The sequence below is a fragment of the Phyllostomus discolor genome, chromosome 8 (assembly GCF_004126475.2).
Source record: "Phyllostomus discolor isolate MPI-MPIP mPhyDis1 chromosome 8, mPhyDis1.pri.v3, whole genome shotgun sequence".
Taxonomy (NCBI): domain Eukaryota; kingdom Metazoa; phylum Chordata; class Mammalia; order Chiroptera; family Phyllostomidae; genus Phyllostomus; species Phyllostomus discolor.
This window is the reverse complement of record NC_040910.2, coordinates 56,850,981-56,970,787: the sequence shown is the minus strand read 5'-3', so window position 1 is coordinate 56,970,787 and position 119,807 is coordinate 56,850,981. Positions and strand designations below refer to the sequence as shown.

Below are 119,807 nucleotides of genomic sequence, written 5' to 3'. Positions count from 1 at the left end.
TTGTATGTTCTCTGTGGAGAAGCGGTGATGCAACCAGAGTGACCATTGCTAGTGGAATAGAGGATGGAAGAGCCAGCTGGGAAATATGTTACAGGTCCTTTGGAGGAGCTTTTGTTTCTTAAAGAAGGGGAAAAGAAACAAGTTTTATTGGGCATCTGTTTAGTGCTAAGGACCTGTTCTTTCTTATTACAGCCCTGTGAAATTGGTTTATGCCATACACTAAATGTTTGTGTCCTCTCAGAATCCCTACACTGAAACCTAATCAATCTCCAATATGATGGTATTTGGAGGTGGGGCATTTTAGAAGTGACTAGGTCATAAATGAGATGAGTGCCTTTATGAAGGAGACCCCAGAGAGCTCCATTGCCCCTTTGCCCTGTGAGGACACAGTGAGAAGGTGGCTATCTATGAACCAGGGCATAGGTTCTCAACCACAAATGGAATCTGCCGGTCCCTTGATCTTGGACTGGCAGCTTCCAGAACTCCAAGTCTAAATGTTGGCTGTTTAAGCTACCCAGTCTATGGTATTTTGTTATAGCACCATGAACAGACCAAGACAGTCTGTGTCCCCAATTCACATAAGGGGAAACTGAGGCTCAGAGAGTTGAGAATACCTATTCATGGATACATTGCTTGGGGCAGAGCTGGGGTCCAAAGCCAGAACAGTCTGATTTGGCATACTCTTTGTGCCCATCTGAACTTCCTGAGGAGGTAGTGGCTTTTCCATCTCTACAGACATATCAGCAGAACAGGAACATCAACCCCTCAGGATGGCCAAAAATGGTACTCTGTCTTGGGTGGGCTATTCCTACCACATTCATTATTAACCCTTCCACCTTGTATTCCATACCTTGGGGTTAGATCCAAGACCAGCCACCCAGTTTCCCTTTCTGGGGCCCTAGATTCCTGCTGAAAAACTTTCAGTTCCTCTAGGGACTCACATCCTCTTTCATTTCCTGATCTTTGCATGTGCTGATCCTTCTAAAGGAAACACTCCTTACTCCACCCCATTCCATCTCTGTTGCACCATATCATCCTGCAGCATGGAACCTTTTCCCTAGAATTGAATCTCCTTCTGGAAGCTCTGGCATGATTTCTGATATCACCAAGCAGTTCTACAATTCTCAGCCATTGCTGCCTGAATGTCCCACAAATTTAATCTCAACGTTATTAATCTGGAGATAGTATCAGAACTATTAAAAAAAAAAACACCAAAATTCTCTGGCTGGTGTGCCTCAGTGGATTGAGTGCTGGCCTGAGAATAAAAGTGTTGCCAGTTCAGTTCCCAATTAGGGCACATGCCTAGATTGTGGGCCAGGTCCTCAGTTGGGGGCATGTGAGAGGCAACCTATCGATCTTTCTCTCACATCAATGTTTCTCTCCTTCTCTTTCCCTCCCTTCCCCTCTCTCTAAAAATAAATAAATAAAATCTTTAACAAATTGAACTGAGTGAATTTTAATGATTTTACTGGCTTTATTCAATAATTCATGAACTGGACAGCATTCAATCTAGCAGTTATAAAGGAGCTCTGAAGAGCTATGCAAGGCAAGAGATTTTAGAGGCAGAAGGGAACAGAAACAAGGAAGTTGTACAAGGCAAAAAAGTGGGTTGGTTATTGCGAAGTTACTTTCCCTATAGGGGATGGCTAGTGCTGATCAAACCACTTCTGGTGGGAATGCAGATTGGTGCAGCCACTGTGGAAAACAGTATGTAGATACCTCAAAAAATTAAAAATGGATCTGCCTTTTGACGCAGTGATCCTGCTTCTGGGAATACATCTGAAAGAACACAAAATGTAAGAGGTATTCAAAACTTGGGGTGCCCAGGAATATAGGAAAAATTCCCACTAACATGGCTAGGGAAAGCTGAGCAGGGCCACTGAGAGTTACTTTGCGTATCTAAAGAAAGTGGCCAGTGTTTTAGTAATGTTAAGTAGCTGTGCCTGCTGTGCTTGCTAAGAGCCAAGGAGATGGGTGTAATTCTAACTTGTGATGTATAGGAGGGGCTTCCTGTGCCTGTGAGAGAGGCTTGGAGGTGGCTCCTGTGTCATGGAGCCATGCCTGCCCAGACCTAACAACAGAAGCCAAGAAGGGCAGGAGATTTGGGAAAAGGCAGATGTAACCCAGTGTGGGAGGAGCTGGAAATAGGGTCACAGAGGAATATCCATGTTGGAATTCAAACTCCTGCACAGGGCAGCCATGCGGTCTTGGCCGCAAGGTTTGAAAGGAGGCAGAAGGACCCCCACCAGTTCACCAGGAGGAGGGGCCATGCAGTTTTGGATTAAGAGCAGGAGCCTTGTCAAGCCAGATGACTGGAAGAAGCCATAATACAGACGGGAATCTGCCCAGCTAAGCTACAGACTTCTATTTCTTTTCCTGAGAGACAGTACCCCTGACTGGCCTATTTAAGCAAGGGGAGGCAGGACTGTGTGGTTATGGGTGGTTCTGTAACTGGAAAAGACACTGGCGTTTGAGCTGCCTGTCACTACCAAATCCAATAAGCAATGACAGCGATTGAATCTTTTATGGGCGCTTTATTCAGATGGCCAGCAATCTGAGAAGATGGCGGGTTCATACCCTAAAAACCATCTTCCCTTCTCTTTCCTGGACATATCTTTTATAAGGGGGTGGGGGAGGACAAACAAGGTGCAGTGAGGGCTTTGAGATTCAGAAGCTGCAACATTCCTGTCCTGAGCAGTTAGTTGATCCCAAGGGGGAAGGGTGGTCATCTGCTCTCCCAGGAACAAAGGTTCAGATGTCCCCAGGAGGTAATCTATCAGTGCCCCAGGAGGTCACCTGTTTTTCCCAAGAGTCCGGATGGGCCTTATCTGTAGTTTCTGAAACAAAAGCTTTAACATACACATTATTTGCTAGACTCATAACTTTTTACCTTAAGCTAAAATTGTCAAGTCTTGAGTTCCCTATCAGTTTTTGTTTCTAAAGGGAGTGGGATTTAGTGGCAGAATTTCACCATTGTTCTAAATCTATCTAACTTTTAATAAATAGTTTCTTTCCTTTTCATAACACTCTGGCATTGGGAGTCATGGTTTTTTGGTGGTGGGCAATAGAACCCAGAGGAATATAACCAGAGAGGTTCTGTTTCAAAAATACTGATTCAAAAGAACATAAGCACCCCTATGTTCACTGTAGTGTTATTTACAATCTCCAAGATATGGAAACAGCTCAAGTGTCCATCAGTAGATGAGTGGATAAAACAACTATGAGACACTTACACAATGGAATACTACTCAGCTATAAAAAAAGAAGAAAAAATGTACCCTTTGCAACAGCATGGATGCACCTGGTGAACACTATTCTAAGTGAAGTAAACCAATCAAAGAAACACAAATACCATATGATTTCACTCTATGTAGAACTTAATGAACAAAATGAACTAACAAGCAAAATAGAGACAGACTCATAGAAAGTAGGATGACAGCTAAGGGGGGGATTGTGGGAGGTGGAAGGATTGAGGAAAAAGGAAAAAGGACTCGTGGACATAGACAACAGTGTGGTGCTTGTAGGGGTGGAGGGAGTATAAGGGAACTAAATGAAAATAGAAAAAGTAGAATTAAAAAAACTCAAAAAGAAAAACAAAGATTCTATTTCTGGGAGAGCTGAAACTATTGTTAATTGAAGTCTCAGTTCTCAGGTGGCATAAGTCCTAGCATAAGTGACTCCATTTTGGGACTGTTGCCTTGTCTTTAACAGATCCCACAGATTAAGGGCTCAATCCCACAAGACTGTCCCCAACTTCAGACACCAATTGCAAGTCCAGACCACCCATATTTCTGACAGAGTGGCTATAAATCAGGGGTTCTTATGACACTCATCTCAGTTCAATAATTTGTTAGAACAATTCACAAAACTCAAGGAAACATTCACTAAACTTACATTTACTGGTTTATTTTAAAGGGCATGCTAAAGAATACAAATGAACAGGCAGATGAAGAGGTACATAGGGTGAGGTCCAGAGGAGTCCCAAGAACAAGAGCTCTGTGCCCAGGAAACTGGGGCGCACCACCCTCTTCATTGCCAACCAGCTCATCAACTCATTGTTCAAGAATTTTTATAGTTTAACCTCCAACCCTTTAATCACTTGACCTGAGACTATAAAGGGTCCCTACTCTAAGCCATTTCATTATGGTAAACTCTGGTGTGATCAAAAGAGCCTCCTTATGAATAACAAAAGATACTCTATCACTCAGGTAATTACAAGGGTTTCAGGAGCTTTGTGCCAGGAACTGAACACAAAGACCAAATAATGTATATTTCTTATTCTATCACAGAAACTATCCTAGATCTCCTCCACATTGGGTCAGTGATCCCTTGGGGCTTCCCTAACCCCTTCTTTACATGTCATACAGAAACCACATGTTTTACATCTGTCTCACCCTCTAGACTATGAGTTCCACATGAATACACTGAGTTCAACAAATGTCTAGTGAACAAATGAAGTAAGTGAGCAAATGTTAGCTCATTCCACTGCCCAGTTTAACTTCTGCATCACACAGTCACATTTTTTAATACCACCTCCTCCAGGAAGCCTTCCTTCCCAAACTTGTCAGGCTGCACAAACTTTGTCACACTTCATAAGCTTTTCTTTAATTTAAATTATTTTATTGTTGTTCAATTACAGTTGTCCAGGTTTTCTCCCCACCCCTCCCCGGACCCCCTCCAAACCTCCCGCCCTCCCTTGCTTCCACCCTCCCTCTTGGTTTGCTCCATGTGTCCTTTATAGTGGTTCCTGAAAACCCTTCTCCCCACTGTCCCCTCCCCCATCCCATTTGACTATTGTTAGATTGTTAATTTCAGTCACTCTCCTTATATTTTATTTGCTTTTTTCTTTTGTCAATTATGTTCCTGTTAAAGGTGAGATCATATGGTATTCATCCTTCACCGCCTGACTTATTTCACTAAGCATAATACTCTCCAGTTCCATCCATGCTGTCACAAAGGGTATAAGCTCCTTCTTTCTCTCTGCTGCATAGAATTCCATTGTGTAAATGTACCACACTTTTTGATCACTCATTTGCTGATGGGTACTTTGGTTGCTTCCAACACTTGGCTATTATAAATTGTGCTCCAATTGTAGGAGGGTGCAGCCAGGGGGCCCCCAAAAGAAGGATTTGTAATGGAGTCCAGAACTTAAGGTGTCCAGGAAATATTAGAAAGATATATAGGATGTCCTCACCCCCACACACACACAGGAGTGAGTTGGGGGAGGGAACACATGGAGCAGAGCCATTGAGTTGTTTTGCATAGCAACAGTTTTGCAGATAACCTCTAGAATGGTCATTTAACATATCTATAACCTTTAACTGGTTTCATAGATATGTTAAATAGCTGTGGCCTTGCTTTGAGCCAGGGAGAAGGGAGTGACTTCCACCCAGGATGTAACTGGGAGGCAATTCCCCCTGGTTACAGAGCTTGCGTGAGAGCTTGGAGATGATTGGCTCCATGCCATGGGGCCACGCCTACCTAGACCTAGAAGGATATGGGAGTTCTGGCAAGTGTAGCCAATGGTGGGAGGAGTTAGAAATGGGGCTGCAGAGGAAGATTGGCGTGGGGATTTAAACCTAAACATGGCAGCCATTGAGAGGAGAATCATGTGCTTTTGGCAGAGTGGAGACCCCCTGCAGCCATGAGAAGAACCACCACTTGGCTTTAGCAGAGAACCACCATGTGGCTTTATCAGAAAACCACCACTCGGCTTTAGCTGGAGATCCCGGCAACACAGCTGATGGTGCCGGGAACCGAGGTAGGCCTACCAGCCAAGCATGGATTACTGGGAAGAACCGGGGTCTTCCTGAGCCACAGACTTCTATTTCTTTTCCTGGGATATGGTACTCCAGACTGGGCAAAGGAGACAAGGAAGGACTGTGTGTGTTTGTAGGTGTTTTAAGGGACTTTGGAATTTTGATGAGGACATTAAGTCATTACTCTTAAGTCTATATAACTTGAATAAATAACGCCTTTCCTTTTCACCAATCTCTAACATGAAGAGCTATAATTCCCTGGTGAAGGGAATGGTGAACCTAGTAAAGGGGGACCCCAGGAGAAGGGGGGTCAATTCTGTAACACTGTAGGACCCTCTTCCCTGGAAGCCAATTAGGGGAAATCATGGGAGACCACATGTGCAATAGCTTTAAAGTAATACAACTACTTGTACATACTCAGTAGAATCCCACCAAAACTAGCCAGGAAGGATCTGCCTTATAAGAATAGAGTCCCTCCAGCCCATGAGGTCAATCTCTGCTTGGAGTTGGCCTGCTCCCATGTTCTCTGCTATAAACTCTGGGTGTTCAGTTCAATTCTCTGTCCTGATCACCAAGAACCTGGTTACCTGTGCCCACCTATGACACTATGAACATTGGGGTGCATAGGTTCTTTTAGATTGGTGTTTCAGGGCCCTTAGGGTATAATCCGAGCAGTGGAATTGCTGGGTCAAAAGACAGTTCTATTTTTAGTTTTCTGAGGAAATTCCATACTGTTTTCCACAGTGGCTGCACCAGTCCGCATTCCCACAAATAGTACACTACGGTTCCCTTTTCTCCACATCCTTGCCAGCACTTATTGTTTGTTGATTTGTTTATGATAACCATTCTGACCGCTGTTAAGTAATATCTCATTGTGGTTTTAATTTGCATCTCTCTGATGGCTAGTGATGCTGAGCATCCTTTCATATGTCTTTGGGCCCTCTGTATGTCCTCCTTGGAGAAGTATCTGTTCAGGTCCTTTCCCCATTTTTTAATTGTTTTGCGGGGGGGGGGGGGGGTTGTTTGTTTGTTTGTTTTGTTTTGTTTGTTTTTGTCTTCCTGGACTGGAGTCATATGAGTTCTTTATATATTTTGGAGATCAAGCCCTTGTCTGAGGTGTCATTGGCAAATATGTTTTCCCATATAGCTGGCTCTCTTTTCGCTTTGATGCTGTTTTCTTTAGCCATGCAGAAGCTTTTTAATTTGATGAGGTCCCATTTGTTTATTCTTTCCTTTACAACCCTTGCTTTAGGGGACATATCCGTGAAGATGTTGCTGTGTGGAATGTCTGAGATTTTCCTGTCAATGTTTTCCTCTAGGACATTTATGTTGTTACAACTTATATTTAAGTCCTTTATCCACCTTGAATTTATTTTTGTGTATGGTGTAAGTTGGTGATTGAGTTTCATTTTTTTGCATGTAGCTTTCCAGATCTCCCAACACCATTTGTTGAAGAGGCTATTTTTGTTCCATTTTATGCTTCTTCCTCCTTTGTCAGATATTAATTGACCATAGAGACTTGGGTTTATTTCTGACCTCTCTGTTCTGTTTCATTGGTCTATGTGCCTGTTTTTATCCCAGTACCAGGCTGTTTTGATTACAGTGGCCTTGTAATACAGATTGATATCAGGTATTGTGATTCCTCCTGCTTTGTTCTTCTTTCTTAAAATTGCTGCAGCTATTCAGGATTGTTTATTGTTCCATATAAATTTCTGCAATGTTTGTTCTATATCTGTGAAATATGTCACAGGTACTTTAATAGGGATTGCACTGAATCTATAAATCGCTTTGGGTAGTATGGCCATTTTGATGATGTTAATTCTTCCAATCCATGGGTATGGTACATGCTTCCATTTGTTTGTGTCTTCCTTAATTTCTTTCTTCAGTGTTGTATAGTTTTCTGAGTTCAGGTCTTTTACCTCCTTGGTTATTTTTATTTTTAGGTACTTTATTTTTCTTGTTGCTGTAGCAAATGGAATTTTTTTTCCTGATTTCTGTTTCTGATGTTTCATTGTTGGTGTACAAAAATGCCTTTGACTTCTGAGTATTGACTTTGTAACTGGATGTTTTGCCATATTCATTTATTAGATTGAGTAGTTTTTTGGTGGGGTCTATAGAATTTTCTATGTACACTATCACGTCATCTGCAACAGTGACAGATTTGTTTCTTCCTTTCCAATCTGGATGCCTTTTATTTCTTTTTCTTATCTGACTGCTGCAGCTAGAACTTCCAGTACTATGTTGAATAGGAGTGGTGAAAGTGGGCATCCTTGTCTTGTTCCTGATCTTAGTGGAAAAGCTCTAAGTTTTTATCCATTGAGTATGATGTTGGCTGTAGGTCTCTCATATATGGCCTTTATTATCTTGAGGAATGCTCCCTCTATTTCCACTTTGCTGAGTGTTTTTATCATAAATAGGTGCTGTACCTTATCAAATGCTTTTTCTGAATCTATTGATATGATCATGTGATTTTTGCCTTTCATTTTGTTTATGTAGTGTATTATGTTTATTGATTTGTGAATATTGTACCATCCTTGCATACCTGGGATGAATCCTACTTGGTCATGGTGTATGAACTTTTTAATGTATTACTGGATGTGGTTTGCCAATATTTTGTTGAGGATTTTAGCATCTATGTTCATCAACAATGTTGGCCTGAAGTTTTCTTTCTTTGTTGTGTCTTTATCTGATTTTGGGATTAGGATGATGTTGGCCTCATAAAAAGAGTTTGGGTGTCTTCCATCTTCTTGAATTTTTTTAAATAATCTGTGGAGGATGGGAGTAGGCTCTCCCTTAAATGCTTTGTAAAATTCTTTTGTGAAACCATCTGGTCCAGGGCTTTTGTGTGTCAGAAGCTTTTTAATTACTGTTTCAATTTCATCAAGTGTAATTGGTCTGTGCAGGCTTTCTGCTTCTTCTTCATTGAATTTTGGAAGATTATATTTTTCTAGAAATTTGTCCATTTCACCTAGGTTTTCAAATTTCTTGGCATATAGTTCTTCATAGTAATTTCTTGCCATCCTTTTTATTCCTGTGGTATCAGTTGTAATCTCTCCTCTTTCCTTTTTTTTTAAACATTTTATTTTCTTTTTTATATATTTTTGTTTATTTATTTTTAGAGAGGAAAGGGAGAGAGATAGAGAGAGAGAGAGAGAAACATCAATGTGCGGTTGCTGGGGGTTATGGCCTGCAACCCAGGCATGTACCCTGGCTGGGAATCGAACCTGCGACACTTTGGTTCACAGTCCGCACTCAGTCCGCTGAGCTATGCCAGCCAGGGCTGTAATCTCTCCTCTTTCATTTCTGATTGTGTGTATTTGGGTCCTCTCTCTTTTCTCCTTGATAACCCTGCTTAAAGGCTTGTCGATTTTGTTTATCTTTTCAAAGAACCAGCCCCTGGATTCATTGATCCTTAGACTTGTGCTTTTACTCTCTATGTCATTTAATTCTGCTCTGATCTTGGTTATTTCTTTCCTTCTACTTGCTCTGAGCTGTCTTTGTTGTTGTTCCTCGAGTTCTTATAGGCATAGGGTTAGGCTGTTTGTTTGAAATGCTTCTATCTTTTTTAGGTAGGCCTGTATCGCTATGAACTTCCCTCTCAGGACTGCCATCGCTGTGTCCCATAAGTTTTGAATTGCTGTGAGTTCATTTTCACTTGTTTCCAGGAACTTTTTGATTTCTTCCTTGATCTTATTCTTGACCCATTCGTTGTTTAAAAGCATGGTATTCAATCTCCATGATTTTTAGTGTTTGGGTTTTTTTTCCTTGAGGTTAGTTTCTAGTTTCAGTCCCTGGTGGTCAGAGAAAATGTTTGATATGATTTCAATTTTCTTGAATTTGTTGAGGCTTGTTTTGTGTCCTATCATGTGGTCTATCTTTGAAAATGTTCCATGTGCATTTGAAAAGAACATGTATTTTGCTTCTTTGGGATAAAGGGCTCTATATATATCGGTTAAGTCCATTTTCTCTAGGACATTGTTCAATGCCACAATATCTTTGTTGATATTTTGTTTGGAAGATCTGTTCATTTTTGATAGTGGGGTGGTAAAATCTCCAACTATAATTGTGTTGCTGTCCATATCTTTCTTGAAGTCCTCCAAGGTTTTCTTTATGTATTCGGGTGCTCCTATGTTGGGTGCATATATACTTACAATGTTTACATCTTCTTGATGGGTTCTTCCCTTGAATATTATGAAGTGATCTTCTGGGTCTCTTTTTATGGTTCTTCTTCTGAAGTCTATTTTGTCCAATGTGAGTATTGCTACCCCAGCTTTTTTTCCCTGTCCATTTTCTTGGAATATTTGTTTCCATCCCTTCACTTTCAGTCTGTGTAGGTCTTCTATTCTGAGGTGGGTCTCCGGTAGGCAGCATATGTGTGGGTCATACTTTCTTATCCATTCTGCTATTCTGCATCTTTTGACGGGGGCATTTAATCCATTTACATTTAAGGTTATTATTGATAGGTACTTACTCATTGCCATTTTTTCATACCTGTGTTCCTCTCTCTTTTCCTGTTTTTCTTACTGTTCTTAATGCACTCTGTTTAGCATCTCCTGTAGAGCTGGTTTGGAGGAGGTATATTCTTTGAAGCTTCTTTTGTCTGGGAAGCTCCTTATTTGGCCTTCTATTTTAATTGAGAACCTTGCTGGATAAAGTAGTCTTGGTTGCAGGCCTCTGGTTTTCATTACTTGGAATATTTCTTGCCATTCTCTTCTGGCTTGGAGCATTTCCATTGAGAATTCAGCTGCTAGTCTTATCTGGACTCCCTTGTATGTTACTTCCTGCTTTTACCTTGCTGCCTTTAAGATTCTCTCCTTATCTTGGAATTTTGTCATTTTAATTATGATGTGTCTTGAAGTGAGCCTCTTTGGGTTCCTCTTGATTGGGACTCTCTTTGTTTCCTGGATTTGTGTAACTTTTTCTCTCATCAAATTAGGGAGGTTTTCCATCATTACTTTTTCAAACAGGTTTTCTATCCCTTGCTCTTCTCCTTCTGGTATCTGTATTATACAGATATTATTACATTTCATGTTGTCCTGAATTCCCCTTAACCCCTATTAATTCTTTCTGGGCCTCTTTTCCTTGTCTTATTCATTCTGGGTGTTTTTTTCTGGCTTGTCCTCCAGCTCACTGATCCAATCTTCTGCTTCATTGAGCCTGCTTTTGATTTCTTCTACTGTGTTCTTCAGTTCAGAAATTGTTTTCTTCATTTCCTCTTGGCCCTTGTTGATAATTTCTATTTACTTTTTCATATTGATATATTTTGCAATGAGTTCATTGTAGTTTCCCTGTAGTTTTTTGGTAATTCTCTGTGAGCTCACTGAGCTTCCTGGTAACCATTGCTTTGAACTCAATATCTGATAGTTGACTTGCCTTTATTTCATTTAGCATTTTTTCTAAGACTTCCTCCTTTCTTTTCATTTGGGGATTGTTTCTTTGTCTTCCCATTGCTTGTGAGATTCTTCTTGTTACCCTCTGCTTCTTAAATTTATCTGTTCTGACTCTGTGGGTTTATGGTGTGAACTTCTATGGTAAAATACCTGTGAGATTCAGTGGTGCCATCTCCTTGATCTCCTGAGCTCACTAGTCTTGGACTGCTGTTTATGCTGGCTCTGTGTATGTCTTTGGGTTTTTATTGTTGTTGGGTCTTTCTTTGGTGGGTCCTTCCCACCAGCTGGTTAACTGAGGGTCACTCTGTCCACCACCACTCATATTCTGTTGTGCAGGTGTGGGCAGGTTGTGTTGAAGTTGGTTCTTCTGTGTGTACAAGGTTTTGAGAATTCTCTCTTGCTCTTGTTCAGTCATTTGTTCTGGGTAATTTCTCCACTATTAGTTGTATTTCCACATAGGTCTTGGGTTGAGTTAGTGTGGCTTCCACTCCCTCCTTCACCTTCTTCTGTTGTTATCTGTTGATGGTTCCTTTGTTGGTGGGTTTCCTCTTCCAGCAGGTGTCCTGGTGTTCAAAGCTTCCACATACTCTTTTTTGTGATCAGTTGGAAGGGGAAGGCAAAATGGTTTAATACAGCAAGAGTGTATTCTATGATATTTATAGTACCAACCCATAGAGAAGAGATAGGAGATCCTTTGGATATGTATAGTGTTAACCATGATATTTCAACCAACTAGCCACTTTTTAGAAAGGGTGGAAAGAAGGTAAGGCTCTTGTTGTAGGGGGAAGGATTGTGAGTTGGATCTAGAAAGCAATGAGGTTGTGGGAGGTCAGATTATGAGGTCAAGTGAGAGTAAAGGATAGAAAACAGGTATAGTGTGTGAGAACAGAGTTGACCACAACAGTAATAGAGTTCAGGAAACTGTGTAGTGGGCTAAGATCTGGAGGGATGCTGTGTAGTATTTACAATTGTACAGAACAGCTATTATTTATAATAATAATGGAGCAACAATCGTATGACAGAGTCTATGTGATCTGGATAACCAGAATAGAAAGTATAGAACCTAGAGTAGTGTGCTAATGGAACACAAGTGAAGTGAAAGACATTAAATCAACAATACACTATGAAGGAGAGAACCAAAGGAAAGTGTAGGGAACTGTTTCACGTGTTGTGGAAACGTAGTTCACTCCTCACATGGAAAACCAGTGGGGTATGAGTCAGCACACAGGACCATGCCCACAGATAGGTTTTTCCGGTGGGGAATCAGGCCTGCATTGTACTTGGCTGCTATGAGGCTTGCTTTTGCTAAAACTCCCTCACCCTGAATTGAGGCAGCAAGGGCTTACTGCAACTTCCTAAAATCTGAGCTAAACCTCCCAAGTATGGAGTGTTAACAATCCAACCACTTTTCCCTTTACATTTGCAAATAGCCTTCTTCTCTGATGTAATTAGCAACATCTTCTCCTTTGTTGTCTGTAAAATGTAACCACCTAATGAGAACCTATGCATAGTAAATGAGGACTACCCGCCATGCAATGTACCCAGGAAGACAAAAAGCCTATCCAGGTGAGGGTGGGGCACTCTTTCTCTGACTTAGAGAGCAGCTGTGCCATCCCTTTTTTTCCACAGGATTCCTATAGTCCGTGTGTATTTGTTCACAAGCAGCCACAACATACATGGATCCAGCCAGCCAGGATCCACCACAGGAAACGAGTCAGACAATGCAATTTAACCACCCAGGCAAAGAAAACTAAACAGAAAGAAAAGGAATACAAAAATACTAATAAAATAAAAGATGTAAGAATAATGAAAAAATGATAATACAAATATACAATAACTTGCAAGTTCTCTGTAGTAGCAAAGTGAAATTTGTTTCACTGTCTCAGCTGTTGGGATGCCCCCTCTTTGGGTCCAACTCTGGTCTTTTCACAGTTTCAGGTTTTTTTGTCTCACTTGTAGGAATTATTATTTTTTTTAAAAAAAAAAAGAAGGAAGGGAGAAGAGATGAAAAGGGAAAGAAAGGAATAAGAAATAAAATGAGGAAGAAGGAGTTAAAAGTTAAAAATAATAAGAAGAAAATAAAGAATTACTTTAAAAAAAAAAAGCCTCCTGCTGGCTTCAAACTGGCCAAGCCAGTTTTGCTGTTCTCCTGGCTGCAGCATGCTGACGGGTGGTTGGTTTTGTTGATGGGAGAGACCTGGGTCTTCTTGCTGACGCATGTAAAGAATTACATATCAGCAAATCTAGTAGTATGTAATCAGTTTATTTGTGGCCCGTTCCCATGGAAGAGAACAGGACCGGGTAGAGTAGGGAATGAAAGGCAAATTTTCAGGGCAAAGCAGGGTGAGAAAAGCAAGAGAGGCTGAAGACCCGGGTGGCCACTGGCCTTGTGGCCTGAGAACCAAGAGCACCCTGAGCCCCTGAGAGAGTCCTTTGTTTTCCGGACTTATATAGTTGGTGGGATAGGAGGAAAAAAAGTTACATATTGATTAACGGGTAAATGTGGCACCAGCTTTCCTGGGGAAATGTGACTACGCAAATTTAGGGATAAAAGGGGTTCTGTCTGCCCAAATTCTTATCGTGCTCCAGACTCCATTTGGTCATCCTGTTGGAAAACAAATACATGACAGGAGGCAGTTAATTAAATTTGGTGCACTTTCCAACGTTATTTATGGGCTCTTTCTGTAAGTATCAGGGACTCCCTCATAAAACAGATAGTGACCAGAGGTAGGCCATTAACCAAAGTTGTTTTATGGGCTCTTTCTTTGGGCATCGGGGACCCTCTCCCACATTCAGGCCTTGGGATGAAAGCACAGTTTCAAGGCTTTCTTTCCCAGATAGTGGAAATGTTACATAGAATTTCAAAGACTTTCCTTCTTTCTTGCTAACATGTTTCTTGTGATATTGGAACACCTAGCAAGATTATCAGAGCAGGCTCAGGACTGCTGAGTTAGCACATGAGACTTGTTTCCTTCTTCCTTCCTGCCTCAGTTTACTATTTATTCTACCTAATTGGTAAAGGGCATCTCCTGGCAACCAGGGTAATAAATGCTGGCCAGTGACAGTATTGCAGTCTCAGAGTTCTTCCTATACTGTCTCCTGCTTCAGTTTTGCTTTTCTTCCTTCTAGATCAGCAATCAGTCAGCCTCCAGCCCAGTTCCCCAGCAACCTCTGGTCATGCAGGTTCAGGTTCGAGTTCAGGCTCCAACTCTCCCCAGGAGTACAGGTGTGAGCTCAGGGGTCTTCCACAGTGCGCACTCTCCCTGGGGCTTAGGGTGTGAAATCAGGGGCCCCTCCCCGGGACTTTGGGTGTGGGCTCCAGGGCCTTCCCCAGTATGCACTCTCCCGGGTTGCAGGCATGCGAGCTTGTCCTGGCCACCTCCAGTCCACACCCTGTAAGCTTTGATTTGGCAGCAGGAGGTTCTCCAAAAAAATGGGCCCCAGGTCATACCCCACTTACCTTCCCAATTTTCTTAGACAAGCACCACCTGCTGCTTTAGAGGAATGTCTCTCCTTCTTTGAAATGTGGGCCAGGCTGGACTGGCCATTCAGAAATTTGTCCACAATAGAATTCCAGATCCTCAGCTAACATCCACTGACCAGAAGGAGACCCCCATGGACTGTGGGCAGAACTCAATAATCAGGCAGCCTGGCTGTGACCAGTGTGGCTCACTAGGTGCCATCCAGCAAAGCAAAAGATCACCCTTTGATCCCAGGCACATGCCTGAGTTGTAGGCTTGGTCCCTAGTTGGGGTGCATAGCCAATTGATGTTTCTATCTCACATTGATGTTTCTCTCCCTCTCTTTTTCCCTCCCTTCCCCTCTGTCTAAAAAAATAAATAAATAAAATCTTTATTTAAAAAATTAGGTTGGATTCCCAGCCAGGGCACATGCCTGGGTTACAGGCCACGGCCCCCAGCAACCTCACATTGATGTTTCTCTCTCTCTCTCTCTCCCTCCCTTCCCTCTCTAAAAATAAATAAATAAAAAATCTTAAAAAAAAAAAATTTAGTTTGGGTTTCTGGGTAGGTTGGACATCGCCACCTAGGGGCTCCAGGTGTCTTCTACATGGGTTTACAGAACAGACCATACCTTCCTGCCTCCTTGCCCTTACACTGGCCAGACCCTCTGCCTGGATCCTGCCCTTCCCTCATCTCTCCGACATTTTACAAGTTCTTGAGAGTATCATCATGGTCCTCGGGGTTTGTACTTTTTCCTCATCTTGAGCTTTAGCCCCTCCTAGTCACTGTTGCCCTTGAGTGCCCCAGGGAAGGGGAGCCTGCCCAGAGTCCTGCTCTGCTCCTGGGTCAGCTTTTGTTTCAGCCCCTAAGGCTCCATTCTTGGTGCTGCAGATGAGCTGTGCCTCATGTCTTGGAACAAGGAGACTTCCAGGGATGTAGATATGCTTCTGTAATCTTTGGGGGAAACCTCCTCAGTTCTCTAGGTGTTACCAAATATCTCAGAAAGGGTTGTTGTCATTCCTGCCTTCATCTCCTCCCTATTCCCCCTTCTTGGTTGCTCCGCCTCCCACCACTCTCCAAAAATGACCAACGACAGTATCTACCTTCCCCCTGAGAAAACCAACAAATTCATTTTTGTCTTGGTCCTACCCATGATAGGGGTGGCCACTCCTTCCTTCCTGTTTGAACCCCACAGTCATCTAGGACTCTTCCTACCTTCCAGGTTGTTCCTGCTCTGCCTATTTCACAGGCTCTCCTTCTAACAGTAAACATGTTTCAAGTCAGAGGATTCACACTTTCCAATTTCAAGAATTAATACAAAGCTACAGCAAGCAAAAAAGAGTGGTTCTGGCGTAAGTAGAGATGTTGAACCAATGGAATAGAATAGAATTTCAGAAATAAACCCATACACCTATGGCCAGTTGATTTTTTACAATGGTGCCAAGTCCACTCAGTGGGCAGGACAGAGAGGTGTAATGTCTCCAACAAATGGGGCTGCGACAACTGGATTTCCACATGCAAAAGAATGAAATTAGACCCCTACCTCATACCATATACAAGAAATAACTGAAAATGGATCAACAGTCTAAATATAAGAGCAAAAACTATAAAACTAGTAGGAAAAAACAGGGGTAAATCTTCATGACAATGGGTTTGGCAATAGATTTTTTAAAATGGAATCAAAAGCATAGGCTACAAAAAATAGGTTAATTGAACTTCATAAAAACTTTGCATATGAAAGGATATTACCAAAAAAGTGAAAAGGCAGCCTACTGAATGGGAGAAAATATTTGCAAGTTATATATTTGATAAGGATTTAGAATCCAGAACATATAAAGAACTCCTGTACTCAGCAACAACAAAAGGACATACGACTTAGTTTAAAAAATGGGCAAAAGACTTGAGTAGACATTCTCCAAAGGTGGCATATGAATAGCCAATAAGCACATGAAAAGATGCTCAACATTATCAGTCCTTAGGTGTTGGGAACCGCCCTGCCTGGTATCAGAAGCTGTAATCCTCACTAAGGCTGAGGGAATGACCTTGGACCTTAAGCCACTAAGGAGGCAAAAACTTATCTCCCTGGCAGGAGTGCCACTTCTACTCCTTTTACTTCACCCTGCCTGGCCCCCATTGCTTGGTCAGTTAGCCAATGATGGGTAAGATTCCCCAAGGGGGGAACAATCCAAGACAGGCATGATCACATGGGAGGCCCCCAATAAAGGACTTTGGGGGTTACAGCAAAAGGGAGTGATGGACCCTCGCCCCTCGGCTTTGACATAGCCTGAGTCCTCATTGTCTGCGAGAAAATCTCCTAATCTCTTGGCTGCCTTACTTTCCTTCCCACCTAAGCCTGAAACAATGACAGAGGGTGGTACGGCCCTGTGCTGGAAAGGGCGGGTTCCCTGGGTGATCAGGCCTAAGAAAGAATATGTAAAATCCTGTGAAACCTGCTTTGTTTAGAATGCTCTCAATGAAATGATAAGAAGTAAGCAAGAAGTAAGTTTGTTCCTCAAAGTTTTACAGCTCTTTAGCTATCTGACCCTGACTCAAAATAGGCCCTCAGACTTCTTTGTTATCTATTGTTTGATCCTTACTTCCTGGCAATCATTAATGAGTTTACCTGAATTCCTGAGTAAATGAACCCAATAAAAGCCTGCTCAGGTGGGAGAACAGTGGCTCTCCACTAGAGAGAGTGGCCATTTCGTACCTATTTCCCCACAGGACTCAATTGTCTATGTATATGTTTTTCCAGTGTTTTGACAAGCATCCACAGCGGTGATAGATACCACTGGACTGGTATCCTCCACACTTAGGTAAATGCATATGAAAATCACAATGTGATAACACCTTCACCCCTTCTAGAATAGCTGTAATTTCATTTTTTTTTTTTAGATTTTATTTATTTACTTTTAAGAGAGAAGGGAGGGAGAAGGAGAGGGAAAAAGGCATCAGTGTGTGTTTGCCTCTCATACGCCGCCTACTGGGGACCTGGCTCACAACCCAGGCATGTGCACTGACTGGGGATCCAACAGGCAACCCCTTGGTTCGCAGGCTGGCACTCAATCCACTGAGCCACCCCAACCAGGGCAATAGCTACAATTTTTAAAAATTTTTTTAAAGATTTTATTTATTTATTTTTAGAGAGGGAACAGAGGGAGGGAGAGAGAGAGAGAGACATCAATGTGCGGTTGCTGGGGGTCATGGCCTGCAACCCAGGCATGTACTCTGACTGGGAATCGAACCTGCGACACTTCGGTTCGCAGCCTGTGCTCAATCCACTGAGCTATGCCAGCCAGGGCTACAATTTTTAAAAATTAACAAATATTAGTGATAATGTGGAAAAATTGGAACCCTTGTGCATTGTGGGAAGAATATAAAATGGTACAGACCCTGCAAGAATATAGTATGAAATTTTCTCAAAAAGCTAAACAAAGAATTATCATAGGATCCAGCAACTCCACTCCTAGGTGTAAATCAAAAGAATTGAAAGTAGGTACTCAAACAGTACTTGTGTACACATATTCACAACAGCATAATTCACAATTACTGAAAGGTGGGAAAAAGCCAAGAGTCCATCGACAGATCAGTGAATAAGGAAACAAAAATACACATAATGGAATATGATTCAGTCATAAAAAGGAATACATTTGTGATACTTGCTATGTAGCACGGATAAACTTTAAGAACATTATGCCCAGTGAAATAACCCAGGCATGAAATGACAAATATTTGTGATTCCATTTATCTGAGCTACCTAAAGTAGGCAAATTCAGAGACAGAAAGTAGAATGGAGGTTATTAGGGGCTGAGTGGAGGGAGTATGGGGAGTTAGTGTTTAATCTTTCTACTTGGGGATGATGAAAACGTTTTGGAAATAGATAGTGAAGGTTATACAACATTATGAATATGCTTCATGCCACCAACTTATACACTTAAAATATCAAGTGTTATGTTTTATATTTGTTACCACAATTAAAAATTGTACTAAAAAAGCCAAAGCTGCAATGCCTTTTAAGGCCTAGGCTCAGAACTAGCCCAGCAACAGCTCTGATGCATTTTGTTGGTCAGAACAAGTGATGGGGAAACAGACTCTGCCTCTTTATTGGAAGACAGCCACAAATATAATCACCTCGTTTGCTCTCTATAAGACAGGTATGAAGTCTAAGCTCACATCTCACATTAATCAATATTCACAACAAATGACTTTTTAGTCCAAAATTTAAACCAGAAAAAAATTTTGATTGTGCTAAAATTTGTTATGGCTAAATACTGAGAGAAAAAGTCTTTTAATAAATTTAAATATGCAAAACTTGACTCCAAAGAAATGACAGCCACACACACACACACACAAATCACGGTGATAAAAATCAATAGTTGGTAAAAATTGGGCAAAAGGAGCCTGATTGATGATTTAAATGTTTACTGCAAAAATCACATGGGGAAAAACATTCCCAATAAAAGACTTCAGTCAAGTAAAAACGAACTTTGAGAAAAATTTGGGAATGGTTTAACTGCACTGAATAGAAAAGTGACCCAGGAATCTAACTGGCTAAATGCAGTTTATGATTCAAAAGTCTTTTCCAACAAAAATTTGCTGGATGTATTTTCCCACTGTGTTTATAAAAATGGAATCAAAGTGCCCCCAGAATAAAACCATCATTTGTCTGGAAATGGCAGTATAAGAATGAGAGAGCCAAATGTCCTGTGCATCTTCTTGGTGTTTTATTTGATCCCCTAGACACCAGATGTCCCTCTCTCCCCACAAGGCCCCAGAAACAAACTGGTCATGACCTCTTCCTGGGGGCCATGGACCACACCCAGGCTTGTACCTCCCCACATCTAGGTTTTTCTGTTCATCTGAAGTTGTGGCTCACACCAGAATGTTCTTTCCTAAGAAGTAACCTCTGGAAACATGGGCAAACCTGAGACTTTGGCACTTATGATGGCTCCTCAGTCCTCCATGCTCAGGGGTTGTCCCATACTGGCTACTTGGCCCTTATCAGATCCTGATGTCATCCTTGCCCTCCTGAGTCAACACCCTGCATCTCATCTCCAACCATGTCCACGGGATCTGTAATCCCCTTCTAGGCCTACTCAGAAATCAGGGAACAATGTCCATAAATTAATTTCAGCCTCAAACTCACTAATTCTAAAGTCACTTTTAACTTCGTCAGGACTATAGAACGCCCAACACATAAGTTGACTTTTAAACACTTTATTTTTTTAAAGATTTAATTTATTTGTTTTTAGAGAGAGGGGAAGGGAAGGAGAAAAAGAGGGAGAGAAACATTGATGTGCAAGAGAAACATTGATTGGTTCCCTCTCATACACTCCCAACTGGGGACCTGCCTGCAACCCAACCTTGGGCTCTGACTGGGAATTGAACTGGACACCTCTTGGTTTGCTGGATGACATTCAACACACTGAGCCACACTAGTCAGAGCCAAAGCTGAGTTTTAAAGGAGGGACATAAAGATCCATTCTTTCAAGGAAGAAAGGAAGGAAAGCGGAAGGAAGGAAGGGAGGGAGGGAGGGGAAAAAGAAAATGAAGGAGGGGCTTGTGAGGGAGACAGAAAGCATTATATTCATTTTTACCACTTTTTAGAAATAATGTTTTGGGGCTTTTCTTAACTGTTCCAGAATTTTCATAGCTACAATATAGATAAAGAGAGAAGACAGAGGAGACATGCAGAGACAGAGGGAGAGTAGAGATAGCAGCAGAGAGTGCAGACAGGGACAAATGTAGATGGGACAGAGTGTAAAAAGGCAGAGGTTGATGGACAGGGACAGGGAGCAAAGGGGTGTCAGCCATTGCTCCCCAAACCAGACAGAACTCCCTACTATTTCGAAGGTTGAGAGCTAGACCTTAGAAGGTCCTGGAATGCCCACGCTGGGTCCCAGCCCTCCTGTTCCCAATTTTTAGTCCCCATTCTGAATTTATGATGTCACCCTCTTGTGACAGTGTCTTTCCCTGCCCCACCCCTGTAGGACCCATTCCTGCAACTTAGGGTGGGTACTTGCCTGTTTTGCTAAGTCTTGCAGGCTGTCAGTCATTGTCCCTACAAGTCCTGAGCCTTGGGCCCACCGTTCATTTAGTCATTTGTTCATCAAACATTTATAAGCAATCCTATGAGCCGGGCCTCTACTCAACAATGCTGGGAATCCCTCCAGACCTTGATTTAGGCTTACCCCACCACAGCCTTCAGGAGTGGAGAATGGGAGGGCCAAGTAAGCAGCGATAACACAGCCTGATCAGAGCTTTAATGAGGTACTGTGAGTCTCAGAGAAGATCCGGCCTAGACAAACTAGGGGAAGGAACCGACCAGAGTCTTCGGTGTGATCTACACCTCCAATAGCCCTACCTCCAGCACAGAGCTGGGTTCAATAATGCGCCCCTTATCTTCCCTTCAGCCTTAGGGATTTCTGGCCACGCCCCTTATCAGACCCAACCATTAGTCGCTCCCTTATCTGGTCCCGCCCCACTGCTGTCTAGGTCACGCCCCCTAAGCCCCTCCCCTATGTCATTCAGTATAGGTTTCAAGCTAACCGCACACCAATAACACGATCCCATTGGCTACAGAGTGTTACTTCACCGCCCTCCTTCAGTTGTCAATCTTTATAGACTCCCCCAGCAGTTGTCATGGACTGGTTTAAGGGGTAGACGAAAATGAACATCTCAGGAGGTCTCGTTATAGGGCAGAGAGCCCGGCTCTGGTGGGGCTTAGTGCCAAAAGCTTGCTGTTTCAGTCTGGTGTTCCTCAAGGCCGCAGCATTCTCTCAGGGACACACCCCTCTTTCCTCTTTATTGGCCTCTCCAGGTGTTCATCAACAGTATTCCATATTCCGATAGGCAAAAGCACCCGTCCTTCACTGCTTTCCTAATTTCAATTTGCTTTTCTCTTCGGAGGAGGAAACCTTCTGGCCGTAGCCAGAATACTGTTCACGGAATGGCCACAGAATGGCCAAACATCCCGTCACTCCTGTCTTGTGGGCGGAGCCAGGGTAACCAGGGGCGGTGAATTGGCTGACTGGGCCTCGGAGGCGGGGCAGAGGCTCCTGTCAGCCGGTGAAATGGCAGCGGCTGAGCCGTCGGCCGCAGCGGTCCCGGGGGGCGGCTGAGGGGGCCGGGCCCGTGCTGCGGTGCTAGCGGCGCGGCGGGGATCCGGCGGCGCGGCGGGGATCCGGCGGCGCGGCCCTGGACTGCGAGGGTCGGCAAGACGATGGCGGCGCGCTCAGCGCAGGTAGGGAGGTGGCGTGGGCCAGGCCTCATGGGTGCCTTCTCAGGCCAGCGACTCCTCGCTGTGGCCCATGGGGGCCGGGCAAGACCGGGAGTGGGGTCGCTTCGTCTGGAACCCGCACTGGGAACCCTCTGCACTCCCAGCACGAACCCTGGCCGTCAGCCTCGGGCTCCGACCTCCGCCCACCCTTGTTCCTGACGCCTCCCGACTTCTCAGGGCCCTTCCCCGGACCCTCCCAAGAGTCCCCCCACCCCCACCCCGTCCCTCCCGGGGAGTCCCCTCAGGGCAAGGACCTTCGCCTACCTTCTTTACTGACTCTCAGGACCCCTCCCGGGACCCTTCAGGGCCACCCCCAGCCCCAGTCCCACAGACCTGCCCCTGCAGGCCCAGGACATCACCCCTTCTGATCCCTTAGGATCCCTCCCATCTGTAGAACCCTTACCACCACGTCCCTCTCACTTCCTATCCTGTCGGCCTATACCTGCCCCCATCCCCAAGGATACCAGCCTCAGGGCCCTCCCTGTCCTTCCCTTCTGACCCCACAGGACCCCTGCCTAGCCTCTATAAATCAGGATTCCTGTCCACAGGCCTCACCTCACTACCCCTGGAAATCATTCCTGGGGTCCTCCCAGCACACTCCAGTAGCTACACACACACACACACACACACACACACACACACACCTGAGCCTGACTCCCTGACTCATCTTGATCCCTGCTTCCTGGAAGTCCACACTCACCTCTTGCTCAGCACTACCTCCCAATTGTTATGAACCCCCTCCCCACCCATAGACATGTCTTTCTGAGAGCCTCACATAGCTCACACACACACAGTTCTCACACAGAGAGATACTCATGAACCACCACCATCCCCCCTGCAAAGAAAAAAGCATACTGATGGGCATCCTGGTACCCACCATAGACATTCAGGAGCCCCTGACATGCACACATACACATACATACACACAATCAAACACTTAAACCCCCAACATACACAAAGAAACTCAGGACCTCCAACAGACCAGGCAGTTGGAACCACACACATGCACACACATACTCACACAGGGCCTTCACCCCTTCTTGGACCTTAACTTCCCAGGTCCTCCTAGGGGCCACGGCACTCCCAGCTCTGGCTGAGACTCAGACACTCTGGCTGCCCTACCTCAGGTAGTCAGTCTGCCCAGCCACAGCAACCTCCCTAAGCTGGCACCCCCACTGGGACCTGGAGGTGGTAGGGTGACCCGGAATCTCCCAGCGCCCTGTGGAAACCTGCTGCAGGCCTCTTCCCCTTTATGCATCTCTCCAAACTTTGCCCTTCTTCCAAGGGAAGGATGCTCTGTCTCCTACACCGAAGTGTCCCTAAAATTCCCTGCCTGCCCCCTGATTTCTGCCACCCCTGGCAGGGAGAGGGAGTTCAGACTGCTCCCGTCCCTGGGCCTGAAGTCTGCCCAGACTGGCAGGACCAGCATGCTGACCCCATCACACCTACTGGCCTCAGATGGCAGGGCCAGTGCTGCTGTCCAGGGGCAGCCTCTGACAGTCCATGTCAGTTCTTTCACCCACAACTCGTATGTTATACCAAATGAAACAGCTTCCTTCTCTCCTGGCATTTGGGACCCTGTGGGGCTTGGGTTCGGGCCTGCCAGAAGCAGACAGTTCTTTGTTAAGGATTCTTTTCAAAAGAGAAAATGTGGGCTGGTTTTTCCCTCAGCTGGGCAGTGATGGAGCTAGAGGACCTGTGTCCAAGTATCTTTTTGTGTTGTATTGGCTCTTCCTGCCTGTCTTGCCACCTCACCAACCTCACCCTTGGGTCCAACCTGTGGGTTCCCCTGAGCTTCTGCTGTTGACTGCTGGTCATTTGGAAGGAACTGCTAGTTGTTTGGCTTGGCCCTGGCACAGGAATGAGGTGAGACAGGAGAGGAGAGCAGATAACAGAACTGGCAAGATGGCATGACCAGACTGCAGGGAGTAAGGAGGAGCCCCAGGTCCCCCTATATGGACTCCAGATCAGTCCAGTCCCAGCACTGCCTGTATGGGCTCCTTCCAGCATCCCTAGCAAATCCTAGGTAAACAAAGCAGGCTTCTTTGTGGATATTCACCAGTGAATTCTGGATGGCCTGGAAAAAAGCACATCTTGGCTTAGGGCCTGAACTTTTCCATCTGGAAAGTGGGGGGATAAATTCTTAGAACAGTAGTTTATACTGCAGGGGAGCCAATGAAGTTAGGATGTGGCTTTGAATATCCCCTGGGCACCATGCAGAAGGAGTCAATGGAGTCCAGGAGGGCACTCACCCATCTAAGAGTGTGAACAGAATCACTAGCCATCCTGTACCCTGGCTGTACTTAGTTGATACATCACTGGATGATGATTGTCTCTCTGTGGCCAAGCTGCCCTACAGGAAGCCAGCTTGAATCAGGGATGAGAGATGGTCTATTGTGTTGGGAGACAGAGGGCAGTACGGAGCCTGCTTGCTGGCAGTGCCCATCCCCACCTCCACCCCCACCCACAATGGACCTCTGACATTGGGTAGGGAGAGGTTTGTTCTGCCCACTTGCTGAAGGAAGAAAGTAAATGAACACTGTTGAAGGTCATGAGGCAACAAGAAACAACGCACAGCCTCCCCAGGGTGGGACCTTCTATGGGGGCAGTGGGGTCAGAGAGATCCCCAGGAGAGACTGTGAACTCCTCAGGAAAACACGAGAAGGCTCCTCAGGAGGGCTTATGAACAATATTGATACACTTTTACCCTAGACTGGGGTACAGGTCTGTGTCTTTTTGTATGTATGTGCTTTGATGGGTGCAGGGGCCAAGTGGGAAGGTGATCTCAACTTCCTCATGCAAAATATAGATACTGATTGTTCTTGGGGAAGTCCCACACTGGGAATCGAGTTAGATTCCAGAGTCTGAAAGAATATCAAAGATGGTACCTGCTCTGCATCTAAGGACCCTCTCTAAGCGGTAAGACGAGCTGGCAACAGTAGTGCACACTGATCAGGCCCATGCCACATGCTAGGCCCTATGCCAGGCACCATTTGCATAGTATCTCATTTAATCCTCCAGACAACCTGGAGATACTGGGATTCTGGCACCATGCCCTTACCATCACATCCTCCTGTGTGGAAGCACAAAACTGAATTATGTATGGAATGCTGCTGTGGGAACACAGGAAAGAGCCCTGTGCATTTCTGGGGTGTCAGGGAAGGTGGAGCAGGGATGATGTATGGAGTGTTCCAGGCAGCCAGAGTGCTTGGTCAGAGGCCCAGCAAGCAGCAGCAAGCATGATACATTCAGGGAAGCGTGCCTCTCTGGTGGGCCTCATCCCATAAGCCTTCATGTTTCAAAGGCAATTCACAGGGCACACACCAGGATACTCCCTGGTCATAGCGACCCATAGTTGGCAGAACTCAGAAAGGCAGCAGACCCCACCACCCAGGGAAATCTGCAGCACACACTGTCTAGGAACCCAATGGAGACAGTGGAAGGAAGGGGGTTAGTTATGAGAATTAACCCACTGGAGCTAGGAAGAGATTAACTCACTACACTTCTATTCCACTTCTCAGTGCACTGGATGTGTTTGTGAGATTGTTTTATTGGTGTCTGTTTCTCATACCAGGCAGTGAGCCCCACAAGGGGAGGGTGCATAGCTGCTCACGGTTGACTCTAGGGCACATAGGAAATGCTCAGTAAATATTTGGTTGGTTTTAGAAGCTGACAGTCTTCTCTACTCATTCACTTTTGAAACAGGGCCTGGAGCTCTTCCGCAGAAAGAGCTCTGTCCATCAGCCTTGGAAAGTTTCCAAAGGGAGGACAGATCCCCCCATCACCTCTGCCCCACACCAGTGAGCCTTTGTAGCAGGAATACCATTTTGGCCTTGAAGAGCTGAGAACCTTCTCAAGATGGTGCTTCTTTTATTCATCTGTCCCTGGAGGGCTTATGAGGGCTTTACATTTTTTCCTTTGTTATTCTCAGGGACCCTAGATGTTAAGAAAATGAGAGATTTGCTAGGAATGAACCTGTTTTAGTAACAGAAAGTAAGCTGGTGACAATACAGAGTATTAAACTTTTTTGTGTGTGTAGGTCAGAAGGGACTCCACAGGTTGTAAATGGTCCCCGCCTCAGATTTTAGCCTGAAGGTATTTGCTACTGTTGCAACTATTATCAATAACAATGATTATAGTTTTACTGAGTTAATGTTTAAACAGGGTCACCACATAGGAGCTAGGCCTACTGAGGAGGGGAGGTTTGTTTATTGATCCACAAACATTGGGTGCCTGACAGTATACTAGATGCCTCGATCCAGTAATAGGCTGGACAGACCCTGTTCTCATGGAACTTTCTCCCCAGCAGGAATAAACATCATAGGCCAGATCCTGGTCCATGGACCATCATAGGCCAGATCCTGGTCCATGGACCATCATGGACCAGTCTCAATCATTTGACTGGTTTTTGCTTAGGTATTCCAACAACACCTGTGAAGTAGCCCTGGCCAGGTAGCTCAGTTGGTTAAAGCGTTGTCCCAATACACCAAGGTTGCGGGTTTGATCTCTTGTCAGGGCATATGCAAGAATCAACCTGTGAATGCATAAAAAAGTAGAGCGACAAAGTGATGTTTCTCTCTCTCTCAAATCAAGTTTTTTTTTTAAATTTTTAAAACCTGTGAAGTAGTTGCTATTATTAGATCTGTTTCCAGACGAAGAAACTGAGGCAAAGGGCATCGTATCCAAGATCACAGATAGAAAGTGGTAGAGGAAGGACTTGAACCCAGGCTACTGACCCTGAAGTTCTCACAGGAAGCCAGGAGGTCTGGGATCAGTTAGCCACATACACAGTCATAATACATGGATGTGGAAACACCCAGGATAACGAGGAGCAGTTAGAACGGGAGACAAGAAGAAGGCAGGTAGTGACCTCTGAATTCTAACTGCTGTCCTTGTTACCCCAGGGGCATTTGGCCCATCAGTTGCCTACTCCTTGCCAAAAAAAATTACCTGAGATACCAGGCCATTTTCCCCAGAGCTGGAGCCAGGCAGGGTTATGGTGGTCTGCTGGCATCTTTCAAGGCTTCAGGTTCAGAAATGATTCTGTGTCCCCATAATCATTAGAGGTGGGGGATCAGAAGCCAGGAGGAGGGGACAAGGGAGCCAGAATTAAAGGAAACTTTGGGACCTTTATTCTTGCCTCTGAAAATGCCAAACTCTGAAAGATGGCTCTTACATGCTCTCCCTGTTAAAAAATAATGACTGCCCACTACAGTCAGTGCTTCACATATATTATTTCTAAAGTAAAAGAAGGCAGAGACAGTGGCAGTCCAGCGGATCATTGCAGGGTGAAGGTTCGGGAGTCAGAAATCCAAGTTTGAATTTTTCTTCCCCTACAGCCTAGTTGAGGGACCCTTTGAGTGACCTTCTGCTCAAGGTAACACCTTTCATATGTTAGAACTATCCTTTAATTTTCTATCTATATTGATATAGAATGCTTTTTTATGTTTAAAATAGACTTTATTTTTTAGAACAGTTTTAGATTTACAGAAAAATTGAGAAGACAGCACAGAGTTCCCACAGACCCCACAACCAATAACATCCCAGGTTAGTCTGGTACCTTTGTTATAATTAATGAGCCAACATTGATATATTATCATTAAGTACAGCCCACGTTTTATTTATATCTCTTCAGTTTTTCTCTAATATCCTTTTGCTGTTCCAGGACCCCATTCCGGATCCCCTGTGACATTTCATCAGCACATCTGCTTAGGCTCCTCTTAGCTGGAACAGTTTCTCAGACTTTTTTTGTTTTTGATGACCTTGACAGTTTTGGGAAGGACTGGTCAGGAATTTTCTAAAATTCTGGATTTGTCACACATTTTTCTCATAGTTAAACTGGAGTGATGTGTTTTGGGGAGAAAGACGCAGGGATGAAGTGCCCTCAACCTATCAAGGACACATGCTCTCAACATGACTTTACTACTGCCAATGTTGACCTTGATCACCTGGCTGAGCAGCACAGAAATTTTGGTCTTTATCTTTTTAGAAGACGTGTATTGAGCACCTAACTAAATGTCAGATGCTGCATTATAGGCTTGGAGTAGAAAATTTAAAAAAACAGACCCTTGCACTAAGAATGTTCGTGACTCAGTAGAGCAGGCAGGCATGTGCAGAAGAATATAACTGCCAGAGAATATGTCTTGGGCTGGGGTGTAGGGGATAGGTATTTTCAGAAAGAGACAGAGAAGTGAGCCAGGACACTGGAGGCAGGGTGTTGACAGGAAAAAATCTCACAGGAAAAAAACTCAAACCAAGTCTTGAAGAATGCTTTTCCAAGCAGAGAGAACAGCATGTGCAAAGACAGGCGGGAAGAAGGAGGTGCTCCAGATGGGCTGAGTGTAGAAGGACGAGGAGGTGAGGCTGGCAGGGCTGTGTGCACAGTGCAAAAATGTTTGAGCTCCATGTCATAGTATGGAGTGGCCAAAGGGTTTGGAGCAAGCACCAAGAATGTACCAAGCCTAGCTTGGGCCAATAAGAGATGGTGGCAGCATCATGGGCTCAGGAAGGCCCACCTGTGGCAGAAGGGACTGGCTTTAGTCAGGACAGAGCTAACTTGGAGGAAAGTTTCCCGACTGGGGGCAAGGAGTGTCTTCCTAAAATTCAAGCCCAGTAGGGTTCCTGCCTTCTCCCACAAGGCCCTGTGGGGTTCTGGCCGCTGCAGAATTTCCTAGTCACTTTCACTTCTGGAGTTGCAACCACATTCCCCACTGCTTCTATACCAGCTTCGTCTTCCAGCCCACCCCATCCATCCCTTACCTTCTCTTAACTGAGATATATATAATTCACATAACATAAAACTCACCCTTTTAAAGTGAACAATTCAGTGGTTCTTAATATGTCCACAAAGTTATGCAACTACCACCACTAATTCCAGAATATTTCATTACCCCAAAAAGAAATCCCATCAGCAGTTTCTCCCCCATTCCTCCCACTGCCCCACCCCCAGGCTTCTGGACATTTCATGTAAATGGAATCATGTCACTTGTGGTCTTTTGTGTCTGGCTTCTTTCACTGTGCATCACGTCTTCAAGGTTCTTGCATGTTGTGGAACATATCAGAGCTTCCTTCATTTTAATGGATGAATAATATTCTATTGTATGGATGGACCACATTTTGTGTATCCATTTATTCATCTATGGACATTTGGGTTGTTTCCACTTGTTGCCTCTTGTGAATAATACTCCTGTGAACAGTCATGTACAAGTTTTCATGTGGATGTGTGTCTTCCATTCTCTTGGGCAGACACCTAGGAGTAGAATTGCTGGATCATGTGGTAACTTGGTTGAACATTTTGAGGGAATACCAGACTGTTTTCCACTCTGCCTTCTTTTATTCTGAGTACTTGTCTAATCTGTAGTAGAAAGTTTGGGTGACCATTTGTTGGCCTCTTCCCCTATATGCTCTGGGTGAGCTGGGGCTATCTCTTTGCCCACTAGCCTTCAGTCCTCAGCCTGGTACCTAACACCTGGCAGGCACCCAATAAAAATTGGTGGAGATGCAGGTTGGTTCAATTCTTCAAATATTTCTTGACTCTTAGGTTGTACCAGGTTCAGCAGGAACCCAGACAATGGCGATTCCTGCCCTGGCGAGGGGTCTGATGGAGATGTTCAGGAGCTAGTCAGTGATCTTGGCTGGTGCTCAGGAGAAAGGGAAAACTGAGGACAGAGGTGTCACAATCTCTGGCATATATTTGGTCATTTAAGATGTGAGAGTGAAATCGCCAAGGGCATGAAGGGCCAAGGGCCAAGGCAAAGTCTATAGAGAAACAGGTACCATATGGGAGGCTGAGAAGCCCTGGGCAGAGAAGCAGGAGAGCCAGGAGCCTAGCCTCTTGGGAACTAGATGGGAGAGGACTTCAAGAAGGAGGAGGCATGACTGACAGTGTCCAAATGCCCCTGAGAAGGAGAGGGAGAAGTGGGGAGAGATGTCCAGCATCTGGACTTTGCCCCCACGCTCCCTGCCCCAGCTTACCAGCAGAGTCTCTTCCCACCCTCTTTCTTGGCTCAGCTTCCTAAACCATGGGCCACCCTATGGGGGTGAGGTGGGTGGTGGCAGAGGCAAGAGCAGGGTTAGGTGGCCCATGGCCTACCCTTCAGGAGCCAGGATCCCCCTTCAGGTGGCTGAGGTAGGGCAGAGGCAAAGGGTTTTGAAGTTAGGGATGTTGAGAGGCTAGGATCCCAAACTGAGAGGGTCCTGTGTGTGGACTTTAGAGGTGTACCCCCTCAGCCCTGGAGGGGAGCCTCCTGCCTCTGCATCTCTGTGCCAGTCCAGCCAGGAGGGGATGGTGAACAGCCCGTGGAGTTTTCTCATCACCTTGTTCTACTAATTTCCCTTGCCCAGAAGAGTGCCTGGCCCCCAGTAAGTGCCAGGGAAGAAATGGCTGTGCCAATAAGAGTCATGGCACTCTGGAGAGGGAGGTGGGACTGCCCACAAATCTAGGACAGCAGCAAGCAGCGTCTATCCCAATCTACTTGATTCCCAGGATGGCAAGGTGCAGAAAGTATGCATAGGTGTCTATGGATGTGAGATGGTGTGTATGTGTGAATGTATATGAGTGTGTGTCCGCCTGTATATCTGAGCATGTGTGGAGTGTGTGTCTGCCTGTATGAGTATGTGTGCCTGTATGGCTGTGTGTGTACATCTAACACTGCAAAGCAGTGTTTCTAGGGAGTCTGGGGATGAGTCAAGGGAAAGTTCCTGGGGATCAGAAGTTTCTTCCTGTCAGACTGCAAATTTCAGCCCTGTGCATTGAGTCAATTTTATATCCTGAATGAAATACACATTACTATGTGGTAAATAGCTGAACACACTTTGCTTAGCAGACAGCTCCTGTTTGTGTGTGTGTGTTTTGTTTCTTTGTTTTTTTGTTTGTTTGTTTTTTACCAGAGACTCAGAACTGAACCATTCTCTCATGCTCTTTAGGGGAGGGGGTAAGCCAATGTGCTCTAAGGCTTGGATCCTCTGGTCTCAGTAAGGAGAGAGTGGTCCCAGGTCATGACCCTGGCCACATGTGAGCTCTTTCTCTGAGGCCCCAAACCCAGCTGTGCTTCTGCGGTACTGATCCTCACCTCCCCATCTCTCAACCCTGAAGCTGGAAACCCATGAGGCCTTTCCAGCCCTTCCCCACCCACAGAGATCCTTCCAGATAAGCACTTCTTGTCCATAGACTTTTTTGACTCTACAGAAGGCCCTGGAGCAGCCCTCACTGTCCCTCTCTCAGGAATGATTAACTCCTGGCTAAGTGGTGCACATGGCTTGATCTTTGGGGCAGGTTGTCCTTGACCAGCGGGGCAATGAGATGGAAAGGTCTTCTGCTTCTTCCAGGAGCCACCACCTAGAGTTTGTACCACTCACCAAAAGCCAGAGTCCTCAGCACCCAACAGACTAGGAGAGCTCACGTGAGCCAGAGACAGAACCGGTGGCCCTGGGAAGGGAGCGTTCTGGACTCCCCACAAGGCGAAACACAAATGGCACCCTACCATGACAGGGCAGCATGAGGGAAGGAGGCCAGAATCAAGTGCATGGCCAGGGTCAAGTCGAGCCAGCTCTTGGGTATTGGCTGAGAACACAGTCCAAGCTGCAGGAACGTACCTAGTGACCTTAGGTGGCAAGGCAGGTATTAAGGGGTCTGCTCTCATCCTGTCACTATCCCCCTGCTCCTAGAGGACCAGTTTCTCCATCTTCAGGGACTGGGCATGGGCCCCTATGCAGGCTGAGCTATCAGAGCCAGGTCAGGTGGGGTCCAGGGGCACATGGTAGACTCCTGGTACAGAGCATACAAGGGAAGTGGTAGGCATAAAGAAGCCTCCCACAGTGGTGGTTTGTGGGAAGCAGGACTTTCTTCCTGCTTCCATGGCTCTGGGCTTTCCAATCTTCTTAGACCCTTTGTGCTAACCTGGGCTCATTAGAAGCAGCATGGCTGAGTAGAAGGAACACTACCCCCAGCTCCTAGTGGCCTTCCCTTTCCTAGCAGTTCCTGACCCCTAGAAGCTCCCACAAGGGAATACCAACCCTGCAGGTATCCCGCACCAGGCAGAGCAGAGCCCCAGAGCCCTGGCTAGCTAGCCCTCAGCCCTGATCCCAGGATGGATAGCAATGGCTGATATTTGTGGAGTAACCACTAAGTATCAGGCACTGTTCTCACATGTTGCCTGCAGTAGCATGCTCAGTTACAGTTACTGTCTGAGGTCACTGGAGACTCAGAGAAGCCAAGTGCCTGGCTCAAGGCCATACTGCTGGTTGATGGGGTGCCACACCTTAGGCATAGGTCTGTCTGAGTCTGGAGCCTTAGCTTTAAGAATGATGCCGAGCTGCCTCTCATGGAAGGCAACTGGCAGGAGGCAAGAGGCCAGTGTCCTTGGAGCCCCCCAGGAGGGTAGGGCCAGACCACCCCCAGGAAGAACAGGGCCAACACCTGCCAGACACATGGCAGGCCAAGATCAGAATACTGGTCAGAGCCCATAGCTTTCACTGTGTCCACCAGGGTATAGATGTCCCTCACTTTGATGTGTCCCTGGCTTCCCAGCCCAAGAGGAGTCCACTCTTCTGGCAATTGGCAGCACCAGACAATTAACAGTAGAGAATAACTGCTTCTGGCTGTGCCAGCAGCCCATTTTGGTTGATGAGACAGGGAAGTTCAGATGCTGAGACAGGCCTCCCAAGGCAGGCCACAGTAGGGGACAGGCAACAAGGCTATCAGGAAGGGCCACCAAAGCAGGGGCTGCTATATCTTAAGGCCCCAGCAGGGGTCCTGAGTGACTGGAGCCTTGGCCTTCATGCTCTTGGACCGCATGACAGCTTGGGCCCTGTCATGGTCCTATTGTCTCTGTCCAGGCATCTGGAGGACACAGGCAGGTGTTCCGGTAGCCAGGGTCTTGAGTAGAAGGTGCTGGTGCAGCTGTCAGCTGGGCTGAGGTTTGTGGGAACAAGGGGTGCACCAAGTGTACAAACCAGAAGTGGGAGCCCAGAGTCAGGAAATGTTCATCAGTGAGCAGCAGACTCAGCAGCCTAGAGCCGGCAGGATGGGGTGGAGACCCTACCCAGCGCTGACCATGTGTGTGTGTCTCTGGCCCCCAGACAGAGCTGTGACCTGGCGCCATTTGCAGCTGATGAGCCTGCCCACCATGGCAAGCCCCACTCTGAGCCCCGACTCCTCATCCCAGGAAGCCCTGTCAGCCCCCACCTGCTCCCCCACTTCTGACTCTGAGAACCTCAGCCCTGATGAGCTGGAGCTGCTGGCCAAGCTCGAAGAACAGAACCGGTGAGTTGGAGCCTAGGAATGGAGGGGGTGTGCACAGTATAACCTGGGCCCCAAACAGCAGTTTCTGAGTGTGGCCTTGGGCAAAGTCATAGCCACCACCAGAGGCAATGTCATCCTCCTAACCCCAGGTGAACAGACAGCTCCCCATTCAAGTGAGGAGACCAAAGTTTCAAGAGGCAGAGTCCATCTGTGAACCTGGCCATGTTTCTCAAGCCTTTGTTGGACAGAAGAGTCCAGTCTCTGACTCCAGAGTCAGGCTTCCCACCTTTTTCCTCTAGCCCTCCCCTTGCTTTAAAATGTGGGTTTATTCCCAAAACACTAATTTGAAGAATATATGCACCACTGTGTTCACTGCAGTGTTATTTACAATAGCTGAGATTTAGAAGCAGCCCCCAAGTGCCTGTCAATAGGTGCATGGATAAAAAAGCCATGGTATATTTACACAATGGAATATGACTCAGCCATTAAACAGAATGAAATCTTACCATTTGCAACAGCATGGATGAACCTAGTGGGTATTATGCAAAGTGAAATAAATCAGTCAGAAAAAGACAAATACTGTATAATTTCACTTGTATGTGAAATTATAACAATGAACAATGTAAACAAACAAACAAAACAAACAGACACATAGATATAGAGAACATCTGATGGTTGCCAGACAGAGGGGGTTTGGGGATCTGGGTGAAAAGGACGAAGGGATAGAGAAGTACAGATTGATAGTTCCAAGCAGTCATGGGGAGGTAAAGTGCAGCACAGCAAATACAGTCAATAATGTTGTGATAACTGTGTGTGGTGCCAGGTGGGGACTGGAAGTTTTAGGTGGGACACTTTCTGAAGTATACAATTGTCTAAGCACTATGCTGTATACCTGAAATTAACACAAAATAATATTCAATGTAAACTAATTGAGAAAACAACAATTTTAAAAAAAGGAGTCCTACTGGTGCTTAACAGACACATACCCCCTGAAGTCCTTTAAATCTGCCCTGGCTTTCCTCCTTTGGCATGTAAGTATCTTTAATTTTCCATAGTGTTACAGAAGAATAACGATCATATTCACGATTATAAACATTAGGAATGTTTATTAAGTGAAAGGCGACCAAAAATAGTAACACTTCCTCAGTGTGTGCTTAGTGAACCTTTCTAGCAGAACAGAGGCAACAATTGAAAACTTTCAGATCATGGTTTTTGAGCTTTTGAAGTGACCTGTTATATGACTTGTCCTTTTCCACAAACAGTGTCATATAGCAAGATAAGTTTGTATAAGAATTACTATGTTCACTTAATTATAATTAGAATTTTGATCAATTATGTTTTCTTATTTCCAAAGCTTACCCCTTTTCTCCCAAAGTATAGCTTTGAGTTAAAGGAAAATCTTTCAAATATTAAAAAATAAAATGTAGATCCATTATCATTCAGCTATGGCAAGGCCAGCAGATTAGGAACGGACTGCCACTGAGAAGATAGTTTGTCACTCACAGTCCCCTAGAAGCAGGAGGCAGAGCACACCATGAAGGCCACACAGGGAGGTACAAGGGTCAGTCAGAAGGTGGACTGAGCCAGGAGGAAATTCAGGCAAGTACCTCCAACTGTAGTTTTGGAGAGAAGCAATGGGAAAGGTAGGGAAAGTAGGCCTGGGTTGGGCTAGTTGGAATAATTCTAAGGGCTCTGGGGCATAGGGGTGGCTCTGGTTGCCTGGCACCTGGCCCCGTGGTGATCAGGATGGAGAGATAGTGGCCGTGAATATGAGAGCCTGATAAAGCAGGGGCGGTAGTTTTATGGGTTCTGGATTCAGTGATTTGCACATGAAAGACACACTGGGAAGTGAGTCCTTATCTCTAGGATTTAGGGAGGACTGGGAGGGGCAGACCCTCCAGAGTCAGCCAGGACCTAGCTGTCAAAGCATCAGGTTTCATACAACTTCTCCCTAGCTAGGTGCTTCCATCAAGCAGCTCACCCTCTCTGCACCTCATCTATAAAACATGGATCTTAACAAAAACCTGCCCTTCAGGGGCGGTACAAGACTCAGTGAGTTAACCCACATGCTTCTCAGCCCAGTGGGCACAGAATGGGACAAACAAATGGCAGCCTCTGCAAGAACCCAAGGAGATGGACCACAGTTCAGAGAGCTTAGGGCTCTGGCCAACGTCACTCAACAAGTGCCACACAGCAAGAACAACTTAGACCCAATCCCTGGTGGCCTCTGGAATCCCTGGGAGGAGGGGCCAGGCTCTTCAGCAGCCACCTGTCCCCAGGGAGTCACTGAAGCCCAGAAATCTGGGTGGGAGGTGCCTACACCCTGGACTTGCCTCTACTGGCCCTCTCTGCCTAGGCTCCTGGAGGCCGATTCCAAGTCCATGCGCTCCATGAATGGCTCGCGGCGAAACAGTGGCTCCTCGCTGGTTTCCAGCTCCTCGGCCTCCTCCAACCTGAGCCACCTGGAGGAGGACACATGGATCCTGTGGGGCCGAATTGCCAATGAGTGGGAGGAGTGGCGGCGTAGGAAGGAGAAGCTGCTTAAGGTGGCGGGGACGGTGGAGGTGGGTGGGTAGCTGGGCGGCCAGCAGGGGCAGGGCCCCGGCCCAGGCAGAGGGACAGAAGTGGAAGTGTGCAGGCACTTTCAGAGGGCTTTGCCAGAGGGAGAGGGGAGAGAGATCTGGCTAGGTAAGTAGCTATCACACTGACACCTCAGGGTCCCGTTTGTTTCCTGCCCCACTATGTTCTGTGACAGACTGGGGGTAGTACATTAAGCAGTGTAAACTCTGTCTGCAGTGCAAAGATGCAGCCGAGCTCCAGGCCACATGCATGGCATGGGCAAGCCTTGTCTTGGGGACTGGACTGGGTAGCTGTGAGGAGGCTGCACTGGGACAGTGTCTAGCCTGGTCTCCTGCTGCCCACCCCATCCCCAGGAGCTGATCCACAAGGGCATCCCGCACCACTTCCGGGCTATCGTGTGGCAGCTCCTGTGCAGCGCCACGAACATGCCAGTCAAGAACCAGTACTCAGAGCTGCTCAAGATGTCCTCGCCATGCGAGAAGCTGATCCGCAGGGACATTGCCCGCACCTACCCAGAGCACGAGTTCTTCAAGGGCCAGGACAGCCTGGGCCAGGAGGTCCTCTTCAATGTCATGAAGGTGAGCCCACACCCACTACCCAGGACCCCTCACCCCACATGAACAAGCACTGTCCACATTGCCTGCTGTCACTGCCCTGGCAGGATCCTGGCAGGACACTGCCCTGACACTGACGTCCCCTTGCAGGCATACTCTCTGGTGGACCGGGAGGTGGGCTACTGCCAGGGCAGTGCCTTCATCGTGGGCCTGCTCCTCATGCAGGTAAGTGGCAGGGTCCGGGCTATGGCAAGGGCCAGCCCATCTGGGCTCTGCATCCAGGAGGTGGACAGAAGTAGAATGTAACCCTCTATCCAGAATTCTACAGTCAGAGCCTCCATCCCTCCTCCTCTGATGGTCCTCGGGCCAAGCCCCCAGTGGGTGAGCACAGAGGGGCTAACTGCCTGTCCTGTCTACTGTACTGTTCAGGGGATGGAGGGGCAGACCGTCCTACTCAGTCACCTCCCATGGCTGGACAGGGAACTCCAAGGGGAAACTTAAGTCAGGCAGTGTAGAGCTTATGGAGGTTTTGTCCAGAAAATCCAGGAGGCTTAGGAAGGGAAGAACAGAGACGCTAGGAGTGGACTGAGAATGTCCCAACCATGGTCTCTGGAGGCAATCAGACCAGGGGCTCAAGTCCCAGCCCCACCAGTCCCTGCCAAGTGGCCTTTGGCAAGTAACTTCAGCCTCAGGAGGTTTCCCATCAGTAAACAAGGGTGACCAGAAGTTTATTGTGAGAGTTCAGGCAGCCCACACAGTCCACATTCAATAGACATAAAGAGAATAGAAAAAGGCCAAGCACAGTACTCTGGGGACATAAGAAGAGCAGCGAGCGTCCCCTCCTACCCCTCCCATACTCACAACCCCTGCCGGCCTGCCCATCCCCAGATGCCTGAGGAGGAGGCCTTCTGTGTCTTTGTGCGGCTGATGCAGGAGTACCGCCTTCGGGAGCTCTTCAAGCCCAGCATGGCTGAGCTGGGGCTCTGCATCTACCAGTTCGAGTACATGCTGCAGGTGAGCGGAACCAGGGTGGCCCTGCACTTCCCACTCCTCTGCAGCGCACAGCCATGGGCACCAACCTGGGCTGCCCCAGTGGGTCTCTTTGACTGAAAATTCCAGGGCTGAAAAATCAGGTCCAGATGTCCCAGCTCAGAAAGGGGTTCTAATCTCCAGGGGGCCATGTGGCACTGTCCCCAAGCATACTTCCAGGGCATGGCAGGGCCAGCCATTTATGGTGGGGGCTCCTGAGTGCTCTGGGCTCCCAGAGCCTGAGGGCAGAGGGGTTAGGCTGGCTCTTGCCAGACACACCCACAGCCCCCTTGTCTACTCCCAGAGTGGCAGAAGGAGGGAAAGTGTCGTCTGCCTACCTTAGATGATTAGGGGAGAGCTGTTTATTAACAGATCTTTCTGTTGATAAACAGCAGCCCCCACAGGGGCCGCTCTTGGCTGGAAGGCAGAGCAGGTGCATGCAAGAGAAGAACACGCACATGCACATACATGTGCATGTACACACATCTGGCCTGCTCCAGAAGCCTGTCAGAGTTGGGGCTGTGACACTGCACAGCACCTGGGGGTAGGGGGTGGAGGGGGACAGGAGGTGGACCCTAGGATGAGCCTGGTCATGAAAGCCCCACTCCTCAGGCCTGGAGGACTGGAAGGTACTATTGATCAAGGGGACCTGGTAGTGCCAACAAGCGGGGGGCAGAGCCTGCAGAGAAGTGGCCCTACCCAGGTGGGGTAGCTGCAAGCTCCCACAGCAAAGTAGCTAAACAGCACCACAGAGCCCCTGGGTTTGCAGGGGAGCCCAGGGCAGGTTATAGGGAGGGGGCGCCATAGTCCCTCTGCCAGTGAAGAACATCCAGGGGGTCCTAACACTTTCCTCAGCCTCTTTCCCCAGTTTTTGTCACTTTTCAGCAGTCTGAAGTTCAGGCCAATCAGGCTGGCATCCCCTGAGCTTTGCTGGGCACAGAGCATCGTGAGGAGGCTGTGGGGAGACACAGCAACTGGCAAGTTATTGAATATAAGTTGAGCTGCAGTGAGCTCATGCCATGCCCACCTCTCACTGTCTGGGTGGCCTTGAGGAGTTAGGCAAACCTACTCCAAGCTTCAGAAGCTTCCTGTCGGCTGGTCATAAGGATCCCATGAGCTGGGAGGAAAGCAGTCGGGCCAGTTCCTGCCCAGGGTGCACACCCAGCACCCATGAGCTGCTACTACTACTGCCACCCCTGCCTGTGACCCCACCTCATGCTACTCAGTGTTCTGGGATGCTTCAGCCTCACCCAAACACAGTGCCAAGAGCACACAGAGGAAAGGAGCCAAGGGCAGATCAGAGAAGGCAGGGGCACTGAGACCCGGGGCGCCTGTGGGCATGGACAGCTGTGCCTGATGCTGGCTTCACAGTGCTGGCCTCCTCCCCCTACCCTCAGGAGCAGCTCCCGGACCTGAACACCCACTTCCGCTCCCAGAGCTTCCACACATCCATGTACGCCTCATCCTGGTTCCTCACGCTCTTCCTGACCACCTTCCCACTGTCCGTCGCCACTCGTGTCTTCGACATTTTCATGTATGAGGTCAGGACCCCTTCAGCCCCTTCTTCTCCCAAAAGCCTCACACTGGAAATAAATACTGGCCAGGAAAAGGCCAGAACTTGGGGAGGAGTCAGAGAGCTCCCCAGGAGAGCAGGACCAGAAAAGTACTGTCACCACCACCTTTGCAGGGCCTGGAGATTGTGTTCAGGGTGGGCCTCGCCCTGCTGCAGGTGAACCAGGTGGAGCTGATGCAACTGGACATGGAAGGCATGTCTCAGGTGGGTCAGGGACCCAGGGAAAGGTAGGGTTGCCAACCCCCAGCAGGGGCACCTGAATCTTCCTGTGAGATGAGAGAGCCTGGCGCTCTGAGCAACCTGATCCCTTCCTGTCCCCTGTGACCCCTGAGGCCTCTGTGGAGTACCAGGGTGGGCCCTAAGGAAGCCCAGGCTCTGCCAGACACAATCCAGGGCCAGCAGCCTGGCAGTGGGGAGAGAGGAAGGCCCAGGCCCTGGCTCTGGAAGATCCCACCCCCTCCCTCAGGCCCAGCTTTGTGTCCCTCAAAGCCTTTGTGGCAAATAGTTATACTAGCCCAACCACAAGGCCTTGGGTGCAGTTGGCCCCAGCAACTGGGCCAAGCAAGAGCACAGGAGGGAGTGAGGGGTCTGCCCTCCCTACCCTCCCACCCCCTGCTTTCCTGCCTGCTTCTCACTGCCATGCTCCCCCATGCAGGCCCCTGGCCCCTCCCAGTGTCCTCCAGCTGGTACTTCAGGGAAGAATACACAAAGGCCATGGTTGTGTCCACAAACACGAGTGTTCATTGTCTCCAGCTGCCAGAGGGGGGCGGCTGGGCTGGGAGCAGGAACCAGCCTGGCCCCCACCAACAGCAAGCTGTATCCACTGGTGGCTCACATTTAACCCTTTGTGGAGGCCTTGGGAGGCCCCAGGCAAGCAGGTGGACCACTGAGGGGTCTTCCCTCCAGGTTGCTCCTCACTGCCCCAATTTCTTCAGTCTCCTCTGACTGCCATGGGGTATAATGTGCCTCTCCATGAAGGTGCCCTGTGTTCAGACCCCACCTCAACCCACTCCTGGGCCTTCGCCCTCAGGAGCTCCCACAGCCTGCTTTTCCGCTGCAAACTGAAGTCCTGGGTACAGGTAGCTTCTCCCCAGGTGCCTGCTTCTTATGCTCGTTTGCTCCACAATGACGGAGCACCCACAACTGGCAGGCTGGGCACTGCCCTGGGTACATGGTGACACCCCAGGCAGACCTGCTTCCACCCTCCCTCCTGGAGTACCCAGGCCCTCCTCCAGGGCAGCAGGCACAGCAGGGTCTCCCCTCCCCCTCCCCAGCTCCCACAGTCACTGACCATCTGTGTCCCCACAGTACTTCCAGAGGGTGATCCCCCATCAGTTCGACAGCTGCCCAGACAAGCTGATCCTCAAGGCTTATCAGGTCAAGTACAACCCTAAGAAGATGAAGAGGTCAGTACCTGGCAGCCAGAGTGCTGGCAGGAAAGGGGTCTCTGAGGGTGGGACAGTGTCCACATCAGCCTTCTCCTCTGCAGGCTCGAGAAGGAGTACGCTGCCATGAAGAGTAAGGAGATGGAGGAGCAGATTGAGATCAAAGTGAGTCCCTGGGGAGGGAGACAGGGACCAAGGCCCTTGGGAGCATTCCACCCCACGCAAGAGGCAGGCAGCCACTAGGGACGACCCTGCCCAATACATGAGGCACCCCAGACTGTCCTTAGGCTCTGGGTGTGTCCCTCCACCAGCTGCCCCTCACTCACTGCCCAACCAGTCTGAGGACCCACCTTGCGCTGGGGACCCAGTAGTGGTCAAGGTGGACCTGCCTTTATGGGGCTCCCATTGCAGTGGGGAGACAGTCAATGAACCAGTAAGTATAGAGTATGCATGCTAGAAACTACTCTGGGAAAAATGTTTAGGGCAGATTGCTGCAGGCCCAGGGAACCGAGTACTGAAGTTCAACTCTCTGACACATGGTTGGGTCTCCTGGCAACCCGCTGTGGGCCTGAGGGGCTGGAGGAACATCAGGAAGGCTGCCCTTGATTGTGGGAGCCCCAGGGCCGGAGGCAAGAGGGGAGCCCCGAGGCAGGCTGAAGCCAGATGCCAGGAGGACAGGCCAGGGTATAGCACTCACACATGGTCCCTGGATCCCCTGGTGCCTGGCCAGCCAGCCCTACTAGATTTGGGGGTACAATTCTGTCCCAAGCTCCACTGTGTGGGTTTCTCCCCACACCACCAAACAATTCTCCAACAGCAGCTGGGTGTCCTACAATTCAGCTCAATTCTGACACCATCTACCTGGAGGAGGCAGCATCAGAGCCCACAGGTTAAGGGCACTGTCCCACAAGACTGCTGCTTCCCTGTTCAGAAGCCAGTCTCAAGTCCAGATTGTCGTCACCTGTGCTCCTGACCAGCTGGCTATAGATCACAGGTTCCTGTGATTCCCCTCCTCAGGCCTGATTAATTTGCTAGAGTGGCCCACAGAACTCAGGGAAACATTACTTGCTAGGTCACTGCTTTGTTATAAAGGGTCCAAGTCAGGAACAGCCTGAGAGAAGAGATGCTCGGGGCCTGAATGGGGAAGGCCGCAGAGTCCCCCCACACCCTCTCCATGTGCACCACCCTCACAGCACCACTAACCACTCACCAACCTGGAAGCTCTCCAAACTTTATCCGGTCGGGTTTCATGGGATTTCATTACACAGGCATCACTGATTACATCATTGGCCATCAGTGACTGATTCAACCTCCAATCCATCTCCCCCAGAGATTTGGAGATAGAACTGAAAGTTCCAACCCTCTGATACACGGTTGGGTCCCCTGGCAACCAGCCCCGATCCTTAGGTGACCAAGGGGCTTTCCAAAGTCACCTCGTTAACATAACAAAAGACGCCTTTATCCCTCTCCTCACTTAGGGAATTCCCAGGATTTTAGGCGCTCTGAGCCAGGACTGCGTGGAAGATCAAATATATATTTCTTGCTATAAGTCACAATATCACAAAGGGTTTCCTGAATGTGCAGAGTCTCTGGACCCAGTCTTCCCACCCTCTTTCCCTTTGCTTTCATCCCTCAAACATGATTTTAATTATTCATTCAACAAACATTTATCGAGCACCTACTTTGTGCCAATCACAGCAGAGACTGAGGGCTCCCAGTCCAGTGGGGATAGAGGCACCCACATAAAGACAAACCCCAACACAGCCTTGCTCTGTCCTGTCTACACACTGGCAGAATCCCACAGTGGCTGGGTCTGGATTCCCACAGAGGAGGGTTGAAATCCCAGCTCTACCACAGACCAGCTGTGTGGCCTAGGAAGGTGAATTCACCTCTCTGACACCTCTCAGTGTCCCCTTCTGCACAATGGGAATGACACTTGCTCTGCTGTTCAAATCAGTATTATTATCACCACCACTGCTATAGTCATCCCTACCTCCTCTGGAAATGCAGAGGCAGAAGCTAGATTACAATTCAGGTCACCTGCCACCCATACCTGAGCGGGAGAGAGGGCATCATTTGTCCCTGTTTGTAGGACTTCTAGAAATAGTTTTGTGTCCTTAATTTTTAAGCATCTGTCTTTCTCAGGAGTGGCAACCTGACAGATGCACCTGTCCAAAAGTGTGTGTGTGTGTGTGTGCACACGCACACACATGTCTTGCTCATACACAGACAAGGGCCTGCTCCTATCTGGTGACTATGAGGGCCTAGCAATAGGGAGGTACACGGCAGACCCTCAACCACATGCCCAGCCTGGAAATTTCCCACGAGATCCTTAGCACCGAAGAGGTCTTACAGGACTCAGACAGGGCCTTCTCCCTTGGCCCTGCCCTGTGCTCTTTCACCTTTAGCCTATTTAAAATGTACCTGGGATTTGTTTTAACCAGGTATGGTAGGGTGGCCGACACAGAGACAACTGCCTTTGAAAGAAGAGTTTGTTGCTTACGGTTCCCAAAAAGCAGGGCCACCACACCATGCAGGCCACATGGGGAAGCACCAGGGTCAGTCAGGAGACAGTGGGATCAAGGGGGAGAGCAGGGGCCACAGTCTCTATTGTGGTTTTCCAGCAAAGGTATGGGCAAAGCAAGGTAGGCAAGTTTAGTTGAGTTCAAGATTGACCAATTTGAATAATTTCAGGGGCTATAGGAGTGGTCCCTAGTTGTCCTGTGGCAATTTAGGACAAGGGAAATATTGGTTTGGTAGGTGGAGTTAAATAAGAAAGGGGGGTACTCTGGATTGGCTGGTTTGCTTTGGCAGGCATGTTGTTTACTATCTGTAGGAATTAACTAGTCCTGGGGGTCAGTCTCTCCAGGTTTTGAAAGGCCGCAGGATGTCAAAGCATCAAAAATACAGAAAAAATTTTTCAAAGTCCCACTAGTACATAGCACCCCACACACACAATTCTTGTTTTCTTTCTCATTTTCACTTTTGAATAAACAGGAGAGAGGTGAGTTTTCAGTGGGGCCCATCCAGCTCCTCCAAGGATGGCCTGTGCTTATGCCAAAGAGACATCAGAGAAATTGAAAGGTCATGGGTCAAGACTCTGGATTCCAGATCACTGTGAGAGGCAAAGAGCTGTGCTTTAAACAGCTTGGGAGGCTCAGGAAAGACACTGTCCCCCTCCGATAAGTTTCCCCATCTGTGACATGAGTCAATAGACATCAGTTTAGTCTGCCACCTCTCTGACCAATTGCTTCCTAGGAATGTTCTGGATGTTCCCATCACCTTTTTCTCCCTGGGAGAAACCAGGAAATGTTCTGTGTGATCCACAGGGAGGCAGGGCCCTCATTAATGTTCTGATCGAAACTGTGTACCTACTTCTTAACAAGCACATACGTAGAGACTAAATACAAGGCGCATGAAAACCTCGCCTGCTGTAGGGAAACCTAAAACCACGAATATCTAACCAGAATCCACCAGGGCAGGATGCAAGATAAAAGCAAGGGAGCTGGCCTCCCCCTAGCTGGGGGGGAAGTGACAACTGTCTGGCACAGCTAGATGGCTATCAGTAGGTCACAGAGATGTAGTTGTCAAGCTGAAGGAAGCATGGGTGTTCAGCAAGACCCCTTTTCCTGGACCCAAATTTTGTGAGGAGTTTGTCTACTGAGATTGAACCCTGGGACTAGAGGCAAAGCAGTGAGTGGTGGAGGTTGTCTGATAGCAGCTTTTGCCCTGTGGGAGGTAGACAGGCCCAGGCATGGGATAGAAACAGATCCCCAAGGAGGGCGTGCATGCATCCCACACACAGTGTGTATCCACAAAAGTGCTCACATTATTTTTACTGAACCAAGGCTTAGTTTAAAAACAAACAAAATCTAATGAGCCATCTGAATGGGGCTTAGCCCTGTTTTCTGGGATCACTGGCCCAGAATGTAAGCCTCTGGGTCTGTCCTGCCCGGTGGTGCCCTGGGGGACAGACCTCTGTATAGAAGTGGAGGCAGGATCTGATGCGCTCTCCCCTCTCTCCACATAGAGGCTTCGAACGGAAAACCGGCTCCTGAAACAGCGGATTGAGACCCTGGAGAAGGTGAGGGGTATGGCCATCAGCCTGTGGCACTAAACCCTCCAGGCCCCAGGCAGGACCCAGCAGCCAGAGGCCCAGCCAGCCCCTTGCTCCAGGCCCAGGCCCCACCAGGAGCCCCACTAAGATTAGAGCTGCCTTATAATCTGGCTGAGGGAAAACTTAGTTTAGGGCTCAGGGTTGAGTTATAACATGGTTACCTGCAAACACCACAACCCATTTGTGTACGGTGCCCTCCAGGGCTGCCTGGGAGGAGAGGAGGAGATAGAACTGCTACTTTGACTATGGTGGCTGCAACTGGCCCATAAAGCACCCCACCCACCCTGTAATCTGAAAGCCTTTCCCTCAAAAGAAAGGAGATGGGAGTGGAGAGGTAGGGGGCGGTCTTGCCACCAGCTCCATTGTAAGGTACCACAACCTTGATCCTGGCTCCAAACTTTTTTTTAAAGATTTTATTTTTTAGAGGGGAAGGGAGGGCAAAAGAGGGAGAGAAACATCAATGTGTGGATGCCCCTTGCACAACCCCTTCTAGGGACCTAGTCCACAACCCAGTCATGTGCTCTGGGAATCAAACCAGAGACCCTTTGGTTCTCAGACTGGCACAGAATTCACTGAGCCACACCAACCAGGCCAGCCCCAAACTTTTTTTTACAGATGGAAGTGGAGGTGGGGAGGCCCCCACTTCCTGCTCCACCCTCATTTTCACTTGATCCTCCACCGACCACAGGTTGTCCACAGGATTTTATTGCCCTTGCTCCAAGACCTCCATTCTTGTTCAGCCTCTGATTGAAACTTTCTGAGTTTTCCCCATTGGCCCAAGCCTGGCTGAACCTAGACAGGGCAGCTATGGGCACCTTCACCTCCCAGTTCAGCTCACACACAGACCCCACTCCTGGAAGGAGCTGGCTCTAGCTTTGGTCTACCTCCAGGTCCTGTCCTGCTGGTTCTCTGGTTCTCGGGTTTCACGCCTGTCTCCCCTGCTTCTAGAGATAGTCCACTGCATTAGTGACAAGTGGTTCTTGTCTGTCTCTCCCCATCTCCTGTCCCCGTGCCTTCCGCTCTGCCTCCTCCCTCTGTTGCTGGGAACCCCCTCGCCTGGTAGGAGAGCGCTGCTCTGGCTGATAGGTTAATCCAGGTACTGTAGCTTTTCATCTCACTCTTCCTAGTCTACACGTGACAGCCAATAATGGGCTCTCCCCTGGTCACTGCTATTTCAGGGGCGAGGGGTGAAGGATTGGTACCATGCATGGGGGTGGCTAGGGACTGCTTCTCAAAGACAGAGGTGTCCTTCTAGAGGAGGGGGCTGTGTGTATGCAAATGTGGCATCTAGGTGTGTCTGTGAGTATAATACACGCACAGGGACACAGAGCCCCCTCCCTCCAGAGGACACAGGAGGGGTCAGGAACCCTAAGGGTGCATCTACAACAGGCCTTACCATGTGCTGAGCCACCCCCACCACCACCCACACACATCCCCCACCCCTTCTGGCCCTTCACTCTCCTCTCTGCTGCCCCCTGCAAGGCCTGCCAGCTTCTCTCATTCACCTGCTTCTGCTGCCTCATCTTGAATGGCTTTATCTGGAAGCTTCTGCCTGCTGCCTGGTGGCTTGGAGCCTGGAATGGGGGGACCCACATTGGGTGGGATGAGGGGATGAGGCTGGTTGAGTGGATCTTATCCCTTGGCAGGTAGAGGCCCCAAGGTCCAGGATTGGGGAAAGCCAGGGGACAGATGTATTCCACCTGCCCACCCTGCCCCCAACGCTCAGCTGCCCCTACCCTCAGTGGCAGAGCCCAGCCTCTGGTGTGCCATCATCCATGGATAAGGACTTGCTTCTCCTCCCGTGGGACAGAAGCCAAACACCAGAAGCTGGGAGGGGACAGAGCTGTCAGCAGCCCCAGCCATGGGGTCTCCATTTAACCCTTACAGAGCCCAGGGCCCAAGGGGGTGCGTGTCTTTCTCCAGGCTCCTCCTGGTGTCCTGTACCTGCCTACCCCTCACTCCTGTCCCCAGGCCCTGAGGGGCACCCATCCCAGACTCTAAGTGAAGGAGGCCTCTCCCTCTCCCTCTCCCTCTTCGGCTCTCCTCGGGCCTCCCCCTCACTGCCCCCTGTCCTCACTGGGCTCAGGGACAGGTGACACGGGCACAGGAGGCCGAGGAAAACTATGTCATCAAGCGGGAGCTGGCAGTGGTGCGGCAGCAGTGCAGCTCGGCAGCAGAGGACCTGCAGAGGGCACAGAGTACCATCCGGCAGCTGCAGGAGCAGCAGGTACCAGGAACTGCTTGCCACCACCCGGCTGCGGGCTGGGGGGTCAGCCCTATAGTTCCTAACTAGCATGTGGGGGCAGCACCCAAAACCAAGTGCATATTCTCCCCCAGCCATCAGCCCCTGACCCAAGGGAGACCCCTGTGGTTTCCATGTTCCACCACCTGCCTGGGTGCTTGGCCCTCCACACTGAGACTGAAGCAGCCAGCCTCTTCTACCTCTAGTCTCAGAGTAGGAACCAGGCTGTCCCTGCAGGGCCCCCTTCCTGGCACAGGCATTAGACCCTAATGGGTGGTACTGTGATTTCTTGGCATCTCCTCAAAGTCTTCAGGGCTATTAGGCTTCCCCAGGGGGCAGCCCTGCAGGGTAGGAGCTAGGATGGGGACAGGAGGAGGCACCCTCCTTCAGTACTCAGAGAGTCTGGTCTGTGCCCAATGCCCTGAGCTGGCAGGGTGGGAATGAGGCAGCCCTGCAAGTCTGTTGTGGGGTGTTGAATGTAGTGTCGGGAGGGCTCACAGGGCTAGAACACTAGGCCAAGGGTCTGCTTCTCCCTAAGGTGGCTTTTAGAACCTTCCTTCAGCTCTACCCTTCAGGCTTCCTTCCATACCTGATGACCTGCCAGCAGCTGCAGCCCCCAAGCTGAGAGTGTTCATGGGGGCCATGCCCTGGAGGGGCAGGGAAAGATGCTGTAGGCTCCTCGGACCCCTGCAATCCAGGCCTGATCCCAGCAGAGCATGGCAGCAAGGTGGGGTCCCTGATTTACAGAAACCACAAGTGCCCAAGAAATAATGGGTAGGGAGAAGGAAGGGTTGTTCCTTGGGAGACCCCTCAACCAGGCCCGGAGACCTTGGCTCAGGCCTTAATTCAGGAATTTGGCACCCATGGATCTCAGAGACCCAAAGTGGTGGAGGGCAGCAAGCAGACCTGGGTACTGGGCAGGAGGCCAGTGGGGAAGTAGGTCGTATCAGGCAGGGATGGGGGTGGGGCTGGGGCAACCTCCCAGAGAACCACCCTGCCAGGCCATGGGGCACTGAGATGGGGACCCAACTCCAGCCCCAGGAGCTTTCCTGCAGCTCCAGCTGCAGGTCTCCTTTACTGGGCCCAGGTGGCACCTGTCTGAGAAGCCTCAGCACTGAGAAAGAAGTACCCCAGCAAACTCTTTTCCCATCCTTTCCTGTTTTGAAATGGAGGAGGGGAAAGGAAGAAGGTGAAGAAAGAGGGACATGAGTGCCACAGCCCTGAGTCCTGCCCTACCACAGTCTACCATGTGACTAGGCCACAAGCCATACATCAGGAAGGGTACCTTGGAGAACCCATCCTCCACACCCAGTCCAGCGATCCTGGGAACAGCCAATAGCATCCCTCAGGGCTATCCTGAGGCCATGGAAGATCCCCTTCTAAAGGTTCCCTCTGTGTGACTTTCCCAGAAAGGAGGCTAAGTCTAGTCATCAGTGTCCCCATGATGGGATTCAGCTCTCCTCCCAAGAGGGCAGAAGGCACAGGAAGAGGATCCAAGGTTTATCCCCACCCCCCTCCCATCCTCCCACAGACTGAGCCTCCTCCCAGCCCAGGGGCTCTGTGAAGTAGGGGCCAAGTCCTGGGCTCACAGCCAGCCGGCAGGAAGGCTCCCCACCCTCCAGCTGCAGCTTGGCCTGATGCAGCCCTCCACCTACCCCCAGGAAAACCCTCGCCTCACCGAGGACTTTGTGGCCCACCTGGAAACTGAGCTGGAGCAGTCACGGCTTCGGGAGACAGAGACATTGGGAGCCCTGCGAGAGATGCAGGACAAGGTTCTAGACATGGAGAAGGTGGGACTGAGCAGGCCAGTGTTGGGGGGACTCTGGGAAAGGGGAGGTGGGGTGCTGCATGTGCTTAAGGAGGTACACCAGGCCTGAGCCAAGGAGAAGGGCTGCCGGGGGGGGGGGGGGGGGGCAGTGTTCTGGCATCATATTCCCTTGCATCAGTAGTCCCTGAGGAACCCAAGACCACCTCCCCCATGGTCTCCCCAGGAATGTCTGGGCAGATGGCAAGTGGGTCCTTCACTTCTAAAACCGTCTCCGGTCCTAGAGGGAAACACACAAACACACACACATCAGGGCATCCCCATCCTTGTGCACTATGTACCAGCACTATAATGGCTTCCATGGGCTTCCTGGACAGCCTGCCCCACCTGTGCATCCCTTCAGTCCCTAGGTTCCAGGAGGGAGAGAAAAGGAAGAAAGACCCCAGCCCAGCAGGGCTGCTCACCCAACCCCCACCTCCAAAGAGATGTCACCCAGGGGACAACTAAGGGCCACCCTCTCCTGCCTGCAGCCCTGAAGGGGGCCCCAGGCCTCCTGGGTCCCTCCCCAACTTCTTTCACACCGACTCAGTATTGACTCAGCTTCCACAAAGCTGCCAGATGAGGGCAGCAGCCACCCCAGCCACCTGGAGCCTGCCCCTGCCAGGTGTCTGCCACAGCCTCTCAGTCCCCCAGGCCAGAGCTGTGCTTCTTTCCACCTCCCTCCACCTCAGAGGGAAATGTGCACCCAGTAGTCCCTGCCTCCCAGACCCAAACAAGGGTCTGTGAGGTCCTAGGGCAGCAAGCTGGATTTTGTTGCAAGAAGCAAGAACACAAATCTCCCATCCCTGAACCATTGGGAGGCCAGGACTGACCCTCAGTGGGTTCTCAGGAAGAGGGGCTGCCTGGGAGAGGGGCAGGGCACAGGGTTTGGAGGCTCAGTCTTCTCAGCCTCTGCTGGGACAGGTCCCAACTCTGGTCATAGTCCCCATGGGGGTGGATCTCAGATTCCCAGGTGGGTAGGCGCCAGTCCTCACCTAGGCCATCTGGTGTCCTCAACAGTAATACTACAGAGGCCTCACACTTTATGGGGTTGCCCTAAGCCAGCCCTCTGAGAGAGGAGGTGCTGTTCGTACAGCAATTTTGTAGGTGAGGATTTGTAGCTGGGGCCACAGAGAGAGATCTGCTCCCCACAGGCCTGGTCCACCTTTCCAACAAAGCCTGGGCTCAGGGTGGACCCTCTCCTAGCCACTGCCCAAGGTACAGCTCAAAAGAAACGAGAGGTGGCATCTCAGCCCTCAGGAAGGGGTTGCGCAGCTGCTGGCTGCCCTAGACTGACTGCTCCCATTCCCCTCAGAGGAACAGTTCACTGCCTGATGAGAACAATGTGGCCCGGCTACAAGAGGAGCTGAAGGCGCTCAAGGTGCGAGAGGGCCAGGCAGTGGCCTCTGCAAGGGAGCTGAAGCTACAGCTGCAAGAGCTCTCAGACACGTGGCAGGTGAGGGCCTGACCAGAGGGCAGGAAGCAACCCTGCAATCACGAGGTCTGCCACCTTCTGGGCCTAGGGGCCCTCAGAGCTGCTGAGCTGACCACCGGCTTCTGTTGGCAGGCCCATCTGTCCCGCGGGGGCCGCTGGAAGGAGTCCCCACGGAAGCTGGTCCTGAGCGAGCTGCAGGACGAGCTGATGAGTGTGCGTCTGCGCGAGGCCCAGGCTCTGGCAGAGGCACGCGAGCTGCGGCAGCGCGTGGTAGAGCTCGAGACGCAGGTGGGCTGCAGCCGCCCTCTCAGGGAGGGACTTGGTATCCACGGTCGCCCCCCTGGCTAGCCCATGACCCTCGTCTGTGCATCCTCCATCCCCCAGGACCATATCCACCGCAACCTTCTGAATCGTGTGGAGGCAGAACGCTCGGCGCTGCAGGAGAAGCTGCAGTACTTGGCGGCGCAGAACAAGGGGCTACAGACGCAGCTGAGCGAAAGCCGCCGCAAGCAGGCTGAGGCCGAGTGCAAGGTGCCCCTCTCCCGGATCCCGCCTTCCCACCCCCACCCTTGCCTGCCTCACTCTTGACTCGCCCTCTCCCCACTCCCCTCAGAGCAAGGAGGAGGTGATGGCCGTGCGCCTGCGAGAGGCGGACAGCATGGCGGCAGTGGCTGAGATGCGGCAACGCATCGCAGAGCTGGAAATCCAGGTGCTGGGTGGGGCGCGGCAGGGCGTGGGGCAGTGTGGGGATGGGATACTACCTGACCCCTACACCCTGGCTTTCCCGCAGAGGGAGGAGGGCCGCATCCAGGGCCAGCTGAACCACTCAGACTCCTCCCAGTACATCCGTGAGCTCAAGGACCAGATCGAGGAACTAAAGGCCGAGGTGAGCACGGGAGGGGCCCTGAGAGCCCAGTGTGTCCTCAGCTGGTGACAGACCAGAAGTCAGTGCCCAGGGTGCGGGAAAGAAGGGTGCTCAGCACCACGTGAGTCCACACCTCCAACATGCCGGTCCCACCCCAGGTGCGGCTATTGAAGGGCCCGCCGCCCTTTGAGGACCCGCTGGCCTTCGATGGGCTAGGCCTGGCACGACACCTGGATGAGGACTCTCTGCCATCGTCAGATGAGGAGTTGCTGGGCGTGGGTGTGGGCGCAGCCCTGCAGGATGCACTCTACCCGCTGTCCCCTCAAGATGCTCGCTTCTTCCGCCATCTGGAGCGGCCGGCCAAGGACAGCGAGGGCAGCTCGGACAGCGACGCCGATGAGCTGGCCACACCCTATAGTCAGGGCCTGGACAACTGAGGCCCTGTCCTCGAGCCCAGAGCCTGGGGTGGGGGATTGGAGGTACCTCCCTGGGCCTCCAGGGCCACACTTAAACTCCAAACCCACCCCAAGGGGTGTGGCAGGGTGCAGAGGGTAGAGTTGGAGCCTGATGATCCTTCAGGGTACCTGTCACACTCACCCTCCCCAGCACTGTTTAACCATCATGGTCTGCACCACCACCACCCCCAGGCCCAGTTATCTGGAGGGTCTGCCCCTGTGAATGCAAGGGCACAAGAGGACACAGAGGTCCCAGGACTGGAGAGCAGAAAGCTCCCTCTTCCTACCCGGCCTCCTTCTGGGACAAGGAGGGCCCTGCTGGGAAGGGACCTGCTGGGAAGGGCCCAGGAGCTGGAGGAGGCCTGAGGAAGGAGGAGCCACTCTGGGCTGGATGTCAACACCCCATGGTGCCCCTGGGGGCCCTTGGCAGCCAGGGACAGATGGCCAAGCTGGGCTTTCCTGCCTGATGCAGGTCTTGTGGCCCCTGAGCAGAAACCAAAGTGCCCCCTACTGTGTGCAGGGCCACCTGGGGTGCACACAGCCAGGGAGCCAGACGGGGACAATGTCTGTCCCTGCTTCTTGGGGCTAGAGCAGCAGTACAGAAGTCAGGAGACCCTGCCCCCAGCGCCCCTCCATGAGACACCTCTATCACCCCATCTTGATGGAGGCGTTCCCCACCCAGGCTAGCCTCCTCTCCAAGGGGTCCCCAGCCTCTACTTCCTTCCTTCCCTGGGTCCCTAGACCCACCCTCCAGCCAGGGCCAGGCCCCAGGGGAGGAGGCTGCTCAGAGGAGTGGTGTCCTCATGCCTCCCTCCTCATGGTGGTCCCGTGCGTCTCTGCAGAGTCAGAGCCAAGAACGGTGCCAAAGTCCAACCATGCTCCCCAGACCCCTCCCCCCAAGGGACTTCTGATGCTCTTGGGGCTCCTGGAGCCTGGAACAGCCTCACAAGCAGCCTCCTTGGCGCCTCCTGGAGTGGGGAATTCATATTCAGTGCCCGTTTCCAGTTACCCACTTCTCAGTGTTACAAAGCCTGGGGACCAGGGTGGGCATCACAGGGCTCTCCCATGTGCCTCCCACACTGCCCACCACCATTTTGCACACTGCCTGTTCATACTCCACATGTTTCCCAGGTGGGAATAGAAAATAAAGTGTATTTACACAGTGACAGACAATGGATGCTGAGTGGGGCAGGCCTAGGAGTAAAGGGACTGCGAGCAACCTCAGGGCCCCAGCTGGTAGTCCAGCAAAGCATAGGGAGGGGAACAGACCGTCCTTGTCTTTGGGAGCATCCCAGAGGGGTAGAGGTCATAGCAGGCCAGCAGGGGGTCCAAAGAGGTGCCCAGGCTGAGACATGCTGGTTCAGTGTGAGAAAAAATGTGAGGTTGGGGAGAGATAGACAGTATGCGGGGAACAGGTCAGAGAGGATCTCGATGTCAGGCTCACAGATGAATGCTGACAGCCTGGCATTTTCAGAAGGGTGGTCCTGGAGATGGTGAGGACAAGGGGCGTGATTTCCCTCCTGGGTGACTCAGCTTGGGCCTCCCCTGAGACAAGTGGAGCAATTCGAACTCTTAGGGTCTAGTTGTGTTCATTCAGCACATACTTCCTGAGACCTTCCAGGGGCTCTGCCCCATGCCTGGCTCTAAGTGATCCCCAGGGTAGTCAAGGTGACAGATACTGGTGCAGGGACAGGGGCCGAACCTTCATGCTGATGTGACAAGTGCCCAGTAGGTGAATGAGCAGGAGATAGGGAAGGTTTCCTGGAGGAGGGGTGCCAGAGCCAGATCCAAAGGCAAAAGCATAAAGGCAAGACATGGCAGGGACGAGGGGAAGCACATGATACAAGGAACAGGAGAAAGTGGGCATGGCCAGGCCAGGAAGGGGTTTCTTCAGTTGGGAGCCAGTTTGCACTTTTGAACTGAGGACACAAGGGTGCTATGGGGGGCTTAGGTGAGGGGAGCACCATCAGACAGACCACAGTGTTGGGGATTAGTGAGGAGGCCAGGGCAAAGACCAAACTGAGCTGGGCAGTGGGGAGAGTGAATGGGGGCTCCCCTCAAGTGAAAGGGGCCTTCTGAACAGCAGGGCAGGATGCCAGTTATGCTCCAGGACAGCCAAGTTCCACATATTGTCCCATCATTCAACAGCTCCTATGAGCCATGCACCATTCCCATCACAGAGATTTAACAGTGAGACTCAACCAGTTTTTATCTCCGTGGCTCCCACAGGGTAATTCATACCCCATGATGGCACAGGGCCCCAAGGGTCTAAGTTTCTGCCCTGCTCACTCTTGGGGTTGGCCTTGAGGCCCCAGCTGCCCAGTAGGTTATGAGCCAATCCCTACCTTTGGGCATGTCTCACATTCTGGAAAGAAGGACCCATGGGTCCTTGCCATGGCTCAACTAGAAAATGAAACTCTGGTTTGCCACAGCACACATTGGCTTGGAGGGGTGGAAGTAGTGTCCAGCTGGGACAAGACTCATTTCTCCTCAGACCCTAAGTTGGGAGGCCCCCACATCTGGGGTGGGGACAGGCAGGACTGGGCGATCTGTGTCTCACAGGAACCTGGCTACAGAGTGGACTATGAGAACTGGGTCTAGGGGCAGAAACAGGGCTGAGGGTACAACATGGAGTCCTGCTCTTTTCTTTTACCTACCTGGGGACTGAGGCCCCTGCCAGGCCTCCATCATTCTTGGTGTGAAGTAGGATGCCCTTATGGAGAAAAGGCCTGGGGGTGTTTCTTGAAGGAGCACTTGGGAGGAAGGGCCTGGGCAGGGGCTTAGGGAGTCCAGGAGTTGGTTAGCTTTGGTGACCATCTGTGATTGTGAGGCACAGGCAGAAGTGCCTGGCTGGAGGGATTTGGGAAGAATACCCTAAGTTGGGAGGAAAGGTGAGGCCCATGGTTTGGGAGCCATTAAGGGACATGGTAAGGACACCCTGGTCTCCCTACTCAGCCTTGGAAGAGAGGCTGCTCCTTCCCTACAGATCCCTCCCATCCTGTCCCAGGAGGGCCCTATTCCCTCTGCCTGGTCATTTTGAGGGAGCCACTGTCCAGCTTCAGGGCTTCCCTGCACTGCAGCCTCCTCATAAGCAGAGGGCATTAGGGCTTTGCGTCCTGGGTAAGAAGGCCCAGGAAGGAAGAGAGAGGCCAGGGGTCTCAGGTGATCCCTCTCTCCCAAGGTAGGAGGATGCACACTGAGAGGAGGGAGAGGCCCTCACTCTGACCTCCAGCAAGACCCTCCCACTTCTTCTGCCTCCGGGGGAGTTCTGGCTCCCCTGGCCCAGTGTAGGAAAAGCTCGAGTCCTTCATCCATGCTGGCCACGTACTAGCTTACCCTCTTGGTGGCGTGGACTCATCTGGGTCCCTCCTGCACCTAAAGTTTACACCAAAAGTCAGACAGTAAAAAACCTACCTTCGTACTCGTGGGTGGGTATGCCACGTTAGACCATGCTCAGCATCGCCAGTAATGACCTCATCCCCACCCCATCCCACCCCCATCCTGGACTGAAAGAGGAAAGGCGCACAGGCTAGAGTGTCCCAGCTTTATTGCTTGCCGTAGTCAATATACTGGGCACAGGATGGGGCCTAAGCTGAGGAAGGAGGGAGCAGGGCTCAAGGGGAGGGCCTTGGCCAAAGGTGTAGGTGGGTTGCGAACCAGGGACAAAATTCTAGGCTAGGGTTCCAGGAGGCTGAGACCAATGCACAAAGATCCGGACTCCAGAGGAAGGGACCAGCATCTAAGACAAAGAGGTGTAACCGCAGGGCGATGCAAAGGCAGGGTTGGAGTGTGGAGAGCTAGGCTATGGTCTGGCTCAGTGGAAGGTCTCCACCTCCACAACGGTCCAGTCACCCTGCGGGGAAGCCATGTCATCCGGGGAGAAGCTGGTGACCGAGGTGATGCTGGCGCGGGACTCGTCCAGGGGAGACAACAGCTCGGCCCAGCGACCCAGTTCAGCGTCGCTGAGCGCAGTCCGGGAACCTGCCGCACCGCCGCCGCCACTCCCAGCGGTGCCCGCGCCACCGCCGCGGTCGCCAGTGGCACCTTCGGCCGCCGCTAAGAGCAGCGTCCGGCTCAGCAGGTGCTGCACTACGCTGGCCTGCAGAGCCCCCAGTGGCAACTCGCCCAGACGCGAGGGCTTCACACTGCGTGAGGCTGCTCCCACTCCCGCCCCCGCCCCGGCCACCTCCTTCCCACCACCCACGCTGGGCCCGGGCCCGGATTCCAGTGGTCCCGGGTCGGAGGTCGCCGACTCGGGCCTTTCAACCTCGTAGATAGTGCACAGGCCGTCAGCAGAGCCGGACCCAGCAACCGGAGGCCAAGGCACAGGTACTCCTGCAGCGAGAGGCTAGAAGCTAGGCGCAGGGAGAGAGAAGCCCCGCCCCGCCCACCCCGCTGCACAGATCTAGTGGAGCCGCGCCTTCAACCCCGCCCACCCACAGTCCGGTACCTGGCTCCTGGCACAGCTCCGCGAGGTCAGAAGGGCTGCTTACCTGGGGTGCCGCAGACAGCCAGTGGCGGAGTGGGACCCGCGGCTCCAGGCAGCCGGGTGGCAGGCAGCGAGCTCTGCGTCGGCGGGCGGGGAGGCTGGGGCGCCGCTCTCGGGCCCACTGTCGTAGCCACGCAACTCCTCAGGTGTGCTTGTGGCGCTGCTGCTGTGTCCCGCCAGGTCCGGGCCGCTCAGCGTACTGGACGGGCTGCGCGAGGGCGGTGGCGGCGGAGCGGAGGCCAGCGCCAGTGTCAGCCGTGGGCCCGGGATTGGGGCATCCGGACCCGGGGTCAAGGGGCGGCATGGGGCCTGAAGCGAGGGTGAGGCAGGAGGAGAGGGAGGGGCCTGCAGAGTGGGCAAGGCCAGAGAAGGTGGTGCCGGGGGAGGGGGCGTGGCCATGGGAGAGGGTGGGTCTTCTTGCAGAGGAGGCAAAGTCAGAGTTTGGGTTTGCACAGGATCCCTAGCCAGGAAGAAGGCATGGTCTGCAAAGGGACATGGCCGGCGAGGGAGTGGCCTGCAGGGGTGATGAGTCAAGAGAAAGTGAGACCTGTAGAAGGGGCAGGGTCTGAGAAGAGAGAGTGGCCTGTAGAGAAAGTGTGGCCGGAGAAGAGGGACTCTGTGGAGGGGGTGTGGCCAGGGGAGAGGGTGGAGCTTGCAGAACAGTTGAGGACAGAAAAGGTGGGGCCTGTAGAGGCAGGACCATAGAGGGCGTGGTCTGAAAAGAGTGGCTAGCCAGAGATGGGGTCTGTGGTGGGGGCGTGGCCACAGAAGGAGGGGCCTGCGGGGCGATGTGGCCAGAAGAGGTACTGCGTGGGATGTGTGGCAAGTATATCTGGAGTGGCCTGAGGATGCGGGTGGAGACAGGGGACTGGCCAGTAGAGGAGGGCGTGTCAGGGCATAAAAGTCCTTGGAGCATCTGTGGCTAAGGGAGATGGTAAGTTTTGGGGAGACCTTGCCTGAGAAACAGGGGCTTGTAGAGGGGACGTGGTGGGTGGCAAAGGAGTCGACAAAGGAGGTGCGGTGGAGGGAGAGGGGAGAATTGGAAGAGGGTGCAAGCCAGAGAAACCTGGGTGGGGGATGTATTCTGCAGAGGCAGTGAACCTGAAGGAGATAATGGAGCCAGAAAATTGGCCGTGGGAGAGATGGGTGCCTCAGGAAAGGATGTGTCCAGGTGTGTGAGTGGGGCTGGCAAAGGAAGTGTGTCTCGCAGACAGGGGAGGGGCTGTGGAGAGGGTGGAACAGAGGGAAGAGGTGCTAGTGGAAAGAGCGTGGCCAAGGGACTTGTAAGGGACTGGGAAGGAGGCGCAGTCGGTGGAGAGGTAGGAGACGTGTTCCTCAGAGGAATGCCTGTGTTATGGACAGGCGGTGCCAGTTGTGCAGTCGGATGCGGTGGAGGTGATACAGCCAGAGGAGAAAGGCTCTGCTGGATGGCTGTGCCCTTCCTTGGGGGTGCGACCTGCCGTGGACGCGGAGCCTGCAGCCCTTTCGGTTTGGCCTGCGAGGGATGCCCCAGCGCCCCAGATGTTCCACCTAGCGAGGCCCGGAGCGGGCTGGAGAGGACAAAAGGGTGGTGTTGGAGCCCAGGGGGCGCGAGGCTGGCCTCTGGAGGCTCCCGCCGCAGCTGGGTCGCCGCCTAGCCACGGGGCTCGGCTCCACGGGTACTACGCTCTGTGGCACTGCTCACTGATTTCCTGGGGACTTCAGTCGGTGGTCGCGGCCCGCGCATTTGAAGCTGCCGGGGGAGCCCCACTCAGCACCCCCACCCCGAGACCGACGGGAGATAGCTGGGGAAGAAGCACTTCGGGTGGGCTCAGAAGAGTCTAGGGACAAAGCAGAAGGCCAAAGAGTCATCAATACTTCCAGGCTGGTGCCCCTCATTGCCCAGGAGCCCCAGTCCTCCCCAGGTCACATACCTCTCCATGCCCTGCATTCAGGGCAGTCCTTCTGGAAGTTTCTGGGGGTTTTCCTCTGCCATAGATTCCTCAGCTGGGGCCGGAGCCCTTTCTGCCCAAGAGGGCCTAGCCTGGGGTGGGGGGGGAGGGCATGCTCAGTGCAGAGCCCCCCCCTCCTTGTTCAACCTCCAAAGTTCACATTTTCTCATTTGTGAAATGGGGCATATGGTCTGTCTGCGCCTAAGCATGGCTTTCCCCCAACTTGTGCCCAGTGATCGGCAACTGTTCCCACGCCCCAATTCATGTGTAAAGTGATTCCACAGAGTGACACTAACCCTTGGCATGGGTTACCTGGTGGTCCCGCTGACACGTCCCAGGATAGAGATGGAGCCTGGGCCAGGAGTCTTGGCAGGAGTCTGCGCCCCTCTCCTCCACTGCTGGGAGCCTGGAGGCTGTTGGAAGAAGACTGGGTCAAAGTGTTGCCCCAGGAAGCAGGGCAAGTTGGTACCTCAGAAGGAGAGGGGAAACAGAGAAATCGGGTCAGAATCAGGAAGAGGCTGGGATACCTGGGCTTCTGGGACCTGCCCCAGCGCTCCGCGTGGCTCCCACTCGAGGAGTAGCTTCCAGGAGGGTGGCTGTCCGAATGTCCCCGGACCGTTCGGCTGGGGGCACTCGCCCCGCAGCTCCAAGAACTCGGGAGGCTGTGGGGATTACTGGGGGAGGGGCCGAACAGACCCTGGAAGTTTGGGGGTTTTCCGAAGACCCGGAGAGCGAGAAGCCGCGGTCTGCGCAGGAGCCCCTGCCCTGCCCTTGTCCCTCTTGTCCATCCCGCACCTGATGAGGAGACAGACCTGTCAGCATCCCAGGTCTTGCACGGTACCCAGCCTGCAAGGACCTGGGTCCTGGCACCTCACTGCCCCTTCCCCAGCGTCGCCACCCATGGGCACACAAACCTCGGCCTCAATTCATTTCCCTCCCACCCAACCACACACTCCCCAGCCCAGCTGCTCATGGCTGTCCCTAAGTCCCACCCATTACCCTCCTACAAACCCTGCCTGCCCCAACCCACCGTCCTTGTCCTGTCCCTGCTCCCTTTCAGCACCTGAGATCCACGACCCTACCCCTCGACCCATAGGGACCCAGACCACTGGCCTCGGGGACAGAAGACTGCCACAGGCCCCAGACGGGGTTGAGGGATGGCAGCGAACACCCGGGTACCCTCGCCAGCCTCGAGGGACGCCAGCACCTGCCGGGAGGAGGAGCGGCCCGGCTGCCCGCGCAACGGGCTCAGAGAGACAAAGAACGCGTCGGGAGCGCATCCCCTTGGCCCAGCAGAGCCCCGGTCCGCGCCATCCGCTCCACCGCTTGCGGCCGCGCTCACCTCCGTCTTGAGTCTCCTGCTCCACGCAGGGTGGCCTGGGGTGGGGCTTGTGTGGCAGCACCTTAGTGGCCTCAAGCAACAGACAGGCGAGGGGAGGGGGTTGCGGGAGGTGGCGCAGGGAGCAGGTCCGCCCCTCCACCGCAGGCGTGAGTGACTGGGGGCGCACGCGCCGCATCCAGACCAGGGAGGCGGTGGACGCACTGGAGGGAGGGGCGGCTACTCCGCGGCTGCGCCTGAGTACCCGCGACCCAACCCGAGGGGACTGGAAGGAGGAAGGAATCTTCTGAGATCACGGATCAGGCCTCCCCAACACAACACCCCCCCCCCCCCCACACTACACACACACCCCTGGCAACCAGGGGGCGGGACCATCGCGCCTCCGGCCCCATCGACCAATCCGGCTGTTCGGTTCCTTGGTCACTGTTCTGGCCTTCCCTACCAAGGAAGCCAGGTCCCCCAGAGTCCCCGGAGACATCCGCCCCTCTCATACCCAAAGGCTTTCCAGACCCCAGGAACCCCCCCTGCCTGGGTGGTGGAGAGGACTATTGGGAGAATGCAGCTTGGGAATTAAGGGACAAACACTGAATTTGGGGGGAAGACAGGAAAAAAGGAAGGTCAAGAGGGAGAGAGAAACAGTATGGTGAGTGGTGGCCCAGCCTTCTGCACGACAAGGTACCCCCACCCTGCACACCCTCCCAAATGCCATGAAGGAGCAAGGTCAGGTCCGTAAAGGCTTCCCAGCAGAGCCAGGCTTTGGGAGCCCAAGACTGTGGGAAGTTGGGAGGTGTCAAAAACAGGGCCAGGAAGGAGCTGAGAAGATCCCGTTGGAGGTTTCCCAGCCCAGCCAGTGGGATGGAGATGTGTCAGACTCTCCAGTGACTTCAACTAATGCAGGAGTCTCAGTGGAGGAACTTGATAGGGTACTGTGGCACGGAAGGCATGGGAGGTGGTCATCCTCAGGTGTCCTGGGCTGGCCAATTGAGGCCAGGGGTCCTCCCACACCTCGTGTTCTCCCCTCATACATACTGTGCTTTCTGCCCATGCCTTATCTGTCCAAACACTTAGCCACTCTGTCCCCCATCCCAAAGAACCAGCTCCTATGCCCATCCCTTTCCCCATCACATGTGTAAGTGCCCCCACCCCCAACCACACACAACACACAGCACACACACACACACACTACAGGAGCTGCCATCCTTGCCTAGAACTCAGGCGACTTCTAAGCACAGGACCAGGCAGAGTGGCACTTAATACCCTGTGAGCCTGCCACTGGTGGAGGGAAGGGTGGGACTTAACTAGGTGTATGTGAGCCATGTAAGTTTGTGTTTTTTTTCTTTTTTTGTAACCCAAAGACCTGATTAAACTTTGATTGCAGAGGCATCCACCTCAAGGATGGCTACCTCCAGTCAACACGTTGCCAGCCACACAGTACATGAAGAGCAAGGCTGCCTCCCACACTGAGTCTCCTTTATTTTAAAGATCTTAGTTGACCTTTTTTCTTTCTTTCCACACTTTACATCCACCAATAAAGAGTGTGCTTATGAGTTCATGAAGCCCAAGGCCCCCACCCTCTACCCCAGTGAAAAAACCCCAGGCTACTTCCTCTCTCTCTCCCTGATCCCCCCCCCCCCCCATAACCTCATGTAATTTCCAGGTCCTGTAAGGCATCCTGCAATCATGATAAGAACCACCAGCGTTGGGCCAGTCACAACATTGGTTGTTAAACGTCTGAGACCAGCTCCAAACACTTGGGTGTAGCCAGAAACAAGGGTGTGTGTTTTCTCATTTCTGGGATTGTATCCACAGTTGAGGTTCAGGGAATGGAAGAGAGAGAGGCCAGGGTCAGAACTGAATACCTGCCCTGGGCAGTGGGAACCAACCTTGAAAACCCATCTTTTCAAGGAGCCCTCCCTCCTCCCTGGCAGGGGTGCCCTCACATCCCCAGGGCACTGCCCTCTGGATTGGATCATTCTGGGCCTCACTTCATCCTCTGGTCTACTGAGGGTCACCCATGTGAGTCCCTTCTGGCATGGCAGCAGCCTGGTTCCCCTGCCTGCCTGCTCATCCGTTCACCAGTAGTACCCTCCTGAGTCACAGCTGCCTTACCCAGAGACACCTGCCCTGCTGTCTTCTATGATACAAGGGTCCCTCCAAGGCCAAACTGAATCCATCCTGCATTTCACTGAGATCTGGACTCTGCCCTCATGTAAGAACATTCCTCAACTCTGGTGCATCAACAAGGGGGATGCATTACACAAACCAGACATACCCTGCATTCCCTACAATGGAATATGCCTCAGCAATAAAAAGCAACAAACTGCAGTATCAAGAAATGAAAAACGACAAATCTCAAATATTGGGGAAAGGAAAAAAATATTCTGCTGAACAAAAGAAGCTACACACACACTTCACTTTATGATTCCATTTATAGAACATTCTGGAAAATGCAAGCTAATCTATAGTGACAGAAAACAAAACAGTGGTTGCTGGGAGCCGGAGGGGAGGGTGACGGTTGGACCACCCGTTGTAGCCATTCTTGGACTCCTGACTCTCAGAAACTGTATGAGGCAATGAATACTTACAAGTTTAAGCTGCTACATTGGGAGGTAATTTATTACGCAGCAATAGCTAACTACCTCAAGTTCACAAAACCTTTAGAAGCTGGGCATTAAATACAGTGCTGGTGAAATGTGGAGAAATGGGGAACCTTGAGAGCCATCGGCGGGGGGGGCGTGTAAAATGGGTGCTGCCGCTGTGAAAGACAATATGGAGGCTCCTCAAAAAGGTAAAGCAGAATGACCATATGATCCAGGCAATTCCAGCCAAAAGAATTGAAAAGCAAAGACTCCCAGAGATATTTACTCACTCATAGCATAGCAGCATTATCCACAATGGCCAAAGTGTTAGCAACTCAAGTGGTCATCACGATGTGGATGAATAAATAAACACGATGTGGCCCATCCCAGCAATGGAAGATTATTCAGTCTTTGAAAGGAAGGAAATTCTGAAACCAGCTACGATGTAAATAAAACTTGAAGATATTATGCTCAGTGAATAAATCAGTCATAAATGACAAATATTGTATGATTCTATTCATAAGAGGTCCCTTGAGGCATCAAATCTATAGAGACAGAAAGCAGTTCTTGGGTGTCAGGGGCTGGGGAAAAGGGGGATGTTTAACAGGGACAGAGTTTCAGCTCAGGAAAGAATGAGAAAGTTCTAGAAATGGACAGTGGGGATGGTTGCAGAACACTGTGAATGTACTTAATGCCACTGAACTGTACACTTAAAATGGCTAAGATGGTAAGTTCTGTTATGTGTATTTTACCAACCACAATTTTTTTTTAAAAGTTTGGTATTATTGACGTGGGAAAACTCCCCCATTCCCAATGGGGACAGCAAGTGGAGGCCTTCTGGAGAACCAACAGGAAGCACTGGGGAGTATGTGTGTCCTGTGACCCTGCCATACCACTTCAGTGTCCATACCTGTGACAGACACCTTTGAGGGCCCCTCCATATTACACCCATGGTTCCCACTGCAGGGAACTCAAAATTACCAGGAAGTTAATGCCTCTCCATGCCCCTTCTCCAGAGCAGCCCTCAGCCAAGACAAACACGACCTGGCACGTCAGCACTCCAACTGGGAGGTGCCTTCCACCACCTCCCAGTGTTCTCCAGAAGGAGCGCCAGTTGACCCACAATGGCAACCTGCTCATTCACCCTCATTGATGTCCCCTCATTAAGGCTTACTGGCTTTCCTCCCTTCCAGTATCCACCTCCCCACTACACCATCATCGTGCTTGCGGATCACTCAGATAAACTATTTGCATCCAGTTCCTTTTCTCAAAATCTGCAATTAGAAGAGTCCGAATTAAGATACAGCTCAATCATCCACCCATCCTCATTACCTGAGTGCCTACCACTGTGTTCCTGGTATCCATTCCAAGTGTTGGGGACACTACGGGAGCAGAAGAGACCCCTGCCTGGGCTTAACAGGGCTTCCAGCCCAGTGACCTCAGACTCTTGCATAAGTGTGCCAAGTTGGACACTCATTCCAGAAAAAAGCTGGAACAAATTCAGAGCATGGATATCAAGGAGCTTCTCTGGAGCAGGAAGAGTCCACTGAAGGGAAGGGAGAAAGTGCTTTGCCTCAGATGGCTCTTCAGAGGGAGTCCAGGGCTTCACGGAGGTGGAGTCCTGGAAGGGACACCCATTGCAGTTTCACAGAGGAACCTGAGCTTAGGGAGTTCCAACCTTCAAGGTTTCCGGGTCTCAGGAGGGTGTCTAATCTGGTGAATTCTGGCGTTCTTTGTCCAGTGGGGGGGCGGGGTCTCACTCTCCCATTCTAGTCTGGCTCCCCTTCCTTGTTTTGTAGACAAAACAGACCAAGGTTCAACTGCCCACACCTCCAGGCTGAACTGGAATTTGGCTAGTCTAAGGACCCTGGGCATGCAAGACAGAGTCATTCTTTCTAGAAAACAGCCTCTCAGACTGGGACTCTAGTCCCATTTCCCAGAGCCTCTCTTCCCTGCACTCACCCACGGACCACCCGTGGACCTGGCAGCAGCTCGCTCGATGCCTTACCCCCAGTGGACAGCCAGCCTCAAGGCTGGGCAGGGTAAGACAGGTAAGCACCCCACTCTGCTGGGCTTCCCTGACTGGGTGGTTGGAGCAGGAATGGGAAATCCCTTTCCTCTCCCATGGACCTCAGTCACTGGTTCCTTGCTTAGACCTTAAAACCAGGTGGCTGCACCTTAGGGTGGATGAAGGAGGAGGCCCTTCCATGCTTTCTGACCCCGTCTACACAGTTTTGGCTCCAAGGACAGCGCCCCGGAGGTGCGCGGTGCCTTCAACCCACCTCATATGTATGCCCCAGGCCAGGTTCCACCTGATGGCAACTGAGCCCAGAGTTCAGGGACCCTGCTCTTTGGGCCGGCCCTCAGAACACCTGGGGAGAGCAGGATTACGGTCACACTTCTCTGTGATCCTGGGCGCCTGGAGTCAGGGGGACACCTGGGAGAGAGGCAGGACTGAGACGTCCAGGTGGGCGGGGGCGGGGGGATGGGGCGGCCCGGGTTACTGTCCCGCCCGCCCTGATTCACCCAGCCTGGCCCCGGACTAACTCGACAGGAGCAGGGACCCAGGAGTTGGGCTCAGCTCCGCCCTTGAGCGGTGAGTAGGTAGCTCTCCTCCGCTGAGAACCAGGTTGCAGGGTGAGGGGTTGGGCCCAAGGGAGGACTGCCCCAAGTAACAGCTGGTACTGTGTCTGGGGCCCACAGCCACCGTACTGCGTGCAGGAGAGCTGGGGAGGAGGTAGGGGCAGAAAGAGGTTACCCTAGTCAGGACAGCACACGGGGCTGCACAATGACAGAGTGAAGATCAATAGGCTGGGTGTGGCCCTTGGGGGTGGGTTGGCCTTCATCATGTCCCCTCTCCTTGGTCACTGAGACAACGGCGACAACTTGACTCTGTGAAGCCCCTCAAGGCAGCAGAACCACCACTTGGGGTCTTCACCAGGCTGCCCCCTCCAGGACTCTTGAACCTAAGGATTTCCCCGACTCCCAAGTCCTGGCAGGGCAGTTTGGAAAAGTACTAGTTTGAGAGTTCCCAGGCACGGGACCTCAGACCAAGATCCACTACTAAGGCGCATCCTTCCCAACCCAGGCCTCAGTTTCTCCCTTGTGTAAAAGTCAAAGGTTGGCCCTTGTGCTCCTCCAAGACCTGTTCTAGGGCTGATGACTGCTGCTATGTCTTCCTTGATCCTTAATATGGACTGTTAGTGGGGATGGGGCTGGACCAGGAGAACCCATCACTGCCATGTTTTAGGAGACAATGTGGGGGCTTGGGGAGGGCCTGAGAAAGGAGAAGCAAGAGGCAGATGTGGTTGGGTGGAGCTAAGGCCAGGTAGGGAGCCTGTACCTGGTGGTAGGCTGGCAGACTGCCTCTCCAACCTGGAGTTCAGAGCAGCAATCCCTTCATCTCACTCCTGCATCCCCCTACTGAGGTTCTTTTGGCAAAGATGCTGGTGTCTTCAAGAGGTTTTCTCCCAAAATGGAACAGAGTGGATGTAATCAGACAGATGGAACTTGGGCGTTGGGCCTCAAATGCCATTTGTGGCTGTGAAAACTTAAGTTATTTCCCTCCCTTTGAGTCTGGAGAAAGAGGGTTTCCAACACTCATGCTCACTGGGGCATTGAAAGCATCCGGTGGCTGTAAGTTGAGTTCATGGCCCCATTGTTATTTTTCTTAGGGTCCCTGCACATCCCAAAAGTCCTATTCTCCAGATCCTCCCACTAGCCCTACTCAGACAGGGTGGGGGGGTGGGCAGCACTGTGTCTGTGGAAGCTTAATGGTAGGTTGTGACAATCAAGTTTGAGTCATGGAGACACATAATGATAATGTCTCGTGTCTGCCTCTGATGGTGTTGTGTACGCACCTTGTTCCATGGGAACCACTGGGCCATCTTCTGGGCAACTTGGAGGTCTCTGCCCTCTTGCCTTTGATTGTGGACCCCAGAAGTGAGCTTCCACCACTGAGATGGTTCTGGAAGTGTGGCAGAGACTCAGGTAGGAAGTTAGTGCCTGACTCTGCGTGTGGCATTTCTGCAACAGCCCCCAGAGTTACTGTTCTTGAATTAAGCAGCTGAGCAGTGCCCCTTGCAGGGACAGGTAGCCAGGGCAGGGAAACAGTGGGTGGCAGGGACTGGAAAAAGAGTGTGTGGTGCCTCCTTGGTCCTGGACCCCCCTCTGCTCAGTGTGTGTGCACTTGGGCCCACACACCAATGTGCACACTTTGGAATGCCCCAGGGACCCTTTATGTGGCTGCATTGTGCTTTTGGGCACTGGGGGCTGTTAAGGTGCTCTGGGTGTGTCTCCACGTGATTCCCTGGTGACTGAGACTGACTGGCATGCACTGGGGCATTTTTACTTGGCTGTCAGGATGACAGCAAGTTCCAGAAACTCTTTGGGAGAAATGAGGACTGTATATTGGGGACCATGGATGCTGGGAGGGGCAGGTGGCCTAGGAGCACACTCACAGGCAGTGAGGGCCTTGCTGCCTCCCTCTCCTCCCACCTCCAACCTCCAGGAGAGAAGAGGGAGACTCCTGGGTCCCAATTTGTGGCCTTCATGTGACTTATACCTGGCCATCTGTATCTAGAATAATGATACCTTGGTCTAAAATGAAACCAAGGGACAGGCAGTGGGCTGGCTGCCCAGTCCTACCCTGGTTGTAGGTGTTACGCTGGCTTTCTCTTGAGTTTTTCATTTCCTGATCCTCTGCCACAGCCTCACCCACCCCTGCCTTTCAGAGCCCAGGTGTCTGTTTTCTGCCTCAGATCCTGGACACTAGCCCCTCTAGAAACCCAGGTGTCCTAGTCACACACCCCCCTCCCCCCGCCAGGGCTGACCAGCCTTCAGTTTTGCCACTCCCTGCCCCTGAGGCCTGTAACCAGAGCCAGGTTCTAGCCGGCTTTTCCGGTTGGAGTTTGGAGGTGGTGCCCCAAGCTCCCCTCAAGGAGGTGGCCTCCCACACCCCGGAAGTCCTGAGCCCTGGGCCATCCTCTGGTTCAGTGGTGGAGAGAGCTGGGCTGGACACCAGTGTCTCAAGTCCGGAGAGCAGCAGAGGAAGTTTTTCCCAGATTAGCGTTAGGGGTGGGAGGAGATGCCCCGGTTCTGAAAGGACACACAGGCTAGCTCAGGGACAGCAGCCCTGTGGATGGACAGTGCCTCCTGAGCTCTGGGAGGGCAGGCAGGCTCTGACTGGGGCAGAGGTCCCAGGAGCAGAAACGGTGAGAACAGTAGTGGCTTGGCTCCAGGAATGAGGTGAGATCACGGGGAGCGGGAGAGGGGACGCATAGCTCCTGGGTTCTGCCAGATTTTGACAGGTCGGAGCGCAGACCCAGAGCAGAGGCAATGGTCTGGCTCCTCGCGGCTCTGGCTGAGGTCTCTGTGTTTACGCCTCCTCCTCTCCCCCTCTCCCGTAGGCAGGATGATTCCGGTGGCCGAGTTCAAGCACTTCTCCGAGCAGCAGCCCGCCTTCAAGTTGCTCAAACCCTGGTGGGATGTGCTGGCCGAATACCTCACGGTGGCTATGCTCATGATCGGGGTCTTTGGCTGCACCCTTCAGGTAAGAGGAGGGGCCAGACTGACTAAGGGGCAGGAGAAGTGAAGTCTACATAAAGGCGGGGCTTTGGGCGTGGTCTGGACAGATGGGAGAGGGACCTAGAAAATTCCCCCTACCCAAGGAGGGGGAAACCAGAGGCCCCCATACTCCATACCAATTCTGATGCCTTCCCATTCCCTCTACCACTGGCAGCAGCACCAAAGTCCTTCGCATAGCTATGGCAGCCATATTTTTATAGTGTAATACTTATGTCCCCAGGACCTAGAAATACCTGCAGTTACCTTATTAGTTTGCTAGGTCTGTCATACAGTATCACCAAGTGGGTAGCCTAAACAGAAATTTATTGTCTTATAGTTCTGGAACCTAGAACTATGAAATCAACGCATTCACAGGGTTGGGCCCTTCCCAGAGCTGTCAGGGGGAATATGTCCTGTGCCTCTCCTAGATTCCAATGGCCTCAAGCATTCCTTGGTTCATAGATGATGTTCTCCCTATCTCTGCATAGCATCTTCCCTCTGTGTATGTGTGTGTGTGTGTGTGTGTCCAGATTTCTCCTTTTTAAAAGGACACAGTCATATTGGTTTAGGGCGTGCCCTAATGATCTCATCTTAACTGGAATCCCTCTGCCCAGGAAAGACTATTTCCAAACACCACCACATTCACAGGTATTGGGGGTTAGGATTTCAACATCTTTTGGGGGGACACAAGTCAACCTAATTTTTTTTTCAGACAAAGACCAATGCTCAGGCTTAGTTACTCTACCAAAGCCACAACCAGCTGGGGACTGTCAAGGATCAGGGCCTCCTACCTCAGCCTACTTATCTCCCAGTTCCCCAGTTCCTGCACCCTTTCACCCTCTTCCTTATCCCCAGGTGACACAGGACAAGATCATTTGTCTACCGAGTCATGAACCTTGGGAGAACTTATCTGAGACCCCATGTCAGCAACTGCTGCTGCAGGGGGTCCCCAAACAGATGGGGGGTCTCCATGAAGTGAGTGGCCTCAAAAACAACTTGGACCTGCAGCAGTACAGCTTCATTAACCAGCTCTGCTATGAGAAAGCCCTCCACTGGTACCCCAAGTACTTCCCCTACCTGGTTGTCATTCACACGCTCATCTTCATGGTCTGCACCAGCTTCTGGTTCAAGTTCCCTGGCACCAGCTCCAAGATTGAACACTTCACCTCCATCCTGGGCAAGTGTTTCGACTCACCATGGACTACAAGGGCCCTGTCTGAGGTCTCAGGGGAGAACCGCAAAGGCCATACCACTGGACAAGCAACAATGACCATGGCAGCTGAGGCAGGGCCAGGAAAAGCAGGGGAGGGTGAGAAAGAGAAGGTGCTGAAGGAGCCTGAGAAAGTGGTGACTGAGCCACCGGCTGTCACCTTGTTGGACAAGAAGGAGGGCGAGCAGGCCAAAGCCCTCTTTGAGAAGGTCAAGAAGTTCCGCATACATGTGGAAGAGGGAGACATTTTATACACCATGTACATCAGGCAGACAGTGCTCAAAGTCTGCAAGTTCTTTGCCATCCTGGTCTACAACCTTGTCTACGTGGAGAAAATAAGCTTTGTAGTAGCCTGCACAGTGGAGACTTCAAGGTTCACAGGCTATGCCAGCTTCTGCTGCAACCACACCAAGGCCCACCTCTTCTCCAAGCTGGCTTTCTGCTACATCTCCTTTGTGTGTGTCTATGGGATCACCTGCCTCTATACACTCTATTGGCTCTTCCACCGGCCCCTCAAGGAATACTCCTTTCATTCTGTGCGGGAGGAGACTGGCATGAATGATATCCCCGATGTAAAGAATGACTTTGCCTTCATGCTGCACCTCATTGACCAATACGACCCACTCTACTCCAAGCGCTTCGCCGTCTTCCTCTCTGAGGTCAGTGAGAGCCGACTGAAGCAGCTCAACCTCAACCATGAATGGACACCTGAGAAACTTCGGCAGAAGCTGCAGCACAACGCCAAGGGCCGGCTGGAGTTGGCACTCTGCATGCTCCCAGGACTTCCTGACACCATCTTTGAGCTCCGAGAGGTGGAGGCACTTCGCCTGGAGGCCATCTGCGATATCACCTTCCCCCCAAGCCTGTCACAGCTGGTACACCTGCAGGAGCTCAGCCTGCTCCACTCGCCTGCCAGGCTGCCCTTCTCCTTGCAGATCTTTCTGCGGGACCGCCTGAAGGTCATCCGTATCAAGTGTGAGGAGCTCCGTGAGGTGCCCCTCTGGGTGTTTGGGCTACGCGGCCTGGAGGAGCTGCACCTTGAGGGGCTCTTTCCCCCAGAGCTGGCTCAGGCAGCCACCCTTGAGAGCCTCCGGGAGCTGAAGCAGCTTAAGGTGCTGTCTCTTCGGAGCAATGCTGGCAAGGTCCCAGCCAGCGTGACGGATGTAGCCAGCCACCTGCAGCGGCTTAGTCTGCACAATGATGGGTCCCGCCTGTTGGCCCTTAACAGCCTCAAGAAGCTAGTGGTGCTTCGGGAATTGGAGCTGGTGGCCTGTGGGCTGGAGCGCATTCCCCATGCCATCTTCAGCCTGGGTGCATTGCAGGAACTTGACCTCAAGGACAACCACCTGCGGTCCATTGAGGAAATCCTCAGCTTCCAGCACTGTCGCAAGCTGGTCACACTCAGGCTATGGCACAACCAGATCGCGTATGTCCCTGAACATGTGCGTAAGCTGAGGGTCCTTGAGCAGCTCTACCTCAGCCACAACAAGCTAGAGGCCCTGCCACCTCAGTTGGGCATGTGCTCTGGCCTCCGCCTGCTGGATGTCACCCACAATGGGCTGCACTCCCTGCCACCTGAGCTGGGTCTCCTCCAGAACCTACAGCACCTGGCTCTCTCCTACAATGCCCTAGAGGCCCTGCCTGATGAGCTCTTCTTCTGCTGTAAGCTTCGGACGTTGCTCCTGGGCCACAATCACCTCAGTCAGCTGTCACCCCAGGTGGGGAACCTCAGGGCCCTCAGCCGCCTGGAGCTCAAGGGCAACAGGTTGGAGGCACTGCCAGAAGAACTGGGCAACTGTAGAGGGCTCAAGAAGGAGGGGCTTCTGGTGGAGGACACCCTTTATGAGGGCCTGCCAACAGAAGTTCGGGAAAAGATGGAGGAGGAGTGAAGCCAGGGAGGGGTAGGTTGAGGCAGAGGCTTTCTGGATGTTTCAGTTCCAAAATCTCTATCACTGTCTTCAAGGCAGGTGGGCCTGGGCCAGGGAGGAGGAGCTGACAAGCCAGCCTGTGGGGCCCAGGCAAGATCCTGAGACTGGTTTATCTAGTGAGATGGTAGGCTGTGGATTTGGGGTGGAACGTCATGGAAGGATTAACTCAGTCATAAGATTCTGAGACCAAAACCACACCTCTGTCTTTGTCTGGCTTGCCTGCCCCAGCCCTGGGCTAGAACTGCTGCCCTCCCCCTGGACATTCTAGCTCAATCAGTGCCACAAAAAGGGGCGGGACACAGCCCAGTAGGATTTCAATCCTTTCCCCCACCAAACAGCTTACCTCAGGGGTTCTCTCCCAAGAAAGGGACACAGACAGGAAGGACCAGCACACACTGCCCCTACTTTGATGTTAAGCCCTTATGTACGGACATGTGAATTCAGAAACAAGGTTCTCTTATTTGGCTATGCATCAAAATCAACATTCCCAGAAAACATCCCAGGCCCCACCCCTGAAAAACTGACTCAGGAGCTTTGGCTGGAGGCCAGGAACTTGCCTGTAAATAAGCAATCCAGGTAATTCTGATGCACATGATCCTAGGCCTGTATGTTGGAATGACCTACAGAGGAGATATCTGGATATCTAGAGCAGGGATTCTGAACCCTTTTTAGATGCCTAAACCCTTGAGAATCTGATGAAAGCTGGGGGCACCTCCTTCCTCAGGAAAATGCCTGTGTATACATCCATGCACTATTCTGAAAACAATTTCAGGCAGTCAACAACCCCCCCCCCCCAATCCCTAAGGGCTATTCATGGATATCCTAAGGGTTGTGGACCCCAGGTTAAGAACACTTGCTGTAGAGGATACATTTGTTAAAAAATAAACAATACTAATTATCAGAACTATCACTCTGATCTCCTGTGTCCACTCCTGTCCTTGTCTAAGCCATTTCACCAGACCAATTATAGGCAAGTGGCCACAGGTACCACAATCAAGGGTATGTCTTCGTCCTGGAGACCTCAGACAATCAGAAGAAATTAGGTGGCATCTCTTTTCTAGCTCTTTTCCTGGAGAAACCCCTTTCTTATACTTTCCCTGTTATCCTCCTGACTCTATACTTTTATCTGTTTCACCTGTAAGTAATCACCAGCGGGGTCCCCTAAGCTGGACCAGGAGCCTGTAGAACGCTAGGCACAGCCAGCCAGACCCTGACCTCCTGGGTTTGGCCACCTCCCAGGTGTCTGCAAAATGCAATTCTCTTCTTGGCACCTAAGAACAGAGGCACGCTGCTCTTCGGGAACTCAGGATTTCAGACGGGGACATTTTCCCAGCACCTTTAAGACCTGTTAAAGGAATATTTAGGCTGCAGGGACACTAGGCTGAAGCACCTAACTCCAGGGCCAGTCTTCTGCATTGTTCAGGAGCTGGGCTCACATTCTGAGGGCGGGACGTCTCGGGTAAGAAAAGTCTTAAAATGTCCCAGGCCACTATGACCTCAAACTCTAGCCTTGACTTTGGCCCCGTGGCCGAGATCAGGGGTCACGCTGCAGGATTCCGTTGCCCCGACAGTGGCCCAAGACCTACCCTGTCTCTCCACCCTGTCCTTGGCCAACCCTGAGCTTGCTGAAATGGAAGGAGCTCCCTATAGGTGCCTAATTAGGATGAGGAGGGAGCAATTAAGCAAAACAGAGATCCTAATGAAGCATGTTCAAAGTGAGAAAGGAGTCCTGAGAGGGAGTAGGGGCCAGAAAGGGCCCAGCCAAGAACAGTGAAGAGGAGACTGAAGACACAACCGAGGCAGCCACTCGCGACAGTGCCGGGAGAAACAGCTAGCGCACGCGCAAAGGACTCCCAACGGGAGACCTCGTCTTCCCCTTCAGAACGCTAGCGTGTCACTTTCCCAGCCCGTCGCTCTCTGCAGAATCCGGAATGAGGTTTTCACAAGGAGCGGCTCGCCGTCGCAACTGGGAATTTGCGCATGTGCATCTCGGCGGGTAGTTCGCTTGTTGCCAGGCGTGAGCTCTAGGTGGCGTCATCCCTCGGTCTGGAACGAGACACGCACGCGCACAGGTTCGCTCAGAGACTAGCGAGTGCTTACCCGGGCATGCGCCAGGCGGGACGAGACGGCGGCTCGGCGGGGTCATTCAGGCGCAGGCGCAGTGCGGTGTTTGTCTGCCGGGCTGACGGGCGGCGGGGAGGTGCGCGGCGGCGGCGGCGGGGAAGATGGCGGCGTCCTCCCTGGAGCAGAAGCTGTCCCGCCTGGAAGCAAAGCTGAAGCAGGAGAACCGCGAGGCCCGTCGGAGGATCGACCTCAACCTAGATATCAGTCCCCAGCGGCCCAGGCCCAGTAAGCACGGCGGCGGGGGGGGGGGGGGGGGGGGGCGGGCTCTGCGGGAGGCCCCGCCCCCGCTCTAAGCCCCGCCCCCGCTTCCGGGGCGCTCTTGCTTCTCACCGTCCCCCTTCAGCTGTCGGTCGACGTGGAGAGGGTCACGGTGACCCTGGGGCCTTGGGGCTGGCGGGCTTCCTGGCGGCCTTTTCCCGATCTGGGGGATTCCCCCTATGGGTCCCGGAAGGCTAGTTACCCAGCTCCAGGTGGGACCACCCCCACCTGGTGAACCTCCCCCATCCCCGTGATCTGCGGAGCCACTGTCACCCTACGGTGAGCCGAGCTCACCCTACTCCACGCGATCTGACTACATCCAGGGTCCTCTGGAAACACGCACACAACCCTTTTGACCAGGTGGTTCCACTCCTACCATCTCAGTGATTGTCAAGAGGCCCCTACCCCTCTCCACTGCTGGGTCTTTGTCCACCCGGACTCAAGGGATGATCCACTCATGCACTCAACATCTGACCTGGGGACCCTTGAAGTTACTCGACCACATATACACCTCCTATTCCTCTGACTAAATGATTCTCGCCACTCCCTCCCTGTAACTGGGGATCCCTACTCCACAGTCAGACTGTTATTAAGCTCAGCAAGACCCCCACTCTGTTCACAAACCCAGACCTCTTTATACTCTTCTGGCCAGTTCACTACCAGCATCTTGGTGACTGTGTCCAGCCTCTGAAAAATACACACCCAACCCCCAGCCTGGAGTTTTTGTCATCTGGACTCAAGTGACTTCTCTCTTTCCCACACACTCACCAAGCTGGCCTGGGGACACCTGAGGCCAGTATGGTGATATCTAGCATCCCAGCACTCATACACCTATCCTCTGATTCCACCATCTCAGTGCCTACTTTCCTGGCATCTGAAATCAAGGGTTTCCCCAACACCCCCACCTGCTTTGGGAGCACCATGATCACATTTAGTCTCCTTGTTATGTGCCACAGAACTCTCTTCTCAGATCCTCTCAGCTGAAGGGCACCAAGTTTCCCCCTTCCCTGCAGGCCTGATGAACAGCACCCCACATGCTTTCTGCATCTTTCTTGTCCTCCTCAGTATCCTCTCTGATTGACCCTTGTAGTTATGTAGTTCCAATGGGGTCAGCCCGACAGGGACAGGGAAGATGCCCTATATCTGGGTACTCAGATTACCCCCTACTCCCCCCAGCCTGACTTTCATAGCCTACACCCACCTGTCTGTGTGTAGGGCCCACTCCCCTTCCCTCCCTCCCTCTGTGGGTCAGCTCATATTTCCTCCCTGAGGGGGGGGTCTCTTGGGAAGCCCAGAGAAAGCGACAAAGCAGCTATGCTAATGTTCGACACAACCTGGGCAGGAAGCCCAGCGAGGACCGGAGGGCCCCTGCTGGATCTGTAGTGCTGCCCTTCCATCCCCAACCCAGCCCAAATGAACAAGACAAGGCTGGTTATGGGGCCCTGGGGTGCCTTATGGGGGTGGCTGTCCCAGGTGCAGAGTGAGGCACGGCAAGGCCCAAGGCAGGCAGGCCTTGAGGAGCCCCACTTTAGGCATCTGTGTCTGTGTCAGCTCCATCCATCCTTCCAGTCCTCCCATCTGTTGGTTTCTACCCATCTGCAGTTTGGTGCCTTGCGCCTCCCCCTTCTCCTCATTATGATTTGATTTCTTTTCTTTGGACAAATTGATTGTTTCTGTTGTGATTTATCGTGGTGTTGTTTTTTTTCTTCCTTCTCCCCATCCAGTTATTGTGATCACTCTAAGCCCTGCTCCTGCCCCGTCCCAACGAGCAGGTACCAGCCTTTTTATCATCGCTGCTTGGACATCTGCACCATTGACCTAACCGCTGCCCTGGCCGCAGAATCCCATCTCCCTGTTCCTCCATGCTGTGTGTGTTTGTGTGTATATACATGTGTGTGCACGCGCACACACACATACACATTTCCTTGAACTCTCACTCTCCCTCCATGGGAGCCACATCAGGCCTACTTTGCCTCTTCCTCTATGTCCTCTCACCTCCCCTTTCTCCCATCCTGTTGGATGCAGGTTTGGACTCCCTGGAGGAGGAACTGGGCTCCCTCACTGACTGGTAGTGTGTCACTTGTGAGAGAAGCCCGTGTGTGTACGTGTGTGTAGTGGGAAGGAGAAAAAATGGACCTGTGCATCAGTTGTGCTTACGGATCCATTTCAGCAATTCAGGGGACATGTTTGGCCCCTATGTGCTGTGCCTGCCCCAGGCTCCAGGGACACAGCTGTGAATAAAATGGACCAGATTCCTCTCCTTGTGCAGCTGATGCTGCACTAGGGGTGAGCTGGGGGTGGGAACAATGAGCGGATTCCTGGTCAAGGAGAGCAGGGGAGGCTATGATCCTTAAGGGCAGAGTGGAGCAGGGGTGAAGGTGCTGTAGTAGGGAGGTCGGGGCAAGCCTTTGGAGATGGGAGGGTTAGAGCAAAGTCTCATTGAGGGTGAGGGGTGTGCAAGTAGAGTTGGAGGAATGGCCCTGCAAGGCCTGAGTCCAGGTGCCAGTGGAACTGGGAATGGATGTGTGTAGGGTGGCTCATGCTTCGGTCTTTGTGAGATTGACTGGGCTGGAGGTCTGGTACCATTGGTCCTTGTGGGTAAGTGGGACTAGGTTGGGAAGTTGTATGTGTACAGCCTCGTGTGTATGTGTAAGATGCTGGTGGGGGCCCCATGTTGTACTGTCTACTTGTCTGCATGTGGGGGGTTTGCCATGACCTGTGTGTGTGGGCACGTATGCTGGCTGACAACCTGGTACACCTGTGGCTCCAGATAGCCGCATGTCCTCACGTCCCCACCTTTTTTCTTATTCATTCATCTTTGTCTCATTCATTTTCATGCTCTCTGTTCTCCTGACCTGCTGCGTGGCCCATTACCAGCTCAGTGCTCAGTGCCCACACTGGGACATTATGTATTTCCCCTCTCCCCACCCCACTCCCTTCCAGCCACTTCACATCCCCCTGTGCTTCAGTTTGCAGGGCTGGTGGTAGCCTCTGTCTGCCCACAGCCCTTTCTGAGGCTCTGGGACAGCTCGCAAAGGTCCAGTGGCCTATGCAAGGGAAGGGACACATGGGGAACCAAAGTGTTTAGAGAGTAGGAATGTGGTCCTCTCCCCAGAGAGCTGACAGTGCAGGGCAGAAAAGGGGTCCAGATACCTCTTGGGATGAGAACCTAGAAGTGTCTCAAGAAGGTCCAGGTGTACGAGTACAAGGCGAGGCTGTTCAGTGGGGGGCAGGGGGGCTTAGCACTATGGTTTAGGCCATGGCAGAGCCAAGATACAAGGACATTCATTACACAGCCGGGATGGGGCAGGGCATGGAAGTCAAGGGTGCTGGGTTTGACTGTGTCCCTGTGGTCCCCCGAGCTCTTTCTCTATTGCCGCCAGGCCCTTTCAGTACCTGTACCCTTTCTAGAACCTGCAGACCAAGGTCATATACCTGCCCCCGCACTCTGGCTGGAATCAGGGACCTGGGCCAACAGGGCAAGGAAAGTGCCCACCTGCCAGCAATTCAGGCCCATATTACCAGGTGCTTGCAGAACTGCAGGAGGACTACATGGGCTGTGGCAGGAGGTGTGGAGAGAGGAAGGGCATCAGCTGGGAGCAGGCCCTAGGCCTGCTCTCCATGGGAAGGTGTACCTGGGAGGGCACTTGTAGCCAGTGCCCTCCCCAGCCAAGGACCCCCTTCCAGAGTGCCAGGCCTGGGGGGATGAGGGTTCAATGGAGGATTGTCATTCTCCTCTCAGAGCCACAGTGGTCCCTGCTCCTCCATCCTGTTGCCAGCCCAGCCAAGGGAGGCTCCCAGCCCTTCAGCAAACATGCTCTCTTGTCTGGGCCTCTCTTGCCTGTCTCTGCAGCACCCTAGTCTTGGGCAGCTGGGTCCCAGTCTTGGCTCCTGTCTGTCTGTCTCCTGCCATCCCATCCCCTAACACTCCCTGCCTGTCCTGGGGTGTCCCCTGCCTGCCCGCTGCCTGCCCGCCTGTCTGCCTGCAGCATGCTCAAGCCATCCGCATGCAGGCTGCTGGAAAGAACCAAACCCCTGCCTGGCCAAGCACCCCTTCCAAATCCTGCCAGTCCTGTAGGGGTGGCACCACCCAGAACCCTCCATCATCAGCACACAGGCCCAGTCTGGGGTCCTGCCCCTGCCCTGCCCCTGTCTGCCCCAGCTCTGCAGGCCAGGTTGGGAAGCTCAGAGATGAACCTGCTGCCCAGAGGGTGGCCCTCCCTGACTCTGGAACAGAACATAGGACATGGGAAGTGTGGGTCCCTTGCCCATTGTCTCCCTAAGGCAGTCTGCCTCATTCTGGTTGGGCAGCCAAGTTCATTTCAGCCCACAAGACCAAATCTCAGGCTGATCCTGACAGGCAGTCCTTCCTCACATGGTCCCAAGCATGGGCACTGTGGCAGAGGTGAGGAGGAAAGGGGCATGCCAGGGAGGGTGCCTGCCTGAGGGACACCATCAGCCTCCAGGCCTCATGACACCATCAGTGTAGATTTGGGCATAAACTCTCAGCCTCTGAGGACCACCATTCCCAGCCAGCCCACTCCATCTCCTTTCAGAGTAGGGGCATGGAAGAGGTACTCTGAGAGTGGTGCCAAGGGTACAGACCCCAGCTCCTCCCACCCAGCAGGGCAGGAGGCTGTGCTAGCTAATGCGAAGAAGCCTAGGAGGGGAAGGTTAAGGTCCCTAGCCCCTAAGAGTGCCAGCACTGGAGGTGGGGCCAACTGGACACTAACCCCCTCCACGCCCCTGGCTCTCACCACCCCCCCCAGCCCTGCAGCTCCCACTGGCCAATGATGGCGGCAGCCGCTCACCATCCTCCGAGAGCTCCCCACAGCAACCTACACCCCCCGCCCGGCCCCGCCACATGCTGGGACTCCCATCCACCTTGTTCACACCCCGAAGCGTGGAGAGGTGAGCCTTTGGAGCAGGGCCAGCTGATCTGTGGGAGGTCAGTGTCGGGGAGGGCCTCTGGGCTGGCTCCAGGGAGGGGGTGGTGGAATTTGTGGGAATCCCTGCCTGTTGGGAGCTGGGGTGGCCTCAGGTTGGTCAGGACACCCCTCCACCCACACATGCTCCCTGTTCCTTTAGTATTGAGATTGATCAGAAGCTGCAGGAGATCATGAAGCAGACAGGCTACCTGACTATCGGGGGCCAGGTACCACCCTTCCCCTAGCCCCCAGGGGGTGGGCAGGTCTCAGCAAGGCTGGGTCTGTGTGGTGGGACAGAGGCAAGGCAGACCCCCAGCCACAACTCTCCTCACCAGCGCTACCAGGCGGAAATCAATGACCTGGAGAACTTGGGGGAGATGGGCAGTGGCACCTGCGGCCAGGTATGGAAGATGCGCTTCAGAAAGACAGGCCACATCATTGCTGTCAAGGTGAGCCCCCACCCGACCCAAGTAAACCCCATGACCCTCATGTCTGGTACTTAGGATCTCCTTTCCTCCCCACACCATCCTGTGCAGCAAATGCGACGTTCAGGGAACAAAGAAGAGAACAAGCGGATCCTCATGGACCTAGACGTGGTACTCAAGAGCCATGACTGCCCCTACATCGTGCAGTGCTTTGGGACCTTCATCACTAACGTGAGCCCGACTGCCATGCCCCACCTTGTCTGCCCACTTCCTTGAGTCTCCCTTGCTGCTCTGAGCCTTTCCCTGAGCCGCCATCCTCTTCCTGTGATTGGGGTGGGCAAGAGGGTATGGCTGCCCCAAAGCCATGCCTCTGCCCCTGCAGACGGATGTCTTCATTGCCATGGAGCTTATGGGCACCTGTGCCGAGAAGCTGAAGAAGCGGATGCAGGGCCCCATCCCTGAGCGGATCCTAGGCAAGATGACGGTAGCGGTGAGTGGCCAGGCAGGGACAGGGGCTGAGACTGGCTGCCCAGACCCCATCAACCCCCTTCCTGACCCAGTCACAGCACCCTCCCCTTTCCTCAAAGATTGTGAAGGCGCTGTATTACCTGAAAGAGAAGCACGGGGTAATCCACCGGGACGTCAAGCCCTCCAACATCCTGTTGGACGAGCGGGGCCAAATCAAGCTCTGCGACTTTGGCATCAGTGGCCGCCTTGTCGACTCCAAGGCCAAAACTCGGAGCGCTGGCTGTGCTGCCTACATGGCAGTAAGTGGCGGCCCAGCGGGCGGGTAGCCTGGGGACCTGGGCAGTGCACCTGCCCCCGCCACAGGGCTCCCTTCTCCCCTTTCCCTGTTTACTCTCCCCTGCCTCTTCCCTGTAGCCTGAGCGCATTGACCCCCCGGACCCCACCAAGCCAGACTATGACATCCGGGCTGACGTGTGGAGCCTGGGCATCTCCCTGGTGAGTTGGGAGCTGGGCTGACCCATTCTTGGGGTACAGGAGGATAGCAGGGAGGGCAGGAGCCTGTCCTTGGCCAACCCAGCCATCCATCTCTCCCCAGGTGGAGCTGGCGACAGGACAGTTTCCCTACAAGAACTGTAAGACGGACTTTGAGGTCCTCACCAAGGTCCTGCAGGAAGAGCCCCCACTCCTGCCCGGCCACATGGGTTTCTCGGGGGACTTTCAGTCCTTCGTCAAAGACTGGTGAGGAGCTTCTACCCCAGCGCTGTGCTGGGGGAAGTGGGCAAGTCAGGTGTAGCCCGAGGTCAGGGCAACGGGGAAGCTGTGGAGCCTGAGGGGAATGGCAAGCCCTCCTTCATGGGGGTTGGGCAACTGTGGGCCAGAAGTACCTCAGGGCAGGGGCTGTAGGCAGAAACTGGAGCCCTAGGCGCTATGACCAGGGTTCAGACTGGGCCTGAGGGGACAGCTGGCTCCAGAGCATTTGGCTAGATGACCATGAGCTTCACTTCAGGAGGTTGAAAACAAGCAAAGGTCAGAGGGCTCGAAGCATTCTGCACCGTCAAGCAGAATTGCTCAGGCAGGATGTCCATGTTGGATTCTCTCTCCAGGGAACTCCTACTGGCACCTCATGACACGGTTCAGCCCCCGCCCAGGTCAGTGCAGGCCCTGGGTCCTTTGAGGTGTTCCAGCTCATGGCACAGGGCTGGGAGGACACAGAAGCTCCTTCCCACAATTTTTGCAGAACCCTGGCTCAGCAGGTGGCATGGCCGGGCCTATCTCCAGGTCCTCACTTCCCTCTCCTCTCTGTTTCCAGCCTTACTAAAGATCACAGGAAGAGACCAAAGTACAATAAGCTACTTGTGAGTATCTGAAGCCCCTCCCTACTCTGTCCCAGCCTCACTCCCCACCACTCACTCCTCTGGACATCCAGAGCCTGGGTGGGGCTAGCAGGGAAGCTGCCCTTGTCCTAAGCACCCCTCTTGGGCACTGCAGGAACACAGCTTCATCAAGCACTATGAGACGCTGGACGTGGATGTGGCATCCTGGTTCAAGGATGTCATGGCGAAGACCGAGTCACCGAGGACTAGTGGAGTCCTAAACCAACACCACCTGCCCTTCTTCAGGTAGCTGCATGGTGGCGGCCAGCCCCACTGTGGGGGCCAGGGAAGTGGCCTCAGGCCCCCTCTTCCCTACCTGGCCACCTAGCTGCCTACCACGGGAGACCTGGGAACTGGATGGCCGCCAAGGGCTGAGGACAAAGTATGGGATGCCAACCCAACCCTGACTCCCTACCCAGCAGCCATGGACAGATGGGCCCACCAGGCCCTAGCCCCTCCAGTCCTGGGGTCAGCCGACTGTACGAGTCCCCCTACAGACACTGTGAACGGAAGACAGCAGGTCGCGAGCAGACTCGCTATTTATTCAGTCGTAACCTCTGGGCTGGGGTGGCCACCACAGGCCAGGAGAGAGTCACCTGTCCTGCATCCTCCCACACTCACCCCATGCTGCCCTTTCCACTTTCCATGGTACACATGCTCTGTCTCCACCTCCCTCTCTCACCTCCCTTGCTGCCTCTCTGGTTTCTTCTGTCTCCTTTCCTGCTTCTGCCTCTGCCTCTCTCCTGGCCCACGCCCAGGCTCTGCCACCCACAATGGGACCCCTCGGTCCTCTTAGGTCTGTGGCGAGCGATGAGTCTTTTGGCTGGCATCCTCATCCCAGGAAGGCAGTCTGGGCGTTGTGACTGCAGCTGACCCAGGCTGCGTGCTCTTGCGTGCGTGCTCGTGCTCCCTCTCTGTCAGTCTGTCTGTCTGTCTCTCTCTTTGATCTCAGGGGGTCCTTTTTGGAGTTTATTGTATATTATTGTACTTGGTGGGGTGTTTGGGGGACGGAGGGAGGAAGAAGAGCTTGTTCTCATGGGGCTTATTGATACCTTCAGAAACTTTTACCAAAGTCATGTTTAGCTGCTTGTGGTATAGCCCCCGACCTACCCTGGGCACTGGAGGGCTGGGGCCAGGAGTCAGGCAGGGGGTCTGGGCCACTGTGCCTTGTCAGCCTGACCCGGAGAAACTAGTCCCAAAAGTGGGTCCTAGGGATGGGGGCTCTTCCCTTGGGGCTGGAGATTGGCCACAGCTTGGGATGAGTTGAAGACCTCAGGTAGTTCAGAGGGAGCCCATGGGGCCGTGGCCACGCAGGGTGGCCTTCAGGGAAGGTGGGTATGGAGTGTGATGGGCGGCAGGAAATGCAGGTGTGGCAGGGAATGGGGAGTGGAGGATGGGAGGCGGGGATGGAGGGTACAGGGAATGGATGTGGGGGTTTGAGGATGTGTGATAGGGACAGAGGTGGAGCAAACTGAGGGCTGGGCATGTGAAGGCAGTCACTGCCCACACAGTGCCCCTCCACTCCCCCAGAGCTGGCCACCTTGAAGCTGGGCCACGGGGCCCCTCCCCCCAGCCCCTCTGCAGCAGCCAGAACAGGAGGGGGGTGTTTTCCTTCTTTTGTTGGTGATGCATGCAAATCAGTGGACAAAACACGCACACGCACACGCACACAAAAACCAACCAGCACCCAAGGTGAGGAGTCTCCCTGGACGTAGCTGGAGCAATTGAAACAGCCTAGGCGTCGCTGTAACCTCTCTCCGCCCTATCGACTCCTGTTACCCTCCCAACGTAGTCACAAAAGGCTGCATGTTTAAAAGTACTCTGCGTCTTCTCTGCCCCCCCAGGGGTGGGGGGTGGCCCTTCTCTTGCCCAAGTCCCCTTCGTGAGGGGTTGGGGCAGGGTGGGGGGCCAACAGGCCAGGTTCCACCCTGTGGGGTCCCAGCCATGGGGGCTTTAGCCTGTAACCACAAGGTTAAGTGGTTGGTTCCAGGGCCAGCAACGGCCAGAGGCCAGCTGCCCAGGTGTATCTTTATTTAACTTTTGTTTCGTGAGTGTGTGTCTGCCTTTCCCTCCCCTTCAGTGTTAAGTGGGAACCCTGGGGGAGCCTCTCCTCCCTCTGTCTCCAGTCACCAGCCATCTTTCTGGACCAGGCAGAGGTTTGAGCAGGCAGGCAGGAGACTGGGGCAGCCTGGCCCAGCCCACGATCCTTTATCGGGCTGCCAGTATTGCCCCTTCTCTTTTTAAAATGAAACACCCTTGTTTGTAAATCCTTAGACGCTTGAGAATAAAACCCCTCCCTTTTCTTCCACTGGGTCTGTGGTGTGACCTGAGCCTCTGCAGAGTATGGCGTGGAAAGGGTCTGTAAACCCTGACTTTGGGGTTGGGGTGCGGGGGCTGGGGAGTGGTGCCATGCTGGTGGATGAAGTCTCGACATCAAAAGGAAAACAGGCACATTTGCTGCTTGGTAAGGTGGGCTTTGTAATGAATTGCCTGATACCAAGCAGGCACTGTAGAGAGGGACACCTGACCCCCAGTAGCTACATGTCCTGCTGGAGAGGACCTCTTAATACCTGGCAGGCCTTGGGTAAGGGCTCTGGTGTCAGCACCTCAGCCTGCCACCCCCGCTCTTCGCCTTGGGGAGTGGTTGCCCAGCCAAGGACAGGGCCACCTGCTGGGGCTGGGGCTTCAGCTTCCGGCTGCCACACACACACACATACACACACACCCCATAGCCAGTCCAGCATGCTGTGCCCCACGCTCCTGCTGCTGGTCCTGCTCCACAGGGTCTCTGCTTCGCCCAGTAGGCACGCTCCTGGTATGTGGGGCTGGGAGACGTGTGCCTTCGTGCACTGATTCCTGTGCCACCCTTCCTCAGCCTCCCTTGTACTTTGCCTGTGGGAAGGGGTGGGTGAGTGGTGGGGTCTATCCCTGTCCCCCATTTCCAGGTTCTCTTAAGATCCCCAGCTTCTTCAAAGTCCTCAGAAGTCACAGTGAGGGCAAAGATTGGGGGTGGGGGAGGAGAGGGTTGTGCAAATGCTTTTAGGGAATGTGTGTGGGACAAGGGGTGGTCCTGCATGTCAGAGACAAGGACCCAGCTGAAGGCAGACCTCCTTATGTGTGCTGCTTGAACCTGCCATCTGGGATTAGGAGACTCCTGTCCATGCTCCCTGCTGCCGCCGCCACCGCCACCGCCACCTTGAGCCTGGGAGTGAGGCAAAAGCCCCAGAACTTGGTGGCCTGGCCGAGCTTGGGCTGTGTCAGAAAGGCTGTGGGAAAGTACCTGTCCTACCCCTTCCTCCCGCCACCCTTCGCATTGATGACAACACCTAGTGCCCTTAGAAAGGGAAGGATGGAGCCAACACTCCCACCCCCAGGCTGACCCTGCTGCAGTTCATAGCCCCTTGCCCCCTCCCCAGTCTGGAATTTCCTCCCTCACTGCGGGGGAGGAAATCAGGGTCCAGAAAAGGGAGCTCCTCCCCAGGGGCCCACAGCTTTGTGCCCGACCTCAGCTGCTGGGCTGTGAAGTACCAGGAGTCTCCAGGGAGGACATGCTGTCCCAACTGGTGCTGAGCAAGGCGAGGAGCTGAGCGTTAAGAGTAAATCTTCCACTGTGTCCATTTTCCAAAGCAGGTTAGGAGGTTGGGGCATTTACCCGAGGGACTAAGGCGCAGCGCGTCCTCCCTCCTCTGCAACTCTCTCTTACTCGCCAGTATCCCCGTTCCGAGCTGTGCCGGGGCCGTGGCTGCGCCGACCCCTTTTTAGACTAGAGCTGTCAGATGTGGAGGATACTTTCCAGCGCCGCGCGGGGCCACTCGAGGTCCCTGCGGACAGCCGCGTGTTTGTGCAGGTGTGGACTGGGGTGCGCCAGGGTCGGGGGGCATGCCGGTGGGGGCAGCCGATCCTGACGGCAGCACCTTACCCCCTAACACCTCCCAACCCCATCCAGGCAGCCCTGGCCCGTCCCTCCCGGGGCTGGGGCCTGGCCCTGCACAGCTGCTGGGTGACACCGTCCTCGCGTCCGGCCCCGGGGCCCGCCCTGGCGCTGCTACGTGGCGGCTGCCCTGCCGATTCTTCTGTCACCTTCCCGCCACCGCGACCCTGGGCCGCCTACTTCAGCTTCCGTCTGCGCTTGGTCTTCAATGCCTCTGTACAGTTCTTACATTGCCAGCTGAGCCGACATCGCTGCCTCCGGGGAGCACACCAAACTACTGCGCCTCTGACGCTGTCACCCCCGTCGCCGGTGCGCGGGCGCACGGCAGGGAGTCGGGGCTCCTGGGGCTGGTCAAGGGGGCTGGACAAGAGCGTTTCTAGCATTTGAATGAGGAGCCGCTTGGAGTTGGGGGATCTTGGGGTCAGGGTGCCTTGGAGCTGGGGGTAGGGGCTGGGCCCAGGGTGGTCGGGGAGCCCATGGGGCTCTACATAAGGGTTCCTCAGGGGACAGGGAGTGGCCACTGATTTTCCTCATGGACAGGGCACTCAGATCCCCTTGCGCTGGGCTTTGAGGTCCCTCCAGGGTCGGATGGTTGGATGAAGAAAGCCAGCAAGGGGCCAAATCTCTGGGTACCTAATGTTAGGCTTCACAGGTTAGATGCTCAGAGAGCTGGGTTGTGTGAACTTAAAGGGATTGAAATTTAGAGTCTTCAAGGAGCTGAGTGGCTGATTGCTTGTATATCTTATGGGCTAGACTCAGGGACTCCCAAGGGCCTGGATTTCCAGGGGGTCTAGTGGTAGGGCTCCTGGTTGCAAAGAGTACTGTGTACTTAGATCTTTTGGGAGCCCTGACAACCAGCCCCCAGTTCTCTGGGCCCTCACGTCCCGTCCCTTCCCTTCCCCCTCCTCTCCAGTGTCTGCCTCAGAATGGGGCATGTGCGGGCAGTGGCAGTGACAGCGGCGAGAGTCTGGACGCTGATGGCCCCCACATGCACACGCTTACGCAGCCCATCGTGGTCACGGTCCCACAGCCACCCCTCAGTGAGCGTGCAGTCTTCCTGGGAGGGGCGGCATGGGGCCAGAAAACTGGGGTGGGAGGACTGCTGGGGCATGGACCCAGTCTCAGCATTGTACTCTCCGTAGGACCACCCAAGGACATCCCCAGCAGAGCTGTACGCCCAGAACCTCCAGCGCCTGCCCCAGCGGCCCTGGAGCCCGCACCAGTGGTGGCACTGGTAGTGGCCGCCTTCTTGCTGGGCGCTGCGGTGGCTGCCGGGTTCGGCCTCGTGTGCGCACACTCAGGTACCAATCTTGGCTCGCCTGGACTTTTGCTGGGCCGCCAGCCCATTCCTACAATTCGGGACCCGGGTCACTTCGATCTCAGCCAATGGGGGCTGATCATCCATAGACCTGCTCCATTACACCCGCAGCAGCCCCCAGGGGGCGCCCCTGCACCGGGCCAGTACTCAGCAACCCCTACTGCTTCGCAGCCTGCCTCTCCCTTCCAGCGCCCCCACCTCCTGGCCCACCCCGGAGAACCTCACCTAGCGACCCCCAGCCCACAAGACCCCAGTGAGGCAGGTAAGCGCGCGCGTGTGTGTAGGTGTAACGTGGGGCCCAAAGAGCTGGAGGGAGGTGATGATAATGACTTCATAGCACTTCTCTGTTCCAGGCAGCATTCTAAATATTAACACATACCACTTCTCAGCCTTTTGGCAAGTGTCTCATAGTTCACACATATTAATTAATTTAATCCTCATGAAAACCTTCAGATAGATTCTATTATAGCCCCCATTAAAAATGGGCACTCTGAAGTAATTTATCAAAGGTGACAAAATTTGGTGGAGCTGGGATTTGAACTCACGCAGTCACCCGTGGTGGATGGCAGGCTCTGTGTAGGACCACACTAGGCAAGAATTCAGGATTCAGACCTAGCATCCTCACTCCTGCATGTACACTGATGGGGAGGCCAACGATCAGCTGAGAAGGAGGTGGTCTGAATAGTATGCATAGTATCCTCTTCCCTAGAACACCTGGATGGCGTACCCCCAGGTCAAGCACTGCATCAGGCAGACTTTCCTCAGATCAGACCTCTGACCCCACAGAACCACAGACCAAGATCCCTGCGCCCAGCCCTCTTCACTTCTCCCACCAAGGCTCAAAATAAACATCTGGTCTGACCTAGAGTTCTGAAGTATGCTTGTGTACAGGGATTGGGGGTGGGGGGGGCAGGAAGTGGAGGCTTGGCATCAGGACAGGGAGGATTCCCAGCTGCAAGAGGTCCAGGCTGGAGCAGTGGGGCTCACAGGCCATTTTGCTAAGACCCAAGGGGGTTCTGTCCCAAACAGAAAGGGGTACCAGACTCCATGAGGTTAAATTTTTAAAATATTTTATTTATTTATTTTTATTTATTTATTTTTAGACAGAGGGAGGGGAAGGACAAAGAGAGGGAGAGAAATATCAATGTTTGGTTGTCTCTTGTACACCCCACACTGGGAACCTGGTCCGCAACCCAGGCATGTGCCCCAACTGGGAATCCAACCCGACGGCCCTTTGGCTCACAGGCCTGCTCTCAATCCACTGAGCCACACCAGCCAGGTTTTTTTTTAAATTTTCAGAGAGACAGGAAAGGAGAGAGAAAAACATCAGTTGGTTACCTCTCACAAGACCAGAGCTGCCAAAACTGCATGTACCCTGACTAGGAATCGAATGGGAGACCTTTCAGTTCTCAGGCTGGCGCTCAGTCCATTGAGCCACACCAGCCAGAGCCCAGAGGTTGTTTTAAATAAACCTTGCCTCCATCCTCCATCCCAGCACCGGAGCACCTGCCTCTTACAAGCTTCTCAAATCCAGGCTTTCACTCTCCACTCCCACTGTCTGAATCATGCCCTAGTTAGGACCTCCACCTCCTGCCTCTGCTCCAGTCTCTTCTCCGTCTAGTACAAAGACCCTTAAATCTCTCCTGTCCCAGCTCCTTCCTCCCCTGAGCATTGCCAAGAATGAGATGACTTGAGTTTATTTTTTAAAAATATTTTTTTAGCCCTGGCTGGTGTAGCTCAGTGGATTGAGCGTAGGCTGCGAACCAAACCATGGCAGGTTCAATTCCCAGTCAGGGCACGTGCCTGGATTGCAGGCCATGGCCCCCAGCAACCACACATTGATGGCTCTCTCTCTCTCTCTCCCTTCCCTCTCTAAAAATAAATAAATAAAAATCTTTTTAAAAATTAAAAAAAAATTTTTTAGCCCTGGCTCAGGTAGTTCACTGGATTGAGTGCACGCTGCGAATCAAAGGGTTGCCAGTTCAATTCTCAGTCAGAGCACATGCCTGGGTTGTGGGCCATGTCCCCAGTGGGGGCCATGTGAGAGGCAACCACGCATTTATATTTCTCTTTTAAAAAATAAATTTTAAAAAGTATTTTTAAATTCATTTTTAGAGAGGGTAAGGGAGGGAGATAGAGAAGTAAAGAAACATCAAAGTGTTTGCCTCTTACACGCCGCCTACTGGGGACCTGGCCTGCAACTCACGCATGTGCACTGACTGGGAATCCAAACGGGGACCGTTTGGTTCGCAGGCCAACACTCAATACACGGAGCCACACCAGCCAGGGCTCTATTTTATAAACGAGGAAACTGAAGTTGGGTACAGCTAAATAACTTGTTCAAGGTCCCCATGGACGGGCAATGCCACAGCCTAGGCTCTTGGCTCCGACTGGACAGTTGCCCTTTCTACCAGGACCCACCCCTCTTCCAGAAGCAAAGCTCACTGTTGGAGTTTCACAAGACTTAGTCCAGAAACGAAGAAAAGACACGAGATCTGTGATATGGGATCCAGTTTACAAATGAAATAAAACATGGGCGGGGGAATCACGTACGTCTCCGCCAATACGGATATCAGAACCTCCACCATAACCTATCCACGAAGCTCCCCGCTACCTCTAGTCGCAGAGCTACGCCCCCGTCTGCTTCCGCTTCCGCTTGTCGTATTGTGGCCCCAGCAGCCTCCGTATCTCCGCCCTCCAGGGAAGCGAGTCTGGAAACCCAGCTCCGCCCTCTTCGGCATGAAGCCCCCACAAAGGCGGCGAGTTGCCCCGGCGCGCTATCTGGGCGAGGTTACCGGCACCACGGTCTGGAGCGCCCGCGAGAAGCGGCAGCTGCTCCGACTACTGCAAACGCGGCGTGGCTATCCGGAGCCGGACGCCGCCGAGCTGGCCGGGGAGCTGCCGGGCCGGAGCGAGGCGGAGGTGAGGGGGTTCCGCGAAAACAGCGAGGGTGGAGGAGGACCTGAGATGTGTTCAGGGTGGACTCAGAGAGCAGTACAGATAGCAGGGCGTGGGAGGGTCGAGCGCGAGGCTGGGGGCGGGGCAAAAGCAAAATTTAGGGGCGGGGCGCACTCGGAGTAGAATTGACGGGGCCGGGACGCGGCTCACTGGGCGTACGCGGCGTTTGGCGCAGCGAGACTAGGCAGGACTGGAGTAGGAATAAGAATCCGGGAAATGGGACGGGGCGGAGTGCACGAAGCGGAGGAGGTGAATAGGGTAGTGTTTAGCATTGGGACGGACCTCTGGCTGCGGGGAGCAGTCGGAAGGGCCTGGACCTTACCTTTTTATTAGGTCGCCATCTGCGCCTTGTTCGCACACCCTGGGCACAATCTGTGGCCCTTAATGACGGGCTTGCAGGAAGCAAGGAGCAGTGGCCGGCTCTGGAGCAGGCAGTGGTCTTTGGCTTCTCTGCCCCAGCCGTGGGTTTGTAGAAGACCCATTCAGCCTCCTCATCTCTCTTCCCCAGATTCGGGATTTCCTCCAGCAGCTCAAGGGCCGTGTGGCCCGGGAAGCCATTCAGAGGGTGCATTCAGGTGGCCCAAAGGGTCAGAGACGCCTGGAAGCACAGATCCCGGCCCCCATCGAGGTGAGTTAGGGCAAGGCTCCCCAGGGCCAGCTCCTGGAAGATGGGGTGGGAGTTGGGAGGATCAACTGGTCAGGTGATCCTCAGGAGGGGCAAGCCCTGGGGGACTCCTGAGGGTTGATTCCTAGGCTGACTATGTACTCTGGTTGCCCTGCCCAGGTGTGGATGGATCTGGCAGAGAAGGTAACAGGCCCGCTGGAGGAAACCCTGACTGTGGCTTTCTCACAGGTACAGCCATCCCCCTAGGCAGGCCAGGGGTGTCCTTGGGGACAGGGTCATATATAAGAGTCTAAATAAGGTGGAGGGGTGTCTTGGGCCCTTCCTCTTACCAACTCTATGTCTCTGGCCAGTTAGGAGACACCCTGAGCCTCAGTATCCACCACTCTGAGGCCATCTCCTATATGGGACACCTTCCCTGGGTGAGCAGGCGGAGGTGGAGGGTTCAGCACATTTTGCAGGGCAGGGGACTGGCTGAAGGGAAGACTTCTCCTTTTTCCTTCCTGATCTCTGCCTGCCAGGCGCTCACCATTGCAGCTGTGGAGCCCACCAGCCTCCTGCAGTCCAAGCCCTCCAAGCCCACGCAGGCTCGTGGGAAACTGCTGCCCCTCAACACCGCTAGTGGGCAGGAAGACCAGAAATCTGAGGCTCCTGGCCCCGCCTCTGAGGCACTTTCTGAATCCCCAGCTGGCCTCTCTGCTGAGGGAGACCTTGTAGTGGACTTTGAGAAGATATACAAGTACTTGTCCTCCATCTCCCACAGCTGCCGTGGCCCTGAGCTTTCCGCAGCTGGTGAGAAGAATGGGGGGCGGGAGCTGTGGGGGTGGGGTCCCAGGCAGCAAACCCTATTCTTCTCTTACCCCTCCTTCTCCATCCATCACCAGAGTCAGCGGTGGTCCTTGACCTGCTCATGGCACTTCCTGAGGAGCTGCCTCACCTGCCCTGTGCAGCCCTGGTTGAGCATATGATGGATACATACCTACACTTGATGGCTCCCCAATCTGACCCCAGCAGTGGGAACTTGCAACCAGGGCCTGAGGACTGTGGGACTGGCCCTAGGGGGCAAGAGAAGACCAACCAGGCTACCCCCCAGGCCCCTGAGAAGGCCAGGCCTGATGAACCAAGATCTGCCTGGCAAGCAGCTGGGGTCTGCCCCCTGAACCCATTCCTGGTGCCCCTGGAGCTTCTGGGCCAGGCAGCTACTTCTGCAAAGTGAGGGGCCCAGCAGGCAGAGGACACACCAAACATCTCTTAGCCCCTGGCCCTCAATTCTGCTTGTGCTGGCACTGGGTATTCATGAGGATCTGGTCATGGTGGAAAGTCCCTGACGGGTGTGCAGTACCAAGTGGCCTGTAAGACCCTCAATACGGCAGGGGTCTCAGAAGTGGAAACCCAGTTGTACAGAAGTCCAGCCACAGAACTGAGGTGAGGACCACCACATGCCTGGGCTAAAAGCCACCACTAGCACCTCCCCCCCCATTGGCCCCTCCTGGCTTCTTGCATCCTGTGGCCTATGTCCTATGCTCAGGGGTCCCCAATCCCCAGCTTCAGACCTGTATTGGTCTGGGTGGCCTGTTATGAAACAGGCTGTACAGCAGGAGGTGGGAGGGGGCTAGTGAAGTTTCATTCACATTAGCATTACTGCCTGAGCTCTACCTCCTGTCTTTCCACTGTCGGCGCCCCGCGCCCCCCCCCCGCCCCCCGCCCCATCAGAGGAAAAATTATATTCCATGAAACTGGTCAGTCCCTGGTGCCAAAAAGTTGGGGAGCATTGCTACCACTGAATAAAATTGTCAATCTGTCTTGCTTTTTGACTTAAAGCAGCAATGGGGGTTCAAAGTGCAGAGGGAGATGTCAGAAGAGAGGCAGACCTTAGGATCCTAGGGACCGAGGGAGGCATGCCAGGGAGGAGGGTATAGACACCAAAGGCTACCACTGCCAGGTCTGCTCTGAAGCTGCTTGGAGTGATGACCTCAGTTTGGTTATGAGGTGACCCTTGGTGATTGATGAAGGGTCAGGGCCAACCTGAGCCCAACAGGTGTCAGAGAAAGGTTTTCTGAGCAGGGTAACCTTACATGATACAGATGGAGGGGTGACACCAGCAGAGTGAGGGCGTGTTAGGTGAATGATTGTTGGTACTTAACAACACCCTCACCAGGGCTGCCAGTACACCCTAGGAGGGGTGGGCCACATCACCTGAAAGGAATGTCCTTGCATAGACAAGTGGGCCTGTTGGCACTTGGCTATTTATATCATGCCTTCTTTCCCCTTTTCGTGTGACCCCACTTCTGTCTGAAGTTCCCTTAATAAACTTTTCATATTCTGGTTTCCCAACAGGGCAACCAGGAGCCAAGCCCAAAGCTGGGGGTACTAAGTGTTAGCGGTGGGTTGTCAGATATTGCAGGTTAGAAAGAGGGTCTCTAAGGCAGACATGTGGAAGGATGGGGAGAAGAAGGAGCAGAACTGGGTAAAGGAGGGAACAGTAGTCCCAGCTGCTTGTGTCAAAGGCCCTGAATTCTTGGAGATGCCATTAGATTTCCTTTCAAGGGGTCTCCCCTCCACCAATTTCTGAGGGTGTGGAGGGGAGGCAGGTTGGGAGGGTGGGGCAGGAACCAGGTGTCCTTGGAATGGCATTCCCTCAGGACTACCTAGTCCTCTGAGCTGCTAAAATGTATTCCAAGTGTGCGTTCACTCAGCCTTCTTTTTATAGAAACTCGCACTTCTCCACACAGGCATTGCACACAGCTCCTCCAGAGTGCACAACACCTGCTGTGGAGTGGGGCCAGCCCACTCCATGATCATACCCTGCCCCCACCAGACCCATGCAACGATGGTGGGAAGAAGGGACGAGGCAGGGTCAGAAGGGTTTGGGGCTGAAGATGTGGTCATCGGCAGCAGGAGGCCATGCTCCAGGGCTGGCTGAGGGCACAAAACCCGAACTCCCCACTCGGCTAAGTCCATTTCACAGCCCCGGAGTCTCCCCAGGTCACAGAAAGAAGAGGGTCACAGGAAAGAGCCTGGAGCTGAGGGAACTGAGGTGGTTACACATCTGTTCCCCAAAGTGTGGGCCTGGGTCTTCACAGCACTGGGCAGAAAGGCGGTAACTCATCTCGCTCAAGTAAGCGCTCAACAACAGCTTTTATTATAACCATCAGCTCAGGCAGGTAGGAGTGAGAAGGCATGGGGAGGGTGGGGGAGGGTTTGGGGGTGTGGGAGGAGGACTCGGGGAGGGGGCAGGGTCGCCAGTAACTGGCATACGGGAAGTGGTGACTGAGGGAGGGGTGTGCCGATCGGGACTTGGGGCTTGAGCCCTGGGCAGGAGTGAGCCTGCCCGCGCTTTCCCCCCACGGAAGGCGTCACGCATCCTGGACACAGCAGCCGTTGTTACTCTTCAGGCTAGGTCCTAGGGTGGCCTGCGTGGGGCATATTGGCGTGCAACATCCACCCCGTGGGGCCAGGAGGGAGCCCACGCGAGGGCTCAACACTCAGCGGGGATATCGTGGGGATGGCCAGATGGGAGGGGGAGACAGAGCCTCCGCATCCAGAAACTGACAGACCACTCATGCTGGCGGCGGGACAATAACAAAGCCATCTACACGATGCGGGCTTGGTTAATTTGGGGGGCCAGGACAGGGAGGGATAAAGGCACAAAGTGGGGCTGGGGCTGGCCAGGAGAGGTGACGGGAGAGACCTGAGGATGGGAAGAGCCTGGGCGGGGCGGGCTGGACTTCTCACGCCCCACCCTGGGGTTGAACTCTGGGGTGGGATCCTGAGGGCAGTCCGGGCCCGCCGGCACCCCTGTTCAGTGGAGGGCCACCCGGGGGTGCCTGGCTCACACCAACGCGTAGTCGAACTGCCCACGCTCAAGCGCCTCCTTGTGGTCGGTCCAGGACGAGGCGGGCATGCGGCTGTAGGGGTCGAGCAGGATGCGCACGCAGCGCACCATCAGCAGCACCAGCACCACAAGCAGGCAGAGAACGAAGGCGAACACCGTGCGCTGCTCGGCATCCAGGCCCGCTCCCGCCGGGGGCCCCGTCGATGGTGGCAACGGCTCCGGGGACAGCGTCCAGGTCGTGCTCATGGCTCACATCGCCGCATGCCCTGTGGACAAGGGGTCGGCCCGGCCCGGGGCACGGGGATGAGGTTCTTCTGCCTTCCCACGTGGCCTTTGACCTTGCCTGTCCCCCCTCTGGTCTCCGGGCAACGCCCATGCCCCCGCCCGTAGACACGCCGCGACCGCCACGCGGGGACCCAACTCCGCGCAGGTTGGGGCGCTGAAAGCTGGGAGACGGAGCTCCGACCGGGCTGGCCAGCACACAACAGGTGCGACTGTGCTGCCCGGGTGCGCAGCGGGGTCTGGCTCGGCCCTTACCCAGCTGTCTTTGTTCTCTGAGTCCCAGAGACCCCTTCCCCCACCACCCCTGCAGTTCCCCTCACCCTGGCCTCGACCGCGATGGGGACCAAGCGCCCAGCAGCCACGCTCTCCTCTGGGACCCGTGCCGGCTCCGCTCTCGGCCTCTCCCGGTGGCGGAGACAGTGGAGGCAGCCGGTGCTCAGCCCACCCCACCCGCCCCTGGAAGCAGCAGAGACCGAGGCGGGCGAGGCGCGAGCAAACCGGCCGCCGCCGCGGCTGTTTCCATAGCAACGGGGGCGGGGCGGTGGCGGGAATGGGGGGCGGAGGCTGCGCTGGGAGCTTGCTCGGCAGCGACCTCGCCCCGGCTTCGGGATCACGGTGCCCAGGCCTAGCGGATCTACAGGCACCTAGGACTCCACCCTCCCTAGCACCCCAAATGCCTCCACCCAGTTGTTAGCTCCTGTACCCCTCTTCTTCCTGATGGAACCTTCACCCAGGCTCCCCGTTTGGGAATCCCGTGCCACCCTCAGTACCACTCATGGCCGCTCAAGCTCCCACACCCGAGGGAACCCCATCCTTCAGAGACCCCACCCTCCCTAGCTTTCCTTGTCACTGGTGTCCTTTCACCCCGAGGGGTAACAAGGTCCCAACCAGACAAGGCGCCCCACTAGGTCCCCAGTTCCTTTACTGACCTGGCATGCACAGCCACCCCAGTGACAGACACCTCAGATCATCCAAGTTGCTCTCTTGCCCTTTGGTGTTTTATTACTACTTCCAAATCTCAGGCATACACACAGGGTAGTAAGAACACTGTTAATGTTTTTTTTTAAATAGAGCTAAAGCAGCCTGGCTGATGTGGCCAGTGGGCCCCACCACCTCATCCCCAGAGCCATTTCTGGGCCAGGTCCTCTTGGCACTGTCTGGCCTGTGTGCCTTGGTGACTTGCCTACTAGCAGCCCCTGTGCAGCACAGGGTAGTACACAGGCTGGCACTGTGAGAAGCAGCCCTCCACAGTCCCTGGTCCTTCCCTGCCCAGCTGGTTTTGCAGCCACTATGGCAGAATGGACCAGAGTCCACAGTCTTGTCCCCACAGGTCTTTTGCCATAGGTGCACATCGGTCCCACGCTGTGCAGCTGCCCTGCATGATACAGCTTGGTGTCCCCGTTGTGGCCGCTGAGCTCAAAGGACCTGCTCTGTGCTGGAAGCAGAGATGTCCAGAAGCCGCCAGGCTGCGTAGGGGTTGAGCTCATCCTGGTCCCGGCACAGTGCCCACACATACAGCATGCGTAGCACCTTGTCCTGCAAGAGTGGGGATGGGGATGGGCGCAGGACAGAGAGAGGCACAGCGGGATGAGGCTGCCAGGCAGAGGAGTATTTGGGTGTCAACCTGGGCCTGGAGTCCAGAGCAGAGGCTCCAAGTTAGGCTTTGGTGAAACTGGACAGGTCAGTCACCTTCTGACCTCTACCAGGCCCGATACAGACCCTGGGGCTTCTCAAGGCACCACCCTGCTATTCCCTCCCAGTCACAGAACCTGCTGGCTCTGAACTGCCACCTGTGCAAGGTGGCTGGCCACTGCTATCCAGCTGGTCCTAGGCTGGCCACCTGCCTACATCGTCCCTTCCCTCACTCACCGGGTCGCCCTCGACCACTTCGCCTTTGGGGTTTTTGATCACCATAACCAGCTGGGCGTGGAAAGTGACGATCAGCACAGGCCCCTGCTCCATCATCTTGCCCATGGCCAACTGTGGGGGGAGCCGACAAGGCGGGTGGCATGTAACAGTCCCCTGCTGCTCCCCCTGATGTGGAGACCCAATCCTCCACCCTGCTTCCTGGGGTGCTACGAGGAGGGAGCCCCAGCACCTCAACATCTTGACTCATCCCCCTAGAGGGACCCTGAGGATCTACCCCAATCAGTCCCCCACAGGTGTCACCTCCTGCTGGCCTGTTTCCATGCAGGGATTTCCCAGGAGACTCTCCCCATGCACCAGTCCAAGCCCTCCACTACGAGGAGAAGCATTCTGAACTGCTAAGAACCCGTATGGGCTCCCAACACCCTGGCAGCCTTGGTTCCTAGACTGGGGGCCATGTGGGGCTTCAGGACTTCAGAGTCGGGCACCCGGCACACAGGTGGGAAAAGGAAGGTGGCACTGGCATGCCTTCAGCCCCAAACAGAGGAAAGCAGAACGAGTGGCAGAGCAACAGCCTCAGCAGTCCTGACAAAACCCCATACTCCCCAGCGAAGGTGCAGGCACATCAACACCTTGGGGGACCCTCGGGGACCCTGAGGTCTGGGTGCAACATCCCCTAGGCCCACCACTAGCCTAAGAATATTCCAACCATAGGACTATGGAAACCTTTCACTGCAATGGACCTTTGAGGTCATTTAATCAAAATGCCCACCTGTGCTGGAAGTCCTCCAGGGATGGGGAGCTCACTCCTCATCAATTCACATTCCCAACCCCAGGGTCCTTCCAGCCCACTCGGGAAGAAGCACTTACGTCGACATTGTCAATGTCCAAGATACGGGAGTGGAACTGGAGGCCTAGTGCCTTGGCCTGCTGGATCGGGTGGGCTAGCTGGCTGTAGGTCTGCAACAAGAGGCCAACATGCCCATCTGAGGACCACCCAAGCCCAGGCCACATCACGACACCATGCCACAGGTGAGGGCTGGTGCCAGCATCCTGGGACACTCTTCCTGCAGGCAGCTCACTGGCAGAATTTCCTGATTTCAGCTCTTGCACCTTCCAGAAGTGGCCCTGATGCATGGTATGCTATGCCAGGAGCAGCAAATGCCAGGAGCATGGTTCTAAGCACAGAGGCCAGTGCTGCCCATTTGCTTGCCCATTTGCTGGCCCACTTCCCTCTCATTACAAAGATGGTACCATGTCAGGACTGCCAAACAAGAGTGGCATTCATCGGCAAAGCAGGCAGCTCCCCTGGAAAGCCACCTGAAATGCACTCACAGGGTAGACTTGAGGCCTTGCTGGCTGATCTTAAATGTCCCCATGTTTACCTCCCTCCAAGTCTTGGCCTGGAATCAAACACTTTTTCTAAGATTTGCCCCAACCCATGTGTGGCTCTGAAACTAACTGTCTTCTTCTCACTGATTAGTCCCTCCTAGGCAGCTGACTGCCACAGGCAACCTGTTCTTCCTACAGGGACAGTGGTACTCCAAATTATACTCTTAATCCCCTCGTGCTTGTTCCCAGGACAAAGAAAGCTGCCTCTGGAACGTGTGCAACTTCATTATCGCAACAGACAAACAGGAAGGAAGTCATTCCAATAGCATCTGCTTTTATCGAAATAACTGATTTGCCAAGATAAAAAAATGGTGCCCACCCTACTTCTTGTGAAGTTTCTTAAAGACGACATTTTACTTTTTGAGATTTTATATATTCATTGTAGAGAGAGAGTAAGGAAGGGAGAAAGAGAGGGAGAGAAACATCAATTGATGTGAGGTCTCTCACACACCCCTAACCAGGGACCTGGCCCACAATCCAGGCATGTGCCCTGACTGGGAATCAAATGGGCGACCTTTTGGTTCTCAGGCTGGAGCTCAAGCCAGGGCATTAAAGATAACGCTTCTCTCTGTGGTCCTGGCTGGTGTGGCTCAGTGGATGAGCGCCAGCCTTCAAACCCAAGGATCACTGGTTCGATTCACAGCCAGGGCACACGCGTGGGTTGCAGGCCAGATCCCTGGTTAGGGGTGTGCAAGAGACCTCACATCAATTGATGTTTCTCTCCCTCTCTCCCTCCCTTACCCTCTCTCTCTAAAAGTAAATGAATTCTTAAAAACAAACAAACAAACAAACAAAAAACCCCCCCACACCTTTGTGAGCAACTACAGCTTCATCTGCATTTCTAAAGGCACCAGCAGGCAGGCAGCTCTCTGCAGCTCTCTAGAAAGAGTCTGCCATCCCCTAAGGGCCCTGAGGCTAAAAACAAAAAACCAAAAACCGCTCATAAATGACTGCTGAATTAGTCGCTGGGTTGGGGAATATTGAAAGAAAATCTGACAATGTCTCTGCTTTTTCCAAGTTGGCTGTAGCTGGTACAGAATCAAATCAGTCAAAAAAGACTCTGGGCTTCTTAATACAAAGAAGATGGAAGAAAACGCCCCATGAAGACATAGGTCAAGGAGCAAGTGGGGTGAGCGGAAGTGGCCAGAGGAGACAGGAACCCTGAGGGAATGAGGCTACCAGTGCGCTCCTGGGGACACCTGACCCCCTCGCAGTCTAGCATTGCCTGGAGCCCTGGGCCCCCAAGCCCTGACCCTGGGGAGCACTGGGGCCTCATCAGGACCCATGGCTCCTCCCTGGGCAGGAAATTCATCAACATCTTGATAGGGGACTCAAGAGTTGAAAAATTTTAGTTTAAGGTAGTTAATAAGCCTAGCTGGTAATGCGTATGGTTAAAGTTTTTGTTCCAAAAACTACAGATAAGGCCCATCCTGGCTTCTGGGAGAGACAGCTGACCTCCTGGGGCACCACCAAAGATTACTTACTGCCTGGGGACAAGCGAGGCATCAAGGCCATTGTGTTCCAGGGAGAGCAGTAGACCACCCTCCCCTGGGAACAGCTAACTGCCCAGGACAAGAATGCTGCCGTCTCTTTCATCTAATTCTCCCTGAATTTCAAACCCCTCACTGCACTTTGTTTATTCCGTTATAAAAATGTTGGCTTGGAAAAAAAATATAAGATGATCTGTTAGGGTGCAAACCCACGATCTCAGATCACCGGCCATCCGAATAAAGTGCCCATAAAGATCAGATTCCTGTTTCTGTTTATTGGGTTTGGCATGCGACAGGCAGCACAAACGCCAGTGTCTTTTCTGGTTTCAGTCTGTTTTGCTGTGTTCTGGTATATCAAAGGAAGACTAGCTAATGAATCCACCTAGTGCTGTGTGCATCCTGAAACGTCACTTCTGTGTTCATGCTGTACCCACAAGATGGAAAACATACAACTATGGCTCATAAAAGGGAGATTATGCAGGCCACTGGGGCCTCCAACTGCTCTCTCCCCAGCACCCATGGGCTCTGGGGGAACATCTAATGCACTCGAGAATTAATCATTGTCCCTTTCCATCTGACCCCTGGGCCCCCAGCCCACCTGGCCATGGGGCCTTGCTTTATGTCACTTAAGGCCACCTGAAACAGAACAGGCCACACTGAAACCTCATCTCACCCAGATGCTTTCCCCAGGATCACTCTTCTGCTCTATGAGCCTCCTTAACCAGCATCAGGGCAGAGAAAGGGTCCTGCATGACAAAGCAGGAGGCCCAGCTCAGCCCCAAGCCATCCTTTAGGGCAAGTGAGGGAGGAAAGAGCAAGCTAGAAGGACCATCCCTAACTAAGGGTTTAGCCTGGAAGGACCAGCCACCTGGACCCCAGAGAGTCCTATGGGTACATGGCACCCAGTCTACTGCATGAATGGGGAGAAGGGGCAGAAGCGGCAGAAGCGGCAGAAGCGGCTGTGCCCGAGACCAAGTCAGACGTAAGAACTCCCATTTGATCAGGACACCAGGCCCTGTCATGGCCTTTCCAGGCCAGTTATCCAATCAGATCTCCAAACTGTGATTTCTCTTTAGGCCTAAATAGAAAAAAAAGAAAGTACTCACAGCTTCATAGCACCAGTCTCTGAGAATGTCAAGCTCTCCAGAAATCATGGCCTAAAAAGGGAAATACGAAAAAACGTAAACGTGATCCTTTCCTCTGTAGACATCCCTTCCTGTCCCCTCTGCCAGAGGGTTCTGGTTGAGGAAGGAAGGGGGCGTGTGTGTGGCTTGAGTCAGGCTGTAATAGGGGGGCCCTGGGAGAAAAGCCCCTGTGGTGTGACTACTGGGTGGCCTAGGGTGGGTGCCCAAGGGCCTGGTAGGAGAGGAAGGTGGCAGCATACCAGGCTGTCACCCTGGCAGGGACACTGAGCCAAGGAGGTGACAAGCAGCTTTCTGCCTCCCTGGAGATGAAGCTTTGGATGGCCAGGGAGCAGAACAGGAGTGGGGATGCTTCCACAGGAACCTGGAGTCAGGGCTGGGTCTGGGGAACATCTGGGAGGAGCCCAGAGAGGGGATGAGGGCCAGGTACCTGTGGGAAACTACAGACAGGCCCAGTGCTAGGCTTCCCTCACCCCAGAGGGCACTGCCAAAGCCTAGGCTGCTGCTCCCAGGAACTGCCCCACTCCCACCTCTGCCCAGCCTTGCTCAAAGTGGCATGAGGGACCCAGGCAATCAGGATGGAGAGGGGACCACATGGAGGCTGGCAGGAGGAAGGGGGCCAGCAGAGGGGCCGGCATCCACCTGGGGTCAAGAGCTTTTCTTTTGTCCTACTAGGGGCCTCCTGAAGGCCTGGGCTGCCTGAGCTAGAGGTTGCCGAGGCTTTGGCCATGTCTCTGGGGCTGTGGTTGGGCAGAGAAAAGGCAGCTTTGGGCAGGGGCTTCATGGAAAGAGGGACCTTCCTGGCTGGCGTAGCTCAGTGGATTGAGTGCAGGCTGCGAACCAAAGTGTCACAGGTTCGATTCCCAGTCAGGGCACATGCTTGAGTTGCAGGCCATGGCCCCCAGCAAGCACACATTGATGTTTCTCTCTCTCTCTCTCTTTTTCCCTCCCTTCCCTCTCAAAAAATAAATAAATAAAATCTAAAAAAAAACACAAAAAACAACAAACCCAACAACAAATCTGTAAGTGTACTATATCCTGTCATCGTTAAACAAAAAAAACAAACAGAAAAAGAAAGTGGGACCTTGAGCAAGTGGCCTTCTCCTCCTTTCTGAGCCAAATGGAAGGGTCAGGGGCCCAGAAAACAGGATTCAGGGCTCCCAGAGAGGCTTGTGAGGGAAGAGGGCAGAGAGCCCCTATGTGATAGTGGCCCAGGTCCTGCCCCCCTGCCTGAGCGTCTGGCCTGAGTTCTGTGCACCCTCAAGGCCCTCCTCACAGCTCTCCCCAAGGGCCAGCAGCCAGCCTCTTCCTGACTCCTGAAAGGCTCTGGCACCTGGAAGACGAACGCCTGAGCACTGGTAGCCACAAGGGAACAGCTCTAAGCAGAGAACATGGGGGAAACAAGAGGAGAGAAGAGAGACTCAGTCCCAGAGGTGGACCGACAGCATGGGTCAGAGCCAGCACCACTGGGATCAGAGGGGTCACAGGCAACAGGTGCATTCTCAGAGGTACTTGATGGACAGGGCCCGGGACTTGGGGTGCTCAGGCTCTGAAGATTGAAGCTTTACCTCTGCCGAGAAAACACCCCCCTTGGCCAAACATCCCTGGAGGAACTTCCAGTCTGGTCTCAAAGTTGGTGATGCCCCAGAGGCAGGGCAGTGAGGGCCCCAGGGAGTGGTCTTTGGGGTCTGGCACCCACCTCCAGGACATTGGGGATGATGTCACTCTCACACTGCTGCAGGAACCGCTCCTTGTCAAAGGCAGGGTCCACACGCAGGATCTCCGTGAGCACCTCTGACATCTCTGTCTTCGAGAATAGGCCTCCTGGGGGCAGCCGAGGCAGGAGTGGGCAAGGGGGCGAAACTCCACCCTGTTGCCAGCCCAGGGGTGCAGGTGTGGGGTAAGATGGTCCTGGAGCTACCCACTCACCCAGCAAGTCTGTGACCTTGTCTGTCAGTGCTCGGGAGGCTCGGATGAATGTGTTGTCACTCTCATCATATTTCATCTTCATCTCGAAGAACCCTGCAGGAGAGAAGCAGGAGTCAGGGCTCTCTTCCGGAAACATGCCCCTCACCCCTGACTTCTGTAAGTCCTTGTGGCCCCTTGTGACTCCTTGTGGCCCCAGCATGACTGCTCCAGACAGAGGCTGGGTAAGTGAAAGGACCTCTCTGAGCCGGCTTCCTCAGCTAGGCACGGAGTCAGAGGCCAAGTGGCCTCAGGGGCTGCAGAGGCTGCTCAACTATGAGCCTCAGGGAATGTGCAAACTAGGAAACTCAGGCCTCTAGGTGGTGCAGACCTACCCTCTGTCAGCATTTGGGAGGGTCCCCGCCCCAGCGAGAGCAGAGAACTCCAGGGCCTGAGCAGGCTCTAGCTCTACAAGCACCAATTCCTGTCCTCCCGTCCTCCCTGATGAGAGAGCATCTCTTGGAATGCATAGCCACTGCACCTGGCCACCCTGCTGTGGCCACCAGCCCTGAGAGCAATGTGCCCACCCACTGGCCACTTACTGGGTAACCATGCAGAAATGAGTGGTCCTCTCTGACTCCAGTCTCCTCCTCTGTAAAATGGGGGTCTGGCTTGTGCCCAGAGCCCTAGGAGTGCTCACTAAGTGTCCCCTGTCACGGCCTTGCTGCGAGCCAAGTGTCGGTAATGTTAACACTCACGGTTGAACACCACGTTGTTGTCCCTGAAGTCCTTCCACTGCTGATACCACTTAGAGTCCTTGTGCAACACGACCCCCAGGGCCTCCCTGGGGAAGATGGGGTGGCCAGTGAGCAGCAGCTGGGGAGCCACTGGGTCTAGGCCCACTGCTACAGGGAGGGGACAGCAGGATGGCCCAAGCTCAGGGGCCGAGGTGACCCTGCCCTTGTCTCTCAGCTTCCTGCCTTCTCTATTGCCCTTCCCGCCACCTATTCTCCCCCAAATTGTCTCAGGAGAGCCAGGGAACCTGAAGCAGGAAACAAACTCGATAACTGACTTGGGTGGGACTTTTGGCAGCCTGAAAGGGAGGCAGTGAAGAGATCCCCACTCGGCCTGGTACCTACTCATTGGGCTCAAACACTTTCTCTTCCTTGAACTTCTCTCCAGCAAACTCCTTCCTTTTCCTGAGCCGTTCAGGCCTGCGGTAGGGTCCAGTCTGGCCCAGCACACTTTCGTCAATCTCCTTTTTCACTGACTCCACCCCCTGGAGGAGAATAAAGCTAAGGGTGGGTACTAGGGACCTTCATGATACCCCCAGACAGTATCAGCTGATGCAACTGTGCCTGGAGTTGGGGGGTGCCTGCTGTGAACCCCAACCTTGGGCCTGATGGTACTCTGAGGCCTTGCCTTCCCCAGATCTTTTGGTCACCTGTCCCAGAGCACTCACCTGGCCTGGTGCAGGGCAACAGCAGGCCTGGCCCTCTAGGGAGGTCCCAGTCCTGCCTGACTTCCATACCCTGCCCCAATCCAGGAGCAGCAGACATACCTCCCCAGCCCCCAAGTGACCCTAAGATTCAAGACCAACACCTTGCTCTCCCTGGAAACCCAAGGTATTCTAAGTTCTACCAATGCCTCACGCTCCCATTAGAGTGGACTGAGTATGTGGGCCACCCTTCTTAAATCTCTGGAACCCATCCCTGCATCCCCCCCCGCCCCCCACCAAGGGCAGCCACATTAGGGCCTCCCAAGACACTCTCAGGCCTCCTCTGTGCCACTGCCAGAGCCCAGACAGACGGCTGTGACTCTCCTGCACCCAGTACAGGCACTCCTAATTTTACTGCAGTCACAGACACTGCTTTTTTTTACAACTTGAAGGTGAGACCCTCTGCCAGCAAAAATATTACAACTTGCTGAGGGCTGAGGATGGTCAGCATTTTTTGTTAGCAGAAAACTATTTTTGGTTTGTTTAGATTTATTTACTTTTAGAAAGAAGGGAAGGGAGAAAAAGACAAGGAGAGATATACAGATGGTTGCTTCTCACAAGCCCTCGGCTAAGGCTGGGGACCTGGCCTGCAACCCAGGCAACTGCCCTGACTAGGAATTGAACCAGCAACCTTTAGGTTCACAGGCCAGTGCTTAACCCACTGAACTGCAACCTCCAAGGCTCAAGCATTTTAAATTATGGTATGTACACTGTGTTTTAGACACAATACTATTGCATGCTTACAGACTACAGCACAGTGCAACATAACTTTTATATGGCCTGGGAAACCACAACAATTCAGTGGCTGGCTTTACTGTGGTTCTCACTTTAGTGCAATGGTCTGGAGCTGAGCCTGCAGTATCTCCAAGCTCTGCCTGTATCCTTTCTTCAGCTCCTTTTCACTTTCGGGAGGAAACCAGAGGTCCGCTGAGCAGCCTGTAGGGCCATGCCAACGGTCCCTACTTTGCGCCTCAGCCTCCCTCTGACCCCTGCGGTCATCCCAGCTGTGCCAGGCTGGGGGGGCGTACCCCAGGCTGGTGGTGCTTGCAGGACCTGCTCCCTCTGCCTGCAGCCCCTTCCCTTGTGTGCTCCTGTCACATGTCACTCAGGAACTCCCTGTCCCCTTTCCTGTCCTAAAACCCTTTGAGAGCAGGAACTTGGATTTTTATTCCTGTGGCTCCCACGGACAGTAGAGGGCCTGCCGTGTGCTAAGGTCCAACAAGTGTTACTGGGATGAGTTCAGGACCTTGGGTCACCCTCGGCACGATGGACCTCTGGGCTATGAGCCTAAGCTCAGGGTGTTGGCAGCTGAGAGTGGGCAAAAGGCTCTTAGCATATTAACCTGTAGCCCCCTAGGGGCTGTGACTTGCCCAAGGCCACCCAACCAGGAGGGAGCAGGCCCTGGCCCCTTGGGTGGATGCTCCTCACAGCCCCACTGCACCCCCTCAGTGCAGCCAGTGCTCTCTGGGATTGAGCTCCAAGGGGGGAACTCTGCTCTGAGCTTCAGAGAGAGCCAGAGCCCAGAGTGTCCTCAGCCACAGGCCCCAGCATCTAACTCACCTGGGAGAGGGCTCTGAAGGCCCCACCCTTGGACACGGACTCGGCTGACTGCTTGGCGGTCTTGGCTGCCTCCTCCATACCCTCCTTGATTTTCCGGCCAAGGTCACTTTTACTGACTTCATCCAGACTCTACTGAGACAGAAAAGGGTGAGGGTGTCAGCACAGGCTCTCTCAGGGACCCACAGGAGCTTCCCCGGAACTAAGGCCAGTCCTTGGCTTCCAAAGGGTGGGTGGGAACCAGCACTCTGAACTCATCTGGCTCCTGAGGCCCCAAGGCTCAGGCACGCATGTTCGAGAACACTGCCTACAATTTCTGGGGTGCTGGACCCTGGTCAACTGTCCTTGCCCACAATGGGAAGGAGCTTGGAGTCTTCACAGGATGCCACAGGGGCAGTAGCCCAGGAGCAGGTGTAAGAAAGGTGAGGTGTGCCCAGACTCTGCGAAGACCTGCCCCTCTTCTCCTGCCCATAAGAACAACAGAAGCAACAAGAAGAAAAGCTCTCACACCATCCAGGGGGTCTCACTTCCATATCCACCCTCTCCTCAGGGGGAGCCATTCTCACCCCTTCTATTTTTAGGTAAGTGGCAAAAACCTTCATTTTATCCCAGTGTCCTGGCTGGTGGCCGCCCACTTCGAACTTAAGGAGTAAACTGCCCTGCAGGTGGGCAAGTCTGACTTCCCCTCCTTTTTCAGGGATTGAGTATTTGAACTCTGGAAGCTTCCAAGCCAGGCTGGTTCTTCCCTTGTTAGCCACCCTGCCCCAAGCTCATGCCTGCTCATCCAGGGCTGCCAGCACCAATGTCCTCCTCAGAGGTGAGGCACAGATGGGCCCCGGGAGCTGTTGCCAGAAAACTGAGGGGACCCAGAGGCCATTACCTCCTTCACAGTGCCGGTGATTGCTCCCAACTTCTTCTTGATTGCTTCACTCGTCCGCACAGTTTCGGATTCAATGGTTTTCTATAGTAAAGGATGTTGGTTCCTTTTGTTACCACACAGTAGTTACCGGACAGCCAAAGGGCCCAAGAAGCATTTTCTCAGCAGCTCCTTCCTCCTCAAACTACTCCCATGCTGCTTCCCTCTTCCCCATCCCAAGAGCCCCTTGTTGCCCCACTGCCTGGCCTGTGGGTCTCCGCAGCTAAGGACGTCCAAAACTCCTGAGCAAAGGCACCCTGGCCCAGCATCTCTCTGGTCGGCAGGGGGTGGTCTTGCCTACCAGCTCTTCACCCTGCCCTCCACCTGGTCACCAGCTGCTGTGACGTCTCCCACACCCTAGCCACTTCACCCAACCTCAGCATGCTCTATCCCCAAAGGACCCCCAGCCCAACCCCTCCTTAATGAAAATGAAGGGTGATGTTCCATTGGGTGGAATCCCCTCACAGGTGGTTACAGCCATGTGAGAGGCTTGGGGACACTCAGAGGGAACAGGACATGCACTCAGCCCGGGAGGGGAGCCAAGAGAACACCAAAGGACCTGGCCAGTGCGTGTGCCCCCATGCACAGTGGTGGGTACTTGGCAGCTACTTGATAAGAGGTGGCGGTGGCAGTTAGTAACTACACTAGTACCCATTTGGCCCAGGGGACCACGACTAGGAGGCTTTCAGGAGCAGCTCACCTTGAACCCAGTACTCAAGGGGTCACAGGGGCCAGTGGAGACTCAGATTCTGACTCTGCAGGCAGAGTGGGCTCTGAGGCCCTATGTTTCTCATAGGTTCCCAGAGGCCAGCACAGATGGGGCACAGAGGGTGCCGCCCTGTCACACAGCCGAACTGGAGAGCTGGGCCCAGGCAGCTATCTCCCGTGAGTGACCTCACCTCCTCACAAGCCACTGACCTCCTTCGCACCAGCACTGAGCTCCATACTGTCTGGGACCAGCAAGACCCCAGCTCTGAAGGCAAGTGTCCCAGGCAAGGGAGACTCGAAGCAAAGGGACTCACATATTTCCTTCTGGCTTCCTGGAGCGCATCCGACTCTTCCAACTTCCGGGCCTCGTCTCGGAACTTTTTTATGCTTTCTTTCATTTCTTTGTTTTTGGCTAATTCTTGCTTGATATTATCTAACAAGCCTGAGAGAAATCCTTTTCTGTTTCCAGAAGAATAGGATTTGGACTGAAAAGATGTAAAAGCAATAAAGAATTTTTAATTTTCTCGTTTCCACAGGTTTAACCATGAAAACAAATTGAAAAGGCAACGGGTGGTAAACTGTGAGGCATCCAGACAACAATGTATATAATATTCAGCAATAAAAAGAAATGAGCTACCAACCCATGGTAAGACATGGAGGAACCTTAAAAACACGTCACTAAGTGAAAGGGGCCAGTCTGATTTCAGACTGAAAAAGGCCAAACTATGGAGGCAGTAAAATGATCAGTGGTTGCCAGAGGTTGGGATCTGGGAAAAAGAGGCAGACCCACAGGACTACTGGGGCAATGGAACTATTCTGTATAATATTATACTGGTGGATACACATAATTATATTTGTAAAACTCACAGAATGTACAACACAGAGAGTGAGCCTAATGTGTGCTCTATGGACTTTAGTTAATAATAATGCATCCATACTGGCTCATCAGTTTCAACGAACATCCTACTCTAATGCAAGACATGAATAATAGAGAAACTGTGTACTGATAGGGAGAGGAGGTATATGGCAACTCTGTACTTTCTGCTCAATTTTTCTGTAAATCTAAAACTTGAAAAAGAAGTCTATTAAAAACATAACAAAATGCCAGGCTCCTTTTCCAACAGAGGAAACATTCAACAAGAACCAGGTGTTCTTGGAATCAGCCTGGAATCATCATGAGGGTTCCAACATGCTCATCCAAGGCCAAAGTCAACACAAAAGGGGCCCTTGCCCCAGGACTGGAGTTGAAAGGATTCTGTGGCCCCTCATCCCAAAGAAGCTGGCACAGGGTCCTGCTCCCCAGGCTTTTGGGGCCAGGTAACTTCTTCTTTGGGAGCCATTACCAAGTCCCCAGTTGGGACTTACATGTCACTCAGGGGCCTGGGGACTGGTCCAAACGTCCCTGTCTCAGTTCACAGGATCACAATCACCAAGAGCTCAAGCTCAGAGTTCCCCTCCACCAGAAATCCCAACACACCCAGGGGCCAGAGACCAGAGGCCAGGGAGGCCAGAAGAGACCCTGCCCCAGGCACAAGTACCAGTGCCATACACTGCTCAAGACATGGGCTTCAGCCAGGTAGCTCAGTTAGTTAGAGCATCGCCCCAATATGCCAAGGCTGCAGAGGTTGCAGGTTTCATTCACCAGTTAGCACACATCATAAATAAGTTGAACAACGAATCAGTATTTCTTTCTCTTTATCTCTCTTGCTCCCCTTTCTTTCTCTAAGATCAATTAAAACAAAAACAAAAACAAAACAAACCAAAAGAAAACCAGACACAGCCTTTGGGGTCAGCCAGGGCCTGTTTTAGATCCCTGCTTTGGCACCTATGTAACTAAGAGCAAGACAGTGCGTCAAGAGTGACCATGAGAGAGTCAAGTCACAGTGAAGTGGCTGTGTGCATTCGGCTGTTCCCATCACTCCCCACACTGTGCTGGGCATGCTGCCATGATTGCGGGCCCACTTTACCAGTTATAAGAGCTGCTGCCTCCCCACCCATCAAGCCCCAAGGAAAGTTTCAACAGGCCCAGGGTCTACTCCACAAGAGGGGCATCCAGGCCTGCTGCTACCAAGCTGCCCTCTTTTCTAGATGCACCCTGGCCAGACTTTCTCTCCAGGGGACTCCAAGCTCTAAGACTATTAGAAATCATGCCACCTTGAAGCAGGCCTGCCACTCATTCAGGTGCTACAAACTATAGGTGGGTGAGTGGTACTGGATACTGGATAATTAAGGGGATGGGCCACAGAGCCTATCCCATGCCTGGGTCAGCCCCAGGAGAGGATCTGGAAGATGAAGCCTGAATGAGACAGGCAGGCCCAAGTCCTAGCTGCCTGCACAGATAAAGCTGAGATGAGGCTGGAAAGGGAACGTGGGCCCCCACAGAAGCGTGGTTAAAGAGAGATAATGGAGAGGGCAAAAGCTCTAGAAAATGCTACCTGTCTGAAACAACATAAAGGCTGGGAAGAGGCAGCCTGGGAAGCTGAGCCCCAGGCTACGTTGGGTCACTCTGCTTAAGCACTTACAGGGCAATCACCTAGAAAAGGGAACAGCCTTGTTCCGTGAAGGAACCACTGGTGGAAGACACAGGGGATGCCTTACAACGTGCTACTCTATGAGGTAAGGTTCCTACCCTGAACCATGCCCAGTACTTCTGGGGATACAGAGAGGACCAGGCACACCAGGCTCTGTAACTGCAAAGGCCTTGGACACGAAATGCCTGCCAATCAGATGCTATTTGCAGCATGGGCAACATCCTGGAGCCCTCTCCTGTCAGCTGGTTCTAATTTTTCAGGCTTCCCCCTTCTGTCTGTTTGCTCATGTCCTGAATTACTCACCAGGGGCAGCTTTCCATCTGGTCGGTGTATCTGATAGGTACCACGGGGTAGTGGCACAAGGTTGTGGCTGGATAGAAACTGGACTCCACTGACAAGGCATCTCTAATTGGGGGAGAAATGAGAAAGATCCATTCAAATAAGAGGGTGACTAGGCAGTAAGTAGACCACACTAAAAAACAGGAGTCACCTGATACTCATTTGCCAATTTTTACCATATGCCTACAGCTTGCTGAATACTCTACAATTTCCCCAAATTCTGAGAAGCCAGTGGAATCTGGTGGAAAGAGAAAACAATGGATCCCCACCTCCAGGGCCCATATCTTCCCTCCTGCCCCTGAACAGAAGGCAACAGATGGGTCCCAGGAAATGCAACCTATGGTGGAACAAGGATAAATCCCCAATTTAATTCCTTAGTCTGAAAACTATTGAGGCAGGCTGAGCCTCAATACTGGTGGCAAGCAGTCTTTTTTCACAAGCCCACCCCAGTTCTGCTGGCCTTGTAAGATCAGAGACCTGAGCAATGAGAGGCAAACACTGGTAACTCATTGTACCAGGCACAACCCTGGAATAAATCTACCATGTCCTCATCCAGGATCAGGCTGCAAGCAGGGCAACTTGGGCAAAGATGCTGCTAACTTCATGTGTACGGCATTTCTTCTCTTACCAAATAATTAAGCTCCATGAGAGAGGGCCTGTGCTGGCCCTGTTCAATGCTGCATGTTAGCACCCAGCATGGAGCCAGGCACGTGGATGGTCAATGACCTGATAGAACCAGCCTTCCAATTTCACACTCCCTGGGCCTTTCCTCTCCCTGTTTCACACCCTAGGCAACAGCCCAAACTTAAACAGATGCCACAATCTTCTATATCTGTTCTAGAGTCAATGCTTGGGAGTTTAAATAACTTGTATGACTTCTCTATGTGCCTACACTCATGGATCCTAGAGCCACTGACTTCGGCAGTCTGAAACAGAAGATGATGGCTCTCTAACTTGGGACAAAAATCCCCTAACAGACTAAACCTGAAGATGGTTCCTTCAAACACATGCAAATTCAATCTCTAAACGCTGACTAAAGGCAACAGTCAAGAAAAAAATCAGCCCAGGGTCAAAGACAACTTCTTTCTCAGCACTCAAATGCCAATGAATTATTTTCCTTCCTCCAGACTTCCTCTGGAGTCACCAAGACCTCGGCTTTGGATGGGGGTCTGCCACCCCACTAGCTCCAAGACTGTGGGTTGATTGATTGACCTGGCTGATAAGCAACAACATAAAGTACTATTTTTAAGTGAATTTTACACGCCTAACCCCCATCGCAAATCTGAGACAGTTCTTAACTAAGGCAAGAGTTACCTCCCACGGGCGGATAGGAGAGGCAATACAGGAAATGCTCTCGGTAGAAGACCTGGCATATAAACGTGAGCCATAACTGTCACGGATTTTGTCTTCTCCTTGCTACTTTTTCTCCACGAGGCATCAACCCCTTGAGATCTGACCAGGAGGCGAGGGGTAGCGATCCGCTCCAGCCCAGCCGCGCGCAACACCACCCCATCCCGTCACGCTCGGAGCCCACGTTCAGGCCTCACTCTGAGCCCCCTGTCCCGGGTCGCCGAGACCAGGGAAGGGCCGACGGGGCCAAAGGCCTGAGAAGAAACAGAGCCTAGAGGTTGTGGGCCAAGAGCTCCCTAAGGCGAGCCTCCTTCCCCACCTCCGCCCCCACGGATCCGCTCACCCTCGGGCAGCAGCACCAGCCTCTCCTTAGCGCCGCCGCCGCCATATTGGAGGATCCCTTGTGACCTTCCTCCTGCGCGGCTTGATGGCGTCATCCATTGCGTCTGCCAGGAACGCTAGAGGCCTGAGAAAAGCTGGAGGCCCTGGGGGCAGGATTGAGAGGAGAAAAGCTCTCAGATTGGGTAGAACTCCCAATGAAGGCGGGCCTGGAGAGAGGTCTCCAATAGGGCTACGCTTAATGGAGGCGAAGAATTCCTGGAGAGCTAGGCGCCAAAGGATTTGGAGAGAGCTAGTCCTGTAACTGGATGTGATCCGAAGGGCGGGAACTCCTGTGAGGCAGAGACCTATGATTGGATAAGACTACTAAGGGGCGGAGCCTGAGGGCTCAAATTTTGTAAGAGCAGTGATTTCCCCACAGAGCAGGCAGGCAGGGTTCCCGCAGCGGGTAGAGCTGGTAGACCAAACGACCCACCCACCGCAAGAACGGATTCAGTCGGCTGACAGTGACTGCCAGACGGGTAATTCACTCATGAATCACTCCTCCAAGAACATGAGTGAATGAGCCCACTTTAGTATACAGTACTTTGGGAAAGCTCCTGATGCTTTTGGTCCAAACAAGAAGGGGAAGGTGAGACCAGGCTGGTGTGGGTTATTCCTCCCTCCATCGGTTCAGTGTGAAGTGACAAACCTTGCACTAAAGAAGTTTGGGCCTGTGTCCCGTCAGCACCCAGCTACTACTTGGAGGAGTTAATGTATGTTGCGTTTGCCCTACTGAAGCCTTTTGCATTATTAAATTGTGGTAAGGGACTTGAAAGTAAGTGAACAGACAGACACTCCTCTGCGTTCGCTGTCCCTCCGGAGCTCCTCCCGTGGTGGGAGCAAGGGGTGTAAACTCCACTCTGGCTTTGAAATGTCTTCATTCCAAGAGGAGCAAACTAGCTGAGAAGGTCTGGGCTTCTTAGTTGTAGTTGGGACCATGGAGCTGGACAAGGGCACCCACGGAGGATGTGTCAAACTGGCTTATCAAAGGGTCAAAGGTAAGGTGGAGGAAGAAGAGCCCTTAAAGGAGACAGGGCAGGACTTGTCAACAGGTAGGAAGAAAACCTAGAGGGCCTTGGAGAAGGTAGGTGAGATAAACAGTGCTGAATGCTGAGAGAACTCAGGCAAGGCAGGCCAGACAGAGCTGTATCCACCATCCTTATATTTTACAATATGGAGGTCCTTGGTGGGGTGAGCAAGAGGGTTTTGTTGAAAACTGCTGTGGAAGCCAGGTTTCAGTGGTTGAGTTTTGTTTTGTTTTTGTTTTTACAGGGATGTGCTGGAGCCAGCATGTACTGGCTGGTGAGAAACAACTGTCAATTTTTTAGAAATTTTGAAGCCAGTTGCAAAACACAGCCATTATTTAAAAATTGATTGTATAAACTTATGATCAAATGAATTACATTAAAACAAAGGTAATAAATACTCAAAACTCAACACTTCCTAATTATCTTACTATATGTTACTATATATACTGCTGAGGTTGTTTACATATATCACATCTGTAGGCTGGAAACACTGTATAATGTTATGCTGCTGCATGCACTGCTTACCAATTCTGTGTCTAATGGTGCCATATTAGTAGTTTGAAATTGGCCATGGTGGGAGTATTTACACCACAGAAGTTGACAGAGCTTTTTGGTTTGTTTTGAGGGCCAGTTATTAAACATTTAATCAGCACATGGAATGTGCATACACTCATTCCAGGGATCTTTACTGTGAGTAGTATGTAAAATGGTAACAGCTTGAGAAACATATGCGGAGTGAGAGTGGTTTGTTTTTCCCACATCTTTATTTTGAAAAATTTAGAAGCTAAAAAGTTGCAAGAATAGTATAATAAACATTCATATACCTTTCACCTAGCCACACTTGTTTTTAGCATTCTGTATTGTACATCTATATATATACAAATAAATGTATACAAATATACACAACTTCCAATTTTGATGGTTCAACTTATGATTTTTGACTTTATAATGGTACAAATGGGATACACATATTTCAAATTTTGAATTTGGATCTTGTCCTGGGCTAGCAATATGCAGTCAGATACTCTCGCATGCTAGCCAGCAGCAGGAATAGGATTTTGCCCAACCAGAGGCTAATATAAGTGTCCTGAGCACGGTCACGGTGGGCTGGGCTGAGCTGTGACGTTAGGTAGGTGTGGTGTATTAAGTGCATTTTCGACCTAAGACATTTTTAATTTATTATGGATTTATCAGGACATAACCCCACTGTAAATTGAGGAACAAAAAACATTTGTTTGTTTTGCTAAACCATTGGAAAAGAATTGCAGAGTTCCAGCCAAGATGGAGGCATAGGTAAACACACTGTGCCTCCTGGCACAACCAAAAGAAGGACAACAACAAATTTGAAAACCAAAAACAACCAGAACCGACAGAAAATCAAACTGTATGGAAGTCCAACAACAAAGGAGTTAAAGGCCAAGCACTCACCCAGACCGGTAGGAGGGGCGGAGACCGGCAGTCCAGTGGAGAGGACTTGAGGCAAGGTGGCGGCTGGCAGAGTGGGCAGTCCCACACTCTTGTGCGGATAAACTGGGAAGAGCAACTGGGGAGCAAGATAGACCACGCAACCCAGGGCTCCAGCACTGGGAAATAAAGCCTCAAAAAGCCTCTGACTGAAAACACCTGTGGGGGGTGCAGCAGTGGGAGAAACTCCCAGCCTCACAGGAGAGTTTGCAGGAGTCCTAGAATATACACAAATCCACCTACCTAGGAATCATCACCAGAAGGACCCAATTTGATTGTGAGTAGCGGGGGAAGTGACTGAAAACTGGTAGAGAGCAGAGCAAGCGGCATTGTTCCCTCTCGGACCCCTCCCCCACCTACAGCGTCACAGCACAGCCACACAGGTTGCTCCACCCTGGTGAACACCTAAGGCTCCGCCCCTTACTACCTGATAGTTGCACGGAGACAAAAAAAAAAAAAAAAAATGGCCTCAATGAAAGAAAAGATCCAAGCCCCAGAAAAAATACAACTAAGCAATGAAGTGATAGCCAACCTATCAGATGCACAGTTCAAAACACTAGCACTCAGGATGCTTACAATTGTTTGAATATGGTCTCAAATTAGAGGAAAAAATGAAGGTTATGAAAAGTGAAATAAGGGAAAATGTACAAGGAACCAACAGTGATGGGAAGGAAACTAGGATTCAAGTCAGCAGTGTGGACTGGAAGAAAGAAAGAAACATCCAACTAGAAAGAATGAAGAAACTAGAATTTAAAAAAATATGAGGAGAGGCTTAGGACTTCTTTAAATGTTCCCAAATCCAGATCACAGGGGTGTCAGAAGGAGAAGAGGAAGAGCAAGAAATTGAAGACTTACTTGAAAAGATAATGGAGAACTTCCCCAATCTGGCAAAGAAAATAGACTTTCAGGAAGTCCAGGAAGCTCAGAGAGTTCCAAAGAAGTTGGATCCAAGGAAGAACACACCAAGGCACATCATAATTACATTAGCCAAAATCAAAGATAAGGAGAGAACCTTAAAAGCAGCAAGAGGAAAGGAGAGTTACCTACAAAGGAGTTCCCATTAGACTATCAGCTGATTTCTCACAAGAAACCTTGCAGGCAAGAAGGGGCTGGAAAGAAGTATTTGAAGTCATGAAAGGCAAGTATCTACATCCGAGATTACTTTATCCAGCAAAGCTATCATCTAGAACTGAAGGGCAGATAAAGTGCTTCTCAGATCAGGTCAAGTTAAAGGTCAAGTTCATCATCACCCAGCCCTTATTATATGAAATGTTAACGGGACTTATCTAAGAAATTGAAGAAGATAAAAACTATACAGTAAAATGACAACAAACTCATAGCTATTAACAACCAAACTTAAAAAAAAAAAAAAAAAAAGAAGCAAACAACTAGAACAGGAACAGAATCACAGAAATGAAGATTACATGGATTATCAGTGGAGAGGGGGACAGGGAGATAGGGGGGAAGATACAGGGAATATGTAACATAGATGGTAGGTAGAAAATAGACAGGGAGAGGTTAAGAATTGTATAGGAAATGTAGAAGCCAAAGAACTTATATGTACAAACTATGGACATGAACTAAAGGGGGATAATGCAGGTGGGAGGGGGTGTGCAGGGTGGAGGGGAATAAAAGGGGGGAATGGGACAACTGTAATAGCATAATGAATGAAATATATTAAAAGAAAATAATCACGTTTCCGAGAAAAAAAAAGAATTGCAGACATCGTGATGCTTCTCCTTCAATATTTAAGCATGTATCCCCTAAAGTCATCCTCTACAAGACCATGATGCCAGTCTCACCCCAAGGCAGTATTATCGTGGAGTAAATCATTCAAATCAAATCAGATAAAACTATGCTATCCTTTCCCCAATTTTCTCTTTACAGCTTTGTAAACCAAAATCTATAGAGTTCAATCAAATTTCATTTATATACATTTGGTTGTCACGTCTCTTTCAGTGTCCTTTAATCTAGAAAAATCTCCTTAATTTGGGAGGGAGGATGGGGAGGGAATCTTGCATGACTGATGATTTTGAAATCCTGTTGTCTTGTAAAAATGTCCCACATTGTGAAGCTGACTGATTTGGACAGCATGATTAGTTTCACATTTTGCCAGAAAGGTTCCACGGGTGATATTCAACAGGTATAAAGTTTCAGGCATTAAAGATGAATCAGTTCTAGAACTCCGTTGTGTAACATAGTGCCTGTAGTTGACAACACTATTATACACTTAAAATTTTGTTAAGAGGGTAGATCTTATGTTAGGCGTTCTTTACTCTCCCCCACCCAACGTCCCCCTAAAACTCCCAAGAAACAAAGGAATGGGAAGAAACTTTAGAGGTGATAGATATGTTTATCACTTTGATTATGGCATATGTCCAAACTCATCAAACTGTATACATTAAAATGTATTCATTAAATACATTATGCATACATATGTATTAAATGCATGTTTTATGTATCAATTATACCTCAAAAAACCTCACATAGTGGAAGAGGCTAGGGATCTCTGTGGGGTACTTTTTTAAAAAAGCTTTTATTCATTTACTTTTAGAGAGGGGGGAGGGAGAGAGAAAGAGAGGGAGAGAAACATCGATGTGCAAGGGAAACATCCATCAGTTGCCTCTCATGCCTCCAACTGGGGACCTGGCCCCCAACCCAGGCATGTGCCCTAACTGGGAATTGAACAGGCGACCTTTAGGTTTGCGGGAGGGCACCCAACCCACTGAGCCACACCAGCCAGGGCTTTGAGGCGCTTTTATAAGAAGCATCCAGAGATGGTTTGTAATGGTTTAAAATGAGTATGTATGTTCTCATCCTTTCTGTATGTCAGGAACCTGGGTGCCATGCAAGCTGGTCCTCTGGTTCAGGGTGTCCTACAAGTTTGCAGTTATGGTGTCCGGTGGGGCCATAATTTTCTCAAGTCCCAGCTGGGGCAAGTTCTGCTCCAAGATCAGTCACTTAGCTATTGGCAGATTCAGTTCCTTGTCAGCTGCTTGCTGAAGGGCCTCAGTTTCTCACTGACCATTGTGGCCATCCTTACTTCTTTGCCACATGAGCATACAGCAGCTTCCAACATGGCAGCTGGCTTCCATCGAGTGTGCAAGAGGGGGCCAGCAAGACAGAGTCAGAGTCCTCTGTGACCTAATCTTAGATGTGACAACCCTTCACGATAGTCATATTTTGTTAATTAAAATGGGCTCACTAGGTCCTGCCTACTCTCAGGGAGACATGATCAGACAAGAGCATGAATATAGGAGGGCTGTCCCCTAACCCACACTATTCACATGCCCTGGGGCTTGCGAGACTTGGGACCCAGGGATAACTCCAACTTTTCTCGTTATACTTGTGCCATAAATAACGTGGGACCTGGACAACTTATTTTTGTGCTAGAAGTTTCTTTCTTGGCCTATATGTGTTATCATTTTTTTGTTATTGTTCCTTAAAAATTTGAGGAGCCTCACATTGCCCATGATTAGTCACATCAGCAGCATGTAATCCTGACAAAGTGTGATGTGATGAGAAGGGCCCTTCACCTGTGGCATCTTCCTCCCCAAACCCATCACCCCTTCTAAATGTGAAGAAAGCCTCAGGCAGGTCCCAGCTGCCAGGGACTCTGTATAGTTCCTGACCAGTCCTCCTCCTGGATGTCAAGGTCATTAAAAACAAAGAATGCCTGAGAGATTGTCTCAGCCAAGAGGAGCCAAAGGAGACATGATGTCAATGTGTCATGGGAAGTTCTGAGGCAAAGAAAGGACACTAGGGAAATTTTTAGGAAATCTAAATAAATTATGGACTTCAGTTCATGATAATGTAACTAGATTGGTTTGTTGATTGTAACAAAATCCCATACTAATCTGTTACAATTAGGGTATATGTGAACTCTGTACCACCTTTGCAATTTTTTTGTAAATCTAACTTCTAAAATAAAATGCTCATTTTTTAAAGAGGTCTACTTATTATTTGTAAGGTATAAATTTTGGCATATAAATTTTACTACTAATTATAACATTTACATCCTCTGTCATGACTTTTTATGAATAGATGGATATGTTTAATGTATTCATCTTACTAAACAGTAGTGGAGACTCAATATAGGCATTAATATAAAAAATTTAGTGACCATTCTTTTTTTTAATATAAAAATTAATTTTTGGGACAATTTTAGGTTCACAGCAAAATTGAATATAAAGTAAAGAGACTTCCAACATGTCCCCTGCCCCCTCAGTCTGCCACACTGTCAACATGGCCCCAGAGTGGTGCATTTGTTATAATGGGTGAACCTACATTGACATGTCATCACCCAAGTCCAAGCCTACATTAGGGTCACCCTTGGTGTTGCACTATTCTATGGGGTTCAACTACTGTTTAATGACATAACCATCATATAGAGTAGTTTCACTGCTTTAAAAATCCTGTGTTCTGCCTATTCATCCCTCTCTACCACCCAATCCCTGGCGACCAGTGATCTTTTCACTGTCTCCAGTTTTGCCTTTTCCAGAATGTCATAGAATTGGAATCCTAAAGTATGTAGCCTTTTCAGATTGGCTTCTTTCACTTAGTTACATGCATTTAAGTTTCTTGTATATCTTTTCATGGCTGATAGCTCATTTACTTTTAGTGCTAAATAGTATTCCATTGTTTGGATGTTTCAAAGTTTATTTCCATTGACTTGTTGGGGAACATCTTGGTTGCTTTCAAATTTTGGTAACTATGAATAAAGTTGGTATAAGCATCCACATGTAGGTTTTTGTATAAGTTTTCATTTCACTTGGGTAAGTACCATGGAGCACACTTGCTGGATCAATTATTTCTTTTTTATACACTCAGAGTGCCATAGGATAATATTCAATTCTCACTGTAATTATGTTTCTGTCAATTTCATCTATTCCTAACATTTTTTTCATTTGTTTCTTAAATTTTATGAAGCATGTGGGGTTTAATAAGGCCAGGTGTCTAATTCTATTGTAATATTTATCATTATATAAACAGATTCTTCTTTTCGACCAAAATATTTTTTTAAGATTTTATTTATTTATTTTTAGAGAGGGAAGGGAGAGAGAAAGAGAGAGAGAGAGAGAGAGAGAGAGAGAGAAACATCAATGTGCGGTTGATGGGGGTCATGGCCTGCAACCCGGGCATATGTCCTCACTGGGAATCAAACCTGCAACACTTTGGTTCGCAGCCCGCGCTCAATCCACTGAGCTACGCCAGCCAGGGCCAAAATATTTTTCTAGTATTAATATTTCTAACCAAATAATCTTAACAATAATGTTACCATAAAACCATCAGTTGGAGCACCAGGGAGTCTCCCCCATTGGCCAAGATGGTGTCAGAGGGAGGTTCTTACACTGAGTGCACAAAAAACGAGCGAGGTAACTGGACAGGAAAAAGCCCATCCCCCACTCCAAGTACCAGACGGGAGGTGGGACCAGGGGAAGGCAGGCGCATGTGCCATAGAAGTCAGAATGGTACAGCGGGAGGTGCTGGACCAGAAAGGCCTGTCAGTCTGCTTGGGAGGTGGAGCCACCTAAAGCATGTGAAAGTTTGAGAAGTTGACTCGTCATTTTGAGAAAGCACATGGTACTTCACACACCCAAGCTAACATAACCCCAGTGGAATAAAGAAGCTCTCTTGCTTGTGACCTGCACTCACTTGGTGCACTTTCCTGTTCTCTCCATGCCATGTGGCCTTAGCATCCATGTGGCCCATGGCCTCCAGGAAGGAAGCTCACTCTCTCACCCACCTGGTGATGCTTTCACCCATGTGTTCATGTGCTCTCTTGCCTGGGAGCACACGACCATGTGGCTCCAGTAGCCACATGGCTCATGGCTGTGCAGGTTCCACACACAGGCTCCAGGGGGAGCCTGAAGTGAACGACAGCTGGGGACAAGCTAAGCCACCTGGATGGGGACTAAGACCACTTAGTAGCCACCTGTGGGCTCCAAAGGACTGTATTTTAAAATAGAGTAGGAGCTCTGGACATGGGCTTCTGTCTTGGTCTTGCTGAGGATGGATGGACTCTTTTTCATGACAGAAAGAGGAGATGGTCTCTGAGAGTCCACCATTCTCCCAGCTCACTCAGCACCTGAATAAAACCTCATTCCTTTTGCACCAGCATCTGCCTCACAAGACTGGCTTTTGTGGTGGCAGGCAGCTGAACCTCCATTTTTGCTGAGTTACAATAATAGCTACAACTTATCAAGCTTTTACTAGGCCAGGCAGTGTACCAAGTGCCTGTTTAGCTAGGCCCCTTGTGGCTAAAGAGAACCTGAATGAAGGAAATGGGCATCTAACCATGTAGCTAGGCCTCGTGGGCAGAACTGGACAGTCCCTCCGGCCTCATGGAGACTGATCAGGACACAGCCACATCCTTAGCAGAAGTCTGTTGATTCCAGTCTAAGGCTGTTCCTGCTCCTCTTCTCTCAAGTTCTGTGTGGGAGCCCTAACCCCCAGCACCTCAGAATGTGACTGTATTTGGAGATAGGATGTTTAAAGAGATAATCAAGTTAAAATGAGTTCATTAGGGTGGGCCCTAATCCAATATGACTGGTGTCTTTATAAGAAGAGGAGATGAGGACACAGACATGCACAGAGGGCAGACCATGTGAGGACATGGGGAAGATGGCCATCCAAAGCCAAGGAGAGAGGCCTCGGGAGAAACCAACCCTGCCAACACCTTGATCTTGGACTCTCATCCTTCAGACCTGTGAAAGAATCCATGTCCATAGTGTAAGCTGCCCCATCTTTGGGAGTTTGTTAGGGCAGCCCCTGCACACTCACAGAACAGGCCCTCTGCAGCTCCACTTGGGTTGAGAGGCCCTGCCCAATCCTAGCTTTTGTTGCCCATAGGCCTTGCCATCTGTCTGCCTTCTGTGTGGCTTCCTTCCCACTCTGTTCCCTCTTCCCCCAGGCTGTCTCTCCTCTGTCTCCTGCTCTCCTTCTGGAGGTATAATAATAGTGCTGCACCTCCTCTGTTCCGGAAGCAGTGTCTCATTTAGCTCCATCCCACAGCCCTTCCAGGTGGGTGCTATTATTAGTCTGCTCATATGGACAGGCACCCAAAGATGGCAGAGGGGAAGGAAGTTGCTCACAGCCATACTACTAGTGTCAGAGAGTCTGGCTGGTCCTGGCTAGGGCAGAGCCTTGGCCAGGTCACAGCACAGGCTCTGGTTGCAGGCTGTGTGCAGGCAGGGTGGCGTGGAAGCTGAGGCCGTGCATATGGCAGCCACTGAATCCTGCTTAAATCTGAGAAGTCAGCAGCATTAGTCCCCATTTCCTATGCAAGGTGGTGAGGGCCTCCAGGGGCTAAGCCACTCAAGTGCTACGATAGGGGAAATCAAAGGCATCTGAGAAGCTTTAAGGGCAGCTGGACTCTGCAAGGCTTTGTTCACAAAGGGAGTGCTTCAGTAGGGCCTTAGGGAAAATGTTCCAGGGCTAAGCTGCTCACAAGTCTCTTTGGACAATCTGCCCCTTCAAGGAGCCAGGCTGCAACAGAATGAAATGC

At 52.0% G+C, this 119,807-nt stretch overlaps 9 protein-coding genes across 19 annotated transcripts; 5 read left to right on the top strand and 4 right to left on the bottom strand.

Annotated features, from left to right (window-relative positions):
• The first annotated feature begins 21,652 nt into the window (after positions 1 to 21,652).
• On the top strand, positions 21,653 to 52,338 carry EVI5L (ecotropic viral integration site 5 like). Of its 8 annotated transcripts, XM_036032740.1 has the most exons (21): positions 21,653 to 21,853; positions 27,555 to 27,698; positions 32,969 to 33,152; positions 35,488 to 35,695; positions 36,065 to 36,289; positions 36,416 to 36,490; positions 37,154 to 37,279; positions 38,692 to 38,835; positions 38,982 to 39,071; positions 40,176 to 40,273; positions 40,357 to 40,417; positions 44,283 to 44,336; positions 45,433 to 45,465; positions 46,456 to 46,596; positions 48,273 to 48,401; positions 49,731 to 49,871; positions 49,983 to 50,138; positions 50,235 to 50,381; positions 50,464 to 50,559; positions 50,641 to 50,736; positions 50,874 to 52,338. In XM_036032740.1, exons 2-21 carry the CDS (start codon positions 27,647 to 27,649, stop codon positions 51,150 to 51,152), a joined length of 2,535 nt encoding a protein of 844 aa, XP_035888633.1. In that variant the 5' UTR covers positions 21,653 to 21,853; positions 27,555 to 27,646; the 3' UTR covers positions 51,153 to 52,338. The 8 variants fall into 8 exon arrangements, with proteins under 8 accessions (XP_035888633.1, XP_035888637.1, XP_028390094.1 ...); XM_036032744.1 differs by lacking the exon at positions 27,555 to 27,698 and having other exon boundaries at positions 21,654 to 21,853; XM_028534293.2 differs by lacking the exons at positions 21,653 to 21,853; positions 27,555 to 27,698 and having other exon boundaries at positions 35,488 to 35,677; positions 50,874 to 51,152.
• A 2,362-nt stretch (positions 52,339 to 54,700) lies between these two features.
• Positions 54,701 to 55,850, bottom strand: LOC118502046 (proline-rich protein 36-like; the record flags this gene model as incomplete). The annotated part of the gene is made up of 2 exons (XM_036032748.1): positions 54,701 to 55,505; positions 55,664 to 55,850. Coding segments are annotated over 2 exons (708 nt in total), but the record flags the coding sequence as incomplete, so codon positions are not given.
• A 922-nt stretch (positions 55,851 to 56,772) lies between these two features.
• Positions 56,773 to 59,407, bottom strand: LOC114515318 (protein FAM193B). The gene is made up of 5 exons (XM_036034500.1): positions 59,372 to 59,407; positions 58,933 to 59,148; positions 58,118 to 58,385; positions 57,903 to 58,003; positions 56,773 to 57,682 (listed from the first exon to the last, which is right to left on the bottom strand). The coding sequence occupies exons 1-5, from the start codon at positions 59,405 to 59,407 to the stop codon at positions 57,590 to 57,592; spliced, it is 714 nt and encodes a 237-aa protein (XP_035890393.1). The 3' UTR covers positions 56,773 to 57,589.
• A 4,594-nt stretch (positions 59,408 to 64,001) lies between these two features.
• LRRC8E (leucine rich repeat containing 8 VRAC subunit E) lies at positions 64,002 to 71,121 on the top strand. Of its 3 annotated transcripts, none has more exons than XM_036032747.1 (3): positions 64,002 to 64,104; positions 66,917 to 67,059; positions 67,929 to 71,121. In XM_036032747.1, the coding sequence occupies exons 2-3, from the start codon at positions 66,922 to 66,924 to the stop codon at positions 70,170 to 70,172; spliced, it is 2,382 nt and encodes a 793-aa protein (XP_035888640.1). In that variant the 5' UTR covers positions 64,002 to 64,104; positions 66,917 to 66,921; the 3' UTR covers positions 70,173 to 71,121. The 3 variants fall into 3 exon arrangements, with proteins under 3 accessions (XP_035888640.1, XP_028390506.1, XP_035888639.1); XM_028534705.2 differs by lacking the exon at positions 64,002 to 64,104 and adding an exon at positions 65,342 to 66,721 and having other exon boundaries at positions 66,921 to 67,059; XM_036032746.1 differs by lacking the exon at positions 64,002 to 64,104 and adding an exon at positions 65,342 to 66,721.
• A 1,239-nt stretch (positions 71,122 to 72,360) lies between these two features.
• Positions 72,361 to 82,095, top strand: MAP2K7 (mitogen-activated protein kinase kinase 7). 2 transcript variants are annotated; one of them, XM_028534342.2, is made up of 12 exons: positions 72,361 to 72,560; positions 74,318 to 74,365; positions 77,363 to 77,504; positions 77,682 to 77,748; positions 77,857 to 77,970; positions 78,058 to 78,177; positions 78,329 to 78,436; positions 78,534 to 78,713; positions 78,829 to 78,909; positions 79,010 to 79,152; positions 79,724 to 79,769; positions 79,903 to 82,095. In XM_028534342.2, the coding sequence occupies exons 1-12, from the start codon at positions 72,437 to 72,439 to the stop codon at positions 80,035 to 80,037; spliced, it is 1,308 nt and encodes a 435-aa protein (XP_028390143.1). In that variant the 5' UTR covers positions 72,361 to 72,436; the 3' UTR covers positions 80,038 to 82,095. The 2 variants fall into 2 exon arrangements, with proteins under 2 accessions (XP_028390143.1, XP_028390144.1); XM_028534343.2 differs by lacking the exon at positions 74,318 to 74,365 and having other exon boundaries at positions 72,362 to 72,560.
• A 35-nt stretch (positions 82,096 to 82,130) lies between these two features.
• On the top strand, positions 82,131 to 85,903 carry TGFBR3L (transforming growth factor beta receptor 3 like). Its single transcript, XM_036034499.1, has 6 exons — positions 82,131 to 82,251; positions 83,453 to 83,634; positions 83,734 to 84,027; positions 84,632 to 84,758; positions 84,861 to 85,298; positions 85,746 to 85,903. The coding sequence occupies exons 1-6, from the start codon at positions 82,131 to 82,133 to the stop codon at positions 85,895 to 85,897; spliced, it is 1,314 nt and encodes a 437-aa protein (XP_035890392.1). The 3' UTR covers positions 85,898 to 85,903.
• Positions 85,904 to 87,463: 1,560 nt separating this feature from the next.
• SNAPC2 (small nuclear RNA activating complex polypeptide 2) lies at positions 87,464 to 90,257 on the top strand. The gene is made up of 5 exons (XM_028534471.2): positions 87,464 to 87,958; positions 88,503 to 88,622; positions 88,779 to 88,847; positions 89,138 to 89,408; positions 89,501 to 90,257. Exons 1-5 carry the CDS (start codon positions 87,569 to 87,571, stop codon positions 89,830 to 89,832), a joined length of 1,182 nt encoding a protein of 393 aa, XP_028390272.2. The 5' UTR covers positions 87,464 to 87,568; the 3' UTR covers positions 89,833 to 90,257.
• Positions 90,258 to 91,729: 1,472 nt separating this feature from the next.
• On the bottom strand, positions 91,730 to 93,374 carry CTXN1 (cortexin 1). Its single transcript, XM_028534559.2, has 2 exons — positions 93,054 to 93,374; positions 91,730 to 92,717 (listed from the first exon to the last, which is right to left on the bottom strand). The coding sequence occupies exon 2, from the start codon at positions 92,695 to 92,697 to the stop codon at positions 92,449 to 92,451; it is 249 nt and encodes an 82-aa protein (XP_028390360.1). The 5' UTR covers positions 92,698 to 92,717; positions 93,054 to 93,374; the 3' UTR covers positions 91,730 to 92,448.
• A 335-nt stretch (positions 93,375 to 93,709) lies between these two features.
• Positions 93,710 to 110,014, bottom strand: TIMM44 (translocase of inner mitochondrial membrane 44). The gene is made up of 13 exons (XM_028534562.2): positions 109,771 to 110,014; positions 108,042 to 108,143; positions 105,522 to 105,692; positions 104,464 to 104,544; positions 103,587 to 103,715; positions 101,668 to 101,807; positions 101,287 to 101,372; positions 100,553 to 100,645; positions 100,323 to 100,447; positions 98,588 to 98,638; positions 95,470 to 95,559; positions 94,603 to 94,713; positions 93,710 to 94,269 (listed from the first exon to the last, which is right to left on the bottom strand). Exons 1-13 carry the CDS (start codon positions 109,813 to 109,815, stop codon positions 94,150 to 94,152), a joined length of 1,344 nt encoding a protein of 447 aa, XP_028390363.1. The 5' UTR covers positions 109,816 to 110,014; the 3' UTR covers positions 93,710 to 94,149.
• Between the last annotated feature and the right edge of the window lie 9,793 nt (positions 110,015 to 119,807).

Coding starts and splice junctions, on each gene's coding strand:
- SNAPC2 (XM_028534471.2), top strand. CDS start 87,569: ATGGGCGGGGGAATCACGTACGTCTCCGCCAATACGGATATCAGAACC. Junction 87,959..88,502: donor CGGGCCGGAGCGAGGCGGAG/GTGAGGGGGTTC, acceptor TCTCTTCCCCAG/ATTCGGGATTTCCTCCAGCA. Junction 88,623..88,778: donor AGATCCCGGCCCCCATCGAG/GTGAGTTAGGGC, acceptor TGCCCTGCCCAG/GTGTGGATGGATCTGGCAGA.
- LOC114515318 (XM_036034500.1), bottom strand. CDS start 59,407: ATGTCTCCGGGGACTCTGGGGGACCTGGCTTCCTTG. Junction 58,386..58,932: donor GCAGGAGACTCAAGACGGAG/GTGAGCGCGGCC, acceptor TCTCCTCATCAG/GTGCGGGATGGACAAGAGGG. Junction 57,683..57,902: donor CGTGTCAGCGGGACCACCAG/GTAACCCATGCC, acceptor CCCCCACCCCAG/GCTAGGCCCTCTTGGGCAGA.
- CTXN1 (XM_028534559.2), bottom strand. CDS start 92,697: ATGAGCACGACCTGGACGCTGTCCCCGGAGCCGTTGCCACCATCGACG.
- EVI5L (XM_036032739.1), top strand. CDS start 35,138: ATGGATCTTAACAAAAACCTGCCCTTCAGGGGCGGTACAAGACTCAGT. Junction 38,836..38,981: donor TCGACATTTTCATGTATGAG/GTCAGGACCCCT, acceptor CCACCTTTGCAG/GGCCTGGAGATTGTGTTCAG. Junction 46,597..48,272: donor GGCAGCTGCAGGAGCAGCAG/GTACCAGGAACT, acceptor ACCTACCCCCAG/GAAAACCCTCGCCTCACCGA.
- MAP2K7 (XM_028534342.2), top strand. CDS start 72,437: ATGGCGGCGTCCTCCCTGGAGCAGAAGCTGTCCCGCCTGGAAGCAAAG. Junction 77,749..77,856: donor ACCTGACTATCGGGGGCCAG/GTACCACCCTTC, acceptor TCTCCTCACCAG/CGCTACCAGGCGGAAATCAA. Junction 78,178..78,328: donor TTGGGACCTTCATCACTAAC/GTGAGCCCGACT, acceptor CTGCCCCTGCAG/ACGGATGTCTTCATTGCCAT.
- LRRC8E (XM_036032747.1), top strand. CDS start 66,922: ATGATTCCGGTGGCCGAGTTCAAGCACTTCTCCGAGCAGCAGCCCGCC. Junction 67,060..67,928: donor TCTTTGGCTGCACCCTTCAG/GTAAGAGGAGGG, acceptor CCTTATCCCCAG/GTGACACAGGACAAGATCAT.
- TGFBR3L (XM_036034499.1), top strand. CDS start 82,131: ATGGCGTGGAAAGGGTCTGTAAACCCTGACTTTGGGGTTGGGGTGCGG. Junction 84,759..84,860: donor GGTCCCACAGCCACCCCTCA/GTGAGCGTGCAG, acceptor TACTCTCCGTAG/GACCACCCAAGGACATCCCC. Junction 85,299..85,745: donor ACAAGACCCCAGTGAGGCAG/GTAAGCGCGCGC, acceptor CCTCTTCCCTAG/AACACCTGGATGGCGTACCC.
- TIMM44 (XM_028534562.2), bottom strand. CDS start 109,815: ATGGCGGCGGCGGCGCTAAGGAGAGGCTGGTGCTGCTGCCCGAGG. Junction 100,448..100,552: donor CAAGGTCACAGACTTGCTGG/GTGAGTGGGTAG, acceptor GGCTGCCCCCAG/GAGGCCTATTCTCGAAGACA. Junction 98,639..100,322: donor TCATCCCCAATGTCCTGGAG/GTGGGTGCCAGA, acceptor TTCCCTTTTTAG/GCCATGATTTCTGGAGAGCT.